The 123552-nt window shown below is 34.8% G+C and overlaps 14 protein-coding genes and 4 long non-coding RNA genes across 27 annotated transcripts; 11 read left to right on the plus strand and 7 right to left on the minus strand.

The window, feature by feature from the left end:
• Positions 1-4678: 4678 nt before the first annotated feature.
• LOC140982889 (vesicle-associated membrane protein 727) lies at positions 4679-7778 on the plus strand. Of its 3 annotated transcripts, none has more exons than XM_073449668.1 (6): positions 4679-4843; positions 5309-5581; positions 5673-5871; positions 5968-6088; positions 7339-7401; positions 7489-7778. In XM_073449668.1, the coding sequence occupies exons 2-6, from the start codon at positions 5392-5394 to the stop codon at positions 7615-7617; spliced, it is 702 nt and encodes a 233-aa protein (XP_073305769.1). In that variant the 5' UTR covers positions 4679-4843; positions 5309-5391; the 3' UTR covers positions 7618-7778. The 3 variants fall into 3 exon arrangements, with proteins under 3 accessions (XP_073305769.1, XP_073305771.1, XP_073305770.1); XM_073449670.1 differs by having other exon boundaries at positions 4696-4843; positions 5337-5581; XM_073449669.1 differs by having other exon boundaries at positions 4697-4849; positions 5317-5581.
• Positions 7779-8783: 1005 nt separating this feature from the next.
• On the plus strand, positions 8784-10869 carry LOC140982890 (iron-sulfur assembly protein IscA-like 1, mitochondrial). Its single transcript, XM_073449671.1, has 3 exons — positions 8784-9022; positions 9749-9866; positions 10444-10869. The coding sequence occupies exons 1-3, from the start codon at positions 8833-8835 to the stop codon at positions 10550-10552; spliced, it is 417 nt and encodes a 138-aa protein (XP_073305772.1). The 5' UTR covers positions 8784-8832; the 3' UTR covers positions 10553-10869.
• A 526-nt stretch (positions 10870-11395) lies between these two features.
• Positions 11396-13858, minus strand: LOC140982891 (uncharacterized). The gene is made up of 2 exons (XR_012176359.1): positions 12668-13858; positions 11396-11565 (listed from the first exon to the last, which is right to left on the minus strand). It is a non-coding gene; the product is annotated as an uncharacterized lncRNA (long non-coding RNA).
• A 4069-nt stretch (positions 13859-17927) lies between these two features.
• LOC140982888 (ACT domain-containing protein ACR12-like) lies at positions 17928-38150 on the plus strand. Of its 4 annotated transcripts, XM_073449663.1 has the most exons (11): positions 17928-17932; positions 32721-32916; positions 33430-33493; positions 35188-35310; positions 35643-35737; positions 35968-36052; positions 36186-36245; positions 36742-36797; positions 37079-37184; positions 37300-37368; positions 37821-38150. In XM_073449663.1, exons 2-11 carry the CDS (start codon positions 32765-32767, stop codon positions 37881-37883), a joined length of 873 nt encoding a protein of 290 aa, XP_073305764.1. In that variant the 5' UTR covers positions 17928-17932; positions 32721-32764; the 3' UTR covers positions 37884-38150. The 4 variants fall into 4 exon arrangements, with proteins under 4 accessions (XP_073305764.1, XP_073305766.1, XP_073305767.1 ...); XM_073449665.1 differs by lacking the exon at positions 17928-17932 and having other exon boundaries at positions 32657-32916; positions 35191-35310; XM_073449666.1 differs by lacking the exons at positions 17928-17932; positions 32721-32916 and adding an exon at positions 32943-33080.
• LOC140982887 (uncharacterized) lies at positions 19912-28253 on the minus strand. Of its 2 annotated transcripts, none has more exons than XM_073449661.1 (16): positions 28058-28253; positions 26929-27428; positions 26369-26609; positions 25596-25873; positions 25262-25420; positions 24309-25079; positions 24122-24213; positions 23623-23685; positions 23445-23533; positions 23284-23358; positions 22365-23012; positions 22058-22132; positions 21812-21882; positions 21648-21705; positions 20997-21210; positions 19912-20835 (listed from the first exon to the last, which is right to left on the minus strand). In XM_073449661.1, exons 2-16 carry the CDS (start codon positions 27339-27341, stop codon positions 20183-20185), a joined length of 3900 nt encoding a protein of 1299 aa, XP_073305762.1. In that variant the 5' UTR covers positions 27342-27428; positions 28058-28253; the 3' UTR covers positions 19912-20182. The 2 variants fall into 2 exon arrangements, with proteins under 2 accessions (XP_073305762.1, XP_073305763.1); XM_073449662.1 differs by having other exon boundaries at positions 27941-28253.
• A 1111-nt stretch (positions 38151-39261) lies between the features above and the next one.
• Positions 39262-43741, plus strand: LOC140983344 (diphosphomevalonate decarboxylase 1-like). The gene is made up of 10 exons (XM_073450357.1): positions 39262-39662; positions 40262-40460; positions 41027-41090; positions 41393-41456; positions 41547-41627; positions 42392-42478; positions 42624-42781; positions 42891-42939; positions 43130-43254; positions 43367-43741. The coding sequence occupies exons 1-10, from the start codon at positions 39288-39290 to the stop codon at positions 43587-43589; spliced, it is 1425 nt and encodes a 474-aa protein (XP_073306458.1). The 5' UTR covers positions 39262-39287; the 3' UTR covers positions 43590-43741.
• A 1136-nt stretch (positions 43742-44877) lies between these two features.
• LOC140982505 (endo-1,4-beta-xylanase 5-like) lies at positions 44878-47693 on the plus strand. The gene is made up of 6 exons (XM_073449041.1): positions 44878-45042; positions 45374-45429; positions 45510-45759; positions 45885-46054; positions 46146-46244; positions 46313-47693. The coding sequence occupies exons 1-6, from the start codon at positions 44988-44990 to the stop codon at positions 47447-47449; spliced, it is 1767 nt and encodes a 588-aa protein (XP_073305142.1). The 5' UTR covers positions 44878-44987; the 3' UTR covers positions 47450-47693.
• Positions 47694-48795: 1102 nt separating this feature from the next.
• On the plus strand, positions 48796-50186 carry LOC140982653 (uncharacterized). The gene is made up of 2 exons (XR_012176327.1): positions 48796-49190; positions 49229-50186. It is a non-coding gene; the product is annotated as an uncharacterized lncRNA (long non-coding RNA).
• LOC140982652 (uncharacterized) lies at positions 49267-53499 on the minus strand. Of its 2 annotated transcripts, XR_012176326.1 has the most exons (6): positions 53046-53499; positions 51431-52169; positions 50579-50951; positions 49727-50128; positions 49416-49633; positions 49267-49326 (listed from the first exon to the last, which is right to left on the minus strand). XR_012176326.1 is itself a non-coding variant. In XM_073449277.1 (4 exons), exons 1-4 carry the CDS (start codon positions 53311-53313, stop codon positions 50078-50080), a joined length of 1404 nt encoding a protein of 467 aa, XP_073305378.1. In that variant the 5' UTR covers positions 53314-53499; the 3' UTR covers positions 49770-50077. The 2 variants fall into 2 exon arrangements, 1 of the variants encoding a protein (XP_073305378.1); XM_073449277.1 differs by lacking the exons at positions 49267-49326; positions 49416-49633 and having other exon boundaries at positions 49770-50128; positions 51431-52142.
• A 2876-nt stretch (positions 53500-56375) lies between these two features.
• LOC140983463 (uncharacterized) lies at positions 56376-60877 on the plus strand. The gene is made up of 14 exons (XM_073450525.1): positions 56376-56711; positions 57450-57561; positions 57697-57809; positions 57973-58095; positions 58181-58353; positions 58474-58549; positions 58846-58932; positions 59207-59287; positions 59405-59437; positions 59669-59722; positions 59806-59847; positions 60282-60360; positions 60453-60523; positions 60595-60877. The coding sequence occupies exons 1-14, from the start codon at positions 56526-56528 to the stop codon at positions 60694-60696; spliced, it is 1332 nt and encodes a 443-aa protein (XP_073306626.1). The 5' UTR covers positions 56376-56525; the 3' UTR covers positions 60697-60877.
• A 1518-nt stretch (positions 60878-62395) lies between these two features.
• On the plus strand, positions 62396-66610 carry LOC140983370 (organelle RRM domain-containing protein 1, chloroplastic). The gene is made up of 9 exons (XM_073450404.1): positions 62396-62747; positions 62934-63031; positions 63368-63608; positions 63698-63795; positions 63881-63946; positions 64504-64581; positions 65714-65782; positions 65889-65995; positions 66095-66610. The coding sequence occupies exons 1-9, from the start codon at positions 62425-62427 to the stop codon at positions 66179-66181; spliced, it is 1167 nt and encodes a 388-aa protein (XP_073306505.1). The 5' UTR covers positions 62396-62424; the 3' UTR covers positions 66182-66610.
• A 1798-nt stretch (positions 66611-68408) lies between these two features.
• Positions 68409-69666, plus strand: LOC140982367 (copper transport protein ATX1-like). Its single transcript, XM_073448849.1, has 3 exons — positions 68409-68615; positions 68906-68981; positions 69261-69666. Exons 1-3 carry the CDS (start codon positions 68607-68609, stop codon positions 69515-69517), a joined length of 342 nt encoding a protein of 113 aa, XP_073304950.1. The 5' UTR covers positions 68409-68606; the 3' UTR covers positions 69518-69666.
• Positions 69667-69804: 138 nt separating this feature from the next.
• Positions 69805-73525, minus strand: LOC140982366 (histidine-containing phosphotransfer protein 1-like). 2 transcript variants are annotated; one of them, XM_073448848.1, is made up of 7 exons: positions 73397-73525; positions 73173-73252; positions 72360-72490; positions 72193-72261; positions 71856-71927; positions 71091-71163; positions 69805-70482 (listed from the first exon to the last, which is right to left on the minus strand). In XM_073448848.1, exons 2-7 carry the CDS (start codon positions 73230-73232, stop codon positions 70450-70452), a joined length of 438 nt encoding a protein of 145 aa, XP_073304949.1. In that variant the 5' UTR covers positions 73233-73252; positions 73397-73525; the 3' UTR covers positions 69805-70449. The 2 variants fall into 2 exon arrangements, with proteins under 2 accessions (XP_073304949.1, XP_073304948.1); XM_073448847.1 differs by having other exon boundaries at positions 73368-73473.
• Positions 73526-83442: 9917 nt separating this feature from the next.
• On the plus strand, positions 83443-87094 carry LOC140982479 (uncharacterized). Its single transcript, XR_012176288.1, has 3 exons — positions 83443-84054; positions 84857-84954; positions 86439-87094. It is a non-coding gene; the product is annotated as an uncharacterized lncRNA (long non-coding RNA).
• A 1613-nt stretch (positions 87095-88707) lies between these two features.
• On the minus strand, positions 88708-90618 carry LOC140983071 (cytochrome P450 77A2-like). Its single transcript, XM_073449968.1, has one exon. The coding sequence runs from the start codon at positions 90398-90400 to the stop codon at positions 88847-88849; it is 1554 nt and encodes a 517-aa protein (XP_073306069.1). The 5' UTR covers positions 90401-90618; the 3' UTR covers positions 88708-88846.
• Positions 90619-105381: 14763 nt separating this feature from the next.
• Positions 105382-107958, minus strand: LOC140983620 (uncharacterized RNA-binding protein C1827.05c-like). 2 transcript variants are annotated; one of them, XM_073450742.1, is made up of 9 exons: positions 107821-107958; positions 107401-107500; positions 107199-107313; positions 107036-107091; positions 106823-106870; positions 106637-106734; positions 106099-106168; positions 105854-105964; positions 105382-105689 (listed from the first exon to the last, which is right to left on the minus strand). In XM_073450742.1, the coding sequence occupies exons 2-9, from the start codon at positions 107494-107496 to the stop codon at positions 105639-105641; spliced, it is 645 nt and encodes a 214-aa protein (XP_073306843.1). In that variant the 5' UTR covers positions 107497-107500; positions 107821-107958; the 3' UTR covers positions 105382-105638. The 2 variants fall into 2 exon arrangements, with proteins under 2 accessions (XP_073306843.1, XP_073306842.1); XM_073450741.1 differs by having other exon boundaries at positions 107401-107531; positions 107821-107944.
• Positions 107959-108671: 713 nt separating this feature from the next.
• Positions 108672-113081, plus strand: LOC140983334 (uncharacterized). Its single transcript, XR_012176414.1, has 3 exons — positions 108672-108890; positions 110557-110681; positions 112975-113081. It is a non-coding gene; the product is annotated as an uncharacterized lncRNA (long non-coding RNA).
• LOC140983333 (transcriptional activator DEMETER-like) lies at positions 113062-121963 on the minus strand. The gene is made up of 20 exons (XM_073450333.1): positions 121171-121963; positions 119067-120857; positions 118634-118987; positions 118339-118429; positions 117223-118250; positions 116831-117150; positions 116667-116746; positions 116464-116548; positions 116295-116386; positions 116155-116223; positions 116018-116054; positions 115823-115905; positions 115280-115708; positions 114863-114899; positions 114726-114783; positions 114285-114424; positions 114116-114181; positions 113828-113942; positions 113711-113749; positions 113062-113583 (listed from the first exon to the last, which is right to left on the minus strand). The coding sequence occupies exons 1-20, from the start codon at positions 121961-121963 to the stop codon at positions 113474-113476; spliced, it is 5817 nt and encodes a 1938-aa protein (XP_073306434.1). The 3' UTR covers positions 113062-113473.
• Between the last annotated feature and the right edge of the window lie 1589 nt (positions 121964-123552).

Consider the following 123552-nt stretch of genomic DNA (forward strand, 5'->3'; position numbering starts at 1 on the left):
GGTGTTGAATCTTATTTTCCTGCTAAGACATCGCCTAGCAGAGGAGGTAGAGAATGGGGTGTGGAATTTTTACTTTCCTGCTAATGTGTCACCTAGCAGAGGAGTTCGAGGGTGGAGGTCTTGAATCTTATTTTCCTATTAAGGTGTCACCTAGCAGAGGAGTTAAAGGGTGGAGATGTTGAATCTTATTTTCTTGCTAAGGTGTCACCTGACAGAGGAGTTAAATGGTGAATGTGTTGACATTTTTTATTTTCCTGCTAAGGTGTCACCTAGCAGAGGAGTTAGAAGGTGGAGGTGCTGAATTTTTATTTTCCTGTTAGAACATCGCCTAGCCGAGGAGCTAGAGGGTAAGGGCGTCGAATTCTTACTTGCTTGCTTTAGGTATGCCTACTAGAAGAGAAGGAGAGTTGTATATTTTATTAGCCCTTGTGGTTTAATAACATCAAAGATAAATTCGTGAGAAGCAGTAAATTCAAATGCAAAATACTCAAGGTTGCATAAAACGAGTTTCAAACATGCCAAAAGTGTGCGAAAAGAAATAACTAAATGTAAACCTCACAAAAGTTACATAATACTACGGAAAGTAAAGCAGTGCAGAAAGTAACAGAATATGGCCCGAAGGCCTACAATGTCTGCATAAATGAGAAAATAACACAAGTTTTTTTTTTTAAAAAAAAATGGTCTAGAGATCAGGAGGGAGACTAGCTACAAAGTCCTCAAGGCTGATGAAATCAGTGGGAGCGCCGGACGGAGGGTAGCCTTGAGCCTTGAAAAGGTCAACTGCACTCTCAAAACCCACCTCCAAGTAGTGAAAAGCTCTCGGGCCACAGATCTCAACGAATTCTTCAGATTTGAGAAAGTCTTCTTTGAAGGAGGAGGCTTCTGCAGCATGTCGCGCCTTGGCGTCTTTAAGTTCAGCTCGCGAATTCTTTAACTCCTCCTTCAGCTTCTGATTCTCTTTGACGTGGTCCTCTATCAGTCGCTGAAACTCCTGTTTCTCCTTCAAGAGCTCGCCACATTGAGCTTGAGATTCCGAAAGCTCTTTAACGTGTGTCGCTTTCGCTTCATCTAGGGTCGTCTGGAGTTGGTCGCAAAGAGCCTTACTTTCGCGTAAGTCATGGCAAGCGCTGGACCAACTCTCCTAAGTACATCATGCCCTGAGTAAGATAGATAAGAGTGAAAAAACGACAAGAAAAGCAAGCATATATTGAATATCAGTCTAGAATCTGGAATGAGAAGTATACCTCAGCGATACTGCTGCATGTCCGGCGGGTAAGATCAGACCATCCCAGTGAACTCATGAACATCGCATCTGCGTGGGAAGGAAGCTGATACAATATCTTCTGAGCTAAATGAGAAGGACCTCGACCAACGATGACCGACTCCGACGTGTATAAGAGGTGTATACTCGGCCCGGTGATAGGCCCATCATCCGACTCGGGTGCTTCCGGAGAGGAGACCGTTGTGGCTGAGATCTCAGAAATCTTGCGCTTGCTCTTCTGTGGAATGGACGGGCCAGGGTCGGCGGATGTCTTTTCTTTGCCAGATGGAGGATGTGATTCAGCCTGAGGAGGTGGGGAGGAGGCTCGCTCCTGAGTGGAAGAGGAGGAGCCTGCCTTCTTCTTCTTTGCCGGGGTGGGCAGGCCAGCAGGTTTTGTCGCGGTGGTAGAGCATGTTCCCTTCATTTCCGTCTTGAGTGCTGAGGCAACTGACTTCTGAGGTACTGATGATGAACCCTCAGTCTTCTTCTTTGCAATTTCACGGAGAAATAGAGCATTCATAACTCTAGTACCTGCAAGCAAAGACAATGAACCAGATGAGAGTGTTATCAAGTAACGTAATAAGAAAAAGAAAAAACAAGAAACATGAAAAATAAGAATATCTACCAGCATTCTCTTTTAGCTTAATTTTGGCTGGACTCAACCCCGCATGGCACAAGAGATCTTCAGATAGGAGTTGGAGAATACTAAAACATCGATCTCCTAACACTCTCATTATACGCAGATATTCTTTATCTTTCTTGTACCCTTTGGAAAGCTCAGGTTTGGTGAATGTAAGGTACCAATCTGTGAAATAAGTCAATTCTTTGGGGGGCTGAACAAAGAAAAAATATTTTTTTCCAGTCCTTCACATGACTGGGGGCCCCGTCAAGAAGCTTGTGACTAGACCGAGAGGTCACATAGAAAGGTCCGTCCTTAGACTTGGCTAAAACCAAGAAGTAGGAGAAAGTCGTGCAGTTCAGCGGAAGGTCTAAGGCCCTAAATAGCACAGCGAAGCAGCATATCGAGCGGAAAGCATTGGGGGTGAGTAAACCTAAATGCACCTGATAATACTTGCTTAACTCTTGGAGGAAATCGCACAAGGGAAAACGAAGACCTGCATCAAGGTGGTGCTGAAAGAAAGTGTAGCAGCCTTTGGGAGCTAGATAGGGTCGGTCCTCGGAGGTAGGAATGATGATCTGATGGGAAGAAGGAATGTGCCACAAAGTCCTAAGTTTTGACTCGCTATCAGAAGGGATGTGGGAAGACAAATGACCGTACCATAAGTTATCTGCGTCAGATATGTTCATCTGTTGGGTCACATGGCGAACTTCCTTACCAGGACGGCCATGGGTGGTGACTTCCTCCTCGTGAGAATCAAGGGTAAATTCAGGATCAGTAAGGAAAATCCTACTCTGGCTAGACTTGCTAGACCCTCTAGACCTCTCGGAATCACTCGAAAAATTAGACTCGGAATCACTCGAGGAACTAGATGCGGAATCGAAAGAAGACATAAGTGTTAATGATAATCAAACAGAAAAAGGAGAGAACTGACCCGAATGAGATGTGGAAAAATACTCAAGGAATAAGACCGCAAGGATGAGCCGGGGACGAGCACAAGGATGTCCGAGCGATGTGCGCTTGAGCGTGCAGGTGTCTCGAGCGCTGAGCGAGGCAAGATGCTCGGGCGCTGGCCGAGCGTGTAGATAGCTTGGGCAAGAGTGTGCGCGGGGAGGGCGAGGCTTCGAGGCTGATGATTGGGCGAGGCTATCGAGCTTGTGGTGAGGCGAAGGCTTGGCGAGGGGAGAGGGTGTGTGGCTTGCTGGCGAGGCTGGCGATGGTGGTGGGGCGAGGGTGTATTGGCGAGAGTGATGGGGAGGCGCGGCGAGGGCGCGCGCTGCACTTGGTGAGGCGAGGGCTTGGAGAAGGGCGAGGGCGAGGGTGTGTGGCTTGCTGGCGGGGTGGGGCGAGGGTGTATTGGCGAGAGTGATGGGGAGGCGCGGCGAGGGCGCGCGCTGCACTTGGTGAGGCGAGGGCTTGGCGAGGGGCGAGGGCAAGGGTGTGACTCGCTGGCGAGGCTGGCGACGGTGGTGGGGTGAGGGTGTATTGGCGAGAGTGATGAGGATGCGCGGCGAGGGCACGCGCTGCACTTGGTGAGGCGAGGGCTGGGCGAGAGGCGAGGGCGAGGCTTCGCTGTTGCCGGGGAGGACGAGGGCGAGGCTTCGAGGCTGCTGATTGGGCGAGGCTATCGAGTTTGTGGCGAGGAGGGGAGAAGGCTTGGCGAGGGGCGACTGTGAGGGTATGGCTTGCTGGCGAGGCTGGGGACAGTGGTGGGGCTAGGGTGTATTGGCGACAGTGATGGGGAGGCGCGACGAGGGCACGCGCTGCACTTGGTGAGGCGAGGGCTGGGGGTTTGCGCGCTGGCGGAGGGCGCGAGGGCGAGTGCGGCGAGGCTGGCGACGGTGGTGGGGCGAGGAGGCGAGGCGAAGGCCAGGAGCTCGCGCTGAAGATGGCGAGGCGAGTGGAAGATAGTGGCTAGGGTGTGCGTGACGGTGACGGTGAGGTGATGATGAAGCGGAACGCGCAGGTGAGGCGTGGGCTGGGGAGAGCTGGCAAGTGAATTGCAGAGCAAATTCTGTAGGGGAGAAGTGGAATTGAAGTGAAGAGGGAACCTCTATTTATAGGGGAAGTCCGACCAAATCTTTTCTTTCGGAGCAAGATTACGACAAACGAAATTAACATCGTTCGTTAACGACAAACGAAATTAATTTTTCTGCCATGGTACGTCCTCATCGCCGATAAACCAAGGACAACACATTTAATCGAACTTTGAACCTACGATTCAGTTCGACTTGGGAGGGGGAGACTGGTGATACCCCATGGATGAGCCCATCAAGATCCGGCCCATACCTAAGGCCCACAGGTGAAAGGCCCATGACAAAGCCCATGTGTTCTCCTATAAATACCAGGTTTGAGCGTACGGTTATTTCATTCACTATATTGTTTTCAGCAGCACCCTTAGCTGCTCCCCCTATATATCCTCAGTCTCTGACTTGAGCGTCGGAGGGGCTACGCCAGGACACCCTCCTGGCCCCCTTCTAACGGTCTTATTTGTGATTTCAGGCTCAGAGTAATCTTAAAACCCACGTCTGAACTAGTGACGCTCGTTGGGATCGGACCCAAAATTTCCCGTGAGTATCAATAGATGACCCAAATAAAAGATTTGTCTCACAAAATACGACCGTGAGACCGTCTCACAAAAGTTTTTGTCTTATTTTAAAACTAAAAATCTTATTTATAATATTTTTTTTCTGAAAATAATGTATTCAATTAAGTTTTATTATTATTATTTATTCAGTTATAATTTTATTGTTTTATTATATAACAATTTGGGTCATACCCAAGAAAGGAGAAATAGAATGCAAATAGTGGAATAGGTGGCAATAATTCATTTCTATATATTTCTACTGTCCTCTAGCTTACGTCTTAATTTCCAATTTCTTAACCGCAACGCAATCCGCCCAAATTAATTAGTATCATTCCAGAAGATGATCCGGATCTATTGATTTCGCTTCGTATCACAGGTTTCAGTTTAATCGTTTCATGGATTTGATTTAGCTTTTATTTGATGATGATAAGTATCATGTTGTTTTACTTTGATTATTTTGAGTTACCACTTTTTATCGTCATTTTCGGCTTGAGGTATGCAATTATTGTCTGGGTTCTTTACGATTTTCACTCGTTGAGTGTCCACTTGCAATTCGAGCATGATGATTTTTGTTGCGACGCCGTTGATTTTGTTGGTTTTGAGTTGTTAATTTAATTATTTTGATTGCTCGTGGTTAGGGTAATGGGGTTACGTTTACTTTTGGCTGTAAAGAAATTGTATAGATGCATGCCGGAGCTGATTTGGGTCTTAGGTCTCGTGTGTTATTTCTGTACTTTTTCTTTGCTTGGGTTTCGAGTAGAGAGAGTACATTGGCTGAGCTTGTGTCTTGTGATTACTGATTCATTTGTTTGCCTAAGTTCTTTTATCTCTTTAATTTTAGGTGGAAAGGACTTATCCTTTAACTCTAGGTGGAACGGACTTATCCCTGGCGTTAATTTGTTTTGTGGGATTGGTTTTTGGAAAATGAGTCCAAAAGGTTTGATTTACAGCTTCGTTGCGAAAGGGACCGTTGTTCTGGCCGAGCACACTCCTTATTCTGGAAACTTCAGTACAATTGCCGTTCAATGCTTGCAAAAGCTTCCTTCGAATAGCAGCAAGTATACTTACTCGTGCGATGGTCACACGTTCAATTTCCTCCTCGAAAATGGATTTGGTACTTGATCCTTAACGTTCTCAACTGTGCATGTGCCCCTTTTCAGCTCAAATTATATCTAGAGAAATTATAATGCTCATTTGATTTGCAGTCTTCCTCGTAGTTGCTGACGAATCAATGGGAAGAAGTGTACCTTTCGTATTTCTTGAGAAAGTGAAGGATGATTTCAAACAACGGTATGGAGACAGCATCAAGAATGACGGTCAACACCCTCTAGCAGATGATGATGAGGACGATGATTTGTTTGAGGATCGATTTAGCATTGCGTATAATCTTGACCGAGAATTTGGGTGCGTATATAGCTTGTTTTTCGTGGAAATGCACGATGAATTAAATTTTCTGATGTCCAAAAATGTGCAGAATTTTTATATTGTGTTCCTTACTAGGCCAAGGCTTAAAGAGCACATGGAATATTGCATGAATCATCCTGAAGAAATTAATAAGCTATCCAAATTGAAGGCACAAATAACAGAGGTCAAAGGGATAATGATGGACAACATAGAGAAGGTAATCGTTCATTTCATACAACTGTTAGATAGAATGTAAATTAAGTTTAAATGTCGCATGGGTGTTAAAAAAATGTACCGAAGATTACGTTTGTGTGCGATAAAAGTGGTTGTTTCCGTTGTATTTGACCATTTTTCTTTTCATCTCTTTGGCCTTTTCATGTTTGTAATTATAATGGTTCTGATTTGCTAAATCAAATTCTGATTTGCTAAATCAAATTCTGATTAGCTAAGGTTGCTAAATTGTCAGTTAGGAGATACATGAAACTGCATTGACAATGGTAGTGAATATTTTAGTCAAGATCCACTTGTATCAACTCCTGGTCCATTAAGAGTTGAAGTCAAAGAGTTTTGCTTGTGCAACCCGCTAGAAGGATCTTTTTGTCTCTTTAACCCCTCTCTGTTTTGTCTGAGTGTTCATATGTGATATGATGAAAATTTTCCGAGTCTTGTGAGCTGGACACTGGACTAACACCTAGCCTTTGCAAATAAGCATGGCTTACATAGAATTTTGTGCCAGAAGAAGATTCTCTACTAACATATATCATGCATTCTCAGTGAAAAGGATGTGGACTTCTTTTTGCGGGGGGGGGGGGGGGGGGGTTTGGGAGGATACAGATAGCGGAGGATGCAGATAGCTGTAAGCTCATGAAATGAGACAACCCTTCAAGCTTTAAGTGTAAAAGATGTCTCGTTATTCTCTTTCCTCTTCAGCTTTGACTAATTCACAAAGTCGTGGCTCCAAAAGGACCTCTTAATTCTTCCGGTCATTAGGGATCATGGATTAAGAATACTGAAATCAGCTCCTTGTGTTATTTCTTCTTTTTTTAGCATTTTATGAATGTCAATACACAGTACTTTTTAACTCAAGGGATCTAAATTAAAAAATCTTCCTCTCTCATTTTGTCATTCATGTTCACCAAATGATTCCTTTGAAGTTTGTGAGGTTAGTAAAATATAAATCGAATTATTGTCGCCTCCCACGAATACGTGCTTTTGGGACAACAGGCTTAATTTGGTTAATTAGGGCCAAGAGGTCAAAGATTAAGACTCTTTGAAGAGAGCAAAATCCCATATATTTAAGTTGGTGCACGTCTTGGATATTGAAACTCAGCATATTAGAAATCCCTGCTCTTGGCTCCCACTTAGTACAAAGCTACTGATTGATTATCTTCTCTCAATTGAGCTCAAGCTTTTACACTAAGCGGTTTTAACATAGCTCCAATTATTGAACTATTTTTTTGCCTTCAGGTTTTGGATCGTGGTGAGAAGATTGAACTACTGGTTGATAAAACAGAAAATCTTCAGTTCCAGGTGAGAATTTTCTTCTGTCTGAACTTGCAGGAAAATATAGATACTTGGAACGTGATAGTAACATGTTCAGGAGAATATATTTTTCAGGCTGACAGCTTCCAAAGGCAAGGAAGGCAGCTGCGTCGTAAAATGTGGCTGCAAAATCTTCACATGAAGCTGATGGTCGGAGGAGCTGTTCTCGTCCTGCTCTTCATCATTTGGTTCATATTTCACTAAACATGGCAGACTTTGGATCTGAAACGTAATGAATATATTGTGAGTGAGCTGTGTTTCTTTTCTCGTACTAGCACGGTATGTTCATGTATATTTGTTGGTGCAACACTATGACATCGTTAATGTTCTTGCACATTACACGCATATTCCTTCCAGATCATTTATCTTCATCTTGTTAATTTAGCAAGCATTGTGTTGTCTTCCTGGATACTACGCACAATCGATATGCAAAGGCTCTTTTAGCTAAGCTGTCGTCATTTCAGCTAAAGCTCTTTTACGCAAACTGAATTTTATTAGTAATGTCAATAATCAAGGAATTTTCATACTAATTAATATTTGCTTGACCTTTGAATTTTAACTCGATTCCATAATTTTATATTTGAAATATATATTTTAAACTGCGCTCATCCCACGCCATTGTTGATCTTTAATTCCAACAATATTTCAATAATATTCGTATAAATATAAAATACCCATTAGTCTTTATACATTTAAAGTCTGTACGGTATGTCATACCTTAAATTTCAAATAAATACAGTATTTTAACATATAATTCTTACTCGACTCGATCGTAACACATAATTATTTACATATAGACACAACGATGACCAAACACTTGTTTCTTTGCAACTCCAACTATTATAAGTACATTATACACACAAAAATTTAAGAGTGAGTCTTATGTGAGACCGTCTCACACAAGTTTTTGTCAAAATTTTAAATGGTTTTTTTTACGTACAAATAGCAATCCAATGAAAATAATTTACGAGATACATTTGATATTACCGCGACATTAATGTCCTACATATGTTAGTTGATAATCCACGATTTTTTTTGTTAAATATACATTGATTTATAGTTGTTATTTTTAAATAAAAATTTTGGTCCTTTGAATTAAAAATGGATGTATATATTTTTTTTACAATGTAAAACAAACAATTAATTATATTAAATCATCACCATTTGAGTTTATCCAGCCAAAATATTTGGAGACTGAAATTTTAAGAAATATTTACATACATAAATTTTAAATCAATTGTTCATGATTAGTTTTTGTTTTTTTTTAATTTTAGTCGGATCTTATCCGACTCGTTTTTTGTCGATTCGGGTCCAACCCGGTCCACGGGCTTGAATCTTATTTATTTTAATAAAAAAATCGAGGCAAAAGATAAAGGGCTGTTTGGCTTCGCAGCATCTCGTGAAGAAAACACAATTAAAATGGCAGGTTCAATTCTGAAAACCAGCGCAGAGAAGTTGGGACCCTTCGCGCGGAAACAAGTTCTGTCCCTAACGGACGCCGCGGCCGCTAGAATACGGCAGCTTCTTGAGAAGCGCCAGCGTTCTTACCTCAAGCTCGGAGTCAAGGCTCGCGGTTGCAACGGCTTATCCTACACGCTCAATTATGCCGGTGAGTTTCATTTTCCTTGTTTTTTTTAATAATTGATTCTGCCTACGCTAGGAGATTGGCCTTCGAATTTTTTTTTTATGGGTAAGATATTGTGAGAATTTGTTAGTCTACGGTTGATTGTGATCGTATTAGTTTCAAATTTTTTAGCGTGCACTTGATAACTCATAATCTATTAAGATTTGCATTCGAACAGGGGAAAAGTTACATTTTTCGGTGATGCTGTGATGCTCGTTTAAATTTGAACTCATACCTCTGGTTTATTTGTGGGGGTGATGAACTTGGATTCACTTTTGTAATTTTACATGTAAAAGACGAGTGAGCTGGATGGCGATTCAATCCATCACGATCACGAGTTTTACCGTGGTATATAGTGACAGAATTGTTCAGTTTAATTCTTGATTGAGCTTTGTCGATTTCATTCTATTGAGTTTGATATAAATTTCGAAAGTTTCTCTATGCTGTAAATAATTGGCTTCATAAGTTTTGCCATGGGCGTGAAAAATTCACGGTAATCACCCGAGTATGGTTGCATCTATGCTGAACTGGTTGATATACATTCTTGTAACAGTTAAGCTTGATTATTGAAATATGCGAGGGGTGTATCTTTAATGTGACATTCCGAAATTTATCTCATTTTAGTTTCGCTGGTGATATTATTCTACCATATTGTTGTTTCATTTGAGTTGATCGCTTTGTTCTGAATTGTTAACTTTATCAAATTCACAGATGAGAAAATGAAGTTCGATGAATTGGTCGAGGATAAAGGGATAAAGATATTGATTGATCCAAAGGCTCTAATGCATGTCATAGGGACCAAGATGGATTTTGTTGATGATAAACTCAGGTATGTGATAGTTAAATACTTACTCTTTCTGATGAATTTAACTTAGTGGCATTTTTGTTTGTATTTTTTGCACATATGTTTTGTGCTTTTTAAATCATCTGATCCTTCATTCGTTCTATTTGGTCGAAGATTAAATTCAGGGAACCGAGTTTACCTTAAATCCACAAATATTCCTTTAAGGGTGATCTTTTCTCTCCAGTGCTTTCAGTAACATTTTAATCCAAAATATTAAAGAGAAAAACTCATCCTTTCTTCTATCCCTGATTTGCGGTAATGAAATTTTGGCATAGACAATGTGAATTACAGGACACATGAGAATTTCCATTTTAAGTTATATTCCCTGAATCATAAATTTCCGGCGACAACAATTTGTTTGGTTATGCGGTTCCCAAAGCCTGTTTAAGATACCAGCGACAGCAGGGATGACCATAAACCTTAGGGAGGCGAGAAATACTCTCTATGCTACCTATTTTCCATGTGCGAACATAATTGCCTCAACCCGCCCCCTACCCCGGTCTCAGCCTCATATATTTGGGTGCAATTACGTACTCTGACTTCTCTACATGCTCTTGAGCAGATCTGAGTTCATATTCATTAATCCAAACTCCAAAGGGCAGTGTGGCTGTGGAGAGTCTTTTATGACAGTGAGCAATTCTGAAGCAGCCAAACCAGGTGGCAGCTCGTGAGCATAAGTTACTTTGAGCTTGTATTTTCTTTATTTACACAAGAAGTCAAGAACAGATATAGAGATCGAACGCACATGCTAGATCGAAGAAAAACCAACTAGAAATTAAGTTGAAGAAACTGAATTGGCCCGTGGAGTCCGGATTTTGTAGGTTTTCCAGATTGGAATAAATTACCGATATCGGTGTTGTAGCGAAAACAAACGAATGTTTAGACTTTGTGTAATGTCCATAGATTGTTTCTGCTTACGATTTGTGTCAAGAAATCACTATAACGGAATAATAATGAATAAAAAGCATTAACTTGCTCTTCCATTTTATCACCGCTGATCCATTTTGTTCTGATGCGTTTATTTGGAGAAATTCTTGCCTAAGCCAAGTTACCAATGCATATTTCATTTTTCAAACTGGGATGTCACATTATATACAACACCATTTATTATTAATATGAGATTCTTATACTAACCACTCTCGATCTTCAAGACACACCAATTTTCTTTTCGAAAATACTCATTTCCCACAACATCGTTTTTTCATTGAAAATTAAATTAAAAAAGCCTCATTTTTTCATTTGTGAGCTTGAGTTAAATTTTTTTAAATATGTTTGAAGCTCAAAAATTGCAAACAAGTATAGAACCATTGTAAATAGCTCACAAATAGACTCGAACCATTTTCCAAGATACATCTCACAGAGAAACATCACCAAATTTTCCATAAGCATTTGACATAAACATTTTCGAAGTTAAGTTCAAACTTAATATAATGAAGAAACAATGGTTTCCTGACCAGTGTAATCAAGATTGTCAGAAGTGCTAGAAAAGTTCAAAGAACTCATGCCAGACTACCCATTGGCGACAACCTATGCTTTGACCATACTTCCAGGGCTTCACGGTGAAGAGCATTCATACGAATGTAAGGCCTTTTTTCACGAATTAATTTTTCAGCACTTTTCCAATCTTCTGCTAGGCCAAGAGCCACCAAAAGAGCACACATTACTGCAACGCTTCGTCCATGTCCTAAAGAATGATAAAATTGTAAGTACCAAATTTCATCAATGTGCAAATGTTGTCAGCTTTTGGACTAGAATTAGTTCACCAAGGCAACAAAGCTCACATTATGAAGTCATTTGGAATAAATGTAAAAACCCTTGATAGGCATAAATCTTTTGTGCACAGAGGGAAAATTGAACAAGAATGGTCATAATTCAGACCAAAAGATAACTAATTCAGGCTGAAACTAAAGGAGAAAAGGACTCTTACTGCATTGGAGACTGTAAAGATGCAAGCCAAATTTGAATAAATGAAAGCCTGTTCACTGTCTTTCTGGAAAATAACATAACCCTAGCCTAATCTTTCATTTGAATGAATAGAAACTCTGGTATCGTCCTCAAAACAACTCAGCTTTCTAAAAGCCTAAAACAACCAGTATATCAAGTCTACCCATTTTTTCCATGTATAAGCGATAAAAACCTTCTCTCTTTAAACTTATTGCATCTCATTTTTAATGTTCATAAGAATTATATACTGGAGAAGAGAAGACATGAAACAGATACAATTCACTGGCAGAACTGTGTTATCAGGATATCAAAGCTGAAAGAGCAAAACCAATCCACAAGCTAATATTCAAATCCAGCAGAAGTCAGAAAGACAGATTCACAGGAATCCTACTACTCATGTATTAAACAATCGAGAACATGTTTTCCTGACTATAAGGACCATCAAAAAAGACACAGAGAGAGAGATACATATCCTTTGACAATAGTTCACTGTAAAAATTAGTTGGTTGGACTAAAACAATAATATTCAGCCAGTAGTTGCAGTTCTTACATAGCTGATGTAAAAACCTAGCAAGTACACCAGCTCATTCTTATTGTGGCTTTCCATGTTCAGCAATTTATTGATTCATAATATATTCTCATCCTCTCATAACTCTCATAAAACTGATACACAAACGTTCCATTCAGGCACTCGATAATATCCGAGAAAACCAATTACAAGCATATTATAGGATGATATAATGAAAACAACAATATTGACTGAACATTAAATATACTCTCAATGAACTAGCAATTCATGATCTCTAACAACTGAAATGAACTTTTAACACTTAATATCATACCATATGAGCAATGAACAAAAATAGGAGTTTTCTGAGCAATCTTTCGACGAGCCCATTTCACCGCAGACTCAATCTCACCCGGCCGAGGAGCCCGAGTATCCCATGTAGGAATGCAAAAATATGCATGCCCTGATACCTCCATTTTCCTAGGCAATTCACAGGTGCAATCAATTATAGCCGGATTACCGGGTGGCAACTTATCTGGCAAATAAGGCCAACCTCCAACATACAAACCTTCACTGATCTTACTGTACGGATCCTCTCTACTTGTAAATCTTCTTACAGCCGAAAATGCTCTCACGAAATATCAGTTAGGACTGAACATAACCAAAGACCAAATTGGAAACTTACCATCTGAACCTTTTCCTAGAAGCATCGGCAGATTTACGGAAGGATGGGAAGCAATTGTAACCAATAATGATACCAAAGATGCATACAAAATTGGTATTGTAAGCAAAGTGAAGCCAAGATATCTAAGAGATGCAAAGAAAATGAATAAAGTTGCTGCCTTTAGGCCTATGAGGAAAGACATACCAACACCCATTATTTTTCTTGAATCGAAAGAGAATCGTATGGGGGAAATTTTCTTCTTGAAAATGTACGGTTTGAGTTAACAGGAATGAATAGGGTGATTAGGAGTCAGCATCGAACGCACGGATAGAGGAGCGAATAAAGGTGGAGCCTTTTGTGTTCGTTTCGAGTTGATGACAATTTATTCCACACATCTACCCATAAAATGATTGCGAATTACACTTTGCCCTCTCAACTACACACAAAATACATTTTTTTCTCTGAATTTTCAAATGTACAGACTACAGTGTATCCATTTACCAGAGAAAAGAGATTGTTGTTCTTTGCTTGAACTGAAATAATCCACGGGACAACCCATTAGACTGTGGCTCTAACTCATTATAAACTGAAACACGAAAGTGATACTGTTGAAAATTAGGTGCGCTTAGTTCCTTTTTTTTGAAAAAAAAAAAAAGAAGATAAAGTGCAAGAAAATGGAAGTCCCAAAGGGTGTTCAGAGATGGGTTGTTGACATATCGAAGTGGAACCCTTCTTGTCATTCACTTGTTTTTTTTTTTTTTCCTTCTTCCTCAGCATGAGCACTCCTCCATCATCAACAGACAACAGGTAATCTTTATGTCACGTGTGTGTTTCAAGTTTCCATTTTCTCGGTTTATTCAACTAGTTTGCTTTATGTACAGAGCTTACATTATACATTATACGGTTGAATGATAGATTTTTATGGATTTGATATATTTTTATTGATTTTTATGGACTCTCACATATTTATAAAAAGATTTATGTGGATTCATGTAGACTTTTTTGCAAAATTTTAGACTTTTGTGATTTTTTTTATAGAATTTTATAAATTTTTTACTTAGTTATAACATATTATTTTTTATTAATTTCTTTGAACCAATAATTAATTGAAATATATAACATATTCAGTTTGAAATAGTTTTTCAATATTTATATTAATAAATAAATAAATATATTTAAAAGTTAAATCATCCTTACATGTGTAAATATGTGGCTTTGTATGCATGTTTGTAAATTTTTAAAATACATTAATTTGATTAATATGTAATCTTGTTTTTGAATTAATAATATACATATGAAAAAAAATATTATTTAGCATTGTGTGAATATAATTTTGTATAAAAATATCGTAGCTAATATATTAATTAATAATGCTAAAAAGAATTTAAAAAATCATGGTTGTTGTAAAGATATTCAATTATTAAGAATTAAACGACATTTTTTGAATCATTTTTTTATTATTATTGAATATTACATTAATTTGTATAAATCATAAATTAAAAATCACAAAATCAATTTTAGAATTCAAAATTTCCTATGATATTAAAATAAAAAATTATTAAATGAACAATCAGCTAAAAAATGAAAAATTTGAAAAAGAAATATGAAAAAATATATAGAGATACACACTTCGAAAATTTGAGAGAATGATAGAGATAGATGAAAGGAGAGAAGATAAGAAAAGAGCTGATGTGAAACGACAGAAAGAGAAATAAATAGCTTGTGTATGATTTAGAAATTTTAAAAATCCATCCAAATCTTTGGGTTGAACTAAATAAAAATTTTGACAATTTATAGTTGTTGTAATGCTCGAGATTTGATTCTGTTAATCTGAGATTAATGATTCTGAATTGTTGCGATTATAGACGGACCACTCCGAGACATGATTTGAGTTGGCATGTGATCTTGTATGTGCGAGGACAGAAGGTCTCGCGCATATGCGCGAGACGAGCCGCGCATATGCGCGAGCATGTGCAAGGGAAGAAGGGTGTGACCAGAAGGTCTGGCGCATATGCACGGAGACGAGGCGCGCATATGCGCGAGTTGCTGTACGCCGAGACAGTAGGTCTTGCGCATATGCGCAGCGCTAGGGCGCGCATATGCGCGAGCAGAAGAGTTGATGCGTAAAGACCAGACGGTTGAATCACTACATATCAAGTGTCGAAACCAAATCTACTTCTGGGCCCGGATCTCCACGTTAATCTGTAATCTCTCATCCTCTTCTCGATCCTGATCATGTCCCACCTGTTGTTAGATCTGTTTCATGCTTTTATATCGGTTTATATGATTGCATGTATACATTTTTTATATTGGGAATATTATTCTCACCGGAGTTGTCCGGCTGGTGTTATGTTTGTATGTGTGCATAACAACTGGTGGGATAGGATCAGGATCGAGAAGAGGATGAAAGATTACAAATTAGCGTGGAGATCCGGGCCCTGAAGTAGAATTGGCTTCGACACTTAATATGTAGTGATTGAACTGTAGTTTGTTATGATATATTGTAGTACAAGACTTGTACTTTTAATTTTGATATGTATATCAGATTGATTACATTATGTTCCGTACTTAGGGATGTAATCGAGTCGAGCCGAGAATGTTTGAGCTTCGTTCGTTTATAATCGAGCCGAGCTCGAGCTTTATTTAACGAATATATGCATGCCTCACGAGCTTATTCAAGCCTTTATCGAGCCTAAACAAGCTTAATAAATATGAATTATACATTTAAATTTTTATTAAATTAATTAAAAAGTAAATTATATATTTAAGAAAAATATATTATTCTTATTAAAATTTGTAAATTTATTATAATAAATAAATTTAATAGATTTTTCTATATATTTCATAAATAATATGCAAAATCAATAAATCAAATATCAAAACTATTATTTTTTCATCTAAAAGATTACTCATGAACTTACCAACGAACACGTTCACGAGCTAACGAGCCGAATACTGTAAAGCTTGAGTTTGGTTTGTTTATCTTAACGAGCCTCATTAAACGAGCTCAAACGAGCTTTTATCGAATCGAGCTTCGAATAGCTCACAAACGGTTTGGTTCGTTTACATCCCTATCCGTACTGTATTTTAAAAAAATTTTAGACCCAATTTATTTAATTGATCCAATTATTCCCAAGAATGATTAAGAAATGAATTAGCGTCCGGGTCCCCACAATTGTACTTTAAGCTTTAATGTTTGTATGTTAATGAATTCCATGAAGTTATTAAAAGTCTATTAAAAATTTGAATACCTATAGAGTTTTTAAAAGTCAATGTTGAATATCACTTACTTTTTAAAACTCTATAAAAGACTATTTTGAATATCACTACAGTTCTATGGAGTATATAAAAGTCTTAATTGATCTATGTTTTCAAATCTACAAAAATCATTTCAATAAATCTTCTGTATCGAATACACCTCTCTTTGTGTCATGTGTGTGTTTCAAGTTTCCATTTTCTCGGTTTATTCAACTAGTTTGCTTTATGTAAAGAGCTGACAGTATGCGGTTCCTTCGACACATGATTTCGAATTTGACGTGTTTGTTCTGGAAATACATTCAGTCTCCATGATCTAAAATCTTAAATCGGCCATGACCCTATTTCCTGTGTTTTTGTCCATTTTTTAAAAATAAAAATTGCTGTTCTTGTCATTCAGAGAGTCAAAAGGAAGTTCTTGTAGTGGAGTATGAATCGTCGAACGATTCGTTACTTCATGTTAAGAGGATGTCAATGGATTAGTTGGTGAGCTTGATTCTTTAATTTATCAGGTTTGTGAAATTGAAGGATCGAAAACGGGCTTTAGTAAGCAGGTTGTTGCAGTATGCCCTTGTGCATCAAATACTAGGGATCCCATTTGATGAAATCGTCGTCAGGCGCACGGTGGAGGGAAAACCTTATTTGGTATATTAACACCTTGATAAAAGTATTGTTACTTCTGGCTTGTGCTAAGCTTCAATTTTTTGTGCATGATGAGGATAAAAACTATTGATGTTTAAGGATAAAATATTTTACATTGAGATTTGAGCTAATGTAGTCAAGTTAGCATCATGATATAAGGTAAGATGAGATAAATCATAATAATTAATATTTGTCTTTAGGTAATGGCAAAAGTTGCATCTTAAAGAAGAGGAATCTAAACAAAAATGGTTTCCACCTACATAAAATAAGGTAGTGAGAATCAGAAGAAATCGACAGCAAGATTTGTTTTGAGGAAACTGCACAACAATGAAGACCTCTTAGCTCCTTGTTTTGTGATTGAAGAGTTTTATTCTTAAAATAATATCCAACTTACGAGTATATTATTGATAGTAAATGTTCAATTTTAATATGTATAATTCTTTTCACTGAATCCAAGGCTTGTAATGGGCCCGATAGATGATCACTTGTCAAAATCACCTCCTGTTCTCTTTTCTTTCTCATTTTGGTTGGGTGGTTCAAACAAAATGAAAGAAATGCGGATCAACTTCTATTTGATGGGCAAGCAGGTAGGAGTGAGTAGATTGGGTCTTGGGATATGTTTGCTGTTGGATTTGTATTGATAAGGTGGTCATTTTTATCTTTTGACAATTGGAAAAACATGACCAATGATCCACATTAATACTAATCAACCACATTTTATGGTTATGGTTATGTCTTTTTGACTTTCTTTGCTTGTCTTTATTTCATTAGCATACATGGATGATAGAAAAATTTTTCAATTGTAAGCAAGTGTGATAAATAAAATTGAGTTATATTCGTATTTTAGTTTGTATGCAGCAAATAAGTCATTTTTTTAAAAAATACTATTAAATTTATTTAATATTAGTATCAATTAGTTTTCCCATTTTAATAATTTTCTTGGACATTCATTTAAATTCTAAATTAAACCAATTACGTTATTTATTGAGTTATTTTACTATTATTTGAATACATTCAACGAATTATTAAAAAATATCCGAACACGAACCAAACCCGAGAAAATCAGAGATCTCATCATCGTTTCGAGTTTTCCCCGTGGGGCCCCAAACCCGTAGAGAAGGTTGTCATCTCTAACCCCTTATATGACCAAGATATTGTTAGGGAATTACACCCGAAGCGATGCCGACCACGATGATAATATAGTACCCAAAAATTGCGGAATAAAATAGCCAACAAGCACACAAAGATTTACATGGTTCACCCAAGATAGGCTACGTTCACGGAGCACTGCAACTTTTATAACTGTAAGAAATATTACAACAAGTGCATACACTAATACACTCAATATCTCACACTCCCAACCTGAGTATACCGAGAAAATAATTTCTCTAACTCACACAAGAGAATTCCCGCACTCAAGAAAAAAATACACTCTTTTTTATGCACTCTCTTTTTATCAAAGCTAAAAAGCTTTTGATTTTGGGACACAAAAAACAAACAAGGAAGGCTCAATTTATAGCAAATTTCTTGAACCAACTTTTTTGGATTTCCCGATGTGGGATATGTGGGAAAACATTTTTTATTATTATTTAATTTAATGTGTGTGGGCCCCACCTTACCTGACAGATATATTTGCTTAAAGTAGTGAACTAAGAAAACTTCATTTCCAACAATTTTAGTAAATGAAGATTCATTTCCTTAAATTAATAATTGAAATATCATTATTCTATCTCAGAAAAAAGAAAAAAAAACAACAACTCTAAATTAATCTTCAGTGTCATGTATCATCATAATCATTAGCCCTTCATTTTTTTAGAATTACATTCGCTAATGTTCGAAGCTATTAATAGAAAATTTGATATAAAGATGAGTTATTTAATAAAATTAATATAGGAGTTACATTCTATTTTTGAAGTGTGTATAGAAGGTTAATTTTGTCATTGCACAATTGCAAAACAATGTCCTCCGTCACACTTTTATAGGTATATATATATATATAGATAAAGGGGATGACACCTAGAAAATGAAAACTTTTTCAACGTGAACTTGTCGATCTTGCAGATATTGGTGTCTGAAAGAAGCTTATGTCAAGGCCTTAGGTAGTGGTGTTGGTTACAAGTTGGATGATGTTGAATTCCACCATACGGGTTGGAAAAACATATCCGCCAAAGTTGCGGGAAAAGAGTTGAAAGATTGGAAATTCTGGCTACTAGAACTGGAGCAACATCATTCGGTTAGTTTCCAGAGTGTCCCGTTACTTTCATTTTCAATTCGAAGTTATGGATGGTGGTATTCTTTTCTAGATTAATTAATATGTGGCGCAGTCGCTTTTTGCTGAAAAGATATAGGTTTTTTCCGTTTTTTTCCTTTGTTATCCATTGCCAGAGGCCATCCAAGAACAGCCATCCCAAGTTACAAGAGCATGCTGAAACAGACCGAATTTGACAAGGACGTGTGTAACGTGGGGCTCCATCTTCCAAATTCGAGTTTCATATGTCTGACTCTGGAAGATCTCGTACCAGTTCAGTGTAAGCCGGACAGGTTATCCCTTGATTTATCCAGAAAGAATCTTGAATTCAAACATGGTGACTATGATGAGAACGCCAGGTTTTCGGAGTTTTAAGTTTTATCTGAGATTGAAAACTCGATGACTAACATATTAAATTACTATTATCCAGTGAATACGGAACGTATGTGCAAAATATAAGTCCAAATCTTAGCTTTATGTTAAAAAAATGGTTTTTTGTAAATCAATGCGAGAAGAATAATTTAAATCAGAGAAGAATAATTTAAAGAGAAATGGAAAAAGGTGAACAAAATTTTGGCATTAATAAAGGGTTTTTGGTTTTTCCTTTTTCCTATGCATGTGCCCTGTCTTTTAACTCGTATTTGACACTGCACTCATTTGTCAACATCCTCTGAAAATATGGCAACAAAAAGATTAGCTCCACAATGTAGCAGATTTAGTTAGTACCATACAAGATTCTACCAAGCAAATGCGTTCATCAAACATGATCAATACAAAAGAGAGACCGTAAATTAGATGCCACAGAATAGTTATAACGTTTATTCCCAAAGAAAATTGTCTGGGATACATGGAAAACTAGAATATTCTAACACACTAACAGGGTACAGAAAAAGAATTGCTAATTACAACTGCCCATTTTGGCCAGGACATATCTTAAAAACTGCAACCATACCCTACCCTAACCTCCACGCCTCGAGCGAAAAAAAAAAAAAGCACCGCTAGCCAGGTATATACGCAAGCTGTACAAGGCAATATTACAATCAAAATATATCTGCAAGCTCATCCATAGGGGTCGGAAGACCAATAAAATCATGTTCTTGGCCCGCTTCCACTTCGAAACTGAACCAAGAATTGAAATCCTGTGGCACACCAACCTCAGAATCCATGCCTAGATCCTCCATATCATTCAATGGCAAGTTTCTGGCTTCCACTGATACTTTTGTTTCTTTTGATGAATTTAGGGGGACATTACCAGTCGATTTAAATCTAATGTCTCGTTTCCTGTTGCCAATATCGTTGGCTGAATCACCAGAACCGCTGGCTGAGGTACTGATCGGATTTGTGGCGTCTGTGAGTTTATTGACAAACCCATTTCCTGATGTACAAAGTTGAGCCGTTTTCTGCTTGGGCTTCGATTTTGTTTTCCGGTCACCTTTAGAGCTGGCCATAGCTGACCGCCCAGCATTGGTGATGGTGTTTCTGGTTGAAGTGTCTCTATCTCTGTCCCTATCACTTCTCTTACCCTTCACACCACCCAAACTGCCAAGAGCAGGCGTGACTCTAAAGGCAGCGCCCCCAACATCATCAAGCAATACTTCTTTTTTCTTCCCTCTATTCGATATGGGCCCTTTTTTAGCAAATGACAGATCAGATTGACGAGTCAAAGTTGCAAATTCATCGGATGAAATACCATCTGTATAGCAATCAAATGAATAGTCTGTTAAATAGTGTAGAACGGTGTTAAAAGAACAATCTTTAGTCAAGTTAAACAAAATTCAGAAAAATATAAGCAGAGCACAGACATTAAAGAAAATGTCAGGTGCTAAGTTGTACACGATTTAAGCGCTTGCTTACCCTTGGCAACTCCCAAGTTAGAAAGGGGCTCTGTTTCATTGAACCGAGGTGGAGTAGCATGGATAATTTCCCGTAATGGAGGCTCGGAAAAACAGCTAGCGCCCGAATCTTCAAACATCCGACATCTTGCAAGGGACCTCTTGACAAAAGCTAAAGCATATTGTTTCGACACTTTGGTAATCCCATGTTTAGAAGCAAAGCTTCCTTTGGTAGCCTGCCAATCATTGCAAAATCATATTCCTCTTTTAATCTAGGAAATAAGCTATGAAATTTACAATAAAAGAACTAGTGCAGAAAGTGCATTTGAGAATTCTCGGGCAATTTTTAACAGCAAAACGAAAGACCGAGTTTTATATTTCTTGTCCAGTTTGCATAATAGAGTGAAAGTCAAAACTGTCATTAGACGCAAAAATGGTAACTGGTTATCCTAAAATAACCAGAAAATGTACCTTTAGTCCTTGCAATTATAACAATACAAACGGAAAGGCTCAAATGCTATGCCATCAACTTGAACATATATATATTTCTAAAGAGTAAAATGACTAAAAAACCTTGTACAAATTGCAGTTTAATGAAAAAAGTAAAGGTCAATACAGCTGGAAGGCCTTTGAGGCTTAGTCGAGGAAAAGGCTCAAAATAATTAACACTCACCAAAAGTTTCTTGTATGACAACTCAATAAGTTTGTCCATAGCAACCTGCTCAGGTTCACTGCATAACCACCAAAAATGTAGGTCTAATTACATGATTCAAACATTATTTTATCTCATTAGTGACACCTTATGCTCATGAAGGAGTTCAATGCATAGTAGTTTACCATCTTCCATCATTCTTGGCTTCTTGAACTGCCTTGCATATTTTATCCAAGTACATCTTCTTCTTTCCATTCTGAAGCATGGAGCACAAATTGCAAAAAACGTACGCTGTTAGAGTGTTAGAAAAACTAATGGAAATCGAATGTCGCAACATAATGATCCATATGACTAAGAAAATCGAGGAAGCAATAACTCAAGCATAATCACAAAAAATGGGAATTTATCAAAATGGTCTGATGCAATATGACCTTTTCATGAAGTCCCCTCTCTAGCTGAACAATATCCTGGTTAATTGGCTCGTCTTCTTTATCATCTAAGTCAGGCTGCAACAAAGAAATAAATAAGAAATGCAAAAAGAAGAAGAAAAAATGCCAGTTCACAGCGCAACAAAATATATTATACAATTCGAAGTTCCAGCATCTCTTTCAAATTGTGCAATTCATACAGAGAAGTCAATGAAATTTAACAGAACAAGGTAAAGAGAAAACTTATCTCACAGACATTTTCACTTAAAGATGAAAATCATCAATCACAATATTCCCCCACAATACTTACAATGGATTCCAGGAGGCCGATGCTCTGCAATTCTAGTACAATCTTTTCATCAATGGACATCTGCTCGTATGCACAACCAATGGGAGAAACATTACAATTATTTGCAGGAAATTTTTGTGTGACATAATCACCCTTCGTAAATCTAACGGACACTTCAATCTCTGAATGCAAATATCCACCATCCCTTTGAAACAGCTCACCATTACAAAGATGATCTTTAGCACAAGGGCGACTATTGAAATCTGCATTTCCGTTACAGGGAAATACAGTTCGGTGATTCCCATTTTTCAGAGTTTGAGAACCAAGTATTGGCTCACATAATTCGAGCATATCCATATGTTTACTTTCGTTGCCAATGAAGAGACATGTATCATTAACTGAACTCCTTGGTCTTCCAAATCCAGTTTCTTCAGATTCTTCAATATCAACTTCCACAATTAAAGCTGATAGTACCCTTTGATAAAATGGAGTAGAAATCTCATATTCTTTCGGCGCACTTGGGCACTGAAATAGAGAAGAATTCTGAAATTGTTGTACAAATTCTTCCTTATCCAATGAGTCCTTCGAGGCAATTTCATTCTTCATGAGTCTATTTCTTTCACAAGAGAAGACATCAGATGCATAAATCTCTTCTTGACCAAAGCGATCCTGATACAAGAATAATATGCTTTTTAAACACAATGAAGCAAGTTCATAATATTACATAGACTCGGACTAGCTTTTCTCTCCAAGATCTAGCATAATCTATTAGAATGAAAGATATGCTAAAGCCAAAAAAGGTGCTAAAACAAGAGCACAAATTTTTATCTCCTTTTGAAGAGGATGCACCGAATTATTCGATTGAAATATGAAAAACACCGAAGAAATTCATAAACAAGGATGTGCAAATAAAATAAGATAAGAAATAACAACTACAAACCACTTTCACAGGAAGATTATTGCCATGAAAACAGTTTTGAGACAGATATCCACATGACTCTTCAGCCACTTTCACCTGGTGGTTCAAAACAAAATAGAAAAATTTTCAGAATCAACAAAGACCAGAAACAGAATAATCTACAAAACCATTAAAGTAACAACCTGCAGTATTAAGTAGGATTTTTCCTCTTCGCTCATAGAAGCAAACAATGGCTCAACAGTCTTCCAGAATTCGCTCGAACATGCATTCACTGCATCAAGAAAAAATTGACGTTATATCACTTCCAGTATACATGAAAATGAATGTCAACATGAAACCAAAAAAAAAAAAAACACATACAGCTAGAATTGTAAGCCAAATTTGCAGCTTCTAAGAGGTCCTCATGGTCGTCCTCAGATTCCCCTGAAAAGTCATGCATTAGTAACTAGGATTTCAGAATTTCAATCAACAGATCAAATTGTTTCTCCCTCTTTTGTCAGCTAAAAGCAGGTAAGTGATGCTGGAACTTAATACCCCGGTCGCTAAAAACTAAAGTAGCTTCAGACTAATCCTGTTCTAGAGACTCCACAATCATAAAACCGTGCAGAGAACAGCAAACAATCACAAAACTCCAAAAACCAAGGGCATTAGTGCTTACATAAGCAAGCAGCACACCCCTTGCAAAGCCACAGAGAAAGAAAAACAAAAAAAAGTGGACAACAGAGAAAACGGGGACTGGTAATTGGTATGTGGACTTATTCCCATCAAAATTTGGATTCAAATTGAAAATATGAAGGGTGCAAAAAATAGCTATGCTAAAATTGAATCAAAATTCACAAAAATTTCTTTTAAGGTATACCACTACAATCAGGTGAGCCCCCATTTGCTAAATGGCCAAAACGAGGGAAACCTCTGCGATCTGCGAGCTTCTTCAAACGACGACCTGACTTGCTGTGAAAGCACAGAAATATTCATCGTGAGAGATGTAAAAAACTAGAAAACTTATACATGAAGTCAGTTTTAGTGTTATAAATATCATTTGGTACCTTCCATTCTTGTCAGAACCAGACCTCACATTACGCAGAGGCTTGACTGGCATCACGTTATCCACCTTCTCTCTCAGGGGTGAAATGCTATCCCTAGAAAAAGGTGAGACCCTTCCACTAAGCTCTTGCCTCCGCACACCATCACCAATTTCTTTTTTAACAATGTTTTGGTTCTTTTCCATAGGAATTACAGAAGGCGTCACATTCACACCAGCATTAGCAGCCTTTTCCTCCATGCCTCCATTTCCAACACCTCTCTCTTTATTTCTGTTTTCGATAGCACCAGATTCTTCACTGTCAGACAATCTGGAAGGGGACGGAACACTTTCAGGTTTAGCTTTAGAATTTTGGTTTCCATTTGACACACTCTTGGAGAGAAGAGAAGCATTGGTTGCTGCAGTGCCTAATCGAGGACCAAAACTTGGAGGAGAACATGCTTCAAACGGTATCTGTACTTCATCATGGTTCATAGGCATAAGATTTGTCCTCCTAGTTCGAGAAATCTTATTTGGTCTCTGACCACCCCATTGAGTAATAGGTGGAGAAGAAGATCCTGCAGGCATAGCACGCTTACGATTGTGAACCCCAACAACTGAAGGGGCCTTGCTTAAACCCTGGGGTTGTTCCCAACTCTCCAAAGTTCCAGGAACACGAGGTATGTTAGAAGCAGAGTTAGCTGAAATCGTGGAGCCACTTCGTGGCGCCCTAGAAGCCTTTCCTTTAACTATTGGACTGGGATAATTAGTGGTGTTGTCCTCACGATTATTCAACCTAACAAGAATGATCCAGTAGACATACCAGTGTGAAACATCTAGCTCAAGGAAAAGAAACAACACCAAACCCATCCACTAGTCAAGTGATATAAAAATAAGGGATTTCCTAGAGACAAACCAGCTATACAAACAGGTACGCCAAATAATTTCCAAATTATTAGAAAAATGAAACACGCATACTTTAAATTTCCTTTTCCAAAGGCTCGCTCCTTATTTTGTGCAATAGAAAAATCCTTTGAGAATGCAGATTTTTCTTGATCGTTTTTAATTGTCGCCCGTGCATTTGAGCCAGTAGGAGATGTAGAATCCACTTTCTTACTGCCACTAGATGCCCCAGACCTGGAAACAAGTTTCCAGGATAAAAACTTGAGACACTAAACCGAATAATAGATACAAAACTACAAAAGGAACTCTTTAAAGCACGTCATGCCTCAAGTCAGAAATATGCATTTCACAGGAGAAAACCAGGGCTTGCCCATTAACAAGCAGAATAAGCACACCAGCAATTACTGACCTGAAACCAATATTAGAATCAGAGGCCTGCAGACTAGAGTCACTTGTAAGCTTATGATGCATTGGTCGTTTCACTTCCCCATCACTGTCAATGGATCTCGAAAATACAGCACCAACTGAACGTTTCCTTTTCATTCTCTTCTCCCAGCCTTCTCCACTAGTAGGCAATCTCCTTATTTTTTCTTCAGCCATATCAGGATCTGCAATATTATATTTAACAAGCTCTCTTTCTTTAGCCACCAAAGATGATCGTGGTACTCCATTATTTCGGGATTCAGCCTGAAAAAGGGGAAAGTCTTACACTATTTCAACAAATTAAATAAAACAGGAAAAAGTTGTGTCCACGGTAACATAATTCATGACAGCTGAAACATAAGAAAAACATGTATGAGGCACAACAATGTCAGAAGAAAACATGATACTACTTTCTGCATGGATTTGTTTCTTTTTTTGTTCTTTTTTTGGCTGGTTTTCCCACAGAAATGTCTGCCACAAATCCAGGCAAAAACTGAAACAACATTTTCATTGCTATGGTTAGAAGTTTGTACATCTCAAGAGGAAGAAAGGCATAAACTTCTGAGATGAGATGTTTAAACAATGTAAAATAGTGTCATACTCTTCCCACCAAACAAGTTGTTTTTAACCTCTGATAAATGTGCTCTGTGACAAATAGGCATTGGCAAGTAGATTCGTCAAGTTGAAGTGTTGTGTTAAAAAAAAACATATCTTAACTAGAAAATTCTGGAAGAACTAGCATGCACGGTTATTACACACCCGGGTTTCTGTAACTGATGAGCGCATGCGCTTATTAAGAACAACATTCTTAGGCCGATCATCTAATTTCTGATTTCCAAGTTCTGACGAATTTCGATGCATCTGGGATCCAATCTTCAAAGTCGAACAACTTGATCGTTCATTTGTCATCAGTTCAGGCCGCTGCTGCTTCTTAGAGGCCGTAGCATCAAAATATTTGTGTAATTTGTTCAGATGCTCATCCAACCTCTTTGCCCTACCACTACTCGAGATAAAAGATAATATTTCAGTTTAAAAATAACAAAAATAATGACCAAAGCAACTGTCTGAGTTCGTACAATTGAATGCATTTCAAGCATACCCCTTGCAGCAAATTTTATTTGATGTTCTTGCAAAAAAATGTACAATTACTTAAAATCCAGGACAGTGACACAACAGATATAAATACACATGTTTTAAATATTGCCATTTGATGGCATTTCATCTATATGACAACAAAAAGGATATGGACATCGACGACATTGACCCAAAAATCCGTCTTCATCCATTGTAAAGATAAGGAATATTATGTTAACAATAACCTGGCTTTAACACAAGAGTCTGCAACACTTGTTCTCAGTCGTTTTAATTCCTCTACAGCCAATGGAGAAAAATTCTTCGGATAAGTAGCACCAAAAGAATTGTCTTCGGAACTGCTCCCAACAGAAAAACCAAGAACCCTCCTTAACTCAACAGAATTTGCATATTTTTTATCTCCCATGACAACTGGATCCAACAACAGGCATTGAGATAGTGTAGGCATGTCTGATGAGGTAGCACTCCCTCTAGGAGTTGCCTTCCCAAAACCAAACATCCTACTCTCTGCACCTTCCCTGAAGCTTGAAGACCTATCCAGAGTGGAACCCGAGTAACTTCTCTGACCATTTTGGTAGTTCCCTGAAAAACTGGAGTCAGGGCTTGCTGATGTCAATTCATATCTAGCATGTCCAGCCATTATTAGAATGTTATCTTCCACATCTGTAGAATTCCTTCTCTGCAGCGATACTTGTCTGCTGTTTAAGCGGCTACAAACTCACAAGACCTAGCAAAACAAGCAATATCAGCAAAAATCAAAGCAGCCAGTTTCAGATAAATCTTAACCCATCTATCCATCAAATCAAATATAATGATTAGTAATATTTTTAAAAAAAAGTTGCAGTAGAGGTACACACTAACAGAGTGGGGAAAAATCCTTTAACAAAATAACAACAATATTTCCCGCATATGGTTGCAAAAAAAAAATCCTCTTATCATCTGAATTTTCCCCAGTCTTCACGCCTTCACAATAAGTAAGACACATGACAACCATCATTCATTAGGAATATCTATCAACACAACGAGCTGAACAGGCTCCTCATAAGAGAACATAAACTCTTGATTAATCGGAGACACAAGTAAAGATCACACAAAAACAATAAAATACTAGTAACAACCCGATTAACTAAAGCATAGAGCACAACATTTCCAAGTAAAATGAAGCATGAAAAAAGACGAGAATTCATCAAATTAAGCAGATAAAACTCAAATTAAAGATATAAATAAAGCAAATCATACCCGTCAAACACTTACATAGTTCATTCAAAAACTCAAAAACCTTATACCAAGCAAAGCAAGAAACTAGGGTTTATCCATAAATCCCCCTTTCCTCCGAAATTTGAACTTATTACGCACCTCATAGCACAATTCTATCACGCCGACTACGAAAATTGCCAAGAAATGAAGCTGCATTCATCTATCGTGGTGGGATCGAAGAGAGAGAAGACAGGAAGATGATAAAATCTAGAGAGAGAGACTGCAAAAGCGCGTACTGTAGCCTTATTATTTTCTTCTGCTTGTTTCTTTTCTGACGACACTTACGCCGTTGAATGGAAAATAGAAAAATTACAGGAGTAAGTTGTTCAATATCGCAAAAATGGTGGGGGACAAGTACAATTTTAGAAACACGTTGAAGGGTTGAAACACACAAGAAGCAAAAAGTTTAGGGGGTTTCCGGATAATATTTTTGGTGCTTCCAGTTTGCGTTGAGTGTATCATGTCATAAATATTTTTGGATTTGTGTTTTGTGTATTAAATAATGACAAAAAATGTACTTGATTGATCAAAGAAAGTGCAATAATAATAATAATAAATATTAAAAAACACGGAGGTTGTTCTTTTTATCATAATTAATGTAAAAAGAGTAACACCAAGAAAAAACAATTAAATCAAGCTTCTACGAAAATTATTCTCCAAAAACAAATAGCAGCGCGGGAAAATTAGTTAAATAACATCGGTCAACTCTTTTTTAAGAAAATGAGTTAACTGATTGTTTATCACGAAAATTGCGGGCGTGTCAGGCACGTGTTCGTGCCAAATGTGAATGATCCGACTTCGTTTATCAAGCATTGCGAGTCTCGATTCGACCGTTAGTTATAGTTCCTTCGACATGGATTCAAAGCTAAACTTAAGAAAATAAAGAAATTATAGGGAGAATCCATAGACAACATCAAACTTAAATATGCTGTTATGAATTTGGATCAACATTCTACAATAAAGTTTAATAAATGAGAAAATAGACTGCTTGGAAAATGAAAAATGAGCCAACGATTAATGACAGAATTCTGCAGAGCTTGCTGTAGATTTTTTGTGTTGATTTGTCGGTGGTTTTTTTGATCCTTCCTCTCAGTTTTTGTCACACTCCATGGAACGGTTTGATCACTTTCCACGATCGTTCAACGTGGATCGTGGGCCAACTTCACCATCATGGTCTTCAACTGTCACTCCACGTGTTTGTTCATTGGGCCTCCTGATATTCTACAAGCCTTTATAGTTGATGGGTTTTCAATATTTGGGCTAAACACCGATATTAAAAAAAAAATACCCCCAAATAGCACAGAGTTTCACGTTATTTTTTAAATAAAAAATCATAATTAATTGGGACCTTGGCAGGCGCCTGGGAAAGGGTTTATACTTTAGAATCTTAACGCTCGCTTCCAATCCTCAATGTTTTGGCCGAATTTCTCATGGAAAAAAATTTCAATTGAAACATATGTATGAAGGAATGCACGTGAAGAAGAATATAATTGGTGAAACCGCTGGGAATGCAAGAGATCGGTCGAAACTTTTGAGAAAGAATAAATATCTGTGCTCCTCGACAGCTTATTGTTCCACGTAAGATTTTTTTTTCATTTCAAACATGTCTTCCGCAAAACTTGTAGTTTTCTCTATCATAGTATTTAATAGAAAATATCTATTAAATAATTTTGATAAAACTTAAATGGAGACTTGACTTTGTCCATCTCCTTAAGACAGACCCATAGACATCATGCTCTTCTGGTAGAAATGTGATCTTCAGTTAATGAAGCAACAAATGACGTTTCTTCTAATGGAGGATCTTTGATGATTTTCTGAATATTTATATCCGGCCTCCTTAGTTTGATAAAATAAAAGGCTTCGTTTGAGCATTTCTCAGCTGATTCTGGTGATGTACTGAAAAAGTATAGCTCGAGAATATCTCATATGTACAAATAATCATTGTTTACCAATGTTTCATGAACAACTTCATGGATCCACTTTATTAGTCTCGATATTTCTGCGAAGCTGGATGATATAGTGTGATCAATTTTTTCGAATATTTTTGGTATTTCAACAAACTCATTTATAATAAACAATTATGAATGATGTGTATTAGACATAGCGTATAAAATTTGATAGGTAATAAAATATGATATATTATCTTCTTTCATTAGTCATTTTTCTTTTAAGTTTTGATGCAACGTCAAAGCTCAACTAAAATCTTGACCTATCAGGTTGTAGGCAATTCTTGGATAAATTACCCCTATATTTTTCATGCACAAAGATTACCTGAGATAGTTCCAGTATTGAATCTTGAAGATTACTAATTCGTTTATCGCATATAGCAATGTTGATGGGTGAATATACCCCTTCTTTGAAAGTAGTTTTTATCATTATATGAATTGCACCGAAGTGAATCCATGACATAGTTTTTGCTACTTCTATTTTGAATTTTTGTAAGTCCTCATTTATTTATTCAAACGTAATTGATTGCATCTCCATTCGGTTTCCCATAAGTTCCATTGAGATTTTCATTTCTCTTCTGGAAACCTTAGATATTAGATGATGTTTTCTGTTTTTTAGGCCATGATTACCTAAGAACTTTTATACTTGTCATGCAAAAAATATTTGATATCTCTGAAGACTAGAATTTTCCCTCATGATATTTTGGACCATGTTATAAGATATAATTACTTGGCTAAAGAAACTAGACAAATCTTCATATGTTTCGTGTCAAAACACTTCGTCTTCAATCAGCTTTTGATTCTGTTCTGTCATATTCTTCCTGACTCATGACTTCTTCTTCATATATACTTTCGGCTGATACAATATCATCAAATCGGTATATTTGAACAAGATTTTGGTAATAAACCATTTCTTTAATATCCGGAGTTGGTTCGAATCATTTTATTCGCTTCCTATTATTTTCTGGACAGTTGGTCGACATGCGACATATTGATCTACATGTTCAGCATTACAATCCTTAAAACTTTCATTAGCTCGGATGTGATATCTTCTAAAAGTTTTCTTTGTAGGTGCACGTCCATGCTTCGAGATGAGTTCGTGCTTGGGATGACATTTTACTTCTTGATGGTTCACTTTTTTGCCCATATTTGTAATATCTGACTTTTTTCTAGACCGCACCGTTCTTGGTTTTCAAGAACTACTTACATTTCTTTCCCTTCTGGCATAAAAGATAAGATCTAAAGCTCTTTTTTTGGTCTTGTGGCTTACTTCCAATGATCATTGGAAGGTCGTCTTCTTTACAACATAAAGAAACACATTTATCAATACCATTATTTATAATTATTTTATAATGTTGTCATATGACATCATTCTGTAATTTTTTTTTTGAAAAAAGGTTATTCTGGTCAAAGTATCTCGATTGACATGGACTTGTTCCCTTATTTGCATTTCTTCCAAAAGACTTTGCATTTTAGCGAAGAAAAATTACATTGATATATTTTTTTGATCCACGAATTCCATCTATATGTAGTGAATAACATACTGTCTTAATCAACTAAATATATGTCATTCAAGACTATACAGAGCTTGAATAATTTTTTTTTCTTCTTTGTATATTGACTGTTGAAATAATCTATTGGTATAAATTGTGATTAAAATAAGGTATCCATTCTTTCCGCTATCTCGTTAAGAGATTCACCGGCTAAGACTGACTCTTTGGTTTCTACTGAAGTAATGTCCTAAGCAATTTTTATTGATCCCATAAGACTCGTTTCTAAAAATTTAATGAATCATTATCGGTTGATATCAAATGTTTCTGCTGCGATTCTCATAGTCCATGTCCAATCATCTATAAGATCTTCTCTATTTTTAAAGTCCATTACATCAAGATTAAACATAATCTCGTAAGAATGTATTGATTTTAAAACAGATTTCTCATATGGTGTTTGGCGAAAGAAAATTTAATTTATCAACAACCTTATTCTCGTTGGGCGTACTTCTCCACCAACCTAGTAATCATTTCGAGGTCTTTCCATGTTTGTATCATAGGATCCCATATTTTCCCTTGGTGGTTCTTGTGTTATACTAAGTAAAGGTTATTCACCATATTTGTATTAAATTTCACATATACGACCTTGTGATTTGCAAAAGATTTTGCAAGGTCTTGTAGATCATCTAGACCAATCATTTTTATAGTTGTCATCAAGTTATTTTACTTTCCGAGTCAGTTTTGATAAATTGATATTTTTTGTCGTCAATTAAAGGTTTTTATACTACTTTGATATTTCCTCGTTGGTGTAATAAGAGTTCAGTCCCAAAAGATAGTGACAATCTTTCTTCCGATATCTTCTTACTAGATGAGTTATTAGTTCTAGAGTTTAGATTCTTTTTTGAATATTCTCGATATTATTTTTATTGTCTAATATAATAATTCTTTAATATAATAGAATCAATGTAGTTTGGGTCTATTTTGAGAGCAGGTCTCTTGTGAGACGGTTTTACGAATCTTTATTTGTGATACGGTCAACCCTACCGATATTCGCAATAAAAAGTAATACTCTTAGCATAAAAAATAATATTTTTTTATGGATGACTCAATAAGAGACTCGTCTCATAAAATACGATCCGTAAAATCGTGTCACACAAATTTTTGTCATATTTTGAAAATATTTATGCACCATCTTGGACAAATCTTTTGAAACATAATGAGTGATTTGAGACTGTTGAAAGAAAAAATTGAATTCTGATATTATTAAACATTATAGCACGTCAATTTACTTCACTTCCCGTCTTTGCTTCAGCACATAAAATATCTAGTCGTCACTTTTTCTATTAACAATTCTCTACTCTGCGGCATCAATGGCGATGGCTAATGCTTACCTCACTTCTTCTTTCACTTCTCTTCGGTTTAGGCCTTCAGATCTTTCTTCTGTTCCGAATCGTTGTATGTCCATCTCAAAATCCGATCTTTACTTCTCGGTTTCCCCGAGAATCGATTCAACGCGCAACAAGTAAAGTGAAACATCTTCTATCGGCGGGTGTTAGCTCAATATTTTAAATTCGTGGGGTTTTTTTAAAAAAAAGAATTGTGTTCGAGTTGATTTTTGGCTTACTGAGTTTCCTGGCACGTTTAGTTGCTAGCAATGGTTGTGCTTTTTCAATGGCCCGATTATTGGTATACGAAATTCCTTGTTTTTTGTAAACTCTGTCGCAGTACTGATCGGTGTTCTGATTTTGGGATGTGGATGCTAGTTCGATGCTTTTGATTTCTGGGCTTTATTTTTTTATATTTGTTTAAAAGCCTTTCATCGTCTCAGTTTGATGATTGATAAATGATTTCTTATGTCTTAATAATTGCCTTTTCTTGATATTTATCGATATTTTACGCTAGTGGATGGATATTTTGGGCAGCCACAGGGGCGATAAGCGTTAATTGAATTAAAAAGTTCAAAATTTTGCGTGGATTTCATTTTCCTGCTTTACCCATTTGCTACTCAATGTGACTTGCTTGAACTTGAATGTAGGAATGTTGTGATGTGTGCCTCTGTGGATGGAGTGGATTCAATAAGTTCAAGTTCATTTTCCTTGGTAAGTTAATGTATCTTGTAAATTTTGCGCCGCCCTTGAGTTTCGGAAATGAGTTGCTGTAGTTTCATTTTTCGGAAATTGTTATGCTTTAAGTCAATTTGTCTCTGTAAGGTGTTTTTACATGGTGAAATTTGATGAACCGTTGCATCTTTTAAAGACTTTCATAAAATTAACTGTTCTTTGATTTCTTGAGCTGGAAAAACTTGGTAGAGTTTTGGATGTGATGCACGAATGATTTTCTTGATAGAGAGAAGCGGGCGTGAGATCACATTTGTCTTTTTCAAGTTTTATGCAGCCCTGCTAAAAGCCTAAAATTGAATTTATATATCTTTTATGTAACTCGAGCCTTTGAGATTTGTATACATAAACTACCGTAACTGGTTAAACGTGTACAGTTATTGCTGGACTTGGTGATTTAATTTTTATCTGCTAGTTTTGTTCTGGGTATTAATCTTTTACCTTTATGTAAAAGAGGGAAATAGGTTTTACTCCAGAGGACATTTTCAAGGAAAGGCTTTCAAGTATATCTGAATGATCTGTGGACCTTGGATTTAATAAGAAATTTAGTGGAATAAAATTGAATTGTATGGAATTAATGTTTTCCCTACACAGTTGGAAATTGGTCAATGTGTTCAAATGCAAATGGTTTTGCTGATCTCTTATTATTCATATCACATATGCTGGATAGTTGAGGGCCACACATTTCTGGCACGTTGAATAAGTATATCGCCTATTTTATTTGTTGATACGACTTTAAATGAGAAATTATTATATTGCCTCTAGCATGATCTCATGTTATACATGCATCATTTGTTTCTTAATTCAATATTATGAGTACTAGGCTTGCTTTGAACTAAAACAAATTAGGACATCGGCAATTTTGAACTCAAACAATTAAATGGGAGAGAAAAGCATGAAAATTTGCCAGTGTCACAGAATGGTGACCGAGGATGATTATATGGTTAAATTTTACTTATGGCTCCTACTGGAAACAATGGAGAACGTCAAAAAATTAATTATTCGAAGCTTTTGATGGATCTCCAGTTTGACGCTAAGATATCTTACTCAAGTGAGAAAAGAAGGTATATTAGTTTATAGTATATGATATACGCTTTCAAATCCACCTCTAACAATGGGAGAGACTCTTGCAGGTCCCAGATTTTATTCGGTAGAGAGGAAAGATAAGTGTGAATTAACAGGAAATTATTTTAGTTTAGATAGTAAATTGGACATTCTCAATAAATAAGCTACTGATGTCAGTGAAGAAGTGCAAACTAGGGTAGACAAGTGAAGAACTAAATATGATACAACCCTAAGCTTTGATCTTGTTTTTGCTTGATTTGATAATCATGGGGACCGCGACAGCCTACAGCCAAATGAACGTTCAAGTTTGAGTTGCATGTTCCTGGTAATTCAACTATGTTACTTGGTAAAGTATTATTTATGTTTTGAACTTTTTGATGGAATGACATAATCACCTCTTGTTATAAGTTGTGTAGCCCATCAGCGCATTTGGAATCGAACTTTTTTGTGTAAGATTTATCGAAGAACGAAATTGGGACTCAAATTGTGAATTAGTAATCATGATATACAGTTGTCACATGTTCATAATAATTAGTACATTTAACTTAAAGCAAAAATATTTGTTTCTTCAAATTCAAGAAATTTGACATTGATAAAACAATTCGTCACAGAAGTCTGGGCCAGAGACTGATTATGTTCCAATGCCAATCGTCTTAATAGATCAAGATACTGATCCTGATGCAACCATTGTGCAACTTAGCTTTGGCGATCGCCTTGGTGCTCTTCTTGATACGGTAAAGGCTTATTCTACTTTGTTTCCACTTCTTTACGTCTGGGCTTTTCTGAACAATTCACTTATGCGACAACACTTTGAGGTGGCAAAGTTAAGAAACTTGCATCTCATTTTTGTTCATGGAGTACATATTACTTTCTTCTTGTTGTCGACCCAATGTCGATTTTTGTTTTATGTTTAACATCGATGTTATTTGCTTCCATGGCAACTTGTATGTTAGCTTGTTTGATTATCTGTCTTTATGTGTTACACATTTTTGTTATTTGGTAAGTCTGCTATACCTTACTTCTGGTTGAAAGTTTGCCATCATGCAACCTTTATTTATTGCTGCAGATGAAGGCACTAAAAGACTTAGGCTTGGATGTTTTAAAGGGAACTGTCACCACTGAGAACTCTGTCACACAAACTAAATTTTTTATTACACGACTGTGAGTATGGTTTTGTGTTACACTTTTTCCTTGTTCTACTCGTGAGTGATGTGCAATTAGTAGTTATATAAAAGATCTATTTCTTGTTGATCCAGAATTTGGTTTTACTTTTTTCCCCCTGATCTTGTTTTAATCTGTTCCTTTTATTTTATGAGATGTTATGATCTTTTTTAAAGTTGTCTCTCTGCTGTTTGAACTGTTCATATATATAATGTTTCTATATTATTCAGATCCACTGGACGTAAAATCGAAGATCCTGATGTCTTGGAGAGGATTCGCTTGACCATCATCAACAACCTTCTTAAGTATCATCCGGTATGTTTATATAATTGATGCAAATATTGCATAACCATCGTTTTGATTTTAGAGATTTTTTTGTCTGATCTAAGAAAATTAATTGCTATGGTCCTATGGTGATGAGCGTTTACCTCAAACTTTTGTCCTGCAGGAATCAAGTGAACGACTTGCTATGGGTGAAGCATTTGGAGTAAAACCCCCGGAAAAAAAGGTGATGTGAAACAAAATATCAGTTATTGTTTCAGTTTTCTACTCCAATTTGACCACATTCCTCTTTTGGATGTGTTTGTCATCTGTTTCCCCATTTTCGAGCTTCATTGATGTTTATTTTCTGCAGTGTATTTGAGTGTTTTCTTCTTTTTTGTTGGTAGTATTTCAGTGTTTTCAAATACAAGTTTATTTTTCGAAAAAAAAGTTTGAACAAAGTTATTTTGCTAATTATCCATGTTTATTCTTTAAGGTTTAAATTTTGTAACTTGTTTTCGATTTAACTTGTGAAGAAATTTGTTTTTAATAGGGAATATATCATGTTCATGTCCTATCTGGAGCTACTGTCAGTTACTTCTTTGTTCAATAGCTGAATAAGCAACAGTAGTTTACTAATTTTTTAATATATAGACAATAGTGGCATACTTGAACACAATGAACAGCATACTTTTTCTACAAACAATGACAAATTATAGTTTGGTTTTGTTTTCTTAGTGCAGATTGACGTTGAAATTGCTACTCATATACATGTTAAGGAAGACGGATCTAAGAGGAGGTATGATAGGTCCCGTGATTAACTTTTCAAATGTTATCTTAATTATTTTAATTAGATCGCAGCTCAAAAAGCCTATAAACTACATTTGTAATGAGAGCTACTTGAGGTAATTTTGGTTCGAATTCCATTTGTTCGGATGGAACATGTTACATTGTTTTTATGAAATATGTATAATAGTTGCACAACCACCATTATTTTCTTTTCTTTTTATATTGTGGACTTTTTGAACACCTCTTGTGGTGAATGGCTTGGCAATAAACAAATTTATGTGGTGTTTTCAGCTTACTCTCTTTAGAGACAGCGGATCGATCTGGATTGTTGTTAGAGATAATCAAAATATTGTCAGACATCAATATAACTGTCGAATCAGCAGAGATTGACACCGAGGTAATCCTTTTTCACAGTTTGGATCACTCGGACAAACTTTATTCTTTGCACAAAACTAGTTTCTTTTTTCGTCGATAGCCACATTTACTTGGTTTTTGGTGTAAAATTAATATAGGGATTGGTTGCCAAAGACAAGTTTCATGTCAGCTATCGAGGAGCAGCATTGAACAGTTCCTTGTCTCAGGTATTCAAATTTACTTGCTTCTGCCGGTCTTTTTACATAGGTTTTCTCTTCACCACTGAGCCACAATTTGTGCGTTTTTAGTACGACCCTTGTGTGACGTATGAGCGGCCTTACGAGATTATATAATGAATTCATTTGGCAACTTGAGTCAATAATTCTCGTGAAACGAGGGCGGATGCGAGCAGTTGTCTCTAGAGTAGCAAATTGTATCCGCTCTCATTTACACCAACTCCTTGGTCCAAGGTGTGACATGATCTTCTTGGTGGCTTGGAGAGCTCAATATTCTTATATAAAGAAAACCATGATGAGCACTTTTTACCCACATAACTAAATTGGTAGTGCATCTGTGCATGGATCAAATTGTTTCGGTTTCTTTCTGTGTTCTTGTTTTCCTCCATCTTCTTGCTCGCTCCGTCGTTGCATCAATAGCAAATGATGATTTGAACTTGCAGGTTCTTGTGAATTGCCTGCGTTACTACCTGCGGCGGCCAGAAACCGACGAGGACAGCTACTGATAGTAGTATTCCATGAACTGTTCATCCTTGCATTGTTGTGTTGGGGTCGAATCTTCTGTTTCGAGCTGTTAATGTTATATATGGAAGAAAAAGCGTTTCTTGTTTGTTATATGTAACTCTACTGTGGGTGTAATAAGAGTTCCCTGTCATTATTTCGAGTCATATTGAGATCATGGAAAACTAAAAACAAAGATATGCTAAAGGGTTGTAGTCACCTTTCTTGTATTATCAAGTCAATTTGCTCAAATCAATTTGCTTGATTTTTTTTTATTACAAATATAATTTAATTTCTTACTCAAAATTTTATTTGATGGTTTTTCTTGAACATGAACATTTTTGGGGACACGACACAGGTCTTCAATTGGAAAAATGAAAAATGTTTTCTTGTGGAATGTTCAAACTATCCGAATCTTGATAGCTACACATATTGGGTGGCGTTAGTTATTAACGTTGATATTTGATTTGTGCCTAACTTTGAGTGTGAATTGTTTGAACTGAAACTCATGTTGGTTGGTAAAGAAAAGTTCACAAAAACTCTTATGGTCTCACGGATCAATTTCGTTATTCGAATCTTTTATTTAAGTCATTCATGAAAAAGTATTACTTTTTATGCTAATAGTATTATTTTTTATTGTGAATATTGATAAGTTTGACCCGTTTCACAGATAAAAATTCGTAAAATCGTCTTACAAGAGATCTACTTAAAAAAATTTACTATATTACATTAATTGTCATGGCAACTTATTCGTCTATCTGAAAACTACCTTCTTTTACACGAGCAAATATTACTTTTTTCTACTTTAATAGTACATATTTTTGTGACGAATGTAATAAATCTAAAACGAAATCTCGAGTTCGGAAATTCTCAACTTATTTCATGGCAAATATTGCTGTTTCTAATTAATTCCCTTTCTTTTTGGAACCTCAGGAGGGAAATAAAGTCGTGTGCGTTAAATAATCACTTTAAAGAATGTTTTAGCTGTATTATTCTCATTTCTATTGCCACTCTTCGTAAAATCTATATATATATATTATTAAGTTTGAAATGTATAGAGTAACGAACTTTTAATGTCATGGTCTGTTTTAATAATTATATATATAAATAAAGTGTTAAAATTTTAAAGCAAGTCATATGTAGCTCAACGAATAGATTCTTAGTTTTCTAAGCACTAAGTTGTAGGTTCAATTTTTATTTATTTTTTAATTAATATATCAAAAATTACTATATAATTTATCAATATTTTTTATAATTATATTTTAATTTTCATTTAAATATAAATAAAATAAATTATAAAAAAATATTGGTTAGGTGCATCAATACACTAGTAAATATATAAAAATTCTCGCCTAATTTGCAATTCAATAAAGCGAGCTCGTCTTCTCTGACCAAACATAGCGACGCACATGTCACATGCGCATATACGTACAGAAAAGTGTACCCACATTCGCATTTACAAAAGCTTGATTTCCTCCCAATTCCGAGATCCGATTCAACATACACACGCACGCACTGAGGGAATAGCAAACATATTTTTCTTCTTTTTTCTTGCAGTAACGCGAATGGAGGCGGATGGCGTGAAAAATTGGGTGTTGGTAGTGACGGCACAGACGCCGACGAATATAGCGGTGATTAAGTACTGGGGGAAGAGGGATGAATCCCTTATTCTTCCTATCAATGATAGTATTAGCGTTACTCTCGATCCGGCCCACCTTTGCACCACCACTTCCGTTGCCGTTAGCCCTTCCTTCACTCACGATCGAATGTGGCTGAATGGGAAGGTAAAATTTCCTTTTTACGTTGTTGATATTTGTTTGTTTTTCTTTGTCGGCGGTATGTCGATGTTTCTGTTTTCAGCTGAATGCTATATTTTTTGTCCACTGTTGGCTTTCTCAGTGCAAATCTACCATTTGATTTTGACTCGAGTCTCAGTTCTGGTTTTGGGTGATTATTAGAATTGTCTATGCATTCTCATTTAATATTTTGGTGCAAAATATGAACCATTGAGTCAAAACTCGGAAATTTTGAGATTGGGCAGTTTTTGAATGTTTATTTGTACTTCTTGAGCTAAAGTATTCGCTTCGATGAGCTGGTAGGGGGTCCAGTTTGCTTACCATTTTAAATGAATTAATTCATAAAGACTTTTATTATTACCGATAAAAGCTTGCTAGCTAAAGAAATACTCTAGCTGGATAAAGTTTAATGGATTTGAATTGTAATTTTTCTGTTATATTCCCTCTTTTATTGTCGCGCAAAATTCTGCTAGGCCATATTCCAGAAAATTTTTTTGGGTTTCTTTTTTTATCCTGTAACAGAGGCAGATTCAAATAATTTAGAGATTCTGACATATTAGTGCATGTATGAATTCTGGTTAGCGTAGGAGATATCTCTTTCTGGAGGCAGATTCCAAAATTGTTTGAGGGAACTTCGCTTCCGTGCTAATGACGTCGAGGACGATGACAATGGTATTAAGATCACAAAAAAGGATTGGGACAAGATGCATGTGCACATAGTTTCCTATAACAATTTTCCTACCGCTGCTGGCTTAGCTTCCTCAGCTGCTGGCTTGGCTTGCCTAGGTAACTTCAATATCCCTCCGTTGACTTATATTCACTGAAGTTTTTTTTAATGGTTGATTTGGACTCGACGTTGCTATTATTGTCTATGCACACTGAAAACCATGGAGATAAGAGGAGATGGATTAGCAGTTATAGATATTTGTCATGTTGGTGTTTTTTGTGATAGTTCTGATTTTCCTAAAATGTATTGGCTTTTATTTTATTTTTTGTGAAGTAGTTGATTGCACCTAGCATCACCCTTTGTTAAACATAAGGATGTCCTACTTCTGCTTTTGATGTTAAAAATGAACATATCCTAGTAGATTGTATTTTATTTTTTTGAGGAAATTTGAATTGATGGCACCGAGGAATGAGGATAATTTATTTGGTAGCAAACTCCAATTTTGGTTCAATATGCTTGATTAGTTAACATTTTTCATATGTGAGCTTAAAGTACAATTCGATATCTAGATTTGATGGTGTTTATTTTGTCGCTATCTCTGCTATAATAGCAAGATTTAAATCTTACTTTTTTATTTACTTAAATTAAATTTAACAACAAAATTATGATATTTGCTTTTTCCCAGTTTTTTCTCTTGCCAAACTCATGAATGTCAAAGAAGATCACAGCAAACTATCTGCTATAGCAAGGTAACAGTTGCCTCTTGATTTGTTAATCCGAGTTATTTTATTTATTCAAGTTTATCTGCTAGGTTGCAGGATTAGTTTAATGCCCTTATAAAGTTTATCTTTTTTGTCTATTTCCTGGATGTGAAACTCCACAGATGCATGCCAGTACACACACTACACACTCTTTGCTTTGTCTCTGTTTCTGTTTATAATTGATGTTATCTCTTTATTTTGTTAATTGATGGTCACTCCTAGCTCATTATAAAATTCAAGAGATGTCAACAGACATAACAAAAAATTTGTTTTTATATTTTCATGTCCAGGCAAGGTTCTGGAAGTGCTTGTCGCAGTCTCTATGGTGGATTTGTCAAGTGGGTCATGGGAAAAGTATGTGTAGTTTCTTAGCATCGTCAGGGATTCTTTCGAAAAAGTATTTAATGGTCATTTTTTTCTCAAATTATTTTTTTTTGGTTGAAGGAGGAAAATGGAAGTGACAGCATTGCAGTTCAACTTGCAGACGAGAAGCACTGGGATGACCTTGTTATTGTTATTGCAGTGGTGCGTATCCATCCTTTCCTGATTAAAATGCAAGTCACTTACTTTACATGTAACTGCTCTCTTTTCAATTATACCACTTTGTCGTGATATTCTTGATTCACCTGTCACGATTAATCCATTATCCTAGGCTGGAGTATTTTTTCTTAATTTTCTTTTTCTCGATATTTTATTTTCTGCTGTACCTGTATTAAGTGATATTAAGTCAGAATCTTATTTGTGTTTTCACTAGTATTAAACTGTCAATTCATAATAATACGTTTTGGTGATAGGGTTCCCTTTTGATTGCCTTAGTTAATTGATCACGTTATCGCTTTTTGGGTCTACATAATTTCTTTTATATTTACTAGCTACCAGACAATTGAGTATCTATATGACAGTTTATTTTATCCTTTGCTTTGAGTGTCAATTAGCTATTGCTAATTGACAGTGAGTAAATAAGAAAATGTTTAATGACCTTCATAAAAAATTGATAAATATTTCAGATATATGTTTGACATTACTGTCTAATCATTTTAGTCCAATTACTGTGGTAAAATATTTTGTTATAAAGTTGCTTAGCGTTTTAAGCTGTTATGGTGTAGCTCTAATGTGTTTACAACATGTAAAAACCATCAACGTCTTTCTCTCTTTTTTCTTTCCTTTTTTTCCTTCTTTTGTTCCTCTAAGATGAAGTTAATGATTCATGCATTGATCGATCCCTGGTTTAGTTGTTTCCTGTGACTCACTATCTGTCACTTTTGTGTTTGGGCTTATTTTGGGTTCAGGTAAGTTCAAGCCAGAAGGAAACAAGCAGTACCTCAGGGATGCGTGATACAGTTGAAACCAGTGCATTGATAGAACATAGAGCAAAGGTATATAATGTTCCTCCCCACTAGTTTTAAGAAGTTTTTGAATGCTTATTAGATGTCAGAAAGATTATTGTTCCTCGGTCATTTTGAGAACCTCAATGGTTTTTAGGCAGTTTCTGAAGGTCACTCCACTTTTCGAATTTTACAGGTTGTAGTGCCAAAACGGATAATACAAATGGAGGAAGCAATTAAAAATCGTGATTTTCCTGCTTTCGCTGCCCTGACTTGTGCCGACAGTAATCAGTTTCATGCTGTCGCTCTGGATACCTGCCCTCCTATATTTTACATGAATGATACTTCCCATAGGCAAGTTCCTTTTTCTGTTTTTAATTATGGCTCTCTATTCTCTTATATGCAAATACTTTCCCCCAAAGAAGCACTTTGTGGTAATCTCATCGGGGCATTCATTTTTCAGGATAATCAGCTGCGTCGAGAAATGGAATCGGTTTGAAGGAACATTTCAGGTTCTTTTCTCTATCTTCAGTTGACCTTTGAGCTAATCAATCATTAGCATCCAACTCAAATAGGCTTGATACTTTCTCAAAAGCCTATTGTTACAGATGGCTGAATCAATCAGTAACCCGGTTACGGTTTCACTGAATAACATTTTAATTAGAACGCATTTTAAGCAACTAACAACAAGATATTTGACAGGTTGCTTATACTTTTGATGCCGGGCCAAATGCAGTTTTAATTTCACGCGACAGAAAGACTGCTGCCCTTCTGCTTCAGAGGCTGCTTTTTTACTTCCCTCCTCAATCAGAAACTGACTTGAACAGGTGTTTTTCAATTTCGAAATTTGTTCCAACCATTGTCTCCTTCATTTTCACTTCTCCAATCTGTATGAACATATATCCATCTTATCTTGGTTATATGCTACCTTTATCGCAGTTATGTTATTGGTGACAAAACAATTTTACGAGATGCGGGCATTCAGGAAGTAAAGGATAGTGAAACATTGGCTCCACCTCCGGAGATAAATGCTAATACTCCAGCCCATAGATACAAGGGAGACATTAGCTATTTTATCTGCACGGGTCCTGGGAGAGGTCCTGTAGTACTCACCGACGAAAACCAATCTCTTATTGATCCCAAGACAGGGTTGCCCAAGTGAAAAGAAGAGGCTCGAGTGTTTGAATTTGTTTTTGCCCAAGTTAATTTAAGTTGGAGCTTTTTCAATATTTTAAGTGTACTAATATGATACGCATGGTTCAGTTTCTTTTTGACAGTCTTGAATATCAGTCTACGGTTTCTTTGGCAGAATAATTATTCATGTGTGATTGAGTCTGTCAACAGTCGATGTAATAAATTGGCCTTTTTTTTCTTTTTTTTTTTTCCTTTCTTTTTTCTGATTCTTGATTAAAAATTGATGTAATCATAAGGTGGACGGCGAATTTTCCTTAACTTCGGCCTTCATTTTTGAACTCATGTTTCTTGTTATTAATTTATCTTGTATTTTGAACTTACTTTTGGTGGAAGCGAGTATTGGAGATTCATGCAATGGAAGATGGAACCATATTTGAAACCAAAAACTTACTGAACATTCAATAACAGAAATGAAGCATCAATAATTTTTGGGTTGATTAGTTCCAATACAATGTATTTCAAAAAGTGAATCAAGGGAAGAAAGGTACATCAACATTTCTTTTTCCAATTCCAGCCCTTTAACACACATATAGATAGCCTAGCTAGTGTATACAGAGGAGTGATCATGGAAATAAAGGTAACCAACAATAATGTGAGCTCCCGCACAGCTTGTTCTATCTTATATGGGGAGAAATACCATTGTGCAGGACTAGGATAACTATTGAATTAAGGTAGACCAGACAAAAATAGGTGGGACGACTACAATCTAAATGGTTGACAATACACAGGGAGAGATTCTTCAGATGTAGCATAGAATTTGCCCTAACAAACACACTATCGAGACTTCGAATTGACGTGGAACCAAGATTGGAAGAGAGTATAATTGAAGCATGGATAATTGTTGTGTTGAAAAATGTTGGACCATCTCCAACTATTGTTCACGAAAGAAGAATGTCTAATCCAACGAAAGAAGCATACTCAAAGATGCAGCTAGGGCTAGTGACAGGAATAGGTATTTGAAAAATCAAAATAATTCAAGTTTGCTTTTATTTTATAAAAATATCTTTATACGAATACTAGTATGTTTATTATTTTTTTGGAGGAAGAAAATATAACTAAAACTAGTTATCATCAATAAAATTCGAAGAATCATGCGCACCTTTCAATATCTGATGGAAAGCAACGAAGAATGAACCACCTCACGAATATGTAAGTAAAAATAGTAAAGAGAAATTTGTGGACCAAAATTCTCGTAGTTCTTTTTTTTTTTTCCCTATTTAAACGCTTCGAATCAAACCAACAATTTCAAGTTTTTCCCCCCACCAAAAAGGTGTTTTTGGTGGAATAGAAAAATACTTCTTCTTCTTAACAAAAATAGAAATTCTTCCATTAGTTTCTTCGGAAAAACACCAAAAAATTCTCAACAATGGCGAAGTTCTTGAAACCTTGCTTGTTTCTTTTTGTCATTGTTTTTGTATCTGGTACGAATTTGAATTGTACATCTATTTCCCTTGACTTTTTTCAAATAAACTTTTTATGACATGTTAAAACTAGTAAATATCGTGGAAAGCATTTATAAAATCAAAGTGGGTTGTTTTTAAAATTTTCATTTTTCCGAAGAAGATGAATCTTGAAATCCTTGATATAATATATACCATTAATTTTTTTGTGATATCCCTTGATTATAACATCGAGTGTAAAAAGTCAGTCTTGGAGGGGTTGAGAAATTTTTTTGCCATGAAACCAAACGTAGTGCTAACTATTATGGTTTAGTTTCAAATACTTACACGTTGTTTTTTGTGTGTTTCACAGGTAATTCCCAAGTTTCTTCCGCTTTACGGCCTTATGACTACTCATACACAGCTGAGGCAGGCTAGCTTCTCTTTGTGATTATACGAAATCCGTACTGTTTATTTACTTATCTCGATTCGTTTGTCCGTGCATGCAGTGTCTTAAAACACCATTGAAACCCCAATACGATGGAGGGATAGTTGTGAATCCTGAACTGAGTCAAGGATTGACTGGTTGGGAAGGTTATGGAAAAGCAAGAATCCGGATCGAAGTAGCTGATGAAGGTAGCAACAAGTACATCACTGCCGCCACCACCGATTTGGCTGCTTCAGCCCGCGTCAACACTTCCTTTCACAGCTTTGCACAAAATTTTCATCTCGACAAAGACATGCTCTATTCCTTCTCTGGTACGTTCATCCAATATCAAAATTGAATTTCAACTAGTGCATGTTTTTGCACGAGTTCTCACATTATACTAATATTCATATCTTATGATTTCTGAAACTATGGCATGTATTGTTATGTTTTGTAGCTTGGTTGCAAGTAAGGGATGGAGAGGCCCATATAAAAGCTATGATCAAGCCAAAACATAGCAACGTCAGTATTATTATTGGCAGGGTCGAGGCTCGGGAAGGTTGTTGGTCCATGCTCAAGGGTGGCTTCGTCGTCGACGTCTCCGGCCCCGCGACGCTTTACTTTGAAGTATTTTTCTGCTGCTATATTGATTGTGTGATCCTTGTAATATCTAAATTTATACTTATTTATTCTAATAATTTCTTTTTCAAATTTTCAGAGCGACCTTTCAATTGCTGAAATATGGGGAGATAGCATCTCATTGCAGCCATTCACATATGAAGAATGGAGATCCCACCAATATGAAACCATCGAGAAGGTACGTACATGTTTCTCACTAGATTTCCATGCATCATATGATGCCAACAATTCGTATGTCCATTTCAGGTACGCAAGACCAAGGTGAAACTCCAAGCCGTGGACAAAGCTGGTCAACCCGTACCCAACGCCAAAGTATCCATCAAACAGATGGAGCCCCATTTCCCACTGGGCTCCGCATTAACCGTGCACATCCTCAACAACACGGCGTACCAGAACTGGTTCCTCCCCAGATTCCGATACGCTGTCTTCGACCGTAATCTCAAATGGAACGTAGTAGAGGAAGTAAGAGGCATCGTCAACTACACGCTGCCGGATAGATTACTTGAATTCTCCAAGGAACACGACCTCATCGTCCGAGGCCACACAATCCTCTGGGCAAACCCGATAAAGTTACCCCCTTGGTTCGGAAACCTTACCGAAAACCGTGAATACTTCCAAGCAGCAGTGGACATGAGAGTAGAGTCGGTGGTGAACAGATACAAGGGCCAATTTATTCACTGGGATGTCCTGAATGAGAACATGCATTTTTCGTTCTACGAAGACAAATTAGGCCCTGATACCACTGTCGATTTGTTCAAGAAGGTGCAGGAGATCGACCCGGAAACCACACTGTTTCTGAATGAGTATTTCACAATAGAGAAGGCTGTGGACAAGCTAGCATCCCCACCTCTTTATTTGAAGAAGATAGAGGAGTTGAGGAAGAAGGGGTTTAACGGGACTATTGGTATCGGGTTGCAAGCCCATCTTACCTGGTTGAGCCTGCCGTATATGAGGGCCTCGTTGGATGTGATTGCTTCCACGAAGTTGCCTGTTTGGGTGACAGAACTGGATGTCTCCGTTTACTCTCCAGACAGGGTGTGGGCCTTGGACAATGCGATGAGGGAGATTCATTCTCACCCTACAGTTCAAGGCATGCTGCTTTGGGGTTCATGGTATCCACAGCCAAAAGGGTGCTGGAGGATGTGCTTAACAGATGATAACTTCAAGAACTTGGGTACAGGAGATGTGCTGGACAAGTTCTTAAATGAAGTTAAACATGGAGATGGTGTGCATGGAACCACTGATAACAATGGTTACTTCGAGGCGTCACTCTTTCATGGAGAATACGAAGCTCAGATCGAGCATAGCAAGTCGGGTTCTGAGAGATTCCAGGTGTTGCCAACCCTAGAGCCACAAGATCCGGTGATCCTCCGGGCCGCGTGATAAAAAAAAACCGACAGGACCAAGAATTCGAATGAAAATATGCATGTAAATGGGTTAATAATGGTATGTACAACACACTTGTGTAATGAAAATATGTATGTAAGTGGGAAATGCGTATGTACGACAAACTTGTGTAAAGCTTGTTAAAAGGAACGAAACCTTCTTTCAATGGGAATTTAAAAAACTATTACCAACTCATGTTTCTTGTTATTAATTTATCTTATCTCTACTATAAGTAATGAATTTAGGGTCTTATATTGAAAAAATAAAAAATCATTTACATAAGTACTAATTAAATAAGGATAAAATAGGGAAGTTGTTTGTATAAATATATTTTCAATGAATTTCTTAATTTGTTTGGAAAAAGAAATAAACTTATACAATTGGGAAGGAGTTAGTATAACTTAAAAGACTTTAAAAAATTAAAATAAAAGACTAAATTAATAAAAAGTTAGCGACTTTAGTAGTTTTTGTTGTTATTTCAATAGTTTATCATTTAGAAGAAGATTGTTTATTTTACATTAATATAGTGGATTCACTGAATAGACACGATCGATTGTTAAATTAATTTAAATATTATTAAAATTTAAATGGAAGAAAAAAATCTAAAATTTATTATCCTTATATTGAAGTTTTACTTGGTGTTTTCTTTAAGTAACTTTCAATTTATTTAGATGAAAGGGACTCGTACACTTTTTTCAGGTAGTGATGAAATTAAATTATTCTTATCTTGGTTGTTATAAACATTAATTTTTTTTCTTTTCTTTCAGTCATAGTGATTAATTTATAAAATTTCCTATTTATTTATTGTAAGCTAAAAACTTAAAGGAATATACGTAAGACTTAAATTTTATTTCCTCTTTGGCCATATTTGTATCATGTGACTTGCAAAAAAATACCCATCCCATAATGATGGACAAAATGTGGACAATAATGATATCTCACAATGTAAAAACTTTTCTCCTCTCACCGTTTTATAGTAGAAATAGAAATTTATTTATAGCAAATAGATAAATCATTATTGTCCACATGGGTAAAAGATTAAAACAAACTATTACCAAATCTAAAATTCGATATCATCTTAAAAATGAGCCATGCAATTTCCCGTATTACTCCCACTGATTGTAAAAGATGATCTCTTCAAACACGTAAACAGTTGGGAGCTTACGTTCTTGACTTCTATGGTAACATCATTTTTGCTAGTTTAATTTCATACTTGGTATTGCGCAAATATCCAGACAGAAAATCCAGTGGTGTCGCTGCCATGGTGCAATAGTACACAAATTACTGCCCTCATTTTCACCAAAGCAAACCATAAACTCCTTGCACTTGTAGCACTATCCCAAAAAAATACGTTCTTAGTCAAAAAAACTTCGTTCCAAGTGCTTTTTTTTTACGATTTATACGTATTAAAATAATATCATTCATCTACGCATATGAAACAGGTTCAAAAAGCACTATTACTACTGCCCTTCAAATTAAATTAAATCAAATCATTTTTCGTGATAGCTGATGCAAACGAAAAAAATGCACACATGAAACAAAAAAGCGCGATTAAAATGGAAAATTTTGATGCTGCATCACATATGCAGACACTCACAGATTGCAAGACAAGAAATATCAGAGGTTTAAACATTGTTGCAGCCCCCACTTCGCCGAAATTGTAAGACAAGTTATATCTGACCTTTAAACATTGTTGTAGCCTCCGCCCCCGCTGGGGCTTTCATTGTATGACCGAGCAGTAGTTATATCTGACCTTTAAACATTGTTGTAGCACAGCATTCTGGATTCCCTTTTTTTGACAAGAACTTGTGCTGCAATTTAAATTCAGTCTACAGTGCATTATGGTGAAAACCCTCTTTCAGTAAAAAGATAACCTGCTAGATTTGAAAAGAGATAATTATATTTATGTTTCAACGTATTACATATATCCAAAAATATTAAACCAAAATGTGAATATTCAGACCCCATGAGAAGGGGGATGAATGAGTCGGGTTGAGCACGGATCATCTGGTTGGGAAAATTTCTGACGTCAATTTCAGGTGCAGCCAATTGAACAATAAATTTTGCGTAGCTCATTTAGAGCTTCACGTAGAATAAAAAGCTCGAGCAGTCAAGCTTGACTTGAGATTTGTCTGAATTGCCGAGAAGTAGTCTTACTTCCACCCCTAAACCTACAATTTTCTGAGGATGGGATGCGTAATTAGTACATACATCGGCAGAGGTAGCTGAGACTTGCAACTTGGCAAAAATGGATTATTAAGTTACAGAAGATACCTGGGGACACAATCGATATTCAAGTTTACAGCTCTGATATTCCTTTTCCAGTTTTGTTTTTTTATCATCATCATCACCTGTATCAGCGGCAGAAAGGCAGAGCCCTAGGGAGCTCAGTCAACTATCTTTAGTGACGCCGCTGACAACAAACTCCATCAAGAAGCTTCCAATCAAACTGAGATTTGCTGGATGGACCAAAACTAGGGAATGCAAGATCCAGAACCACTACCCAGCTCATCTCAGTCACTTATGCCTGCACCCTAGCCAGGGAATTAATATGCCGCCCTAGCAGCCACAATTTCAAGGAGGCCCAAAACCTTCCTGGCTGGGTGCAGGCATGGCCCAGACCCCTCACCGAGGCCGGGCTATTCCAAAACTTTCATCATGTTGCTGCTGATGAGACTGAAATGAGAAATTAGCAAAAGGTGATGGGTTGTGACTGTTTGTCTAAGCAACAATTTATTAAAAAAAACAGTGAAGATCAAACAGGAATAAGTTAAACAAAATGTGAAAATTAAACTTTACAATCTAATAATCTGGAGGGGTTAAGCAGAATGCTATGAACTAACATAATTGTCAGGCACAATAATAGAAATTTAATTATCAAGTACAAGCAGAGCTATCAATGATATAATACCAAATTTCGTTTTATAATAAAAATGGGCATATAAATTTATAAACCCTAGATAACTGTATAGTCTACCTCCACGTATTGTGCATTTTCTTCGCACAATTAAAAAAATACCCTCGTGAATAAGGGAGCCAAATTTTCATTAATGGGAAGGAAGTCACTCATAGGTACCCAAATTAGTCAAACCAGAGAAATAGATAGGACCTCCTAAGAAATCATACCTGTGAAAAAGTCTGGTGAACCTGTTCATGTGGATGGATGTAAGGCAATCCAGCTGGTTGACAAGGATACTGTGGAGAATTCAAGTAGAGTCCAGAGTTTGCGTGCACATTGACATTACCAGGACTAAATGGGGACAACACAGCTTCTGTAGGACCATACCCAATACCACTAGGACCTGATGGTGAAACCCATGGCCCAGGTATATGTTGGGGAACAGGTCGAGGCTGATGTTCAGAAGAAATTGAGGGCTGCCCGTGACTTGATCCAAGCTGTGGGAATTCAGTATTGTAGTTTATTGCAGGTGCATACATAGGCTGAATTGTGTATGCCCCTCCACTAAATCCAAACCCAGGGTCAAACCTTTGCATGTACCTGAGAAAATTGTAAAACATTAGCTCCTACCCAGCGAATGAAAGCCAGATAATTTTTTTCCCTTTTTTCAAACTCTTGAAAGTAACTCTGTGGACCAAAGCTAGATCCATGTCCAAAAGTAATCCAAAAGAATATGGGGGGAGATCAGCAAAACGAATTGCTGTCTATTAATCAAAAACCATCAATGTTCATAAAAAAATTAAAACAATTCACATTTAACAGAATTAAGAGGATCCACCTAGTGTTCACTGGTTAAATACAGCAAATGCGATGAACAATATTAAACTAAAGCACAGTCATAATTAAATAAAAAACAAAATAGCAAACTCTTTAACAAAAAACAATTTGAATGTGAACCCTCTTTAAAAAAGTAAAAATCATAATGATAAAAAACAAATTGTGAAGTACTAACAGTAACGATGTCAAACATGAACAAAAAGGAGTGAAACTGGCAAGGATGGAAAAAGAGTAAAGCATACCTGTCGTATCTCCTGTCATAGTCGGGATCCTTACGATCACCTTCACGATCCCGAAAGATAGCCACTCTATTGTTTGTTTTGGGCCTACCTATGGACTCCTTCTCGGTCATACTTCCAGTTATTCTACTGCTGATTACAGAAGAATCAGAATAACTTCTGCCAATATTCACATCAGACCCACCTACTGGAAAAAGTCTTTCTTCTACCCTTTTATTCCCCATTGAACCACGTTGAAAACCATCCTGAGTCCTATGTTCAGCTTCTGGCTTCCCACTTGAACTTCCACCGGAACTGCTGGAACTAAATATCCGTGCCCGAGCCCTATTATATTCCTCCTTTCTTTCCTCCACACTTTTAGAACTGTTGGATTTGGCTAAATGCACATTTGAATTGCCTGTAGTCTGTGATCCCTTTTGTGGCCTTTGCTTGATTGCAACCTTTAAACCTCCACCCTCTTCAGTAGGTAGATTTACAGGAATGTCAGCCAGACGAATCAAAGGAAACCGATTATTAGACGTCTTCCGAACAATGATCCTAGAGCCAGATCCATCGGGAAGATTATTATCCAATAAAACCATGGACTGTAGAGAATAGTGCTGGGCAACGCGATGTGCAGCCAAGCGCAAATACGAAGTAGGAAGATGTTGGAATTCCATTTGGTCCCTGGTTGGATCGCGAATGAACTTTTCAACATCCTGCTCCATTCGCAGGACTGAACATTCCAGAATATCATTATCCTCTCAAGCATCAAAGACAAATTAAAAACCAAAACAAAGAAACAAAGAAAGAAAGACAATACTCAATCATAGGATCACAAAATCGAACAAACCATCAGGAAAGAAGATCGAGGCCATCTCATTTGTGCATGTCATCAGATTTGATAATATTTTAAACAAACTAAAGGGATAATAAAAAAGTGCAAACGTTGGATTAGAAATAACACATAATCACAGACCATAATAAATAAGGTTGATGCGACAAATCTCACTCATGCATATCAACTGACGTGACAGTTCAAAATTGGTTTTAACAAAAAAAATTAGTTTCACGACTATATGTTCAGGTAATGTACAAATCGGGCTTCAATACAATGTGTGAAAGCATCATTATTTATTGCACATGGAAGGTCTTTAGATATCCAAAAACCAGTGCTGGGGGCATAGACATATATATAAGTCTAAATTCATTTTGCTGACAATGAAATGTGAGCCCCATCCAGCCGTCCCTCACCCCTTTCGTTCACGAAGTGATAAATATTTTGCAAATAGTGCCACTCATATAAGTTTGAAAACTACATAAATATGTATAAAATTATTAATCAGCATGTTTAGACCATTAACTAAATTTTCTCTTGGAAGAGAATATAAGTATGAAAAATTGAAAATACCAAATACATTTGGGAAATCAGTAAAATTCGGCAAAACTAGCTTAATAGAAGAAAATCGAAACATAGATAATTAGTAGAAACTAAAGAACCATGCAAATACTTCCATCTAACACTTGAATTGAAAACTTCTGCAAACAGCAAAAAATAGGGTGTTACGAAAGAATGAATTAAAAGTGGAAAAAAAATCCAACAGATCGATAATCCTAACTGCCTCGAACAAAGACTCACCGGAGAGACGCTCGCGAGGATTCTGTATGGCTTCCCGCAGAAATTGATCCACTGACTGGATCAAATCCTCTTTAACTGAGCCTGAAACCAACCCCGAGCCCTCGGCTATCTCAGGTTGACTTGAACAAGTATTAGTAGAGCTTGAATCCTTTCTAGAAGAAATCATGAGGCGGCGCATGCTGGCGTCCACATCGGCAACCTCCCAAGACTCCGGCGGAGCGAGACCGTCATCCGACGAATCCAACGACGTCGCCGCAGCACTCTCCATGAAATCTTCTCCAAGTGATAATTCTATAGGTCGATGTCAGATTCGTAAATCATCGGATCCAGGTGAATTCCGAGGAACAATAAGGCTCAGATTTGAATAATCAGCTCAATATCATAAAAATATCATTGGGTGAATTACAAGACAAGAAAATAATATTTAGGGTTTCAACAAAGCGATAGGGTTTGAGGATATTTTTATTGGCAATGTGGCTGACACGTGAATAGCACGTGATGCCCTATCTTTTATTATAATTATAAACTAATATATATTAGTTACTCTGCACACAAACAGTTTCTTTTTATCATTATAGATAGATTAAACTGAAATTTGAAAATTATGGAGAGACTAGATTGATATTTGAATTGGTGAAATAAAAAAATAAAAATAAATGTATGTGTCGAATTTTTTTAAAAAAAACAAAAAACAAAAGTGTAATATTAATATCATATAAGAGTAAAATTGGAAGAAAAAGTTGATATCCTTCCTAAGTGGTTACTATCGTGTCCTTAATTTTAATAAAATAGAATAGATATAGATAAAGTATTCTAAAAAGTGGTAGCTGTCAGCGACGATTTATACTGATATTAAAACCAAAATCCCAATATTTTATAAAATTTTGAGCCGAGAATTGCTCGATTATTTCTCAATATAGCAATCATTTATAAATTTTTTTTTATTTTTATTGCAAACCAAAATTATGTAATATCACAAAATATTTAATTTCTATTGATATATAGGCAATTATATTACAATGTTACATAAATGGAATTAAATACACTATTTTTTATTTTTTGGAATTAATATTTTGATGAGATTTCACTAAACTTAACAGACAACTCTAATTATAAAATGTAACTTTATATAGAAAAGAACGACAATATATGTCCTATAGTTTGACACATTAACTCGTTATTATCACTCAACACTACATTTATCGTACTCTTAATTTTTATCTCAGTGTTGACTTAAGCATCCGAGAATATACGCCAGAAACATCTCTGACACCCTATAAATCTTGTTCGTTCATGCATATTCATAAAAAAAAAATAAATCATGTCCAACCCTTGTCGTGATGTGCTGAAAAAGATTTGATTCACCATATCGAACCTATTGTACAGATTTTGATAACACCAATTTTGTAATGTGAAATAATGTCATCCACTTTTATACTTATAAAATCACAATGTTACAATATAATACCATTATGATTTTGTGTGATACATTCAACATTTGAAATTAAGGTTGTTTTTGTTATAATTGTGTTAAAATTGTTTTTCACCGTCAACTTGTCTCGGCCGGCTCATCAAATAGTTGAATTGGGTTGACAATCTCATCTCGCCAGATAATGGGTTGAGACAGGTTGCGGACTAGCTCGTATTAGACTGCTAAATATAACTAAAAAATTATAATGTCCATCCCGCAAAATAGTGAGTGGTGGTTATTGTAGGCCGTCCCAAGCCAGCAATTCGCTGGCCATTTTGAAGACTTGTCTTTTATCTATCGTTTTTATATTAATTGTGGCCCAACTATAACAATTTAGTTATTATCTTAATGGCCCAACTTAACACTTGAGCTGTTAGCGGATCACTTATGGCCCAACCTAAGCCTGGAGCTTTAGCGGATCACTAAGGCCTAACTCTTACACTACAGCTATTCTTGGATAAATTAAATACCCGACAGTTGATTTATTTTTTTATCATTGCAATATGCAATTAAATTAAATTTTTAATTGTTGAAATATTTGATTGGATAAAAATATATAAAAAATAAGAAAAATAAATGACAAACATAATAAAAGTTACAAAATAACTTATTCTAATATATTCCTACACATTTCCCCCGAAGGGTCTTGGTTTAACTTAACTATTTGCTATACTTTTTAAAATTTTGCTTGTAATAAATATAATTACCATACATACTCACTATTTGCTATATTTTTTTAGGCAAAAACTTGTGTGAGACGGTCTCACGGATCATATTTTGTGAGACGAATTTTTTATTTGGGTCATCAATGAAAAAGTATTACTTTTTATGCTAAGAATATTACTTTTTATTGTGAATATCGGTAGGGTTGACCTGTCTCACAGATAAATATTCGTGAGAACGTCTCACAAGAGACTTACTCTACTTTTTAAATCTTAGAGCTCAATAATATTAATGACTGATGAAAAAATATTATTTTTTATTTTAAAAATTTTTACTTTTCATTTTAACTATAGATCAGATACACGTATATTACAAAAATAGATCCGTGAAATCGTTTTTTTCAAAAAAGTATAAAATTGTCAAAAGAAAAAAAATGAACTATCGTGGTTATGGCAACCCACAAAGCATATGCCAGAATTAAATGGCTCGTGTGACCCATCAATTTAGCTAGTGTAGGCACGTGCACAAGTGTGCCCCTGTGCTCAACCCCCGTGTCCCGAACCAAATCAGATGTACAACCCATACACCACGACGTACAAATGCTGAATGCTTGTTCTTCGATCCATTCAAGAAAACCTTATTTGACGCAGAACATTCATTATTGTGGAATGGGCAGCACCTTTTCCACGCCAACCTTATCATTGTTTTACTTTATTGGTAAAAATAATTTAAATATCGTTTTCTCATATATTTTGACCTTAAGAGAAGCAGAAATTATATTTACGAATTAAAATTTGGATTTTATGAATAAGTATTTGAGTATGTCTAATGGGAGACGGTCTCGTGAATCTTTATCTGTGAGATGAGTCAATATTACTGATATTCACAATAAAAAATAATACTCGTAGCATAAAAAATAATATTACTTTATACATGACCCAAATAAGATATCAGCCTAACAAAATACGACCCGTGAGACCGTCTCACACAAGTTTTTGCCTAAGTATTTTTGGTTATATTCAAGACATCTATCTAAACAATGTTGTGTCGATATACTAAATATGTTGATGCAGTGACATAAACATCTCAGCCCGTGTCCTTGTATGATAAATTGTAAAATAACACGTCAGTAGATTTTGGTTTCTATAAATCAGTCGTTGGCTCTATTCGAGCTGAAACAAGCATAAGATTTCGTGAACGCGACCTCAATTGGTTCCAACGTAACAACTCAGGCTGCTACTGTCCTCTATCAATAACTACCAATACAAATCAATTCACACGATCGTTTCTCCTCAAAGACTGGCGCAAAGTGAAGAAAGATAGCTTTTTTTTTTTGGAGATCGATAATGGGTTATTGGTGGGAAGGTATGAGAGGGCTTCGGCCATTGATTCACCTTCTGTTACCGCTGTGTGTGCATTGGGTTGCAGAAGAGATGACCGTTTCTGTGCTTGTTGATGTGACGACTAATGCTCTTTGCCCTGGCCAGAAGACCTGCCCTGAAGCTATATATATCAATGGCCTCCAGCAAACTGTTAGTGTTTTGACTTTTTTTACTTTTTTGATTGATTTTCTTTTTAACTTTGTGTATGTAAAATTTGCTTGATTTAGGAGGAGGGGTGGGGATTTTTTTGAGACTTTCTTGACGTATAATTTATTGTTATATTACTTTGAATTTCCCTTTTCCAGTTTTTGTTGATTTGATGATCGATTAGGTGTTTTAGTATCTTGAATAAAAAGAGAGAGAGAATTTGTTATGAATCCTGTAGTCTGTATAGGTCTATTTGCTAAAGAAATCAACACAAGATATCAAGACAAAAGCTGATGATATTATGCTAAAACAAATGATGATAAGTCACCCGGCTCCTGCATTTTTAAATGTTTTTTGGCAGTGGAGAAGCCAGACAGGCAGGGCCGTAACACTATTTTTCCTTTTTTGAGTTTTAAAGTCAAAGGTTTAGTTTTGCTGTATAGGCTCTCTCCCGCAGTTCCACTGATTCTTGGGGTGCCGCCTGGGCAAGCGGCCGAAGTTGTCCCTGGAAGTGAACTTTTTTAAGAAAGTTGTTCCTAAATCGGCAAATACTATTTCATTAGTGTGAATTGGATTTTTTTCCCCTTAAATAATTGGCCTCTGTATGCAGAGGGATGATATAAGAATCGAACCTTCCATGGATAGAAGAAGAGACAAATTAATCAACTTTTTCTATGGAACACAAACTACGTTTGTTGCTTACATTTTCCTCGTGTTTTAGGACTTCTTTTGTGGTCGTAGGTTGTTGGGATATTCAAGATGATAGTTCTTCCACTGCTAGGCCAGCTTGCAGACGAGTATGGGCGTAAACCGATGCTTCTTCTCACTTGTTCGACCACTATTGTGCCTTTCGGTATGTTTTCTTCAAGCAGTTTCATTCTTTCCATGACACATATGTTATACATAAAATAAACAGTCTACTGTATTATACATATTGCATATTTTAAGTTTTTTGAATATTTAGATTTCATTGTATTACGTTTTGCAGCTTTACTTGCCATCGATAAATCGAAAGGCTCGGTATATGCTTACTATGTTCTCCGGACGATATCTTACATCATAAGCCAGGGGAGCATTTTCTGCATTTCGGTTGCATATGCAGTGAGTGCTTGTTTGTATAATTTTCTTTATAATACCTGTCATGTATATTCTGGCCTTCTCTTCCTCTTCCCGAATTATTTTCTTTTCCCTCTCTCGCCAACACAAGCATTCTAGTCCATTACTGCTGGAACTACTTGTAACTTTATCTCTTTCCTCCATGCAGGCAGATGTTGTGGATGAAGAACGAAGAGCTGCAGCTTTTAGTTGGATCACAGGCCTTTTTTCTGCATCACATGTTGTTGGAAACATTCTTGCAAGATTTCTTCCCGAAGAATACATTTTCGAGGCATGCTGACGATGCCAAATTCAAGGTTTCTCAATTTTTATCTGTCATTTACTTCTTACTTATGTGATTAAACTTCTACTTTCAGGTGTCAATTGGTCTATTGATTTTTGTGCCGGTTTACATGACACTGTTTCTGTCAGAAACAGTGAGGCCTATTATGAGACCTGACCGGCGTATCCCTTATTTAAATAAAGCTTTTAGAGCTGTTCAAGAACGATATTACTCGATGAAGAATGCGGTATATGTTGTCACCAGAAGGTATTGTGGTGCTTTCTTTTTGTTGTAGAGGAAATCGGGATTTTACTGGATCGAAGTTCAGGAAATAAAGTTCTTCATACGGGTTACATGCTTGCTGAAATATTGTCATTTTCTACACAGTCCAACGCTGAAGTGCATTTCTCTTGTTTCCTTCTTCTATGAATTGGGAATGTCTGGCATCAGCAGTGTCCTTTTGGTACTTCTCTGCCTCTTAAAATGACTGATATTTAATCTGTGATGCTGTTTAATTTCAGTATATGTTTTTGTTTGACAATATTTTTGAAAGAATATTTTATTTCGGGCATCAGTGAAGATACATTAGAAATTGTGGCGTTGGATACTGTATTGTGTTCAGAACACCAAAAACTCCGCCACTCTCTTTGATCTGCGTGGAAATAAAAGTAGTATAAAGAAATTATGTAGTTCGTAATGTAAGTAATTTGATTTACTGGAAGTATACTTAAAAATTATTTAATCTTGTCTCCCTTGCAGTACTATTTGAAGTCCACGTTCGGTTTTAACAAAAACCAATTATCAGAAATTTTAATGATGGTTGGAGTAGGCTCGATTTTTTCTCAGGTACTTTATGATTCTCTTCTAATTTTTTGTTTCTTTGATGCTGATAACGAAAAAAATTCTGCTTAGCCAACTCTGGAAAACAAATATTTCGGATCTTTTTATCTACTAACTGCATTCTCTATTTTTGTCTCCTTTTTGGATGATGGAGCGACAGTTAAATCTTACTACTTGTTAAACCACGTATTTTGTTCCAATTTCGCACTTGGTGTACGATTTTCTTGAATTTTCTCGTCTTTCTTGCTCATCTCTATCTCCTTTCATCCCATGTTTCAAGATACTGGTTCTGCCTTTACTCTATCCATTGGTAGGAGAAAAAGTGATTCTCAGTGCAGCCTTGCTCGCGTCTGTAGCATATGTAAGTTAATGCGGTACTTACGATACCAAAAACTGTGGGTTTAAATTCAGTAGATATTACTTATTATTATTTTTTATGTGAAAGAAAACGATCTAACAAAGAGATTTATTTGTGCAGGGACTGCTATGTGGCTTAGCATGGGCACCATGGGTGAGTCAAGTTTTCTTTGTTGCAAGTTTATATTAAGTTAAAAAATTAAAATTTCACAAATATTTACTCTGCTGCCTCTATATTACATATGATACTCGAAATTGTATGTCTAAAGGGCGGCGGACTCGGCATAAGCTTGAAACACAAGTTGAGATTCATCTGGTTTACTTGAGACTGGAGCAATATTATTTATTTAATATTTGTTTCACTGAAAGCTATTGCTATATATAGGTGCCGTATTTGAGTGCTTCTTTTGGAGTTATCTATATCCTTGTGAAACCATCTGTAAGCACTTCCCCTTAACTCTATTATTTTGTAAAAAAATTATGTTAAGGATATCCACATTCATTTTTTCATCGTGTTTACAGACTTATGCAGTTATATCTAAGGCATCAAACTCAGCGGATCAGGTAAGTCTGCACTACCAAATACTTAATTTTGAAGAGCAAGAAGCAAGTCTTGTGGGAGCAAACCTCAAACTAATATTAATGTTTGGATCATGTGATTTTTAATACCATGCAAATATTTTGGATTTCATTTTCATGTGTCGTGAGGAATCTTGGAATTATACCAGTATTTCTAATCTGCATAACTCAGCTCGATAAACAGTAGTTACCATATGCAACCGCTCTCCTTTATACTAAACCATGAAAGTACCACACGCGAAATCTGAAACATCAGATTGTGATTTTGATCGAAAAGTTGATAGAAATATAGCCAGAAAAAGTTTCAAGCAATTACCGGGGTCTTTAAGTTCTGCTATACATGCGCAAAGAATTCAATATTGTCTCTTTCGTAGCTATTTCTAAATATAAAATGATCATACTAACTCATTCTAAATCAGGGGAAAGCCCAAGGATTCATAGCTGGTGTTCAATCCATTGCAAGTTTGCTTTCTCCACTTGCGATGAGTCCACTTACCAGTAAGTCTGTATTCTTATTCTATAATTTTTGAAGCAAAAATGCAGCCCTTTTTCTCGATTTTCTCAAGCCACTATTTCTGGTCTTGTTGCAGCATGGTTTCTATCTAGCAACGCACCTTTCGACTGTAAAGGTTTCAGTATCATTGTTGCATCTCTGAGCATGGTAACTCAACTTCTGTCTTCCAAGAATGGCTCAGTGTCTTGCTATGAGTCTAATGTCACATTGTGTTTCAGGTGGTTTCATTATGCTTCTCTTTCACGTTAAAACTAGACGCCCCGAGTGACAAGAATTTAGAGGACGGAGCAGAAAACATTGAAGCACCACTTTTGTCGTAAGGATTCGGGATATGTCTTGGCATGTCCGTGTCTATCTGACTATCCATATAGTTTGAGAGGCTCTTACGTGACGCTCTTGGTGTAACTTCGAACTGGTAGGAAAAGAGAGTGGGAGAATGTTTCATGTATGTTCTAAAAACATAAAAGTTCCATACAGTGGAATAGAGTTGAATAGTTTTTATTCGGGCGTAGTTATAAATTATTATTATTATTTAATTTTTATGTTTCAGTGAAAGTGTTTGCCCAATTCAAAATATTAGATTCATACAAGAAAAATTATAAAAAAATCACTTATATTCGAAAACTGTTGAAATTAAAAGTTTATATTCATAACTTCAATTTTAATATGTTTCCTCTGAAATATCCTTTGAAGAACATCTTAAAAAATAAGAGTATTTATCTTCAAAAAAAAAGTATTTGATTTGAAAATTTCTTTTTGATTAATAATCATATTTTCAAATATTTAATTTTTTTTAAAAGTAAGTAATAGATGGAGAAGGGTTTTTTAAAATAAAAAATAAAAATATTTAACAAAAATAGATAAAAAAAAATATTTTGAGAATTTATGAAGCTGGAGTGGGGTTTCCCCTTGAAAGTTAAAAGGTTGAGGCAGGATCTTAGATTGCGGCCCCTCTTATTTTTTTTCCCTATTTTTTTTAAAGATTTCTTAAATTATAATTTTCAAATAATTAATAATATAATATGTATTTGAAACTTCAGTTTTTCAAGTACTATTATTAGTTTAAACACATATTAAATAAATAAATAAATTAGTTAAATTATGATTATCAATAAAGAATAAACATATAATAATAACACAAATAATAGTAAATAACGTGAAATAAATTAATAATATCATTGTTGGAAATATTACGATATTGTTTCAACAAAATTATGACAATATTAGTATTATTTATAATTTAATATTATGATATCATATTTAGAAATTAATAGGAAATGAGGTAATTGAGAGTCATCTAACTTCTAAATGGCGTCATTCTAACTTTGCTATTTTGACTATAAAAAAAACAACTTAAATTAATCAAAATAAAAACTCTACTTCAAACTCAACTTCGACATAAAACTTACCCCAAATTCTAACCAAAACTTCATCTCAAACTCCACCCAAATGTGTAAAACTCGACTCAAATTTGAAAACATTGAACCAAATGTTAAAAGTCGACCCAAATATGAACAATTCGATCCAAATACGAAAAACTCAACCCAAATATGAAAAACTCGAACTCAACCTAAATATGAAAAACTTGACCCAAATGTGAAAAGTCAACCCAAAAATGCAAAATTTGACCTATGTTCGACCTAAAAAATTAAAAATTCGACAAAAACTCGATCATGTATATAATTATAAATATAAAAATTCAATCAAACGTAACATAGTATAGTAATAAAGTGTTGTGTTGTGAAAAACAAATGGTTTGAATTTGGATTAAATCAAAATGAGATGTTAAATTTTTTTTATTATTTTAACAAGTATGTGTAAAGTCTATCTTTCCATTAAATCATTTCCTTTGACCAAATTTAAAAAATTAAGACTCCCTTCAATTAAAATAAATTGGAGCAAGTTATATATATTTTAGTGCAATTTTTGAAGTGTCATATATTTTATTAAATTTTTATTAATAATAATTAAAAATATAGTAATTTTTTAAAAAACAATTAAAAGGAAGGACGAGGTCTGCCGGGGACTTGGATATAACTCTGTTAGAGATGGAAGCCGTGTCGTGTTCAGCAGCGGTCACGGCCGCTTCATCGTTTCCGGTAGTGTCGGCTAAACCTCGCAAAATCCCGCACCCGAAATCCCCTGCCCTCCACCTCAAAGCAACGTCCCACTGTTCTCCCATTTCTTGTTTTTCTTCCCCAGTTTCTGCAGCAGCCACTTCTACTTCTTCAACTGCTCTTTTTCCCAATAGTAGCCATGGTGATGGTAGGCGGCACTGGATGGTTCTTTTGGGGACCCCGCCACCGGAATTCACTGCTAGACCTCAAGTAATTGATTATTATGTCAATGTACTTGAAGGGGTTTTAGGCTGGTGAGTTTTTTTGTTATGACGTCACAAATTTTGATCTTTTTCACTTTCATTTTTCCTCCATGTCTATGCTGACTCGCTTTCGATGAGGAGCTGGCTTTTTCTTGGCCTTATTGCTCTGCCTTTGCTGTCTCTTTTGTTGGGGGGGATTTATATTTGGTTTATATTGTGATTCGTGGTTTTTTTCAGCAAGGAGGATGCTCAGAGGTGCATGTATGATGCTTCTTCTGATGCTCATTTTGGTTTCTGCTGTGATATCGATGAGGAAAGTGCGAATGAACTAGCCGGTACTTCTCAATCCATTGACACCATGTTTTCAGGATGATCTCCGGTTTTACTATTGAAGAAAATTAATCACGAACTTGAGTTTCTTTTGACTGTGAAATTTTTTTGTTATACTAAGAAGTATTTATTGAAAGCAGTGGAACATCGAGGACTTTTTATGCTCACAATTTGCTTATTTCCATAAACGAACAATGATTCTCTACTCTGTAGCTTGATGAGATTTGGTTGTCTGTTTAGCAAAGTAAATTAAATCACTTCATTGTTATTTTATAAGTTCGAAGTGTATGTGAATGATTGGATGATCTTGAGTTATCGATACTTGCTTTCAATCTTCGTAGGCAGGCCGGAGGTTCTATTGGTTAAGCCAGATCCCAATTTTGACTCCGTACAGAAAGACTACAGTAGTTTGAACAATGGGTTCCGTAATCAATCAACCTATTTTTATGGGAATGCATCATTATTTCCTGCTGGAACAACCAAACACTGGCTTGTTCGAATGGGAAGGCCAGCAGTTGGAGGCATTAGGAAGGCGCCTGTGGTTGACTACTACACCCAAGTCTTAATGAGAGTTTTGGGGAAGTGCGAATTAGTTTTTGTTTTGAATTTTTATTATTTCTGCCTTTTTTCTTAAAGTTTTTCTTAGGTCAGGTTATGTATCCTTATTACAGTGAGAAAGATGCTCAGATGTGCATGTATCACGTTTCTTGGCAATCCAACTATGGCTTTTGTTGTGAACTAGACAATGAATGTGCTCAAGAGTTAGCTGGTTGGTACTTTTTTCTTGCATTGATTGTATAATATGAACGATTTGTGTTGCTATGTTGATAACAAATATCTTTATTCGGTTGCAGGAATTCCTGGCGTGTTGTCTGTCCAGCCAGACGAAAGTTTTGGGTCTGACGATAAAGATTACAATGGTTGGTCATTGTTACTACATTTTCTGGATGGACTATAAGTTCAAATGGTTATGAATCTATGATCACCACCATACATGACTTCATTTTCCTCTTGAATAATGGGCTGTAAATTATATATGCTAAAAATAACCAGAATCGGTGTTTCTATCTTTGAGTATTGTAGTGCTATCAGCTGCTGCAGATATGACAATATAAAAGTTGGGGAGTGTGGTTGAGTTTGTTTTTATGTTTGAGATGGTGTAGCAGTCAATCCGGGATCCATTATTAGTGCTTTGTTGAGATATGTTTTTCCCCAATTTAGGGAAATTTCCCTGTCATGCATTGTCGCACCTGATAGTAACTGTTAAAAACAAATTCCTCGGCAAAGAAAATGAAATGAAACTCTATGCCGTAAAATCTGGATATATTCGAACTGATTTGCCAGTTTGCTCTACTTTTAAGTGAATAATTAACAAAAAGTTCTGTACGACTTAGTTCATATACAAGGCAACATTTTGGGTGCAGTTTCATTAATCTACTATTACAATTTTGAACGCATGCATATGTTCATCTTGCAGGTGAATCCTGTGCCATGAACGATTCTTCAGCGTCATCGCTGACTACCAATATTAAAACAAAAAAGCTCTTTGTAACTGGTATATTTACACTCCAAACTTTGTTGAAATTCTATTAATCTATTATATTCCAGACAGCATCAATTCTTGTACTCAGGATCGCCAGTTTTTACCACCCTGTTTCTTACTGACTATTACACAGCTTTGAGAACATCATGTTGTTTCATAATTCGGTTTTCATTATTTACACCCAAAGGACCAGTGATAAGTTCTGAGGTTTTACTGTCTTATGTAACTAGTGAATAAACCGTGAATATGATCAAGTGATTAATGGGATATAAATAAGGTAGGCAACTTTATTATCAGTCATATCTTCTTAATCGTCATAAAAAAGCTTTATACATCGAGAGTCTGGGTATGCCTGCGACCCCCTTTGTGAGGAGGCACCCCTTCTCCCAAAGTTACGGGGCTATAGCTATTTGTGCTAGTATTTTACGATTAAGAAGCATACAGAAATGTAACCAACATTTATTGGATCTGTTTATCATAAAGAGATTCGTCGTTCCTATGGGTACATAAGAAATATATTGAAATAAAAGGTCCCGGTCTCGGAAGAGACGCATCATTATCACAAATCCCAAGTTTGTCTCAGGAAAATACTCTTGCAGTTGTGAGCTTGTAAAACTTTAGTTTACCTATCAAGCCCGAGCTCGGCTTGTTTAAGGTACATAGGCTCAAGCTAGGCTTGTTTTGAAATTATTAAGTTAAGAGAGCTCGTTTTCGAGCTCGTCTAACATTCTTAGCCAAAACGCCGACTAAGATACGAGAATTTAAGGCGGTATGCTTGTCATTTATAGACTTTCAATCTCTTCTTTTTCGCTCAGATATCGATGTGGGACAATGCAAGTTGTCTTCCGATGCTTGAGTTATAGTACACCCACAGCCCGACTCACAGACCAACAAATTATTCGATCATAAACGAGCCGAGCTCGAGCTCGCGAACAGACTCGCGAGCTTACAAGCCGAATATCCTTAAACTCGAGCACAAGAGTATATCATCGCGCCGAATGGGCTCAAAGATCACGTCTTGATCTGCGACTTTTTTAATCCTTGATTGATTAATCTGCAATAGGACTGCTGATTCCTGTACGTTACACAACACCCTTTTTTCCTACTAAATCGAGTATTCTTGCTGTGTGGGTTATCTCTTCAGGCCTATCCTTCTACACATCCGAAAAAACATTGGGCGAAGCTTTTGGAAGTTTTGGTGAACTAGTTGAAGGTACTACGCCATGAACAAAGGAGTGGTGATTATTTATTTACTTGAGAAGAATGCCATCTAAACATGTTATTGCCTTTGTTTGTATTTAAGTTTCCTTTATTTGCAGTTAAAGTCATAATGGACAAAATCTCGAAGAGGTCCAAAGGTTACGCATTTGTGGAGTACACGACCGAGGAGGCTGCAAGTACAGCTTTACGTGAGATGAATGGCAAGGTGGCTGAACTTGGTTTACACTTACACTTTTTTTTTAATTGTTTCAACACTTAACCGATGTTGACAAGATTATCCAATTTTCTTTTTTTGTTCTTTTAGATCATCAACGGCTGGATGATTACCGTCGATGTTTCCAAAAAGAGCCCACTAAAGTATAGTCCGGGAAATCTGAGACCTGCATCGTGATCGTGAAGGAAGTGTGACTTTTACGTGCATTGACAAACAAAGTGATTACAGAACCGTGAGCTCAAGTAACAGCTTCACATTCCCAGGCTTGCAGAAAACAGGGCAACTGATGAAACAGCACACCGTAACGCATCATCTTAGCACCATTTAGGTGTGTTTTTCTTCTGCGGTTTACCAGCAACAACTTTGATAAGTCGTGGAATGAGGAAGAGATGTTAGAGTATTTATCTAAAGTGACAACAGCATGGATAAACGCAGTTGTATCTTGGTCAATTTTAGTTAGTTATATGCTCTTTTAAACTGAGCGGAAGTTGATCCGCATTATTTAGCAAGCAAAAGATTTGCGAGTATTTTATTATGTTTTAATTATTATTTGCATCAATGAAACTGTATTACATTTGTAATTTGTAAGAGATAATGCGTGAACATTCAAAATTTTGAGAGTTAACATTAGTTTGTTGGAGAGAATTTGTGAATATTTGAATTTTTTAAATTGGATATTAAATTAAAAATATATTATTCTCCTAGGTTGAAAAAGATATTTTTGTAAAAATTAATTTGTGTCGTAAAACTGTTAGCATAATAGTCTCTCGTTAAATAAAAAAGGTAGGTTTTTTGTGAGACGGTATCACGAATCTTTATCTGTGAGACATGTTAATTTTATCGATATTCACAAGAAAAAATAATACTTTTCCATGGATGACTCAAATAAGAGATCCGTATCACAAAATACTATCCGTGAGATCGTCTCACACAAGTTTTTGTCAAATAAAAAACTAGCGACATTTTGCATGCGTCGAGTACATAAATGTAATTTTTTATTTTTAATTTAATTTTTTCAACTACTATTCAACAAAAATTATATTTTCCCCATAATTTAAACTCGAAAGTAAGAAAAATTTATATAAAATATATTGAAAATGTACATTTTTTAAATTAATGGTAGGAAGATAATAATTTTAACAACATATATATTCTCAAAAGAAAGACAATTTTTTTTTAAAAAAAAAGCACAAATTACACAGTTAAAAATAGTAAAAAATAAAAAATGAATTTTACACTCGTGTACTTGGGAGTAAATAGAGTAGTACGTCTTTGCTCCGTGTAGTACCATGGGATAAAGAAACCTGTACTACGCAATACCAATCAAAAGAAGGTTCCTTTTGGTAAGTCCACCAAGTGCACATGTTTGTTTTCTCGGGTTGGTGTCCAACAAAATTTGTTAGCCAAAATATACCAAAGACAATCCATCTCCACCTTCTTGTTTCATGTCAAATCGACTCATCACGCACATTATATCGTATATATCCTTTATAATGACACCCACTTTTCTTTCGAATAACCGTTTCAACACGTATATTCGATTAACGTGAACTTGACATAGATATCTTATCTTTTCAGACATATTTAAAACGACGTCTATTATTTTGCTATTATCACATTGAGTTACACTTAACTAACAATAATCTTGCTACCTAATCCATATTGCATTCAAATCGTGAAGAGTATTCCAATGAAAAATGTGATTTTAGACGAATGCAAGTCAGATGAGTTGACTTTATTAGTTTGGTTTGGTATGTCATTTATTTATTTATTTTAAAAAGAAAATAGAACTTCGTGGGGGCTTTTATTAAATGTTGGTTGGATATTTTTTGTGGTAATAGAAGCTAGAATATATTTTTGATTATATGAATATTTTGATTCATAAGAAGTAACTAGAACAAAATCTTTTTGATATAATATCCACACTATATACTGTATATTTGTCTCAAGGAGTGTGACAGTTGGTGAGTTGATGAAACCAATAGTCAAGATTCGATTCTTTTAAGAGTAGGTTTCTTGTGAAACGGTCTCACGAATCTTTATGTGTGAAACATGTCAATTTTACCGATATTCACAATAAAAAGTAATAATTTTAGTATAAAAAGTAATACATTTTCATGGATGACCCAAATAAGAGATTCGTCTCACAAACTACTACCCGTGAGACCATTTCACACAAGTTTTTGCCTTCTTTTAATAGTATTTTCTCGGACGAGCTCGTCACATAATATTTACTCAATATGATATACTTAGCTAACATGGTTTGCAGGCTACTACATTAGTCGACCAATGACATTCTCAAAAATAATATTTCAATTTAAGACTTAATTTTACTATTTTATATAGAGAAAAATTGGCTCGTTTCAGTGAGAAAAGATCTGTGAATAAATCGAAGACTTTGATTTCTAATGAATTAATAATGATTGTGATGCTGATGGGATGATACTTCAGCTTACACGCTACTACATTTTTCTTTATTAATTAATTTTCTTCCTCTTTAAATATCGGAAGAACGAGTGAAGCTCTCCATTATCAACACACTTCTGTCCCTCGAGAAAATATCAATCTTCTTGTCGGAATAAACGTTCCGTAAATACTCACTATGTCTGAGGCAAGTTTCACTCTGAATATACTGCATGAGTTTCTGCCAACAATTTTTTGTTGAAATGTGCTCCAAACTTGAATTTGTTACATGGTCATTAATCATATTCCTGTTTTATTAATTATGGGTTTTTGGAAAAAAATTTCTGGGGTTGGAAAGAGATGGTTTTTGAGCTATTATGGGAGAGAAATCTTAGTATTATTTTTGTGAGCAAATGTTGATAATTATCAGGTTGGTTGGATTTAAATGTTTTCTGGGAAACATATAATGTACATTGATAGATTTGTGATCAATTGCAGACTGTTGTGCTCAAGGTTAAGATGTCCTGCCAAGGTTGCGTAGGGGCCGTGAACAGGGTTCTTTCGAAAATGGAAGGTTGGAGGACATCTTTTTTCTCCTGTCTTTATTCATTTGCTGGTTATCGTAGTAGAAACAACAATTACTCTTCTTGGTCTTTGTGACAATTGAAACTCCGGTTTAAAAGATTTGAGTTGTATAATGGTCCGAAATCACGACAATAGATGCTCTAGCTTCTAACAGTATGATGATCACTTTTTTGTGTTTTCTTGAATCTTTTACTCACCTCGACTTAAAGTTGTCAATTGTCTAGCTAAATCTTCCGAGGCCATTGATTTCTTGCACTTTATTCAATAGGCGTTGAATCGTTCGACATCAATTTGGAGCAGCAAAAGGTGACAGTGAAGGGCAATGTAAAGCCAGAGTCTGTTCTGCAGACTGTTTTGAAGACTGGGAAGGTGACTTCTTTATGGGAAGCGACTGAGGCGAAACCCGAAAACGTGCCAAAGCCTAATGATCCCGTGGCAAAACCTGAACCAGTTTCGAAGCCTAACGACCCTAAGGCGATAGCTGAATCGGGATCAAAGTCTACTAATGCTGTTGCTGCTGCGTAGCGTAAAAGTTTGATCCGGAAATGAATATATATGCTATAATAATAACTTATTGCCTGATGTTAGAAATAAATACTTCTGTTTAATGACAGAGTTTGAAATGTCTGAAATAAAAATATGAAGCTTATATCAAAATCCCTGAACAATGGTCATGGCTCGCCTATGTTCATCACAAGACTTTTAACGAGTGTGTATTCAATTCGGAGTTTTATGAATCAAGTATAATTCACACAATTAATAAAAATTGATGTATTCAACGGTCAAGTTGGTCTAATTGTATACAATCACACATTAAACCTGAAATCTTTTATAGCCATTGAGTAAACTAAAATTGAGTGTTGCCAACTACATCTCAGAAAACTATTTTTATTTTTAAAAAAAGAAATCAACACCACAACAAAGAAAACCGAAATAAAGATCACCAATCCATGAAGAAAGGAGAAATGGAAAAGAGAACTCGGAGGCACGAAAGAAATTCCCGCCAAAATATACTTTGTGGTGAATTGCTTCGTCGTAGAATTCCGGACAATTGCTGGTTCACCTGCCTGTAGTTGTTTATCCTCGAGATCCCTTTCGGTGATATTTTTCACGGTCAATTTCATTTTTTCTATTGGCGGGAAGATCAAAAGCTTTGCATGAACATTGAAAGAAGGACCAACGAAAGAAGCCCCTCGGACGCACTAGTTTATAGCTAACACCAAACATTATCTGTTCTTTCAGATGAAAATTTGACAGAAAACTCTACTCAATGCTCATTCCACATGCATAGATCGTTGATTAAATCATTCGGGATAAAACCCTTTATTGGACTCAAATAGACTTCAATATAACGACTAAACGCTAGAAAGACGAGTATCCATGAAGAGTACTTGACGCTGAAACAACAACCAAACCTCCCCTGTATGCGAAAAACACCATTCCACCATAAAAAGTCGTCAGCCGACTCCAGAAATCAACTTATGCTCGTTCTGCACCATAGAATGAATCAACATTTAATCGAGTTTATACAGGGAACAAAAAAACAATATGAAAATAAACAGGAAATGTAAGATAAAGAATACAAGTAATAATTTTAGAACAAGTAAAATGGTATTTAAAATAGCCAAAGTTCGCTACAGTAAAGTAAGTTATTTCACGATCCTAGTTTTCTAACGAAATAATCCAAAGGGAACAATCAAGACAAGACTTGAATATTCTGCAGTATGCTAATTGAGTAGGTGACTGACTGACTGTAGTCCTAAACTAAGATGCGCCTGAGATGATGCTTGAGTAGACTTGACTAACGAGCCCAATGAGCTGAACCCAAGTTCTAAAATTTTGAGCTTGAGCCAAGTTCAATCATCATGATGAGTCTGAGGTTCAAAATGAGCCAGAGATCAAGCCTGTGAGTTTTCAAAAACACTTCGACTTTTGAATGCCATTTCAAAAACTAACAATTTGGCATGCCAAAAATCAACTGCATTATGGAATCCCATCATCCAAACCAAAAAAATTAGGAAAAGGGTTGAACCATCTAATCCTCATCTAGTATCTTGTGAAGGGTTGGTGAAATAATATGCTTTTTGTTATTACTCACCTTGAGAACAACATTCAAACGAGACCGAAGTTCTTTGAATTCATGCTTGATATCGTTCAGCGCATGAAGGCACCTGAAATTTATGATATCATGAAAGACCATTTAATAATTTTTGAAATTTAAATCAAATTGCTGCAATGATTGTCCAAAAGCATTCTGAAAATGTGTCATCCACAATTAGATTAGAACGAACACAGAAATAAGGGATAACAGACACAAATTAAGAGAATGCAAAATATTTGCCTGCTCGAAAGTCTCTACGGAATTAGAACAATTCAAGGATACATTCAATGGATATATTCCAGAAATTCAAATGTATGACATGTGGATAATCGTATTTAAGTGTCATCAGGTACAAATCTACTTCGCCACAAATCGTTCAAATACTGAAGTATATCAAATAACGAGTTTAACAAGATTCTTCTTTAACAACAAAAATTAGAGAAAAAGAGCCTTTTGGAGTAAAAGAAACTATATAGACAAATACCATATATTCTCCACTGTTTCACTGTCAACCCTTTTTCTGCTTCCTGTCATTCCACATTTCATATCAATGATCTTTTGTTGTCTTCGGATTATTTATTTAAAGTTTAATGGCATTTGGTCAGATATGGTTATTCGAAGTAATGTACCTTTTGGATTGATGCAAACAAACAAAAATACTTAAGAATTAAGATCGTATCAACATGAAGTAATGATCAACCGACAAAATGGCGAAAAGGAAAAGTTTCTCCATAAATGGCAGAAAAATTCAAGCTATCTTACTCTTCTTTGGAGTTATTCTCAACAGCTTGGTGTAAATTAGTGCACACAGCACTGATACGGCACGCTCCAATGCTGTTAATTAAGCACAAAGCATTAACATAAATCCTGCCACCACCTTATTATAAAGAGAGAGGTAAATTTTCCAACTTTAAAAACAAAAATACTAGCTTTATCATTCAATGAACATAGAGATTAAAAAAAAAGTAACTCAAACAGGAAATTTAGGCAAATTCAAGCCGAAGACCTGCATAAGGAGATAACTTCCACATCAAGATCTATATCATTGAAACATTTTTAAGTCTAAAACGAGCTGTTAAATATATATTGGTGTAATTACCTTGCGGCACATCCTTTGAGCTTCATACAACAATCGATCATCTCATCAAAGTCAACAAGTGATTGATTCCTGTCAATGATCGATCAGAAACAATATAAATTACAATGACTAATCACCCCTAAAAACATAAGATAAGGCAGGTCAATAATGTCGTAAGAAAGCTGTACAAAGTCTTTCCCATCTGTGTCACCACTTTTCTAGCTTCGGTAGAAAAACTAGAAATCAATTCGAAGAAAAATGTAGGAACAGTGTCCTCCTTCAACAAATAGCACTCCCGAAAATGGTAATCAACCAATCCCTACAAGCATCAAGAGTAAATCAGTCAAACCCAAATCGGATCAAAGATAAAAAGGAGAATCTATATAGTACGCTTAGTTTTGTTTTTTGGCCAATTTTCCAATGATATGTCGTGCAAACAAAACCCAAAGAAAATCTTATCGATTTTCACATAGAATATTTATACATAAATTAGAGCTACAACCATGTACATCTAAATGCAAGATCATGTCAATATTAATCTATTTTAACAATGTAAGGTCATTCTATCCAAAATGGGTGAGATATACTCGTGAACTAATTATCATTCGACGATAATGTGTTTAATATTGACTAGTTCTATGTCACCACATGCAACATAAAGCCACTCATGATTGTGTACATACTCAAGATACAGAAACCCTTGCATACTCGTGTACACAAGAAAGATTGAACCCACATGAACTCAAACTTTTTAAAGTCAATAACTAACATCAAAATTTCCCAAGTTTAAATATCCCCATGTCAATTAATTCAGTTCTTATCAATGTAATTCTTTTCTTGATACAAGTAACTTAATCTTGATCGGTTATATCACGTCGTGATGAATTTCAAGAAAAGGGAAAACGGAAACAATCGATTCATAGCCGAATACAAGAAAATTCAAGACCACACAAAAAAGACGCGAAACATGTGGGTGGGGGGAGAAAAGAAAAGAAAATTACATCATTTTCGAGTCGTTGAATGGCATCAAACAGAGATTTTTTAAGCTCTTCTTTATCCATTCCCCAATCGACAACCAATGCTACAGAAGGTAAATTCAACTAAAAGAATTAATTCGACGCGCATAACACTCAAAGAATCCGATTAAAATGATGCGGTATTGGATATTTGAGCCAAGTTTGTCGACATAAACATACACACACAAACATGCATGAAATCAGCGTACTGCGGAAGTGTAGTCTCTGCGAATGCTCTGTGTTTGTGTGTTATGTATGGGGAAAACCAGTGTGAGTTAGAGTTATCATCGTGCGCAACTACATGAATTTCAACCTCGAGTGGGAGTAGGGAGGGTTATTTATTTATTAATATCGTTTTAATATATAAATTAAAAAATTTATGAAGTGGAAAACGTATGTTATACCAATTTTTTTAAAAAAAAATTATATTTTTTGTCATTTATATTTACATCTTCGAGATTTTGTTTATATGGTAGTTAAATTTTAATCTTAATTTATTATTTTTTAAAAAATTTAATATTTTTTCCAAGTGACATTGATGTTGCACCAATACGGTACTATTGTGACGCTGAAATGTGTCTCATAAGCACCTCATGTTAGAGATGACAACGAGTAAGGTTCAAACACACCATCGTTCGGGACGAGTTGGACTCGGTGTAGCGGTTTACAAGCGGTTCTTTACATTTAGTGAACCAGTCATGAAATCAATCTGTTTATTATTTTAAGTATATATGTATATTATTAATAATCTAATTATATTAAATAAAAATATATTGATTCTTAATTTTAATATATAATATTTTAATATCGAAATAATTGTACGTTGCTATGACATATTTAATATGAAACTATATAATTATTAATTTTTTTATTATTAGTTGAATATAAATTAATAGATTTTAAATTATGATGATATTTTTTGTTACTAAATATTATTAATATAAAGATGAAAAATAACTTTGATGATTATTAATTTTAAAACGTTTTATTATAATGTAGGGACTATAATTAAACATTATAATTTTTTTTAAAAATGTTAACAAATCAGTGAGTCTAATCTGGATTAGATTCGTCGGATAGTAGAAAAATCTTAATTGACGCGAGACGGGTCTCGGGTTTGGCCAAACCCGTCCAGGGCTGTCTTGTTTCCAACCTTATTTTCGATGAAACGAGATTAAAATTATCATATCTTATCAGATAAAAATATGACTAAAATTGATAACATCAAACTAGTAAAAAAAGTAAATATATAGGATAGCTATTGCAATTTTCTNCTATATATATACAAAATAAATTTGAAACACATATTTTATATGTACTTTTGTAAATTTATATAGCATTTGACATTAAATTTATTTTATTCTCAACAATAAAACGATAATAGAAATTCATTGATTTTTAATAGAGTAAACTAGAATCGAGTGTTGTGAACCACTCTTAAGGCAACTATTTTCATTTTAAAAAAAGAAATCAACATACTTATCCCAAAACAAAGAATAACAAAACAAAGAATGAATCAACTTTTAATCAAAATTCATGACGACTAAAGGATGAAACAACAATCCACTGCTGCTGTATGCGAAAACACCGTTCCACCATAAAAGTTCAGCCGTACATTCCGGAAATCAAGTTATGCTCGACCTGTGCCATAGAATGAATCAACTTTTAATCAAAATTGCCAAAGTTGGCTCAACGCTATGTTAGCAACACTCTCTCTTCCACAGTAAAGTGAGTTATTTCATGATCCTAGTTTTCTAACAAAATAATCCAAAAGGAGCAATCAAGACAAGACTTTAATGTATATTCTGTATTGTACTAACTGAGTAGGCCATAATGCTTGAATAGACTCGACTAACAAGCCCAATGAGCTGAACCCAAGTTGTAAAGTTTTGAGCTTGATGTTCAAATATCTTAAATGTGCTAGAGATCAAGCCTGTGAGCTTTCAAAAACACTTCGACTTTTGAATGTCATTTCCACAACTAACAATTTGGCATGCAAACCTCAGAAAATCATCTGCATTGTGGAATCATATCATCCAAACCACAGAAAATCAGGAAGAGGGTTGAACCATCTAATCCTCGTCTAATATCTTGCGAAAGCTCGGTGAAATAAGATGCTTTCTGTCATCACTCACCCAGAGAATGGGGTACCAACGATACTTAAGATTCTTGAATTCACACTTTATATTTTTCATAGCCTGGAGGCACCTGAAATTTATGATATCATGAAAGACCATTTAATAATTTTATGAAATAGAAAATCAAATTGCTGCAATGACTGCCCGAATACATTCTGAAATAAGGGATAATAACAGACATGAAATCAAGAGAATGCAAAATATTTGCCTGCTCCAAGCCTATATGGAATTAGAACAATATCAAGGATATATTCAATTGATGGCATTCGGTCAGATACCATAATTTGAAGTAACATACCTTTCGGATTGATCGACTTCAAAGTAAATTAAACAAACAAAAAATACTTGAGAATTAAGATCGTGTCAATATGAAGTAATGATCAATCGACAAAATGGAAAAGGGGAAAAGTTTCTCCATAAATGGCAGAGAAGATCAAGCTATCTTACTCTTCTTTGGAGTTATTCTCAATAGCTTGGTGTAAAATATTAGAGCACACAGCACTGATACGACACGCTCCAATGCTGTAAATTAAACACAAAGCATTAACATATATCCTTCCACCACCTTATTGTCAAGAGACAGGTAAATTTGCCAACTTTAAAAACAAAAATGCTAGCTTTTACATTCAATGAACATAGAGATTAAAAAAAGTAACTCAAACATGAAACTTAGGCAAATTCAAGCAGAAGACCTGCATAAGGGGTTAACTTCCACATCCAGATCTATATCATCAAAACATTTTTAAGTCTAAACGCGCGGTTAAATATACATGTGTGTAAATTACCTTGCAGCACTTCCTTTGAGCTTGATACAAAATTCTTTCATCTCATTAAAGTCAACAGGTATTTCATTCCTGTCAATGATCGATCAGAAACGATACAAATTAACAATGACAAATCGCCCCCTAAAAACATAAGATAAGGAAAGTGAATAATGTCATAAGAAAGCTGTACAAAATTTTTCCAGTCTTTTTCGCCACTTTTCTAAAATCCCTGGAAAAAGTAGAAATCAAGTCGAGAAAAAATATAGAACCACTGTTCTCCTTCATCAAATAGCACTCCCGAAAATGGAAATCAACCAATCCCTACAAGCATCAAGATTAATGCTTAGTGTTGTTTTTTGGCCAATTTTCCAACGATATGTACATAGAATATTATGCATAAATTAAAGCCACAACCATAATCATGCAAATGCAAGATCATGTCAATGCTAGACTAAAAATTTAAGTTCATTCTATCCGAAAGGGGTGGTGACATATACTCGTGAACCAAGTATCATTCGATGATGAAAATAACAATTAACATTGACTAGTTCTATGTCACCACATGCAACATAAACTCACTCGTGATTGTGTACATATGCAGAACACAATAATACACGTCCAAAAGGCTGATCTCGAGGTACAGAAACTCTTGCATGCTCGAGTTCCCAAGAAAGATTGAACATCGAACCTTTTAAAGTTAAATTAACTTCAAAAATTCCCAAGTTTAACTATCCCATGTCAATTAATTCAATTCTTATCAATGTAATTTTTTTCTTGATACAAGTAACTTAGTCTTGATCGGGTATATCAGCCATCGAGATGAATTTCAAGAAAACGGAAACAACCGATTCATAGCTCAATACAAGAAAATTCAAGACTAGACAAAAAAAGGCGGAAAACAGGGGAGAATAGAAGAGAAACTTACATCATTTTCGAGTTGTTGAATGGTATCAAGCAGCCATTGTTTGCGTTCTTCTTTATCCATTATCCGAATTCCGATCGTCAACCAATGCTACAGAAAGTAAATTCAAGTAAAAGAACTAATTCGATGCGCGTAACACTCGGATAGAACGATGTGGACTTGGATATTTGAGCCAAGTTTGTTGACATAAACCTATACACACAAACATGCATGGAAAACGTCTGTTATAACTGATTTTTTTTCCTGAAAAATTGCATTTTTTATCATTTATATTTATTTATTCGAGATTTTGTACAATATATCGTTAAATTTCAGTCTTAATTCTTTTTTTTATAACCTTAAAGGATATTTTAAAAAAACAAACAGAAGAAAAAATTGCAATAATGATTATATATGTTTGTTGTTTTACGAGTTTCGTCGTTTATATTATTCAATTTTAATTTTAGTGTAGTATTTTTTGATTTTGACAATTTTATTCTTTTTCATTGAGAGTTCGTATTTATCACTATAAACAGCAGCGTCATAACAGCCTCCGTACGCTTATTTTTCAATAAAAAAAAAAGTAAAAATTAAAATTTAAACACAAAATTTGAAGGAGAAAAGGTTAATTCAATATTATATATTACGTACTTAATGCATGCCATTGTCTAAATTGTCTTCTAAATTAGATACATGCTCGCTGTAAGATTTATTTTCTCAGCTGTATCTAATTTTATACTTTCTTTGTGAGATAAAATAAATTATTAAGTTTAAGAAAATTTGAATCCAAATTTAGATATTTGTGTTAATTAAATTCGATATCTAGATGAAATATAGGAACATGTTTATTGACACCATAGAATATTTCTTGAATTATTTTGCTATTCGTTGAAGAGTTGAAAGCCATATAATTATAATATATATGATTATTTTTTTAAAAAAAAATAGGCTTTTTACAATCATATCGTAATATACAAGGGGTAAATTGGGCCAAAATTGCCAATTATTTATTTATCAATTCAACATCAGATTAATAGTCTTATATAATTTTTTTTATTAAATATAAAAATATTATATACGAGATGATAATTAGATGCACATAATTATCATCAATATCTAATTTATTAAACTATTATACTGAGTAAATTTATTAAATTATAAGAAATAACATATATGAATCAAATCTAATAGCAAAAATATTATTCACAGTCTTCGTGTTTTTTGTTGAGCAAAACTGTCAACTAAATCATCGTAATGAAGCTCAGCTATCATTTTTTTCAATAGACAATATGGTCAAATCATTCAATCTATAATGTGACATAGTTGATCCGCGAAATTTTTTTATCGACTCAAGTTTTAAGGAACTTATTTCCAACATAAGCTATTGTACTTACTCGATATGATTAATAATATTCTATAACAATTTCAAATTCTTGCGAGCGATATACAATCAAATATTTGTAATTAAAAATAATGGCATAAACAATTGTATTGAAAGAAAAGAAAATCTAAAGCTAAAAAAGAACTCAATGAACAATCTTATCTTACGAGTCGAAGATGAATCAATGTATAATACAAATAAAATAAGAGTTATCAACTAAGAAAATATAAATAATTGATTTTTGTCACAAAACAAATCTAACAAAACATTTGAAATTTGAAATATCCTAAATTTAGGTAATGACATGTGTTCATAGTAAAATCATTCGTCTCTAGCTGCAATCCAACTTACCAATCGAGACAGATAACATGGAATCGAGCTGTTAGACGTTATAAGGTAAAGTATTATTGCTTAGTATCTTATCAACTCTCATTTGACGGGAATATTTTTCAAAATGTTAATAATCAATCAACTTTTCAGAAGGTAAAAAAGCATAGTCGTAAATGACAAAAAATTAATAAATGTCGCAAATAAACATTAAATGATCATTTAATGCAGTGTACTATGAAAATAGATTGACCTACATTGTTGTTAGGGGATAGCAGATGATGATCGAAAAATTTTTCGACCATTGGAAAATGTAGGATACAAATATGCAGATTCGGATTATTGAAAAATCATTGAAGAACATAGAAATGATTCAAGCATTTACAATCTAGATTATACAATATTTTTTGATTACTCTTATTCTTTCAAAATCAAGCTGATCATTTAGCACACACCTATTTCTTTATATCATATCATCAAGGATCAACTTGTTCTACACTATTAAAAGCTAGTTGTCGGAAATATTATTGTCTCCGGTTGACCGAATGTTCTTAAACAACCAAAATTTGTTATTGTTTGTGTTATCATTAAGAGTTTTGATTTAGGTATGAATAAGTCATAATTGAAGTAGGTCTATACGAGAGTTATACCGATCAAAGTCTTGTCTCATTTACTTGCGCATTTACTTCTGTATGCATATTTATTTATCTAGACGTTTTGTTGTTTGTTTACAAAATAATTTTACAATATTTTTTGAATATTAAAGGTGATATATTCATTTAAAAATTTAAAAACATAAATAAAGAAAACGAATTGTTCATAAGATGAAGGGTGTTTTAAATAAATCTAAAATTAATTCACGACTCTATTCGGTTAGTATGAAATGCCCTCGTGTTATATAATAATATAGAAGTATGGATATGATCATTTTCGTCTTTCTACATAAGCAATTTTCTCATTTACGATCAACATCTTGTGGAGTTTTTTTTGAACGAATCTATTTTTATGTAACTATAGAACATCTAACTAATTATATTTATTTTCTTATCTAATATTCATTAATAGACTAGAAAATATTCTGGACGTGGGACGCGCAACATGCTTGGACCCTATCTACAACACATTTTTTTAAAAAAAACTACGACATTTTTTTTATTGTTTGTGTTTTGGTTGAACATTTCTAATTTATTTTATAATTATAAAAGTGTCAATATAATAAATTTATTTTCAAAGTCTACATTAAATATTTACTATAAAAATTCACTATTATTTGAATAGTAATAGTTTTTTTAGGGAAAAAAATACATAGAGAAACTAACACATGGATGTGATAGATTCAACCAATTGATGATCTAGAAATTATTCTAGAAAAAAAATAAGAAATTTATGCAAAATTCAAATAGCTTAGTTTAACCATTATAATCGTTTTAGTTTATTTCCAAGAATTTTATGTCTTTTCATTTCAGATTTAAAATTTTATAGTTTTTTCTATGTTTGTGAAATTTGTAAATACATAATAATGACAAAAGTTTATTGATCCAATTTCAGTCTTATTTTCATCGTTTTTTTTGTTTTTAACATTATAATTATCAGAAGATTATAACTTACAATAAAATTTGATTCATATGTCGTTTGAATGCATAAATTTTTTACTCAAATCAATGTATTTACGCCTTACATCCGCGATCACAAATTTTATGGAAATAGTAATATAAATTACACAAAAATTCTTGTGAGACGGTCTTATGGATCAATTTCGTGGGTCGAATCTCTTATTTTGGTCATCCATGAAAAAATATTAATTTTTATGCTAAGAATATTATTTTTTATTGTGAATATCGGTGGAATTAACCCGTCTCATATATAAAGATTCGTGAGACCGTCTCACAAGAGAACTACTCGTATAGATAATGCCAAGTCAGCCACTTTTTTTTTTTTTTGGATACTAAGTCAGCCACGTTTTGTTAACTTGGATTGACCGATTATTCTGTCTTGTCAAACAAGATAACGAGTTAAAGCTGGAGGCTTGCTTTGCTTTGCCTAACGCTTATCTTACTATAAAAACTTGATATAGAATAACTTTCAAATATTAAGAGTCGTTGTTAGTTATACATAATCATCAAATTCCGTTGGCTATCCGAAAACGCAGGAAATGATTCGGTGGAAGTCGGGTGAGATGGTCGATCCGAGGCTTCTTGCCTTGCTGGAATCGTTCGAGGAAATCTATGTGAGAAGGCATGAATTGTTCGAGAAAATCTTCCCGGGGGATCACGAGGAATTGTTCAGAAAAATCGGTGATGGGATTTTGAAGAAGAAAATGAAGATGAAGAAGAAAAGCATGCGGCGGAGCCACAGCATTGGTTCCTTGTATGCAGTCAATGGAAGAGGGTTAGATGATGGAACTGATGAATTTAAGATTGAGAGATTCAAAATCAGGACACCGATCGTGATGGAGGAAGATGGCCAAGGGGGCACAACTCTTGGGGGATCCACTAAGGATTCAAAGTGAAATATACAAACACATTTTTTAGATTTTTTTACATGAATATTGGGCAACTTTTTTTATTGATTGATTTATTATTGTACTTTTTGGGTTAGAATTTGTATATATCTTGTTCTAGTTTTGAATGAAAGTTTTAATTTAGTGATGGTTTAACCATTTTTAATTAACGACGACGTTCTTCTCAAAACCATCGCTAGTTTTCAACCACGAGAGTTTTAGGGATGAAATTCAAAACCATCGCTAGTTGTATTTTCTTATTTTAAGCTCCGTTTAGTACGTATGATGTGATAAATAAATGATTAGTAATTAAATGAATTATAGAATGAAATATATGGATAAATAATATGGTGGGATAAAATATATGATGTTTGGTGTAATTTTAACATTATAGATTAATTTTGTGTATTAGCATGAAATGACTAAAGTATCTCCACTATATACATTATAATTACCTAAACTAAATATAATAAATAAATAATAATAGTAGTAGGAAATAAATAAGCATGTAATTTTAAAAAAAATATTACAAATTCATTTTTTATTAATTTGTAAACTTTATTTTTTATTATATATTTATTATTCTCATTAATTATAATGATATTATTATTATTTTAATCAATAATTTAATTATTATAATTTCTTTCTATTTTATAATTAATATAATTGTATATATTATTATTAATTTAACTCTTACTAACCATTATTTTTATTAATCAATAATTTAATTCTTATAATTTCTTTCTATTTTATAATTAAGAAATAAGAGGAGAAAAATGTATTTTGTTGAGTTTTGATAGATTATCTCATTTGATTTGTTAGATTAATAATACAATAGTTATCCACAAAATTGGGTCTTAGACCATGTCAAAATAATTATTAAAATATCTTAAAATTTTAACCAAACATTATATAAGTGTTTGACTATTTTTATATCTTTATTTAATCCACTAAGCCAAACACACCCGTCGTAGGTGGATTCGTGCACGGAAAGGGAATTCAATGAGAATTCCCAACACTTCCGCTCTAGATGGTGTCCAAAAATAAAATCATAATTATCCAATTTTTTTTATTTTTACAAGAATTAATGGAATTTGAAACCATTAAATTGTAGTACATATTGGGACTGGGGGTAACTGGAAATAGATGTTAGGAAGCATCATTGAAGAATATTGGTTTAAAAAATATGGTGACAGATCCAACATAAATTTTATGCTAACAAAGACTCGTGTTCACTAACCACTGTCACATGACAATTCGATATCTTGTTAATATTTAATTAAAATCTGATTTTATATTCAATCAATTTCAGTAAACATCGGCCCTTAATCCAAGTGTCATGAATCACGGAATCAGAGCAGCACCCTTTCCCTTAAATCACAATATAATATTAAAAAATATTCGTTTTTTTACGATGAGGTGAGCAACATGGGCAAGCACCATCGAAATCATTAACATGACAATCAGACGAAGATCAAAACAATATGAGTCGTTATGTTTACTGACAAAGGACATGACATGGTCAGGAACAGATGTCTAACCAAGAACAATGCCCAAACACCATAATTGAAGTCATTTTCTCTCCTATAAATATCCATGTTTGGTCATTCATTTGAGACATGAGATATATATTATATTGTATTCAATAAATTTTCTCATTACTTAGTGAATCATGTATTGACTTAATCGTCGGAGTGATCATGTCGGAAACCCTTCCGGCTCCACTAAAATTTTTTTGTCGAGTGTGTACAGATTGTCTGACATAAGCTCACCCTATCCGGTCAAGGGTACTCACATGCTAGGCCAGACCACCCGAGCTCATCCCATCAAGACAGGTCAGGCCAAGCCGCCCGAGCTCATCTCATCAGGTCATGGTAGATCAGGACAGGCCACCTAGACTCATTCCATCAGGTCATGTCACCCAGGCTCATCCCATTAGACTAGACTCATCCCATCAAGTTAAAAATCTTCATAAAAAAAAGTATTCTTCTCTGTTCGGTAGATTGTCCACTCAGTTCATCTAATCTACCAACATATATATAAATCCAACATATAATACAAGGATCGCAAATTATCATGTGATAATATCACATATCAATTTGTAAGATAAATATCTTATCTCATTCAAATCACAAAAAAATATTATTTTTTTATTTAAAATATTGATTTGTCAGTGCATGTGAAATAAATCGAGGGTCTTACGAAGATAGAACATGCGTCCTTTGCAACCTTATTAAACTTTTACTTCTTATTTATCCTAATCCCTGCTTCTGAGAATCGAATTTTCAAAGCTGAATCTTTATCCCTCTTTGGCTTCTCTTTCCCAACGTGGGTCACCCTTTAAACTTTGCTTCACCCCACTTCCATTAAGGATTATATTCTGCCGCCATTTAAATATTACATGCTCCTGCACTCGTAACAGGGAGGGAGGGTGGAGGAACAGAACAAAGATCTGATTTTTTCTAGTTGTAGAACGGACAAAATTAGGACCGACGGTCAAAGATGCAGTCTTTTACGCTTTTATGGATTGAAAGATTGGTTTCCCGAGAAGGGTTTTTTGCTATAATTTAAATCATTACAGGAGCTGTACTTCTCTTGGAATTTTGATTGTGAGGCATTGAGAATTATACAAAGCAGGGACAACATTAGAATTGGGTTGTTATCGTGGACAAAGAAATTAAGAAAAGGAGAAAAAAAATGATATCTTCAGGTATTAATTTGGTGATGACAGTGATTGGATTTGCGGTGAGTACTTTGTTTATTGTATTTGTGTGCACAAGGCTCATTTGGGCTCGGATATATTTGACTGCGTCGAGGCGGGCATTAGCCAGGGCTTCTAGATCTGACGTTGGCATCGTAAGAACTTGTTTTCACTACTTCTGTTCTCTGGAATTTCATCTGGATGCAGATTTTGATTCACATGTTTTTCCCATAATGTGTTAGACAATGTTTTTTGTTTCTGTGTAGCTGCATTTTTTATTTATACTGGGTTGTTAAAGCTTGGTCATGTATTCTATGCGACTCTTTTGGATACTTGTGATTTTTGTTGACAAGCTAGTATTTCGCTCCCAATCGGACTTATTACCTTATGAACCGCTGGTATGGGTCAAATTTCACCCTTTCTGTGCAACTTGTGCCTGCTCTATGTACATGTCGAGTTGGAGTCTACCTCAACCACCGTGTTCAGTGGGATCTAGAAAATGAACTTTGGCTCCACTACGTCGTGCACGCAGCATGACACTAAATATTCTTTCCTTGAATTGAGGCTGTTTTGTTTTTGGCTCATATCGATAGGAGTAACGGGTTTAGAAGCTGAAGTTTGTCACCTGCTCATTCTCTGTTTGTTTGCTCAAGCAATTACTGAAGTCTTCTCGTGTTGGAGCATTTTTTAAAGGAGGCAATTGCCCCTGCTAGTCACCCCAGTCAGTCCACAACACAGTCACTATCACACCTTGTTTCAGGCTGGTACACCTACTTGTACTATGTTGCTAACCGCATCAAGACACTAGCATTCTGTTGTCAATTTTGTTGTTGTTACTTGATCCTTGTGTGTGTGTCTTGTCATAGAGTAATGACACATGAGTATCCTGATTTATCTTTACTTTGAACCACTTGTAACTCAGATCTAAAGGATTGTTTATGTGACCTTGTTATACAGTTGGAGCGTGATCTTCACTGTCTTGAGCCTCTCGAGGTATCAAAATTTCCGGTGAAAAAGTATGGAGAATTCTGCTTATCCTCGACAGAAAATGCTCTGTAAGTTTGTCAATCATCTATGATCCTATGAGTTTATATCACGAAAATTTTCTGCTAAACAGAAATAATTTTATTATTTTTTATTGCAAAGAACATTTTTGTTACTTATTTTTGGTTCACGGTGTGTCATGGTTCCTCCAAAAAAAAGGTGCGATGGAATTAAATAATGAAGTTTTAATGGGTAATTTTGAAAATTTTTTTGGGGGTGTCCTTTTGCTCCTCTTCTTAGTGTAAGTATATACTGCCCTTCTCACATAAATTCACCTTTATTGCGAAGAAAATTAGATTTAAAATACTTTCAAGTGTAAGTGTTGGCTATACGATTCAGAAGACGTGAGCATCATTTTCCCTCTGTTTTTGTTAGTTTCCAAGTTAAGCATATTTTAATCAGTCTGGCCCTGTGTTTGTATCCAGGCATTTTTAATTGTTCCCATACCTCTATTAAAGAATAATCTCCTCCTGTTGCTGCATCCCGTATCCCTCGGCTGCAGAGTCTTGTTTTCTTTTAGTAACTTGATTCTTTTTCATATTTGCTGCACGCACTTGCAACTTTTATGTTCAGAATGTTGGAGGTGGTCATGTATTGAAAACTGAGCTCAAAATTCTTCCATTTCAGATCCCAAGATGATCTTCTTAGAAGTTAAAGACAGCTGTCTGAATAACATTCTTACACCTTTAATCTTCTTAGTAGTCTTTGCAAAGACCATACAGTTTTCATAGTTTGATATGTCACCAAGACTTAATGATATTCTTGAAATTTCACAAAGTAGCTTTATCCTCCTGGCTCTTTTGTTTATTGATTGTGTAATCTCACAAACCAAGGGTGCCTGATTGTCGCCTTTGGATTTCAATTCATTCCTTGTTTCTTGGATTTCAAATCAACATCCCAAAGAGTGCATCGATAATATCACAATTTTCACGAAATTTACTTTTACACATGTTAATAAACTCTTTCCTTTAGAACAGGTGAGGTCCTATGACTAACTGATGTTTTTTAGGCTTCTGTGGCAAATGCATCTCCTTATTCTTTATTAAGTTCTTTTCTTGGTTTCATTTTTGGCTCATTAACTTGTTTTGCACAAGAGTGCTAAACAAATTTCATGTTGGAAGATACTTGTAAAGTCACTTTGTGGATAAAACGTGGATGGAAAAAACCCCCTTCCCAACACTCAATAGATACAAACTAGAAACATAATTTTTATTTGAATTTTTGTAATTGACTACATAGTATTTGTATCTATTGTTTGCTGTCTTATGTTATGGACTCCTTTTTAAGCATTGAACCTATGAAATTGATAGGTTAAGCCGTTCAACTGGACCAGAACTCGGTGCAGTTCCAGTTGAACTGGCCTAAACACTAGTCTAGATTATCCTTGGAATGTAATGTATATCATTAGTGCTAATAAATGAGGATACGCTATGCATCCTACCAGTCTGTTGTCTTCTGGTCACCCTTTTAATGTCATAAAAAAAATTCGCCTCAGGTGCACTGTCTGCTTATCCAAATACCACAATGAGGATACGCTACGCATCCTACCAGTCTGTGGACACTCATTTCATGCTACGTGTATTGACATATGGCTGCACCAGCACTTCACATGCCCTATATGTAGAATTTCTCTTCGGGAGCTACCCGAACGAAAGTGGTATATGCAACCGATGTTTAGTTCTGCTATCCGGTCCCAGTATACCATGCAATCCATCAATGAACATCGCTGTCGTTGCATCTTACATGAGCATGGTTGCTCTTTGAGATCCAACAACGCTCGTTCAACGGCCCCAATCCAGGAGGGAGGTGTTCCTGATCCAAGAGTTGGTTGCACAGTCTTGACTGATCGTGATCGGTTGGATAAAGATTCAGTAAATTTGAAAGTCGATAGCCCATCGAATCCGTGAGGTCGAGCCATTTTTCAGCTGCACTACGATCCTAGTGTGCTACTGTGTTTTTCAAATGAACGAAAAATATATATTTGTTTTGTGATTTTCTTCTTCTTCTTCTTACTTTAGGTCCCCATCATCGATTAACTTCCCGGCTTTATTCTTATTAGATTCGCTCTCTTTTTATGATTGTAATTTTATTGCTTTATTTTTGGTAAGGATATTTTGCAAGAGTTGGCATTAATGATGTAATACAAGCCGGTAGAGAATACTAGTTAAAGATTTGCTTTTTAAAAAAATATATATATATGGGCTCGACTTGGATTTGAAAATGATGAATTAAAATAATTTGAGCTCGAGTTCGATGAAAAATTTGCACAAGAGCGGAGCTATATGTTGAAACACTGCGTTAATTTCTTGACATGTTAAAAAGTACGAGGAATATTCAATATTTTGATTAATATTAGGCAAAAACTTGTGTGAGACGGTCACATGGGTCGTATTTGTGAGACGAATCTCTTATTTGGATCATATATGAAAAAATATTACTTTTTATGCTAAGATTATTACTTTTTGTTGTGAATATAGGTAGGGTTGACCCGTCTCACAGATTACGATCCGTGAGACGGTCTCACATGAGACCCACTCTTAATATTAATAAAATCTAATTAAATTATTATAGTTTTAAGCATTATTAATTAATTATCCTAAAAGTTAAACTGCTAGAAAGTCATTGATGTTATTCTTTCATCTTTTATTTATTTCACTATCAACCCCAAATAAATCTAAACAAAAAAAATAGGAAAATAAAGCAAATGGCACCAAAATTTTCAAAATGTCGAGCATTTCTTTTTTTTTTTCATAGATTATTTTCAATGTTTTTAATATAGATTTTATTATCTGTCATATAACCTATATAGGACTAAAAAATGACCAAAATAAAAAAAATTCAAATTAGTGGAACAAAACCGAACACAGACAAGTAAAATCTAAAACAAATCAATTTATAAGACTAAAATTACAAATTTTCAAAATACATCTTCTTTTTTGTGTGTGGTGGCAAGTCGTGCCAATTCAGATGAATTTCATGGACATTAACTAAAAGAGGTAGGTGAAAATAAATTGATCGTGATTTCAAAAAATAAACAATAAATCTCCTATGAAACAATCTCATATATTACTTATATTTATAATAAAAATAATATTTTTGACATAAAAATAATATTTATTATTTTTATTAAATAAGATATTCGTCTTATATGACATAAAGTTAAGTACTATGAAATCTTAACAACGAAAATCTATACCCAAAGTCCAACCGCATATAATATGTGCATTTATGCATATGCAGAATCGTAGGGTTATACATGGTTCAATTCGATATATGATTGAACCCGTAAAATTTTCTCAAAGAATTAAATTATAGAGTTAATTTTTTCGTTCACCTTTTCCCCTAGCTGATCTTATTTGTATTATTTCCAATATAATAGCTGATCTTATTTGTATTATTTCCAATATAATAAAATTTTGTCAAAAAACTTGTATTAGACGATCTCACTAGTCGTACTTTGTGAGACATATCTCTTATTTGAATCATCCATCAAAAAGTATTACTTTTATTGCGAATATCGATAAAGTTGACCCGTTTCACACATAAAGATTCGTACAACCGTCTCACAAAAGACATATTCTAAAATTTTATATTATCATTAACATTACAATTAGAAGATTTTTAAATATCGGGATCAAGTCTTTTAGAGTGGAATATGTAGACTTAGTTAAGTTCCAATCACAATTTGAACATAATATCAGAGCCAGATATGATAAAAGGCAAATTTTTGAGTAACAATTATATTTTATAAGAAAAACACAAAGTCACAAATTATATATGTGTTTATTATTGGCACCCCTCCAACACACTTACAAATTAATGAAATATATTCTTACCCAAAATTAGTCTTTAAAATAGACAACAAACATAGGGATTAGGACACATACCTAACATATGAATTACCTATTGTGCCCTTGGCTTGATATTGGCCTTCAGGCTATTTTTCATCACAACCGTGAACTCCAGCTTCTCACTAAGATCCAATTTACCATTTTCATCCGGGTAACCCGACCACTCGAATTCTTGTACCATTCGGGCCAACATCAAATTCACGTGGACCGTGGCCATGCTCAAACCGGGGCAGATCCTACGCCCGACGCCGAAAGGCATCATCTTTACACCTGTTACGCCTGTTATATCGGCCTCCTCCCGGCCTGAAAAGAATCTGTCGGGGTCGAATTTCTCCGGGTCGGACCATAACTTCGGATCCTCCGAGATACCCGGTAGGAAGAACTCAACATTTGCATTCGTTGGGATATCATACCCGGCTAGCTTGGCGGGTTCGGTAACTGCGTGAGTGAGTGAAAAATAGGTTGGGGGGTGCTTGCGCAAGAGCTCCTTTACGACAGCGTTGAGATACGGCATCTTTTCGATATCTTTCTCGTCCACTTTCTTGTTTTCTCCGACTGTGGACTTTATCTCCTCGTACAATCTTGATTGGATTTTGGGGTTCTCGATGAGTCTAACCACAGCCCATTCGATGGCTGTGCCGGTGGTATCGGTGCCGCCGTTCAAGAACTCGGAGCAAAGGGTCACGAGCTCCGCGTTCGACGGAGATGATTGGCGGTCCTCGATTTTGAGGTCGAAGAGGGTGTCGAGGTATGAAAATGAAGCGGCGTTTTTGTGCAATTCTGGGTTTCGAATTGCTTGGCGGCGCTTCTCGATTAGCGGGACTAGAGTTTCGATCTGTTGTTGCCTCACTTCGTGTACCCTTTTCCTTTGTTTGGAGAAAAATGGGCTTAAAAGGGGTAAGTAATCGTCCAATCTTGGATCGAGAACTATCAGCACAGTTTTCATCATTTGATCCACTTTCTCGATCATTTCCTCGTCCATTTCGACCCCAAAGCACATGGATAAGAGTATACAGAACACGGCGAATCGTGCGTTTTTTAGAACCCAAACTGCGCCATTGTTGGCCACTGCTTCATTCTTCAGCCTGTCGATGAGCTTCTCCATTGCCGTCTCTCTTGCGTTTCGGAATTCTTTCAGCCTGGAGGCGCTAAGCCCGTTCTGCACCATGTTCCGCCGCAAGGATCTCCACACAGGGCCGTAGAGGCTGGCATTGACGGTGAATTTGTTGCAACTGAATATTGTCCTCGTTGGGTTTTCCCTCGGCCGGCTGGCAAAGATCTGACCCTTCACAATCAAAGCTTCGTAAGCTAAATCAGCACTGCTGATTATAATCATGGTTCTTGTCCCCATTTTCAAAGTAAATATGGGGCCATATTCCGGTAAAAGGTCGCGAACGTATTGAAAGAATTGCTTCCCCGACCCAGCCACCTGAAACAGGTTTCCCACGACCGGCCATCCCGGCGGGCCTGGTGGCAAGTTCAGCTTCTTGGCCTTGGACTTGGACTTATACATAACCAAGAAAATCAAACCGGAGAGAAAGAAAGCCGAAGCCGTGAAAATGAGATTGTAGCAAGGAGAAAACGGGGAAGACGAGAGGGAATCCATTGATGAGATGAAGACGCCAGGTGCTGGAAACTGGAAAGAGAGTTTATCAACAGGGAAAAAGCTTGAATTTACAGGCAGGATCAATTAAAGCTATTGAAAATTTTCAACAATAAAAGACATTGGCTTTAAATGCTGCAACTCGGTATGTAAAAATGTACCATTTTTCACTGAATTTAAGCAGAATCCATGGCAGTGGAATACGAAACAAGTTGGGTGGCAAGTGGAACATGGCGGAAAGAGAAGCAGTTGGGAGTTATTAATAAATCTCTCCCAACAACTTACTTCAATCATTTAATTTGCACTGCCAAATCTTTTTACTGCAACCTTTTGTTTTCTTGAAGAGAATTTATTATTTGAATAGTTTTAATTTAAGTTCAGTTTATATTTATAATAAAAATTAATATTTTTGAATTTTAAAATAAAAAATAATATTTTTTATAAGATTGATCAATTTGAATATGATATTTTAAAATTAATTTATGAGATAATTTTATAAAAGTTTTTTTATTAATATTTTTATAAAAATATTCAATCCTTAAATTTCAAAAAACATCTACTAACTTCTTGAATTTAAATGTAGTTTGTCTAATCCAAAGAAAATCCTCCCTTGAAAAGTATTTCCAAATCCAAATAAAACCTTGCTTTGTATCCTTATTAAGAAATTATAGTGATTTTGATACTAATTAATACAATTAATCATGTGAGTTTTCCATATACTAGTTATTCTGCACATGTGATGCGTGTGTGTACAGTTTTTTATCATTATCGATGGATTAAAGTTAAATTTGACAAATTATGAAAAGACTAAATTGAGATTTGAATTATTGAAATAAAAAAAATAAAAATAAAAGTGTGTGTTGAAATTTAAAAAAAACAAAACAAAAAACAAAAATGTAATATTAATAACATATAAGAGTAAAGTTAGATGAAAAGTTAATATGTTTCCAAGTGGTTACTATAAGATCCTCAATTTTAATAAAATAATATGAGATTTGATATGCTGCACACCTATCGTGTACACCTATGTGAGCACCGATGAGGTGTCACTCACATATTGGATGTGATGAAATATAGAAAAATTGTGTATCCNTATATATAACTTGACTCGCGGGTATTAAATTTTAATGGTTGTGGAGGTTGAGACGTTATATTTTTATCATAAATAATTTAATTATGTGTTTAAATATGTTGATTGTATTAAATTAAAACAATGAATTTACCCATAGCGCATTTATATTACAATTTATGTGACAAATCGCATTCCTATAATCAAGATGACCCCGTTTAGCACACATTATCAAGTGTAACAGGTGATGGAGCTTGAAATAATAACACTCAATCTGGTAGCTCGTCTGCCAAAACCGACATCAAGATCTTAAATTTGATATTATACCTTATGTTCAAATTCATTTGTAACAAATATATTTCCCAACTCAACAACATATACATATAATTTTTTTACGGGGAAAAAAAATGTCGACCTAATATGTTATAGTCGTCGGATTATCTACCAATCTTTTGAAAGACATCAATCCTACATTTAAAAAAGAAAAAATTTGTAGAGTGATTAATTAATATATTGACGAGATTACGTAGATAATAATATTGTAATTATTAAAATATTTGAATAAGATGTTGAATAATATTAGAAAGTAATAATATTTTTGGTTTGACTGATTAAAGTTGCGATCAAATGATATATTACAATTGCACATTTCATTAATTAAATAATTAATATAAATAAAAAAAACACATCATGAAATTATTTTTTTTACGTTCAATGATTTTATTGATATAAAGTGAATAATCTATGCTTAAAATTGCAATCATATGTATGATTTAATCCAACCAATCGTAGGTGAATGCATATTTTTTTAAGACAAAAACTTGTGTGAGACGGTCTCACGGGTCGTATTTGTGAGACGGATATCTTATTTGGGTCATCAATGAAAAAGTATTATTTTTTATGCTAAGAGTATTACTTTTTATTGTGAATATGGGTAGGGTTGACCCGTCTCACAGATTAAGATCCGTGAGACGGTCTCACATGAGACCCACTCTTTTTTTAAATAGAAAAATTAATAATCTCTGTTGAAAATTAATTTTTAAAATATGTGTATTGAATATTTGAATGTTGAAAATAAAAGTTGTAAAAATTAGAAATTTGGGTGTGATGATGAAAGTAATGATGTAATTTATTTTTTGGATTATTATCAAAGAAATTCTATAAATAGCCTCATCATTTGTGAAGAAATCACAATTGAGTTGAGAGAAAAATATTATAAAGTGTGTAGTGTGATAATTTTGAGAGTTTAAGATTTTTATTTTTTACCATAAATTTTTATTTTTTCATAAAAATATCTTCTGTTTCCCGACATGTTTTTTTTATTGGACTGGGAATGGTTTTTTTTGGGGAACTTTTCCAATTTACAAATTTACTGGAAATTTCAATTACTGATACCAAATGCGGAGCAGCTAATGGAAAGTTGAATCCTTCTATTTTTTAATTTTTGTTTAATTGAATGGAATTTTTAGTATGCGAAGTAACTTCAAAGCATCCCTGGCTTGCCAGAAGTATGGCTGACTAGTGACATTTCAATTAGGGGTGTTTAAACTTCGGATAAAACCAAAAAGCAGGAGTATGGCTGACTAGTGACATTTCAATTAGGGGTGTTTAAACTTCAGGTAAAACCAAAAAAATCGAAAATTCAAACCGAAAAAACCGAACACTGAATCAAATCGAAAACCGAATTTTATAATTTGGATATAAATGTTAAAACCGAAATTTATTTGGTTCGATTTCGGACTATATATGTCAAAACCGAACCGATCGAAAAAATCGAAATTTCATTAAATTAATAATTTTATTTTTATTATATATTTTGAGATTATATCAGTGAATGATGAATTATTTTTAATAATATTTAGTTGATTGTTGTTTATGTAATTCATTTAGACTTTATATTTAAATGTTTTTCTAAGAAATTATGTAAAAATATAACATATTATATTTTACAATATTTTTATCTTATTAATTTAAACAATTGTATCAAAACCAAAATAACCGAACCATTTCGGTAGAAACCGAACCGAACCGAAGAAAAATAGTTCGGATATCGGATTATATATTTGTAAAACCGAAAACATTAATTTTTACTTTAAGAAGATAATATTATAATCACTTAATTATCAAACATCGCTCATTCTTAATTTTCAACTTTTCACTTTTATTTTCAAAAGCTAATTGCCTCCGATTTTTCTTCATTTCTTCATAATCTATAAATTCAATCATTTTTACAAAAAATATCATATTTGTTGTGAAAAAGTAAAAATTTACGGTAAAAAGTAAAAATCTCAAACTCTTAAAATTATCACACTACACACTTTATAATATTTTTCTCTCAACTCAATTGTGTTTTTCTTCACAAATGAGATATCTATTTATAGAAAATTTTTACAAATAATCCAAAAATAAAATACATCATTACCTACATCATCACACACTAATTTTCAATATTCAACACCTAATTTTACCTAATTTTCAACATTCAACATTCACATTTTCAACACAAATATTTAACACATTTTTAAATAATTTTTCAACACTCCCCCTTGTGATGATGATCATAATGATTGTATACATTACGTGTTTTTATACTGCCTCGTTAAAAACCTTACTAGGAAAAACCCATTGGGATAAAAACCATAGTAAGGGAAAAAGAGTGCAGTCACGTAAACTCCCCCTCATGTTGACACGAACAATTCTTCACAAATTTCGTAGATTGCGCATCCCAATATTATATATGTGCTTTCTGAATATTGTCGTAGGAAGTGCCTTTGTGAAGAGATCTGATGAGTTTTCACTTGATTGAATGTGACGAACATCAATACATTTATTCTTCTCAAGCTCCTTGGTGAATGCGAAGAACTTAGGAGGAATATGTTTAGTTCTGTCGCTTTTTATGTATCCTTCTTTCATTTGAGCAACACATGCAGCATTATCTTCATATAGTATCACAGGCTTCTCGTCGAATGATAATCCGCATGAGATTTGGATATGTTGAGTCATTGATTTTAACCACACACATTCACGGCTTGCTTCATGTAGTGCAATAATCTCGGCATGATTTGATGAAGTTGTTACAAGTGTTTGTTTCTGTGAACGCCAAGAAATTGCAGTGCCTCCACGAGTAAATACATATCCAGTTTGAGAACGTGCTTTGTGTGGATCAGATAAGTATCCAGCATCGGCATAACCAATTATACTTGGATTAGCATCTTTTGAATACAAAAGTCCCAAGTCTGTCGTTCCTCGTAGATAACGGAATATATGTTTAATTCCGTTCCAATGTCTCTTTGTTGGATATGTGCTAAATCTTGCCAATAAATTTACGGCAAAAGATATATCAGGCCTTGTACAATTTGTAAGATACATAAGGGCACCGATAGCACTTAGATATGGTACTTCTGGACCAAGAATATCTTCATCATCTTCACATGGACGGAATGGATCCTTTTCTATGTTTAATGATCTAACAACCATTGGAGTACTTAAAGGATTTGATTTGTCCATATTAAAACGTTTAAGGATCTTTTCTGTATAATTTGTCTGGTGAACAAATATTCCACATTCTTTTTGTTCAATTTGTAAACCCAGACAATACTTGGTTTTTCCAAGATCCTTCATTTCAAATTCTTCTTTCAAGTATGACACAACTTCTTGAATTTCCTTATTTGTTCCAATGATGTTTAAATCATCAACATATACAGCAATAATTACGCATCCGGATGTTGTTTTCTTAATGAAAACACAAGGGCATATTGAATTATTTACATATCCCTTTTTCATCAAGTGATCACTTAGCCTATTATACCACATTCTGCCGGATTGCTTCAACCCATATAATGATCTTAGTAATTTCACAGAATAACATTCTCTGGGTTTTGAACTTTGTGCTTCAGGCATCTTAAATCCTTCAGGGATTTTCATATATATATTACTATCAAGTGATCCATATAAGTAGGCTGTAACAACATCCATAAGACGCATTTCTAAATTTTCAGATACTGCCAAGCTAATCAAATACCGAAACGTAATTGCATCCATCACAGGAGAATACGTTTCTTCATAATCAATTCCAGGCCTTTGAGAAAAACCTTGTGCAACAAGTCGAGCTTTATATCTTACTATTTCATTTTTCTCATTTCGCTTTCGAATAAAAACCCATTTGTATCCAACAGGTTTTACACCTTCAGGTGTAAGGACTATAGGTCCAAAAACATTACGTTTATTTAGCGAATCCAATTCAACCTGGATGGCATCTTTCCATTTTATCCAATCCTGCCGATTTTTACATTCACCAAAAGATTTTGGTTCATGATCTTCATTATCATTTATGATGTCGATTGCCACATTATAAGAAAATATATCATCAATTTCTTCTATATCTTTTCGGTTCCATATTTTTCCAGTATTAATATAATTGATAGAGATTTCATGATTCTCGTCAGTTTGTGGTTCTGACAAAACATTTTCATCATCATGTGTTTCTTCAGGAACATCATTCTCTATTTTGTGATCATTATGTGTTTCTTCAGGAACATCATTCTCTATTTTGTGATCATTGTGTTTCTCTATGAATTTTCTTTTTCGAGGATTTTTATCCTTGGAACCAACTGGCCTTCCACGCTTCAGGCGTTTAATGACATCATGACTATCTTCAATTTGTTTCTTCGGAATTTCAATTCGAGCAGGGGCATTTGCAGCATGTATATATGATTTAGTTACCCCTTTTGTGTCTGCAAATGCATCTGGTATTTGATTTGCTATTCTTTGCAAGTGCACAATTTGCTGTACATCTTTTTCACATTGTTTTGTTCTTGGATCCAGATGTAACAATGATGATACATACCATGTAATTTCTTTTTCGGTATGTTTCTGTTCTCCCCCTAACATTGGGAAGATTTCCTCATTAAAATGACAATCAGCAAAACGTGCTGTGAACACGTCGCCTGTCTGTGGTTCAAGATATCGAATGATCGATGGACTATCATAACCAATATAAATTCCAATCTTTCTTTGAGGTCCCATTTTCTTTCGTTGAGGTGGTGCAATAGGCACATACACCATACATCCAAAAATTCTCAGATGAGAAATGTCTGGTTCTTTACCAAATGCAAGCTGCAATGGGGAGTATTTATGATATGCACTTGGTCTGATGCGAATTAATGAAGCAGCATGTAAAATTGCATGTCCCCATATAGAAATAGGGAGCTTTGTTTTCATAATCATTGGTCTAGCAATCATTTGCAGACGTTTAATCAATGATTCAGCCAATCCATTTTGAGTATGTACATGAGCAACAGGATGCTCAACAATGATTCCCATAGACATACAATAATCATTGAAAGTCTGGGAAGTAAATTCACCAGCATTATCAAGTCTAATTTTCTTGATTGTATAATCGGGAAATTGATTCCTCAATTTTATTATTTGAGCAAGTAATCTTGCAAATGCAACATTTCGAGTTGACAATAAACATACATGTGACCATCTGCTGGAGGCATCAATCAATACCATAAAGTATCTGAATGGTCCACATGGTGGATGGATTGGTCCACAAATATCACCCTGAATACGTTCAAGAAACATTGGTGATTCAGTTTGGATTTTGGCTGGTGATGGTCTTATAATAAGTTTTCCAAGAGAACATGCTTTACATTGAAACTTATTATTCTGAAAGATCTTCTGGTCTTTCAATGGATGACCATGTGTATTTTCTATAATTCTTCGCATCATTGTTGAACCAGGATGTCCTAATCGATCATGCCAATTGGTTAATATTGAAGAATTATCAATTACCATGTTTGATTCAATGGGACGTATATGTGTATAATGCAATCCAGTAGGGAGCATTGGTAGTTTTTCAATCACATATTTCTTTCCTGATTTATATGTGGTAAGACACATATATTTCTCATTCCCTTCATTCATTGTTTGAGTATCATACCCATGGGAATATATATCATTAAAACTCAACAAATTTCTTTTCGATTGTGGTGAATATAAAGCATCATTGATCAAAAATTTTGTACCATTAGGTAACAAAAATTGTGCTTTACCACATCCTTTAATCAAGTCTACAGGACCTGATATTGTATTCACCGTTGTTTTTGTTGGTTTTAGTTCCAAGAAATATCTTTTATCTCGGAGGATAGTGTGCGTTGTACCACTATCGGGTATGCAAACTTCAGCTTTGCTCATAGCATTTTCCATATTTGAACTTCAAAAAATATGCAATGAAAAAAAATTAATGACAATACATATTTAAATATAACACATATCATAATTGTACAATAAAACATTATCATATAAATACATGAAAAATAAATTATTGTACATTTATATTCTACCACTATATTGTTCATTTTCAGAGAAATCATTGAGAAAATCTGCAGCATCAATATTGTTCATTTCTATCCCACCAACATATTGATCATTTCCAGAGAAATCATTCATAAAATCAGCAGCATCAAAATGAGTTGAATCACTCAAACGGTCACTTCGCTCAGTGAAGTTGGTCTCCTTTTCTTTCCCCTTTATCGATTCTTTATAAAGTTTGCAAAGATGCTCAGGGGCTCGACAAATACGAGACCAATGTCCTGGAGTGCCGCATCTGAAACAAGAACTTTCAAATCTTTTCGAGTGATTTTCATTAACACTCATGTTTTCTTGATGCCTTTTCTGTGGATGGTTTGGGACGTTATTTTGAGATGAGTTATAGAAATAACTATCTCGATTATTTTCAAAACCACGGCCGCGTCCACGACCACGACCACTTCCTCGTCCACGTCCACGTCCACGACCTCGACCTCGACCTCGACCTCGACCAAAACCTTGTCTTTGAATTTGATTTTGGTTTCCAGGTTTAAATTCATTTTTGCTTACAGCATTTACTTCTGGAAATGCTGTTGATCCAGTGGGTCGGGACTGATGATTTCTCATTAATAGCTCGTTGTTCTTTTCCGCCACAAGAAGACAGGCGATGAGTTCAGAATATCTCGCAAATCCACGCACTCTATATTGTTGCTGTAGTGTTATATTTGATGCGTGAAACGTGGAAAATGTTTTTTCAAGCATTTCCGATTCTGTAACCTCATGTCCACAAAATTTTAACTGCGAGATTATTCTATACATCGCTGAATTGTAATCACTGACTTTTTTAAAGTCTTGGAATCTTAACATATTCCATTCATCACGGGCGGTCGGAAGTATAACTTCCCTTATATGTTCAAATCTCTCTTTTAATCCTTTCCACAGAGCCATGGGATCTTTTTCGATGAGATATTCACATTTTAAACCTTCATCAAGGTGTCGTCGTAAAAATATTATAGCTTTTGCTTTTTCTTGTGATGAAGATATACCATTTTCTTTAATGGTCTCGCTTAGACCCAATGACTCAAGATGCATTTCTACATCAAGAGTCCATGGCATATAGTTTTTCCCAGTAATATCAAGAGCGATGAATTCGAGCTTTGCCAAGTTTGCCATGGTGGTACTAAAAATTACGATGCATTTTATTAGTTAATGAATATTGCAATACAAAGTAATGGATAAACAACAAGTACAAGTATTCGTAAAAATAAAGAAAACACACGAGGAGGATATTCTCCGATAAATACAAGACTGGTGAGTATGATAACCAAAATAATTAAAAATAACCTCGTGAAAGCCATCTTCTTTTTTTCTTCGAAAATTTGATGAAGAATAATTTTTAGAGAAGAAGAGAAAGTTGGAGTGATTGAATGTATTTGTGAGATTGTATTTATAGAGCAAAAATTAGCCGTTTTGTTACCGTTTATTGCCGTTGGTGTATAAGAAAATACATGTATGTATTTGTATAATTTTATGGTAATAATATGGTGTATATATNTTATTATTTCTAACAATAACATTATATTATATATTACATATATAAACAATAAATAAATAACAGTAAAATAAATATTATTACTTTTGTTACCTTTTTCTTCTGTTCGGAGCTTGGAAAAATATGGAGGACTTTTAGAGCTTCGTGCTGATAACGTGTTGTGAAAAAGTAAAAATTTACGGTAAAAAGTAAAAATCTCAAACTCTTAAAATTATCACACTACACACTTTATAATATTTTTCTCTCAACTCAATTGTGTTTTTCTTCACAAATGAGAGATCTATTTATAGAAATTTTTTACAAATAATCCAAAAATAAAATACATCATTACCTACATCATCACACACTAATTTTCAACATTCAACACCTAATTTTACCTAATTTTCAACATTCAACATTCACATTTTCAACACAAATATTTAACACATTTTTAAATAATTTTTCAACAATATTTTGCAAACACTCTCTATAAATATATGGAATATTTTATATATATATTTTCTTGCTTGTCTCGCATTAGTATGGGTCAGTGTCGAGAGTTCAAGATTTTATTTAGATGGAAAAATATCGCAAATATTGAGAAAAAATTAGACTGAATTGTAACAAAAAACCAACTTATACTACATTAATTGCATCAACGTCTCATTAATTCCGTGTTAGGACCACTTTTGCCATCAACTTTATTCATTCATACATACATGCAAATCCATACATATTATGCCTGTTTATAGTTTTCCGTACAACATAATAAATTTCTTAGATTGATATTTTTCTGATTTAATATATACTTGGTGTTATAAATTTTATACAAAAAATAGATGAGAGAAATGTGAGTTCAGATAATAAACTTGGAACTATTTTTATTAACAACCGAAAATCATCCTTATTTATAGGATACAATATTAGAATACAAATATGTATATAGAAATATTGAAATATCAATATTAACAGAAAATCTATCCAAATAATCACATATATTAAAAATAATATCATAAGACTCTCCCTTATATGATTATCTACATAGATATTATTTCATTGAATTTTTATTTGGCAAGATGATTGTTTGAAACTTCATGTAGAGTCAGGTGTTTTCTCGCTAAAACATTGACAATAAAACCTAGTGGGAAAAACTGAAAAGAATACAACAATTGATTCTTGAGTCAGGTGTTGCAGCTCTAAAACATTGACAATAAAGCACAGTGAGAAAAACTTGTGCGAAGCAAAAAAAAAAACGATAATAAATATTTCTCTTTGTATGTTCTCTTGACAATAGACGCGTCTCATTAAACCTTATTAGGAAAAACACAATTGGACAAAAACCCAGTGAAGAAAAAAGAGTATGACATCTCTTACTTCAAGCTAATCATCTCATTAAAACATTGTTATGAAAAACCGCTTGAAAAAATTCATAAAAAAGACATAAAGAGTATAATCTGAATATTTCCTCATGTTGCAATTATCGCTCAATATCTTTAAGTTGTTGCCCGATCTTGAGTGTTATTTTCTCAAATTTTAATATAGGTAATGCTCTAATGAAAAGATCGGTCACATTATCTTCAATTAATGCTTATATATGATATTTCATAATCAAATATCTTTTGGGCATTATCAAACAACCATTAATATATGTAACATATCCATATAAAAGTATTTTTTTTTGTTGTTGTGTACTGTGACCAATTAACATATATTCCTTTTGGAAATACCAAATTCATAGCTCAAAACAAAATTTCATATTTTCCAACTCTTTCATCATATTTTTGTATTTTAATTACACGATTGATCTAGTAAAATCTTCAAAGGCATCTACTAATATGAATGAATCACACGTTTCTGGATTATCTTAATCATCATGACGAATTTTGTCATTTTATTGAAAAAATAATCTCGGTGGTAGAATCTAATTTCATTTGATACTTCAAATCATTAATGGATATTTCTTGATATATCATTGTCTACTCAACGCATTCATAACAAGAGAAAACATTTTCTCATTATTGATTTCAGCTCATTTTGAGAAAATTTTGGGTTGAGGTTAGCCTATATTGTTCATATGCCAATATCTAATATCTACAAATTGTAGTTTTATATACTCATTATTTTTCATATTGACAAAAGATACATTAATATCAAAATAATTATCGATAATCATGTAACTTTGATATCATAGTTTTGAGAAAATAAATAATTTGTTGAAATCTCATTTTTTACATATGTTTATTATTCTTCAGGAATAACATTATTTTAATTTATCAAACCATTTCACTTTAATATATAAAATTACTTCTTCCGGAGTTTTTATACTTTCAGGATACAAAATCTTTTGAATTTATTGGTCGACCACGCTTTTGGTGCATTTTAGATTTCTTGCAAGTAAAATATGATGCGGTCTTGCATGATATCAATTTATTTAAGATGTTTCAGACACCTAGGCTCTTCTCGGATTTTACTATTATATATGTCACGATATCTTCAGGTGACCAGCCTCTTTAATTTCGACACATGATTTATTTTATAAATTCATTTGATGAAGTTATAGGTTTTTATATTTAAAAACCAATTAGATTTATCGCGCTTTAGACCATGAAACATAAATTGTTCAACTCGAACAATTATATAAAAACAAACTAGATTTATAGCGGTTCAAACGAGAAAACTTAAATTGTTCAACTAGAACAATTATAAGAGCCAAATAATATATATTATTTATTAACACATTATATAAAATAATGTAATTGAAAACTAAATTTTGAACTTCGGGTTCGTTCTGTTCTCAACAACCCAATTAGTATGTGAAATCTTCGGTTCAGGATTGCCCATTTTTTTTAATTTCAGGGTTTCTTTGAATTTGAAAGTCATCATTTTATCTTCCATAATAATTGATCGAAAAAGACATTACATTCTCATTGATATACATTTAACTTTCACGTTCCTTCTCATCGATCTTGGAAAACATTGTTTTACTAAAATAACAATTGATATTGCGTCATAAAAATCTCATTGTTATTAACTCAAGATATTTCAACATAAATTCAACATATTTTCGATCTCTCGTAAAGAAGCAATATAATGATTTTTTCCCGCTCACTCAATAATTTTAATAACAAACTTTGGCTCAAGCCAATATCAACAATAATTAATTGATATAATGTATACAATATTTGCTTCAAACAACATGTCATATCCCCAAAATCTGACGCATTATTTTCAGAATCAATGATTCAATAGTTGATTGGATGCATTTAATAATTAATCAACCAAACTATTTTTACTAATTTTATATTCGAGAAATTATTATTCTCAGTAAATATATTCACAAATATCAAGTTGATAGTCGTGGATCCACATTTATATTTACATTTTCATTTCAAGAATTATAGGGATTCAATCCCAATTTGAACAACTGATAGTGATACTAAATTTAACAATTTAATATATAAGAATTCCTAAAATCTTATCATCTTCTTACTTATTTATTCAAGAACTTATCCTTGATCAATATATTTATGCACTATTTGTAATACCAAAATAGTTAACTCTATAACATCCTTAAACTTTTGTTTCCGATATCGACTTCATGCTTACGATGTTAGAAATTTTCAATATCAATAAACTCCTGTTTTATAGTGACATTTATTTTATCATATTTACATTGATACAACATCATTTTGAAAAAAATGAGTTTGTTTAGTACCCAATTTTATTTTGTTATTTGTTAGACCAGTTGTCTCGACATTATGTTTGTCTATGAGACACAAAAAAACACTTTATTCTTAACAATAAATTTGTTATTTTTTATTCAGAAAATTCATATCAACTATCCTTTAGTACTAAAGCTCTTATAGAGCAATTTATTTGTAATAACATATTATATTGAATGAATATTATTATTGTATTCAAAAATCCAAATATTATTGTTGGGTTTTGGAATGCTGACAATCTTGATTTTGATTATAATAAAACTTGTTATTGTGTTTCTAAGATATTTACTCAAATGAATAGTTTTGCTTGTTCAAGTTAGAAGTTTTGAATGCTGAAATCAGCAAAGCCAAACATCAGGTGAGCATATGTTTTTTAAATAATATATTATAGTCTGTTGATTCAAATGATTAGTCGCCAAAACGTTTAAACAACCAACTCAAAATTCTGCAAATCATATTCAGAAGTCAAGGTCTGAATCAGAGTCTAAGAAGACGAAATTTGCATTGAAATTACTGGTTCTGCACACAAATTTAGTAGAGCAGAATCTATGACACATCTAAGTATTTCGAATATTGATATTACGTTAATATTCATCAGGAATATTGACATATCTTATATCTGATTTTGAAATTCATCATGAATATTGATGAACGTTGAGATCAATATTCTTAGTAAATTGATAATATTACATATTATATCAATATTTTTCAAAAATATTTATAGATCGATCATAAAATTTTAAATTCCAAGTCTAATATTCTTCAAGAATATAGACATTCTTTAGATCATAAATCACATATCTGACTAAATATCTAATTTCAAACCAATACTTTTTCAAGAATATTGGTATCTTGAATCTCGCTAAATATCAATGTAAAATTGTGTCGTGTCACTCAAGAACATCAAAAAAATATTAAAAGAATCTAACCAATAGCATCAATATAACATTAAAAATTTTTAATAACGAGTAGCGCTCTTCAGGATAACAACTTAAAAGAAAATTATTTGTGCTGATAACGTGTTATAAATTTAATAAGAAAAGAGAGGAGATGAGAGAAATGCAAGTTCGGATAATAAACTCCAAACTATTTTATTCATAGCTGAGAATCTTTATTTATAGGATACAATGATATAATACATATATGTATATAGAAAGATTGAGATATAAATATTGATATTTCAATATTAATAGAAAATCTATCTAGATAATCATCTATGTTCGAAAGTATATTATAACACTTCATGGTTTTTTCATAATTTTAGTAGTTTTTCTTTTATATGTTTTCAAAATTATAATAATCTTAATTAATTGATTTATTTAATATATGTATAAGTTAATAGTACTATTTAAAAAATTAAAGTTTTATATATTTTATCAATAATAATAATAATAATAATAAATAAATAAATAAATAAATAAAAAATATATAAGTTAAGAAATTTGGGAGAAAAAAAATGAAAAAGAGGGACCGAAGCCCTGGGCCCTTCAGGTTATTAATATTTTTTTCCCATATTTTGTTACATTTTTTTGTTATTTATGTTTTTTTAATTAAAAAAAAACCAATAATACACTGAGTCTGATACTACGGTTGATCAGGAACAAGCAATGTTAGGGTTTAGATCTTTCCCCATCCTCCACGTTCCCTCCAAATTCAATACTATAATCGTGATTCTTCCACCTCAAATCCCTAATTTCCATTCACCGTTAACTCCAAAGTCCCAATCTCAACTCCTAAATCTCTACACCAGAAAACAGTTCCGAATTTATGCAGAAAATGGGAGCAAGGAAAAAGAAGGCAAGAATGGGGTTCCAACAGAAAAATCGAGCAACGGGGAGGAAGAGAAGGTGGAGAATGAGCTGCCCAGATTCAATCTGAGGTGGGCGGACCTGCTGCTGGACCCTAATCCGGACAACATCGTAGCCGTTGGATTGACTGGGCTTCTGACGTGGGCGAGCGTGCAGGTTCTGTGGCAGCTGTTCGTGATATCGGCGGCCATCTTGATCGCCGCTCTCAAGTATACCCTCGTCGCTGCTCTTCTTATCTTCGTTCTCATTACTCTGCTTTGATTTTCCATCTACACTTTCCCCCTTTCTTTTTATTATTATTATTTAGTAAAAATGAATAGACTGTGATTATTACTGTTATTATTACTGATAAAAATTTTGTGGCTGTGGGTAACTTTAAAACTTACATCCAGTCGGAAACACACTGTCGAATACTAATCCCACAAAATTTTGAAGGGGCATCGCACGTTGCAGTTCATGGTCAATATCCAACAAGTTTAGCCAAAGTAGAATCGAATATAACAGAAAATTACATCTAAATAAACACACTAAACGACCACATCTACAAAATCGAGCAATTAAATATAACCATCGTATAGTTAATACACGCTTCAAATAGAACCTGGGCTGTTTGAAATCCCTGCACCTCCAAAATCATGTTTTACAAAAACAAATGAAGCTTGTCTCATCCAAAACAACAAATATGAAGTTAAATAAGCAACATATTCGATGTCTGTTTGACGATATCCCCATTGATAATCCGGTTATCAAAGACAGCAGCCCAAGGTTATGGTGGCGTTAAAAGAACGGCTCACAATACCTAATCGAAATCGAACTTAATCTTCTTCGGAACACTTTGGAGGCCTACCACCTGAAAGAAGTAAAAAGTCAAATCATTTAGTTAAAAATCTAGAAATCAAACACTTACGACACAGGTTAATTTATTTGATCAAAATATAGAATAGTTTGAGGTAAAGCACAAGGACTTCAAACGTATAAGGATTATATTATGTTCTCATGCCTGTAAATTCTTACAATTTCCGGACACTCGTAATCAATACCAGCAGCCTCGATCTGCTTTCGTCTTTTCTTATCTCTTTTCAGTATCCCCGTTACCAATTTCTGCTGCTGCTCAAAAGTTTTCTCCTGGACGTGGTAGGATTCAAGGAAAAAATGATTCAGAGTTTAGAAGTGTTTTGTTTTGTGTAAGATTTGTGCTTTGACAAACCGTACATCTATCTTTCAACAAAATGCATAATATGTTCAAATTAAGTTTACACCTTATCTTGACGACTCCGCTCGATCTGAACCCAATCCAAGGGTTTATAGGAGCGGTTCACGCCTTTCCATCTGAAACAGTTGAGTCACATTCAATTACCAATTCAGCGAGCCTCCGAGATTTACATCTTTACCAGTAAAAGGATGCCTAGTTTAAGCGTTGACACATCGTAAGACAGTTCAATTCCAAGATCATGCCCATGTTATCATATACTACATGGAACTAGCTCAATTGGTATCAGGATTGTTGTCAAGATCTATATAAGTCCAGGAGGTCTTGAGTTCTAATCTTGGAGAGGTAAAAACTCCAGTGCCTGGGCTGGATAAGTCCTATGCGAAATGGTGCGTGGGTATGGGCCGAGGTCCATGCTATGCCATGGCACATGCCCGTTACAATAAAATCCATTTATTCATGTAAAAATAAGATATCCCCAAGTATGGTTTGCAGAGGAAATTTCTTCCAACATTAGCATCATTACAACCAGAAAATGGGATGACTACGCAATAGCATAATAAGGGGATTGCAAAGTTATTACTCACATTTGTGGATGAACCCGTTCCTGGGGAACGAGACTCACTTGCAACAAATGCTCGTACATTAAATAATTATGCATGCAATCGACGACAACTTTGGCAACCTGCAGTTGAGAACAAAGAATGAAAACTCAGAGAATGAAAAGCACATCCCAAGCAAGTTAGATCATAATATCTTTGCACAAATTCAACCTCTGGAGATTCGAACTCAATGAATCCAAAATGCTTTGACTTTCCGGTCTGTAATGTAAGATAGAAAAGTAAATCAATATGGACACAAAATTCTCTTGTTGATGACATGCAACATTACCAACAAAGATCAAATACTGATGAAGAGCTATCATACTGGAATCAAAGTTTCGGATCCGCAAAAGTAAATACAAAATACAGCAACAAAAAACCGACCTTTCTATTCCTCGCAATTCTAAGGCGCTTGACAGAACCAAACTGCTTGAAAAAACCTGAAAATGGATACAGACTTGAGGGTAATGCAACACAAAACAAACACTGCTGAAGTAAATTCAAGAATTCGACAAATACATCTGCTACAAAAACGAAAAACCAATACCTTCCATCTCATTCTCATAAAATCCATGCGGGATTCTTCCAATATACAAGATGGTTGCTTTCTTCTCTTTATCTTCAATTTTCAGAATATCCCTCGCTGGACCACCCTCGAGCGGCTAATTTTTCCAAACAAAAAGTCAAAAACATGTTTACAACTCGCAACTTACTAATCGACTCTAATAGATTGACAGGCAGTAGCATACCAGGAAATCACGCGTTTCCTTTTTCGAAGCAGAGATATCAGCAGCGGCCTTCTTCAAATTCTTGGCGATCATTCTCTTCTTAGCTTTTGTCCCCATTTTTCTTCAAACAAGAATACACTTGTTGATCGAATCTATGCAAATTAACGAGCAGTTCATAATAAACGGGAAGAATAATTAACCCTCTGTTTAGCAGCCCTATATTTCATAGGACTTGAGGAGATTTGGAAATAAAATTTTCATTTTTAAGTGTACATTAGCACGATTTTACAATACAGAAATCATATTTAAAGGGACTCGGCGAGATTTTGTTCCAGTAAATGAAATCCTATTAAAATTGACGAATTTGATGTGATTTGGATTACAATGAACAACAAACCTTCGATTAACAAACAAATCATTATATAAATTAACGAATTTTACCTCAAACTTCAGCCTTTTGACAGCCTTTCGACTTGATTGCACAAATTTCAACGGCACCGGGAGGGTTTTTCCACAGCCGTGGTAGACCGCAGTGGGCAAAGAGAGGCTGAGTGTTCACTCAACCTATTTTAAATTTTTTTGTTTTTTAATGTTTTTATCATAATCCAGTAAGGCCCATTGGGCCAATTCACAATAAATCTTGTAATGGTTGATATCCACTATGTTTGGCATAAATAATTATAATTTTGTGGCCTGAAATTGTAATATAAATATGAATATATGATATAATATATACTTCAAGATTAAGTATAGTTTATTATATAAAAAATAATATTTTTTTATGAATAAGATCAGATTAGAGATATATATCATAAAATAGACCCGTGAGACGATATCATAGAAGTTTTGCCTTGATTAAGTATCATGTGAGACGGTCTCAAATATTTATATCCGTATACGAGTTGATTCGGTCCATATTCACAACAAAACTAATATTTTTGACATACAAAATAATATTTATTTTAATGAATCAGGTTAGGTTGATGATCCATTATTTCATTGAGGCAAAAACTTGTGTGAGACGGTCTCACATGAGACCCACTCTTTCATTGAAGTTTTGTGATTTATGAGATTAGTAAGAAACGATAAAAATAAATTTTTTTTATTGATAGCAGATAGATGATTATCCTTATCAGAATAAAAAATAATCGTGATTAAGATTAATATCTGCTATTGATACGAAATTAACAATTCTTAATCATTATTTATTCGAACCCTCTTTTTGTTTTCTCCCATGTTTATTTTTAAATTTAATTTAATTAAAAGTTTTTATGTTTTTCCGAGGGAAATATACAGGGACGAAACTTACGTAGCACGAATGGGAAAAGGCGGCAGACTCGAATACAAGGGTAAACTCTTCGCGGAAAAGTTCCCATATTTCCCGCTGCCATTTCGTCATGTCAATGCAGGTGCGGCGTACAAGTTCAGTTTGATTTGTTAACAATTTAGTCCGCACATGTTTCCACTGTATAAGAACTCGGGCTGGACACCAAAAGAACGAATTGGAGCAGGTATTGACTTGACTTGTTGTTTGGGTTCACTTTGTTTACGATGCTTTCAGAATGGTCGATGTCATCTTATCTTCATATTTATGTTGATGGGTTTGTTAGACATTGCGAAAAAAAAATCACTGTTGATATTTGATATGTTTGCGAGAAACTATCTGCACTCAATCATCATGAATCGTTAGGCCCTCGTGTTGAAGAAATGGAGAAATCTTTTAGTGGACGGACGCGATTTGGACTGTTGGTATTATATATATAGGTATAAAATTATTGGTTGGAATACTTGAAGTTTTCGAAACGTGCCATCACTCACTATAGTTAAGAGTGTCATAAAGTAAGGCAGTTGTCCCCAAGACAAGCGCCTCCACTCTTATCTTGAGGTAATTGTTCATAGAGCCTCAATTTAATGAAAGTCTTTCATAAGTTCTAGTTCGAAATTATGTTGGGAGCATGAAGGTTTGCAATAAAATTATCTAGGCTTTATAATTCTGCTGTATGGGCTTGAATTTTTAGGATTGACAAATGTTTGTCAAAATATTCGTTTTATCTCAGTATTATCACTGGCAACAATGAAAGGAATATTGGTAGCACCCGTAGTTCAAGAATTTTGAATGAGCATTATAGCATCAAAATTTGTAACTGTGGCTACGATGTTTTTAAGTAGTACTTTTAGGAACCACGGTTTTGTTTTTTGGTGGACTTGGTGGCATTAACTTTTAAGGTGGTGTGTAGGACTGCATATAGTTGTCATGGCAATGTGAATGAGTTGCTGACAGATTATGTGCTTGGCATATCCTGAGTAAAATGAGGTTTTTGTGTCTCCTTGTACAGGAGGGGTTGTTGGACAGTTTTGTATCATAAAAATTCATAAAACAATGTCATAAGAAAAGCTTAAACTATTATATGGATATCATCTTGAAGTACTCTGCTGATATTGTCTACTTCCTCGCACTCTATCTCTGATATTTGATCTGGAGTTACATATAGAGGATTCCATGTCTCAATAGAGGCTCTTGTATTTTATCCATGAATGGCATGAGTCACTCAACCATTGACATGGGTAAATAAAGTGTGAAATATCTCATAATCTTTCGTGGATATTATCGTGAGATTGGTGCCTGCCTTCAATAAAATTTCCACTCTTGGATTTCTAAGCAGCTGTATAATATCAAGATCCTTCAGTAAGTCCTGTATAAGACATTGATATCACGTTTAAGGAGTCTGTGGAATGAGGGGTTCGCCTATTCCTTTTTTCAATCTCATTTGACCATTTCTCATCAACTATAATTTAACACTGGCAACTCACACTTCAGAGTTTGATGCCTCTTCCATATCGAAGTGCATGTGCCATCATTTTTCCTCCTTTGGCCTTCTATATAAGTATCTTCAGTCTCCTGATTGGCAGAACTAGAGTGGCATGCCTATTATCCTTGTGCTTTCCACTCGTTGTGGACATTGTGTTGTTTGTTACATGAATTAGAAATACTATTGATTTACCGTTGTCTGTTGCGGCTTTTGACTTATTGTTTTGATCCGATACTGTAAGAAAGTTGGTTGGCTACTTGGCTTCTCGCCTTCTTTCAACTTCCATCATTCATGGAATAAAAGCATGGATTATCACATTGTGTATCACCTGAAATTAAATGTAGCATTGACTTCATCACACTTGCAGGTACCACCTCCTTTAACTTAACATGTTTTGACATGAGAGGTACTGGAGTCGGTATCACTGGTTGTAAAACTCCCTTTAGGATGCATCGGTTTGTCCATCCACGATGAGCCTCAATCTTTCATCAGGTTTGGTCTGGATTTTTTTCTCTATCAGTAAAAATTCCTATTCAATTGACCGTATCGCATGGCTAGATCATCATATATAATACAGCCCTATGTATCACCAGTATCCAAGTTTCTGAATTAAAATAGTGAACTTCGTTCTATTAACTGGAGTGTTTAGTGGGAAACTTGATTTATGAGTTGATGTGATTCGAACTTCCAAATACAAAAGCATTAGTCATATATAAACTACTCATTGGTCATAACTAATGGAGATTTTACCCTTATTATCCTACACACACTATAGCTAATATGTACACACATAACATGTTCGCAATTATCACTAGCGACTCTTTACAGGCGTTATGTGCATATATCTTATATTTTTTGTGTTAAAAGTTTTTGTGTTATTTTTTCATGTAATGCTTTCTTATAATAAATTTTTATATTAGAAATGATATGACCATTTAAAATTTTGGATAAAGATTAAACATAATATTTTAGCAGTTTTAAAATTTTTGGAAATTTGATATGTTAGGTGATAAGAATACATAAATTTACTAAAATAGATTTTTATAATATTTTTTCTTAAATCAAACATGATAATTTTTTTTTTTTTAAATTAATGATTTTTTTATTAGGAATCTATCTAGAAAGATTAAAATATAGATAAATATAAGTTTGATTTTTATTTTTTTTAAGTTTATTTATAAGAAAATAAAAAAAAATTCATCGATAAATTCATATAATGAGGATATTATTGTAATTTTATATAAAGCTTCACCAAATAATTAGAAGCTAGTTGAATAGTAAGATTCTTAGAAAATCCCAATTTAAATAATTAGGAATATAATTGAACTTCAAATAATATGTGAGATAATTAAAATTTAAATAAGTCATGGAAACAGATAATTTAAGAATATATCATGTGGGAATGGTTAAATAAGCTAATAAATCTAAGCAATTAAGTATATTTTTTTCAGATGCACTTAGAAATACGACCAAATGTCTTTAACAACAACAATAATAATAAAATCACGTGTTAGTGAGCGTTTTGGAAGTCAACTTCAACGAAAGAGAATCTCGGAAGGCAAAGTGAAATCGAATATGGGGTAAATTCGTCTTGGCGTGACGAGTTTATACCTGGCCTAGCGGGTCTAAAAATGGGTCCGAGGTGATTCTCTTCTGGCCTGTCTCGTCAAAATATGTTATATATTTAAAAATATAAAATGTATATGTATATATATTATTAATGATATAATTATATTATTTATACTAAATAATTTATATCTTATCTATAATTTTAGTTTATAAATAAAATTTTTGGATTGAAATTATTTTATTTTATTATTATATGATTAATATGAAAATGTATTATTGCAATTTTTTTAGGTATTAATTAAATACAAGTCGATATATTTTAACTTGTGATACTATTAATTTTGTTCTGACTATTATTAATATAAATTTTGACACATAAATTTAATGATTAAATATATGTTTAATGACTCGTTGCCATTCCTGACTGCAATGGTATCTTCCTTCATATTGTGAAAAAAATTACAGAAGACTTTTCCTTTAGAGTGGGTCTCATGTGAGACCGTCTCACGGATTTTAATATGTGAGACGGGTCAACCCTACCCATATTCACAATAAAAAGTAATACTCTTACCATAAAAATTAATACTTTTTCATGGATGACCCAAATAAGAGATCAGTCTCACAAAGACGACCCGTGAGACCGTCTCACACAAGTTTTTGTCTTTACGTTATTGTACTCATTATTAGAATGAGATCTTCTTTTATTGCAAGAGAAAGGCAATGAGATTTCCTCTTAACGGGATAAGGGAAACAAGATTTTCCTTTATCTCATATAAAATTTAACAAAATTTTCTACGTTCAACTCAAGGATTGTTAGATTTTCTTTTGATAAATAAGTTATTCCGTCGATCTCCACATATTTATAAGGGGGTTTGCGTCCCGGTGTTACCTCAATTCCAAGAAGTCCTTTGTTTTAGTCCCATGAGTCAATAACTTAACGAGGCACTCCCTTAATGTGCTGGGATACGACCACTCGATTTCCCATTTAGTTTTTGTTTTGGGACTTTAATTTTAGATGATTTGAATGGGAGTAGTTTTAAAGTGGGAGGAATCAAGGGTATCTCTTGCGTCCGACCATTCATGAGATATTCCTCCGAGTTTCAGTGTGTGCCTTTTTTGTGAATACAGTTCTATTTCTTAATATCCGTCTTTGTTCCCTTTTTTTTTTGTATAAAAAAAATACCTCCAATCCCCCAAGGAATTGATTGTTTTACAGCCGCGTTGCTGTATACTTGAAATGATTGAAGAAGCCGGTGTATTTCTGGTGACATGATAACATAATCAGACATAATTGTTCAAGGAAGAAACAATGGCCCATTTGCCACCAAAGAACTCTGACAAATATATACATGTAAGTAATACCAGTGTAAAACACATTCATTGAATACATCCCTTATTGTTACCTATTCTGCCAACACATTTGTATTCTTGAAAAATGGCTCAGTTGTGAGCGTAACATGAAAAAAATCTGAACTACGGAAAAAATGGTACTTTTTTATGGCCCCCTCTTTCAACAGAGTACTCATGCTCTCTATAAATTATGTGTCTGCCGCTCATGTTAACTTGCTCTCAGGTTAATGAGGAGAGGAGGAACAAATGAATGGGTAAAAATTTTGTTAGCTGTCATATCTAGTCCTATTTTATCAGGTTTTTGTCTTCTCTTGGGGCAGATACAGGTCATTAACCCCTTTTTGTATCTTACCCCGTAGCATACACTATTGTTGCTCATTAGGCTTAACCATCTTACTTGCAGGATGATGCAATCTGGAACTTAGCGGTCTTGGTGCTCGAGCTTTCTGGTCAAACCCTCTGACGCATACGAACCCTGAGATGCATTTCAAATTACATCAATTAGTGGAGAAATAAGGATAGTTGTCTGCATGGGACTATGAACAAGATGCTCAATGGCATCGATATAGCAGAGATGGGTGGGATATTAATGCAGTATATACCTTTCCAGAAGCAGTACTGGATACCTTCAGTTGTCAGGCCTGGCAAGCACAATAGTATTTCTGTAAGCCAGAATTTCTTTTTATATTTCATAGTTTTATGAAATTTTATTTATTTACCTTTGAAAATGGTCGTGACAGAGGTCCCAAAGAAAACTGTCCGTCTTGGCAGGTTCCATAACAAACTTCTTGGAACAACGATAGGATTCATACTGGATTCATGATCCGCGAAAACCTGAGTACAATTAATGATATGTTATCTCCAATTTGCAGAAATGAATTCACTTTCATCTCCGCGAAGATAAATGCAGAATCCTCTTGTGCAGTTTACAAATAGGGAATATTTCTCCAATATTTTGGAGTGCATTGTTACATATACAGAGCTCTTAAGAACATGAATTGTGTTACCTCATTGACCTGGAAATATGTGCCATTAAGCGGGAAACTTCCTCTCATTGCTGTCCTGCAAGGTATCTAAAAGGAGGTAGGCAATTCAGCAAAAATAAACAGAAGAAAAGGGAACCTAATGGCTTATAATTTTGTTTGATCATTGATGATTTTTCACATGTGTGCCCACCAGAATTGTGCCTCTGACCGTTTGAGCCTGTGCTTCTCTTGAACTGCTGCAAGAAAAGCATGTTTTCTTGTCGCACATGCTACCTCCTTCCTGAGATTCGCATTTACTTTCAGGAGGTTTAACTGAGTCTGATGTCTCACCTGGTTAAGATAAAGTTGATTTAGGTATGATAATAGCTATTTTACTGAGATAATCGAGTTATAGTTTTTCTGCGCCTATAATACGACTCTATTCTTTTCTTTTGCTGAGGCTCATTTATTTTGTCTGTGTCAGTGAGAGGAGAAAGGGAAGGGGAAAATTTGACCATAGGTTTATTATATAAGCATTATAAATCATATATATAATATTTTAGCCTCTCATACCATTATGGCAAGAAATGCCTTTGTATTTTCATGCGGGTGAGATTGAACTGTATTAAGTGATTAATTTTATACTAGGTACCTGGTGTCCATATAGCAAGAAGGTATGGACTTGGATCATCAGGTTCTCGTTTGTCCAGCTAAACATTTTAAGAGTTATGGTCAGAGGAGTCATTGCATATGATCTTCAAAATTAAACCAAGACAAGAAACAACTAACCCCTTTCAGTATGGGATGTGAATTCGGGAGTTCATAGCTGCAGGAATATGAATCATTAGTAACAGAAATTTATCCTTCTAGTTACACACTTACATCTAGGCTCAAGATGCTTGATATGGTCGTGATACTTAAGGGAGCAATAACTATGCTATTTTCTGAGTTTGTTTCCTAATAAATTATTAAGGGAAACCATAAATCACTCACCTCTCGCTATTTTTAATAAAAGAAAAGGACTTCTGAAATGTTTAGTAAGCTCTTTCTAGTTTGATTGCTAAGTTTTAATTTCATTATCCAGACCGCTACACGAGATAACATTTTTTGACCCAACATAATTTTGAATGTCACGTAAAATTTCCTCTGTTAGATATCCTACAGTTTCTTCCTTTTCTTATGTTCTAGCAAGAGACTATTACTTACACTTGATGCTCTGTCCGCAGTCGACTCACGTTCTTCAGTTTGGGCATTGGAATAGAAGCAAACTCTGGACTTAGAGCAACTAAGGCTTTGGACATGTCTCCTTGCATTTCCTTTTGCAATTGCATAAAGCTCTGCAAATTTGATGTGAATTCTTCAATGTTGAGCTTTATGACTGGAATCTCATCAGGATCCTCATAATATGCATCCTCGATGTCTCTTTCTGTCAATTCTGTGGGTGGCTCTGGGGTTTTTGGTTCCTCAATGATTGGTTCACTGTTTCTCATTGAATCCTTCCCTTTCTCCGAATTGTCCTCAGATAGAGGAAGTGGCACAGGCTCCATGGTCATGTTATACATTTGGTTAGCGCTTGTTGGGGCGGATGAACAGACTATATGTCTCTCCTCGGTCCCTGGAAGAGCGAGTCTTGCGCTGCCCCAAAAGCATCCGCCAATCAATATTCAAAGGTTTAACAATCAAAATAAGCTTTCTTTCATTGGAAAGCTTCATGTTGTACATACGTTTGAGACATATTAGACGACTAACCTTGCATAAGCACTTGCAAAATGTCGGCATTCACCCCTCATTGGACATGCGTTACAGTTTGGGTCTCTCTTTGTGCAGAAAACCTGTACTCAAAATTTAAGAAAATAATCTTTCGCGAGACATGTTTCACGTGGTTGGCTTGCATTATGATCACCAAGTGGGACTGGCAATCAATTGTCAAATATAGGATCTCACCTTTCCAAATGTTATCAGTTGGTAATGCAGCTCGTACCTGTGATTCCACAACCAAAAATTAGTGGATCATTTTGGGTCGGCAAATATAGGTATGAAATCCTTCTAATTTAATTAATTTTTAAGCTTAGTAAAATTACAAGGATTCTTGATCCAAATGGCAGAGTCTGGGCCAAAGATATTTCTGGATCGATTCCAAAACTGGATATCTGCATAGAAACACATTTAGTTTCTGTAATGATTCACAAGATCTTATACTAATTGCTTTATATATACTTACAGTTCAAGGAGATGCAATTGGAGTGACTCAGGAAGAGGTCGGAGAGGAACCCAACCAAGTCGTACTGCAATCCGTCCAACGTTTGTGTCAACCTAACATGAAGACTAGTCAGAAGAATATTTCTTTTGTTTTCCCTTTATACATGATCTGTACAGGTAACTGCACTTACTGGAAAAGCAACATTACGAAGTGTTAATAAGCGTACACATTCCACGCTCTTTAAGCCCAATCCTCGTATACTTAATAGATAATCCCTGCAGGAAAAATTGTTGATCAAGGGAGAGTATGATTATCTTTAGAAAAAATTGGCATGCCTCCTGCTATATATGTTTCGAGATGGATGATCGGACTAGCTTTTCCGAGGAGACTTACTTGACTTTGTCTGGTTGAACATCTCTCAGCCATTCAAGGTCCATTCTTTCATGGTCTTGAACAAGTCGATTGAGAAAATCCTGCATAATATCCAAGGAATGCAGATTCCAGTGAAGTATGCGGTCGAACTTATCATTAATTGTTTTTAATATTCCAATAAATACCTTAATTCGCTCTGCTAGCATGTTGTTCATTCCTCTTTCCTTGATTGTTTCAGATATCTCACGAACATCAGCATTTCGTAATGCTTCATAATCTATGGAGTCCATTGTGTCCACATTTCTGGCTCTCATTCCAGTTTCTGATTGCACCTTCTTTCTCAAGGCATCCCAATTAAATGAATCTGTCTTTTCCTTCTCAGCCTTTTGCTTGCTTACATGTGAAATTTTGGTGCCGATCTTACTGGATGGAGGACCGTGCGAGGAATGTACTTGGCTAATTTCTGATGATGCAGGAGTTATATTTTTGGAGCGTTTCTGATTATCTGCAACAAAATTTCACTGTAATCAGTTTTTCCATATAAAGACAGTAATGTGGATTTATTTCTATAATTTACCAATTGGTAGTTTACTGGACACTTCAGCCGGTCTGCTGGGGTCTGTCAGAAATTTGTGTTCTCGCTGAAAGGTCTTCTGGGTTCCATTTTTCCTATAATTGACAACATGTTGGTCTTTTCTGCTCTGAGAACATGCCGATAAATAAGTTTGCTGTTCAAAATGTTCATTCAAAATGCCATAGTCCGCCGTTGATGGCTGTAACTTTGGTTTTCCTATATGTTGAGCGATAAAATTCCTTTCAACATTCTGTCCTGAAGTATCATGTCTGTTTTCTACACCTGTTCCATTAGTAAGATTAGCATCTGTTGAGGCCATAGAAGATATGCTTCCTTTTCCAGATACGGTGAGAATATCCCCTTCCAATTTTTCCAAACTCTTTGACATGTTTGGCCAGGAACTAGTGGGCAGGGTAACAGGTCTCTGATGACGCAGCACATTGGCAGCAAATGGATGAATGCATGCACTTTCACTGGTGGTCAGCTGAGTAAATTGTTCGTGCATTGGTTTTTCAAATTGCTGGTGACCAGGCATGGTTCGTGTAATTGGAAATGAACTTCCAATTACTTGTAACTGACATCGCTTGAATGCAGCAATTCTTTCACCCTGCTCATAAAAACTTGAAGGACCATGGTTTCTGCTGAAATTTCCCCCAGTTATTTGATCTTCTGCTTCTGAATTTGATCCTGAACTGGATCTGATATCTTCAGAGGCTTGAAAAACAATAGATTCCGAAGAACTTTGTGATGAAATCATGTCTTCCTCAATTTTTTTGGTCTGATCATTTAATATATAGGTTCTTCTGGTTGTGAAAATTTCTGCCCCGCATTCAGATGATTCACTGGAAGTCACGGAGCTGGGGTTATACACCGGTTCCCTTATCATTCTATGCTCATAAGACGTCCCATCTGGATATGTTATGCGAAATTTTTGTTGTTCAATCAATGAACTTTGCCCATTTTGGCAGCATGATTCTCTTATAGATGTTGTTTTTACTGGGAACTTGGCTGCTAGATGCATGAAAGCAGAGCTGCAAGCAAGGAAAGACATTATGTAAATGTGATTAGCTCCTGTTATCTTGAAAGGCTCTGAAGATTTTGCTAGGAAATCGATTTTACCTTGAAAGATGATCTGAAACATTTTGTGTGAGGAACACTCCTATCACCGAGTCAACAACTGATCCTTTCCATTTGGAAAATCGCCTGTCTCCTGTGAAGATGCAATTCAATCAAGGTTATACCACCACGGATTCATACAATTCGATCAGGTAAATCCAAAAAATTTATGGTCCTTGTTGGGTTTGAAGAAAATATATTGAGCTGGATTCTTTAATTCGAATTTTAGTGTCTTGATAATTACTCAAAATAATCTTATGGTATAGTGCTAATGATGCAGTGGTTTGGAAGCTAATACCTTGAACTAGATGCATCCTTGCGATAAATGAGTCTGCTCGATTACGAAGGACTTGTCTTTCTTTCTCCCACCATTGTTGTTTGTCATCCTCCATTGTTCCTGCACTTTCACTTCCTTCCTTACCCATTAGAAGGTTCCACAGCCTATTTGTCTCTGGATCAAGATCCACTTTAGGTCGCAGCCGGCGCTTTTTGATCAGATCATAAGAAACAATAGCACCATCTCCTCTATATGGAACAAGCTCACTTCGCTCTTCCTGACCAATTTCCTTGCCACCGGTATTGATGTTTAGACCTTTCATACGGTCTATGATATAATCAACTGAAGATGAATTTCTCAACTGTTCTTGTGACCCTGCTCAGCAAAATGATAGTTTTAATTTAAAGAGCATGTTCAGCTTAGTTATGGGGATGACTTATGAAGAGATGGATACCTGTGAATGACTTGGGCGGACGCCCACGACCTCTTGAATGCGCGATCGGTTGCGGCAACACTTTGTTTATACTGGACAATTTGTCAGATGTTTGTCCAGCTATCTGTCTCTTAACTGGCACACGCGCAAGATAATTTACTACTTCATTTCCTCGAGTAGTAGGATCTCTTTTGGATGCAGATTCCAGATTCCAGTTAGTGACTGTAGCAAAAGAATTGGTGCTTTGGGCTTGAGTGAGGTGATTGAAAGTTTTCTGTGCCTTTTCTTTTGCATGAAAATGAGGCGAAGTATGTCGCTGCTGAAACTTGCCTTCAAAATCTTTGGACTTCACGTACCAGTTGCAACTGACCTTGTTGAGTTCATCGTTTTGATATCCGCAGGTGCATCCTTTGATGTCAGAATTTGGTAATCCATCATTCAGGTAAATTGCGGAGCTCTGTGCATGGAGACTCTTACACTTTGCGTCCATTTGTCCTATGTAATCTTCAACAGTTGTAATCCTGGAAGACATGCTGGATTTGGTTCCATGAATTATGCCCTCAATCCTCCTCTTTTTCATAGTTTCTGAAACATTTAGACATATTTTGCTGCTATCACTGCTAGCATGACTCGTGTTAGAAGACCACAGTTGAGATCCCATCAACGTGACAGTTTGAGGTTGTGTCAGCTCGGTGTGGGAATAATCTCTATTGCATCCCTGATTCTCTTCGGCAGGCACCAAATCTTCTAAAAGTTCAGTTTTAGTATGAAGGTTCGGTTGCCTCATTCTGTCTGGGTTTGCTTCATTGGAATTTGCTTCAATGACAAGCTGAACAAGGTCTCCACTCGTAAGCTGATGCAAGTGACTGTATCCATTTTGGCCACCATTTTGGTTGACATTAGAATTTCTCGCATTCAAACTCCTTGCTATGATATTCAACGTATGGCCCTTTGAGGCAGGTGGCGAAGGTGTAGACGGAAGCGGCGATAACTCTGGAGGTGGGATGTGATTTACTGATTGGACACGATTGTATGAATTCTCTATTATATGTCGTGTAGATTTGGCTGCCTTGTTCAATTCTGTAACCCATTCTGTATTGGGAGAATCCAATTTCGAAGTTACAGGAACCTTGCTTCTTTCATCATCCTGTGTCTGGCTACCAACTTTTGTTGCCTGGCTGTCCCTTTCTACTCCATTTTTTAAGTTAAAGTTCAGTACTCTCCTGCATGATTTCACTGTGGGCCCGACATTAGATCCTTCAACATCCTTTGCAGCATCAGTTAATGGAGTTGTTGAAGTTCCAGTGCTGTTTTTCCACACATACTTTCTTTTTCCGGAAGGATTTTTATCTGCGGCTCTATTCCCTGAAGCAGCAGGCTTGGGAGTTCTTTTGGGTTTTCCTTCCACTATTACTTTTGGTCGATGTTTTTTTCTTTTGGGTGGTCTTTGCTGAGGTGTCTTATTCAGATCAATTTCTCCATTTCCACCATCGGAATGAATCTTTTCATTAGGTGGTGTTGAAATGACCATAGATGATGTGCCTGGATTGCTGCTCAATTCATCATGCTTTCCCTCAATTATTTCAGAAGGCTGAATGCAGACAGCGTCATCTTTCTTAAGTTTTTCTGGAGTCAAGCAATTGCTTGCAAAGAACTTTGGTACTTGCATGGGCTGGTTGTTTTTCATCTGCTTTTGCAGATCTGGTGTTACTGGCTCGAACTGAAAGGGCATGGTTCCACTTGAGGATGCCCCTTTTAATCTTTGAGGTAAATTCAGGTTACGGTCAGCATGGTAAGGGACTGTAAATGTATCTGCCAAAATGAAGCATTCTAATTGTTAACTCGATTTTAAGTCCTAAAAAACAGTAAATATACATTTTTACATGAAGTGGATACAATTTTTTGTGCTTCAAAAATTGAAATTAGAAGCTGAGGCTCATATATTTCATACACAGTTGTCGAGTGAGAGACACTCTGCTACAGGAAACGGGTAAGAAACATTATCTTGTCATTTGAAACAGATACACAGCTATTGGCTAAGAGTACGGAAACATAAACAGACTAAGATTATCTGATTCCTACAAAAGAAAGCTCAGAACATGTATCGAACTTATAATTTACTTACTGGTCGAAATTTGTTGTAGGTTGTGATGACCCTCTACGTGCCAGTTTTCATTCAAGATGTGATTTTGAAGGAGTATTGAACTGTTCGAATCATGCATCTTCCCATTGCTTCTGGCCAGAGAATGTTGATTGAAAATGGTGGAATTGCCTATAATACTTGCTGATCTGTTTGGTGGGCCATTGGTTAGAGTGGGAAGTGGATGTTTATTTGTTCCCATTAATTCTGCCAGAGAATCAACTTTTTGAGGAGGAACGACGTCTAAATTCTGCACGTAAGAGCCGACTGCTACACCATATGGATTCAAGATTCTGAGATTCTCAACCGGTGCAACATCTCTAAGACTATGCTCCAGCTCCCATCGGTTCTGCCCTACGAAACTGGTGGGATTCAAATCCTGAGGAATCCTATTACAAGTCTCGACAAAGGTAAGATCTTGCACGTCACGCCCCCGATTCAAATCTATAAAACTGGTTGAATTTAAATTCGGGGGCAACCCGTTGCAGGTTTCAGTGGGAGCAACATTATGATTAAGTTCCCCATGATTTAGCCCTACATGACTACATTGATTGAATCCAGGAGGCAGCTGATTACTAGTTTCATCCTGCAGGAGGTCGGTGTAAATTCCCAGCAAATCGCACCAGTTCTCTGCTACCGCCAGATTTTGCTGCATTTCAGCAGCAACATAACTTGATCTGTGCACACCAGGCTTTTCTGGTGTTGGAGGAACCCAAATATCTCCATTTTTCACCACTTCTTTTTCAAGGGGAATTGACATTCCCCTTTCAATGTTCATATTCGAACTTGCTGGTTCGATTTTCTAGGACACTTACCTAATCTGTTTTGTATATTTGTGGCACATATAACATCCCGACCTGAAATCCAAACCAATTTATCACTAAACCACGCAGCAAAACCACTGATTTGTAAGATTCACATGTGAAAAAAATGCATTATCCTCAAATCAAGATCAATTTAATAAATGCCATCTACTAATTCAGTTCCAAACATCACGCCTTTTTCTCTTTAAATGCTCTTATTACATGCGTGTATCTGTATGCTCCGTGTGTGCAATTTCCAGGTTTTACAGACCCGTCTAGCTGAATTAGCAAATGCACGTTTAAATTAAAACAGTAAATAAATTCAAAATAGAAAAATTGAATCAAAGTCAGGAAATCAGATACCACCATAATTGGAGAATCAGAGTGAATTGGTGGAATATTTAATTCCGAAATTGAAACATACCTCGGTGTAAAAATCCACAAAATCTTGGTAATAATTCTCCCAATTGATTCTGAGTAAAAATGCAATCGCACACTGATATTGGATATTAAAGCATGAAAATTTAATTAAAAATGTGAGACACAATTTAGAGAGAAAAAAATAATAATTATTTCATACAAATAAACTCATCGATCTCTCTCTATATATCCATGTTTTTATGTATGTATGTGTGCTTTTTGTGTGTGTATGCGTGTATTACCGGAGTCAATGCCGGAGAGCCAAGTCAGCTTTCGTTACGAGGAGAGTTTTAGAGAGAGAAAGAGAGACAAGAGAACAGTAGAGAGTGAGAAAAAACTAACAAACAAAAGCTAGTACAGTAAGGCATCCTCTATTTTTAAGAATAACAAAGAATTGTGGGGAAATTTTCATTTTCAGGAATGACAAAACTAAAATTTGCATATTTTGTATTGGTTGCAATAAGATGGAGCAAATGTTAGGTGGGGTGTTGATGGTTTCGCTTATTGTCTGAATTTCGATTACGAATCGTAAAAATCTCGAACGTAATCGTAAAAATCTCAAGCGTGCATATTGTGTTTATTGCGAGAACCTCGAAAACTGAGACGATCTCGTCTTCAACGTTTGATGTTTCAAACCGTATTATACTTTGGTCAAACAAGTTTCGTCTACACAAATTATTAAAAATTAAACATGTTAAGCATCATGATAAACAAATACAATTACTCATTGATAGAACATTTTAATCATCTATTTTTAGATTAAAAAATCATCAATATATTGTTTAATCATTTTTCGTGTTTGAGACATCGATTTCTTTTTTAAAAAAAATTGATGGATCGAATGCTTTATTAATGATTAATCGTATTTTGTTTATTCACGATGTTTAGTACATTAATTTTTAATAATTTATACATACGTAGCACAGTGTAAAACACAAGTATAGTACAAAAATTCTCCGTATTTTGTTACGGAAGTCGGTGGAAATAACTACTGTATTTATAAATTTTTTGCGTATTTTATTAATATAATATAGGATAACGACAATTACGTTGCTTTCTTGAAACGAGAAAAAAGAAAGTGGTTTTTTTCCTCGTATATATGTATATCTATACATATGTATTATTTTTATTTTAGTTATATATA

This window comes from Primulina huaijiensis, chromosome 8, assembly GCF_012295235.1.
Source record: "Primulina huaijiensis isolate GDHJ02 chromosome 8, ASM1229523v2, whole genome shotgun sequence".
In the NCBI taxonomy this organism is placed as follows: domain Eukaryota; kingdom Viridiplantae; phylum Streptophyta; class Magnoliopsida; order Lamiales; family Gesneriaceae; genus Primulina; species Primulina huaijiensis.

What these genes read in the sequence shown, in the direction of transcription:
- LOC140982889 (XM_073449668.1), top strand. Translation starts at nt 5,392, where the DNA reads ATGAGTCCAAAAGGTTTGATTTACAGCTTCGTTGCGAAAGGGACCGTT. An exon ending in CCTCCTCGAAAATGGATTTG is followed by an intron (nt 5,582 to 5,672) that starts GTACTTGATCCT and finishes TTTGATTTGCAG; the next exon opens with TCTTCCTCGTAGTTGCTGAC. An exon ending in TGATGGACAACATAGAGAAG is followed by an intron (nt 6,089 to 7,338) that starts GTAATCGTTCAT and finishes TTTTGCCTTCAG; the next exon opens with GTTTTGGATCGTGGTGAGAA.
- LOC140982890 (XM_073449671.1), top strand. Translation starts at nt 8,833, where the DNA reads ATGGCAGGTTCAATTCTGAAAACCAGCGCAGAGAAGTTGGGACCCTTC. An exon ending in CTACACGCTCAATTATGCCG is followed by an intron (nt 9,023 to 9,748) that starts GTGAGTTTCATT and finishes TCAAATTCACAG; the next exon opens with ATGAGAAAATGAAGTTCGAT. An exon ending in TTTGTTGATGATAAACTCAG is followed by an intron (nt 9,867 to 10,443) that starts GTATGTGATAGT and finishes GCTCTTGAGCAG; the next exon opens with ATCTGAGTTCATATTCATTA.
- LOC140982887 (XM_073449661.1), bottom strand. Translation starts at nt 27,341, where the DNA reads ATGGCTGGACATGCTAGATATGAATTGACATCAGCAAGCCCTGACTCC. An exon ending in AATCCTACTTAATACTGCAG is followed by an intron (nt 23,359 to 23,444) that starts GTTGTTACTTTA and finishes TTGAACCACCAG; the next exon opens with GTGAAAGTGGCTGAAGAGTC. An exon ending in GCCAAGAATGATGGAAGATG is followed by an intron (nt 21,706 to 21,811) that starts GTAAACTACTAT and finishes GTGGTTATGCAG; the next exon opens with TGAACCTGAGCAGGTTGCTA.
- LOC140982888 (XM_073449663.1), top strand. Translation starts at nt 32,765, where the DNA reads ATGGCGATGGCTAATGCTTACCTCACTTCTTCTTTCACTTCTCTTCGG. An exon ending in CAGCAGAGATTGACACCGAG is followed by an intron (nt 37,185 to 37,299) that starts GTAATCCTTTTT and finishes AAATTAATATAG; the next exon opens with GGATTGGTTGCCAAAGACAA. An exon ending in TGAACAGTTCCTTGTCTCAG is followed by an intron (nt 37,369 to 37,820) that starts GTATTCAAATTT and finishes TTGAACTTGCAG; the next exon opens with GTTCTTGTGAATTGCCTGCG.
- LOC140983344 (XM_073450357.1), top strand. Translation starts at nt 39,288, where the DNA reads ATGTCACATGCGCATATACGTACAGAAAAGTGTACCCACATTCGCATT. An exon ending in TGCTGGCTTGGCTTGCCTAG is followed by an intron (nt 40,461 to 41,026) that starts GTAACTTCAATA and finishes GCTTTTTCCCAG; the next exon opens with TTTTTTCTCTTGCCAAACTC. An exon ending in TCAAGTGGGTCATGGGAAAA is followed by an intron (nt 41,457 to 41,546) that starts GTATGTGTAGTT and finishes TTTTGGTTGAAG; the next exon opens with GAGGAAAATGGAAGTGACAG.
- LOC140982505 (XM_073449041.1), top strand. Translation starts at nt 44,988, where the DNA reads ATGGCGAAGTTCTTGAAACCTTGCTTGTTTCTTTTTGTCATTGTTTTT. An exon ending in CCGCGACGCTTTACTTTGAA is followed by an intron (nt 46,055 to 46,145) that starts GTATTTTTCTGC and finishes TCAAATTTTCAG; the next exon opens with AGCGACCTTTCAATTGCTGA. An exon ending in AATATGAAACCATCGAGAAG is followed by an intron (nt 46,245 to 46,312) that starts GTACGTACATGT and finishes TGTCCATTTCAG; the next exon opens with GTACGCAAGACCAAGGTGAA.
- LOC140982652 (XM_073449277.1), bottom strand. Translation starts at nt 53,313, where the DNA reads ATGGAGAGTGCTGCGGCGACGTCGTTGGATTCGTCGGATGACGGTCTC. An exon ending in TCCTCGCGAGCGTCTCTCCG is followed by an intron (nt 52,143 to 53,045) that starts GTGAGTCTTTGT and finishes TGGAATGTTCAG; the next exon opens with TCCTGCGAATGGAGCAGGAT. An exon ending in TTCACCAGACTTTTTCACAG is followed by an intron (nt 50,129 to 50,578) that starts GTATGATTTCTT and finishes TTCTCATTTCAG; the next exon opens with TCTCATCAGCAGCAACATGA.
- LOC140983463 (XM_073450525.1), top strand. Translation starts at nt 56,526, where the DNA reads ATGGGTTATTGGTGGGAAGGTATGAGAGGGCTTCGGCCATTGATTCAC. An exon ending in TCAATGGCCTCCAGCAAACT is followed by an intron (nt 56,712 to 57,449) that starts GTTAGTGTTTTG and finishes TTGTGGTCGTAG; the next exon opens with GTTGTTGGGATATTCAAGAT. An exon ending in TGCGATGAGTCCACTTACCA is followed by an intron (nt 60,361 to 60,452) that starts GTAAGTCTGTAT and finishes GTCTTGTTGCAG; the next exon opens with CATGGTTTCTATCTAGCAAC.
- LOC140983370 (XM_073450404.1), top strand. Translation starts at nt 62,425, where the DNA reads ATGGAAGCCGTGTCGTGTTCAGCAGCGGTCACGGCCGCTTCATCGTTT. An exon ending in CTTGAAGGGGTTTTAGGCTG is followed by an intron (nt 62,748 to 62,933) that starts GTGAGTTTTTTT and finishes GGTTTTTTTCAG; the next exon opens with CAAGGAGGATGCTCAGAGGT. An exon ending in TACGTGAGATGAATGGCAAG is followed by an intron (nt 65,996 to 66,094) that starts GTGGCTGAACTT and finishes TTGTTCTTTTAG; the next exon opens with ATCATCAACGGCTGGATGAT.
- LOC140982367 (XM_073448849.1), top strand. An exon ending in GGTTCTTTCGAAAATGGAAG is followed by an intron (nt 68,982 to 69,260) that starts GTTGGAGGACAT and finishes TTTATTCAATAG; the next exon opens with GCGTTGAATCGTTCGACATC.
- LOC140982366 (XM_073448847.1), bottom strand. An exon ending in GAGAATAACTCCAAAGAAGA is followed by an intron (nt 71,164 to 71,855) that starts GTAAGATAGCTT and finishes CATAAATTTCAG; the next exon opens with GTGCCTTCATGCGCTGAACG. An exon ending in GTTTGAATGTTGTTCTCAAG is followed by an intron (nt 70,483 to 71,090) that starts GTGAGTAATAAC and finishes TCTATGGTGCAG; the next exon opens with AACGAGCATAAGTTGATTTC.
- LOC140983071 (XM_073449968.1), bottom strand. Translation starts at nt 90,400, where the DNA reads ATGGATTCCCTCTCGTCTTCCCCGTTTTCTCCTTGCTACAATCTCATT.
- LOC140983620 (XM_073450742.1), bottom strand. Translation starts at nt 107,496, where the DNA reads ATGGGGACAAAAGCTAAGAAGAGAATGATCGCCAAGAATTTGAAGAAG. An exon ending in AGGAAACGCGTGATTTCCTG is followed by an intron (nt 107,314 to 107,400) that starts GTATGCTACTGC and finishes TGGAAAAATTAG; the next exon opens with CCGCTCGAGGGTGGTCCAGC. An exon ending in TTATGAGAATGAGATGGAAG is followed by an intron (nt 107,092 to 107,198) that starts GTATTGGTTTTT and finishes ATCCATTTTCAG; the next exon opens with GTTTTTTCAAGCAGTTTGGT.
- LOC140983333 (XM_073450333.1), bottom strand. Translation starts at nt 121,963, where the DNA reads ATGAACATTGAAAGGGGAATGTCAATTCCCCTTGAAAAAGAAGTGGTG. An exon ending in GTTTCAGATCATCTTTCAAG is followed by an intron (nt 118,251 to 118,338) that starts GTAAAATCGATT and finishes CCTTGCTTGCAG; the next exon opens with CTCTGCTTTCATGCATCTAG. An exon ending in TTCGTAATGTTGCTTTTCCA is followed by an intron (nt 116,387 to 116,463) that starts GTAAGTGCAGTT and finishes TCTTCATGTTAG; the next exon opens with GTTGACACAAACGTTGGACG.